The following is a 121,896-nucleotide window of genomic DNA, read 5'->3' on the forward strand; positions in this document are numbered from 1 at the left end:
GTGGAGATGCCAAATGAAGACAAATTGGCAGTAGTTTACAGGAGAAATATTCAGAATTTGAATATACTGCTGTTTATCATGGGAACACTGTCCAGTGCCAGTATGTGGGGAGTTAAAGGCTTTATTTAGAGAGTTATGAAACAAACAGTCAAGATTGTCCTGGTATCTGCCAACCCTGCACATACCTTGCTTTTTGTACTGTTATAACAGGTTTTTTGATGCTTTAAAAACTTTTTGGTAATAGTGTGGAAACAAGAAAACCAAAAATGAACAGGAAATGCGCAACAAGAGCAAAGATTTAAATGTTCTTGTTTTTTCCTGTTAAGCTTTTGTAGTTACGGCTGCTTGGCTCCTTTGGTTGAAAAGAAGAAAAACAATGGCGAACTGTCAGTTTCTGTTTAACAGCTGGATGCAAATTTATTTCCTAAAAGATATACACATTAGCCTTGATTCATCCTAGCAATGGGCAAAAAATCAAGGCTGCTCACTCACAGGAAGCTCCATCAACAGCAATGGAACATTGACAGATACCTTCAGAGTCTGATACAGATCTTACTTCAGTGATGAGCTGTAAGGATCCCTTAGTTATATTTCTAAGAGTAAGTCGAATAGTGACTTGGTAAACTAATGAACCATTGCTTTCTATGAGGACGTTAATTTCTATTTTTTATTACCATAAAAGTTTTATTACCAACTAAGAAAGAGTTTATGAAAGTTTGAAGTGCATGAATCACTGAAGGTTAGAGCTTTCTTAAAAGTTCTTATTTACTCCTCATCCACAGAAATAAAAATGTGACAAGTGATGGATTGGCAGTACCTGTATAATTTCAGGCTTGGAAAACATATGAGACTCCACATCAGAATAACTACCCTGCAACTCCTGAGCATTATTGCCATAGAAGATAGACCTCACTGCATATTCAGTCCTGTCTCCAGCAACATCTCCATGCAACAGTTGAACAGAGTAGCTGATGATGCATTGAATTTTATTCTATTTGCGGCCATTATGCTTTGACCTACAATAACTGTGCAGGTCAAATCATGCGGTGGAAGAGCCAGACTCAAGTTACTTCATGGAACAAACACATCTGATGGATGCAACTTCAAGATGGAAAGGCTGGGTACTCTTCATCTCTGAAGAGTTTGAAAGTGTGACTTGACAAGACCTGATCCATACTTTGAGTAAGAATTTGGACCATATGACATCCAGAGGTTCTCTCCAACCCAAATTTTTCAATGATTCTATGATTTTGTATATGTGTATTTGCTGAATTGTGTCAGTAACTTTCACATCTATTTCTGATTTTGGAATAAACTTTTATGGAAATAATTAAAGCTGTTAAATAAACTGTATTTAATGCAATTTAGTACAAATTCCATGAGTTAAAAAATATGTGGGCCATTTTTGTTGGTGTTGTTTTGTTTGATTTTTTGTTTTTAAAGAAAAGAAGCATCTGTTATAAAAAAAATGGAAAAAAGAAAAAAACTTTTGGTAGGTTGATTTAAAACTAAATGCATATTTTCATATTTACATTTGAAGTAAGATTAAATATTGCAAAATTTTCATTTCTTTTTAAAATTTATTCTCAATTAAAAATATTATTTGTTTTGTTGTTTGTTTGTTTTTGTTTTTGAGCATCAGTCTTGGAAAACATTGCCTGTAAAAGCCTCCCTAGTGGTAAGATTTCATAAAAATCAGAAACTTGATGTGGTCTCTGAATAAGGCAACTGATTGATTTCTCTTAATGGGTGTGACTCATCCCAACAACATTCTGAACCTCTCTGACAGAAAAAACAAACCAGTGTCTTTTCATGGGAAAAAAATCAGGGGAGTTCTATATGTAGTAATTAGTTGTGTGGTAAATTCTTTATTGGTTGCATCATTTCCCTAAAAATAGCAAGGACTCTCAAGATCTTTCCCCTGTTTACTGTAGGCACAATCCTAATGCAGTGTATTTTCACAGCAGCCATCAAAGCCTCCTTATTGCACTATACCTACAGTGACACAGGGCAATTTGGTAGATTTTATATGGACCTGTCCCAAGGAGCTGGACACTAGTGAGGTTCTGTCTGCTGTCATCATGGCCTCAAAACTTCATTCAGGTGGGAACTCTCAGTGTTTGAGAATCATAGAATTGTAGAATCATAGAATCACAGAATCATAGCTTGGTTTGGGTTTGAAGAAACCTTATAGAGAATCTATTTCCAACCCCCCTGCCATGGGCAGAAACACCTCCCACCAGACCAGGTTGTTCAAATCCCCATTCAGTCTGGCTTTGAACACCTCCAGGGGTGGGACATCCATAACTTCTCTGGACAACCTGATAAGAGAGGTTTATCACACGACCTGGCTGGTACCAAGTAAGGTTCACTATCTTCTGGCATGTCTTCTCTACTGATTTGGAGATGCTTACATCTATTTAACTTAGTTTGAACTAAGAGCATCCAATAACCGGTACATTCCTCCTGCAGTTCCATTTGCTGTTACAGTACATCCTTTTTGAAAAGTCAGACCTGAAGAATGATTCTTTTGATACTGTCTTTGTTACATGCTTCCCACCCACATTGTAGCTAGCAGTCATTAGAGATCTTTTTTTTTTTTTTTCCTGTGTGTAAAACCCATACTCTCTTAATGTCATCAGGAAAATTGCACCCATAAAACTCTTACATGTTCTTGTTCAAGCAGCTAGGAAAAGCCTAGAGTCAGCAATGTCTAGTATTATGGCCAGTGGCAGTACTGCTTCTCAATGCAGTCCTTGTGTGAAAGCAATGTCCATATTAGTTGTCCCACCCATGATGTTGAAGCAGTTTTGAGTCTTTCTTCGAGTCCTGATGTCTCCCAGATACCAGATTGGAAGGCCCTGTGACATTGTCAGTTCCAGAAACAACGACCTGTACTGGATCAAACTTTCTGACCATTTTTTCCCCACTGCACTGGAAGAAGTCCTGGCATCTTTGTAGATCAGGTTTGCTCTGAAGTTTGAGTATGAGCCAGGTTACAAAACATGTCTGAATATTACTGAAAGAGAGGAATGGAAACGGTTTATTTTTTTGTTGCTGTATTTCATTCAGTGCTGAAAGTTTTTGAGGGCTGTGCTGGTTTCCAGTTACTATGACAGAATCCTCCACGAGGTCTTTGCCCAGAATTTTCTCCATGTTCTCAGGATCTTAAGGGCCTGTCAATCACAACTTAATATACTCTTGCCTAGCAAATGGAAAATCACGGAGAAGATAACAAGTTCAGAGCATGCAATGAAATGATTTTCCATGAGTTGGCATCTCTCTTTACATTTCTAGGATTATTTTTCCTTCCATACCATGAAACAGAGACTGATGAGTTAGTTTTATATGTGGAAACATTAGATTCTTCTTCCTCTTCTTCTTCTTCTTCTTCTTCTTCTTCTTCTTCTTCTTCTTCTTCTTCTTCTTCTTCTTCTTCTTCTTCTTCTTCTTCCTCTTCCTCTTCCTCTTCCTCTTCCTCTTCCTCTTCCTCTTCCTCTTCTTCTAATTCTAATTCTAATTCTAATTCTAATTCTAATTCTAATTCTAATTCTAATTCTAATTCTAATTAATTCTAATTCTAATTCTAATTCTAATTCTTCTACTAATTCTCCTCCTCCTTCTAGAAATACCCATTACAAATGTTGGAAAGTGCAAAAATGTTGAATCGTGTCATGTGTCAATAGGGGTCAGCTGTTTTCAGGGTTAACATTTTTTATTACTTGTCACATACAGCATTTCTCATAGTTGAGTCACGAGTACAAAATTTTCATAAAGTATTTAAAACTGTCCTTAAATCAACAGAGGATGTAAGAGAGGCACTTCTTGTTAATAATCAGTGATATTACTGATCATCAAAAGTAGCTGCAGGAACTACACTGTTACCATAGAAATCAATTTCCAAAGAAACTACATATTTCAAGTTACAAGTTTCGTGTTGAGTAATTCATACATGATTGCATAAATCTGTCAACTTACTACCACAGCACAAGTAAAGCCACGTAACTCTTGTTGAGGCCCTGTTTGACTGTCCAGCACTAACTCTGACCTATATATGTGAATTAATAATCAAATATATAGGCTTATCACACTTGGTAGTATCAAGTGAAGTATCTGAGGTTCTCAGGTGTTCTCTCTCTTCATTTAGCAGTGCTTACATCAATTAAACTTAGTGTAAACTAAGAGCACCTAATAATTTGTACATTCCTCCTGCAGTTCTGTTCACTGTCACGTTATATCACAACCTACGTGCACAAACCTGAAGAAATCAACCCTAGTGCTTTTTGATAACCCATGACACAGACTTCCCTGCAGCTTTCTGCCACAGGAAGATACCTTGAACTGATTTGTTCTCAAAGGAGAGATGCAACATAATGAGGATCACATTACACTGTCTGTGTAACACCCTGAACAGTTTGTCAATAATTTTTTCCGTCCTCTATAAATAATACTGTCAGAACAAAACAATAAAAATGATAATTTGGAGAGGCTTGGGACAGTAATATCAGATACAGTGTTACTGCTTTGAAGCTCATCTAGATGAATTATGATCTAACCTAGATAAGTTTTATAGCAGAAAGGTGATTATCAACTTTATTATCTATAGCTTTTCCAGCTGCATGTACAAAGCTACATGAAAATACGTATAAAAGACTTTTGAAAGATGCTCATAATTTTCTCCTTGTTGATATAATTCTCCCAGCTTCTCATGGAGTGTGAGTCAATTTTTCTCTTTTGGAGCATACCACTACTGATGGGATACTGAGCTACCTCCTACTTCTAATTCAAATTGGAAACCACAGAATTTGTGTACAGAGCCTTAATAACTGGCTTCAGTTTCTTTTGGTATTTTAAGGCTTACCCCAGTCATATCTCCCTAAAGTACAAATTTTCCTGAAATGCTGCCACTTTTAACAACACTTTTAAGTCACCTGGACTGAATGGGTGATAGTGGAGTCCCAGATCAGACCTTCTTAGCTTCTTGATAAATGACTTTTTTTTTGAAAATCTGTCCACATCAGTAGCTCCCCTGCATTGCATGGTGATGATATTTCATCTTTCATGGTAGGCCAGAATTAAAGTTTTACCTTTCCTCATTCTCCACTTCCCATGTTCTTTGGTAATTTTCCACTCTTTTTTTTTGTTTGTTTGTTTGTTTGTTTGTTTGTTTTTGGCTCACTGTAATCTGCTCCCTTAGAGAAAAATGTTTACTGGTTTATGAGTGACCTTCACAGTGACTGAATGATAGCCTACCAAAATAGATTGTTGTCATTAGTAAATCCGGACAGTGGTTCAATGTCAGAAAAAAGGTTACAGATTTGGAAACTACCATCTGACCGAGGTACAGCTTAATCTGTTTTGAAGAGCTTCCCAAAAAGTCAGTCAAGACAGATACTGACCAGCATACTGTGGCTGAATGTAGCTCTATATTTTTCACTTCCTGCATTCTTTCAAAACTGTGACAAGCAAGTGTGAAATGCTACTAAAGAAGATGGTGTATTTCACTCATTTTTTGCTCATGCAGATGACTTCTTGAGGTGTACGGAGATGAGTTCCCATTCCTCCAAAACAAGGCTTTCACTTTTTGATGCTCTTATGCTCCTGAAGAAAGGCGTACTGATGGTCTGAGCAATGGAAATCTCCTTATTTACAGAATAGACTCAAGAAAAGCAACAGATTTGGGGCTCCTCCTCCCTATCCTGTCAACACTGCTCAGGGCTACCTGCAAAGGTGCTCAGTTGTTTTCTCAAGAACAGGGTTCTGAATTCTCTTTTCTTAAAATTACCTTTTAGCAATTGTATTAATAACTTTTTGAACCTGGCTGCAGAGAGTGATGATTTCTTTCGTGTGAACTATTGAACTCTTTATCTGCTAATAACTTCAGATGGCATCTGATTTCAAGCTGAGTCAGTAGCTGAGAACAAAATGTTCTGCTTCCCCTTTTCACCCTAGGACTCTTGCATTCCTCTCTCCTTTGGGTAATGTGAAGCTAAGCATAGGAGTAAATAGTTTTACAAATAATAATAATTGCACACCAAATGCCATTGAGAACAGACATATATATTCCTGCATATAGTTGGGTTTAAAGGGCAAATGACATCTATGTATTTCACAGTAACCTCAAGGCCACTGCATGTTAAGAATACAGATGCATGTGCTTAACATATGAAGCAAGTTTGGGAATATACAGTTTAAAATGTGTATGAATATTGTTTTAATACGAGAGCTAAAGGAAAAAAATAAATGGCTCCTTTCACAGGAGCTTCTCATACAGGGCTTTGTCTATCCAGAAAAGCTTATCTTCAGGGATTTACAGTACAAGTGACTATTAGAGAGATTTGTGAAGAAAAAAAATACAGTGGCCTCATTTGATATTAAAAATATACCTTCCTTTTTATGTTAGCATCAGGACAGGATCCAGTGGAAAATTAACCAGAGTTTTTGAGTCTACTACTCTGTACATATAGAGGAATGTGTTTTGGCCAGCTGAAAATGGAAATCTGCTACTAATCTGAAGTGTAGAATAAGACCTTTAGAATAGCAATGTGACTTTCTGGCCAAGAAGGCCAACAGTATCCTGGGGTGCAGTTGGAAGAGTGTTGCCAGCAGGTCCAGGGAGGTGATCCTCCTCCTCTACTCAGCCCTGATGAGGCCACACCTGGAGTATTGTGTCCAGTTCTGGGCTCCCCAGTACAAGAGGGACGGACATGGAACTACTGGAGCAAGTACAGAGGAGGGCTACTAAGATGATTAGAGGACTGGAGCACCTGTTGTATGAGGACAGGCTGAGAGAGATGGGCCTGTTTAGCCTGGAAAAGAGAAGACTGAAGGGAGACCTCATTAAGGTATATAAATATCTGAGGGGAGGGTGTCAAGAGGATGGAGCCAGTCTCTTTTCAGTTGTGCCCAATAAGAGGACAAGAGGCAACGGGCACAGATTGAAGCACAGGAAGTTCCAGCTGAATACGAGAGGGCACTTCTTTACTGTGAGGGTGACAGAGCACTGGAACAGGTAGCCCAGGGAGGCTGCGGAGTCTCCTTCTCTGGAGATATTCAAAACCTGCCTGGATGCCATCCTGTGCAATGTACTCTAGGTGATCCTGCATGGAAAGGGGGTTGGATTAGATGATCTTCAGAGATACCTTCCTACCTCGGCCATTATATGATTCTATGATATGCCTACAGGAAAAGATATATTTGTTCGTTTGTTTTTGAGCTAGACTGAAGTTCTCATTACTCGGTTAGCTAAGAGTAAGCTTGGAGTATTGATATGCTGTTACTTCAGTATCATTTACCAGAAGCCGTTTGCCCAAGAACCTGAGGACCATAAATCACACAGAAGCACACTGACAAATTAACAGGAAATGGAACTAAGTGCTAAATCACAGAATCACAGAATCACAGAATTTCTAGGTTGTAAGAGACCTCAAGATCATCAAGTCCAACCTCTGACCTAACGCTAACAGTCCCCACTAAACCATATCCCTAAGCTCTACATCTAAACGTCTTTTAAAGACTTCCAGGGATGGTGACTCCACCACTTCCCTGGGCAGCCTGTTCCAATGCCTAACAACCCTTTCGGTAAAGAAGTTCTTCCTAACATCTAACCTAAAACTCCCCTGGTGCAACTTAAGCCCATTCCCCCTTGTCCTGTCACCAGGGACGTGGGAGAACAGGCCAACCCCAACCTCACTACAGCCTCCTTTAAGGTATCTGTAGAGAGCAATAAGGTCGCCCCTGAGCCTCCTCTTCTCCAGGCTGAACAAGCCCAGCTCCTTCAGCCAAATACCACATGAGGATTAATTTGTGTGTCATTAATTCTTAACAGGACTCTTCAGAGTGACATAGGTCTCCATCTCTAGTTCTTCAGTGTTTCAGTCCATCACTTCTTATCAAGAGCAGCTGAGGCTTTTGTAGCACAGCAGTAAAACAGTTCCTTATGTAACCAAGCCATGAAGTGTCAGAGTATTAGTATTACTCCCTTACCCCCTACTCGTCATCCCCCACTGGCGATAAAATAAGACTTTCCCTAAAATTAAAACTTGTTTTATGAAACAAAAGCGTGTTGTGTGGTGGATGGCAGAAGCCTTTGGTGCTGCTCTGCCTTGTAAGTCAACTCTATCACAAAAATTATGTTATATATCTCCAGCTGAGGATGATTATTATTTTAAGGAAAAAATATGTGGAACATACTAAAAGCTCTTCCTATCAAAACTGCTTTTTGTTATTTTTTTGAAAATGAGAGTAGACTGGAGCTCGTGTTCAGCAGAGCTGCTGATGAAAAAAATGTAGTCACATTTTCTGCTACTTTGTCTACAGACACCATCAATTTCATACAGTAGTAGTAGTAGTAGTAGTAATACCCAGAGCTTATATAGTGCCTTTATCACTGTGTCTCAGGGAGTTTAAAAGTGAAGTGACTACAGCTATTGCAATTTTACAGCTGGAAGAACTGGAGCATGTAACAGGCATGTGAGTAATTGCATATAATCCTGGGTACTCGGAATTTAAATCAGCATGATGAATGGCAGAACTGGGCATTCACAGGTCTTTGATCTCTTCTTCTTTGCTTCTATCCGCTAACCCATCTCTTGTCTAGAGTACCATGCACTTGAAAGGAAAGCAAAGGAAGCTCAATCTATGGGAGAAACATGATTGTTCTCTCTCCTGGTGTGCTGTATCTCCTCTGTCTCTGAAGCGACTTTTAACTTGAGGAGAGATGCTGAGCAGCCACCTAAAATCATTTGCTTCTGCTGGATATTCAATATCTGGCAACTGTGATGGGTAGCTGGAAAGCTTTTTTAATATCTCTTCCACGTGTTTCCTGAGTATTTTTCCAAAGCAGCTTAGTTGTGTGCAATTAACTCTCATTTCCTAATGCCATTCACTGAAAGCGTATGCCAGGGGATCACTGTAAAGCCATGTTACTTTGTTTAGTCACATCATCCTGTAATTCCTTGAGACGGATTGATGCAAAACAATGAAACAGGAGCACTGCATTCTTCATAAGGTACGTCAAATAAAACTAAGTGTGAAGAGCAGGCTACCCTTCTCTTTAAAAAACTGCTAGTTCTTAGATCTTGAGTTTGTACAAGGCCACGGTTACACTAGGCATTTTTACAAAGCCAAGTAACAGTCCAGTTTTAACAAGGCTAGGTCAACCCCCTGTTATCATCAATTTAGCAGATGTGGGTAATATTAAAAATTCCTGGATGGATAAAGAGTGACTTGATCTCTTGGATCCCTGGTGCTTTGTGCAACTGACTGTATTTTAACAGCTACCGTTCCCTGTCAATGAGATATTAAAGCTGCAGAAGTATGTCTACTGGTACTCTTAATACAACTTCATTTGCTATGCTTGACTATGTTTCAGGCATTGAGACAGATCAGTGATCTGTCTTCTGGTTCTGCAAAGCACCTGTTTTGAGGAAGAGCTGTAACACCATAATTCTTGCCAGAATAGAGACACAAGCAGCAAAGTGATGTCTGTGCAGGCACTTTGGAGTGCGAAATGCAATTGCTTTAACCCTTTTAAAATGAAGACATCTTGTTTTCTGACTTCTCCTGAACTATCCATCTTTGCTCAAAACCTGTAAAAACAAAAGCTTAACAATACTCTGAACAGATCTTAAGGAGAGGAGAGAAGAAAACAATCAAACAAAAAAACAAACAACAAAGTTTGTTCTCAGAAGGATCTTGTGATAATGGTTCTGAAAAGGCTCCTCTTTGGACTGGCTATTTGTGAAGAACAACTAAAGTAGACAGGAGTCACTGTTGCACCTGGCCATTCTTTAGCTTATCTCTTGCACTTCCATGTGTCATATCTGTCTGTTTAGGATGTGGTGTTCATCCATCCTTGTGGAAAAGTAAGAGACAGGGCTGAAGAGGAATTTATCATCCTTTTTTAATACTCCATTTCCTGACAATGAAAGCAGAGGCAAACACCAAATACAACAAATGCATTTTCCCACAGGATTAACCAGTTGTGACATATTTCTTATACAAGCCTGAAATATGAATGTTAAAACTAGATTTAGTTGTAAGTCAAAAATTCATTAAATTTGAGGTAGAGCTTTGGCAAAGGAAATTGAAGAGTTGGTCAGGTATTCATGACTCATATGAGTAACTTCTGTTTTGTTCAAATAAATCAGTAACAAACACTGATAAGCTGGTAACTGACTTAATGATAATTTTACAAGACATACAATGTATCTTTTGTAATTATTATTTTTTTTTTTTTCAGTTCTACTTCATCCATCTTCCTTCCTTCCTTCCTTCCTTCCTTCCTTCCTTCCTTCCTTCCTTCCTTCCTTCCTTCCTTCCTTCCTTCCTTCCTTCCTTCCTTCCTTCCTTCCTTCCTTCCTTCCTTCCTTCCTTCCTTCCTTCCTTCCTTCCTTCCTTCCTTCCTTCCTTCCTTCCTTCCTTCCTTCCTTCCTTCCTTCCTTCCTTCCTTCCTTCCTTCCTTCCTTCCTTCCTTCCTTCCTTCCTTCCTTCCTTCCTTCCTTCCTTCCTTCCTTCCTTCCTTCCTTCCTTCCTTCCTTCCTTCCTTCCTTCCTTCCTTTCTTTTTGAAGTTGGACCTTGACAAATACTCACTTCTTCTCTGGGTGGATTTACAAACCCTGGACAGACTTCAGTGCTGAAATACCTGCTTTGTTGGTCACATTATCTGCACAAGCAAGGAGAAAACTTGGTCAAAAACATCTATAAGCTTAATACTGGACAAGAAATGGATTAACTTCTGAGCCTTGCTGAACCTGAAGTGCTACTTGTTTCTTTTCCTCTTCATTGTTTTCTATGAACTTCTGTTAGAAATTGTCCAACTTCAGAACTTTCAGTGCATAAGCAAAGGTTTTGTTCTGCTGCCTGTGAAATGACTTTGGGGCTATAAATGCTATTTTCCACCTCAGTTTCACAGTGTATGAACTTTAAAGGGATTTTTTAAGTTCTCTGCCTACATTAAAACACTTTGGACAGCCTTGACTAGTGTGGCTGTCCCTCTTAATACTCTCTCAGCCTCTGCACTGCAAACCTTGCTAGACTTGTTGACACCAATTCCAAATGACCATAGGTGGGACCTAGTGGAGCTGAGTTCTTTTTGCTACCACTGTTTATGCTAATTTAAATCAAACTCTGAAAGTGTACTTTTAAAAATTTCTTGTGGTTTCAAGACAGTCAAAAGACTTGAGTATTATGAGTGCAAATGACCTCTTTGGGGTGGTGAGTGACTTTGCAAGCAGGTGTTTGGAGATGCTAAGATGCAGGGAGAGGGCATCTTGCCCTTTAGATGGCCAAGAAGAGAAAGGAAGTCTTTTACCATCCTCTCATATTTTCTTTTGTAATCACGGTTGGATCAGCATATTGTAAACCTAAGGAACAGTGTATGTTGTAATCTGAACCAGTAAGTTAGAAACTCAGGCTGTTAGTGATGTTCTTGCTTTGGTAACAGTGGTAGGAAACTGGAAAGATTATGTCGGAGTGACAGCAGTTCTCTTGTTTAAGACAATACTACTTCCCATGTTCTCGGCAGAACTATATAGTCTGCTAAAGCAGTGAGGCAGTATTATACCAGACAAATGGAAAGAGGAGACTTCTTGTTTCAAAGAGGAAGTGATATAAAGAATGTTTTATATCTGCATATATGTATATAGACTAAAATAGCAAAATATGCAGTAACAAAAATAAATGGCAGGTTATAAAACAGAAAAAAAAATATCAGGGAAACACAGAACAAATACCTAGATCCAGGAAAAAGAAGGGTGAAAGGTACAAACATGTAAGCAATAAAGAAAATTTTGAAAATTAGGAAGTTTATAACTAGATGGAGATTTTGAAGAGAAAAAGTCATAAAATGTAACTTTCCATGTCTATAAAGAAGTAGGAGAATTCATGTGCACCCTATGGAGAATATTACAGTTCTTTACTAGCTGAGAAGGATAATGACAAAAGTCTAGGGCAAATCTTTCAAAACCAGTAGACTGGTTTAAAGTGAGTTTCATTGTGTGCTGGAATATGGAGGAGGAATGGAACGTTGTTGATGCTGTGACAGGATTCAAACAGGGAGAACAGGATCACCCAGGTACTTGCAGGCTGGTGGTCAGCCTCTGATCTATCCTAGTTGATGGTAAGGAAATGTGAAATAGGACTTGGCAGAATGAAGAGACAGAAATACAACTTATGCCAACTATACCTGATGGATGACTGTAGAGGTGTTTTTTTCAGTACTGCACGGCCCAATTTACAAGCTAGTACTATATTGTTTCAAGTAAAGCTGTGGGTTAAAACCAAGCTAAACAGGAAACCCTAAAAAGATTTGCAATAGAGGAACCCCTTCAGATTTTTATATATTTTTACATTTTTTATTTCTAAGTGAAAAAGTGTCAGGCCAGTCACTAGACTGAAACTAGTGCTCATATTTAGCAACGGTCCAAGTTTATTACTGAGAAAATGTGGAGATAATACAGTGATCAGCAGACTGGTAAATTGAGAGGATGAGGCAACTGATGATCACGACCATGTGATAAGCAAGGCCATTCAAATATGTTTTCAAGTGAAAGCCTATAATCTGGGAACAAAGAAAGCTGGGTACAGCTGCAGAACATGAGTTTTGGCTCTGGAGAGGTGCCTGAATAGACATTTCAGCAGCAACCCTCTGCAAAAAGCAGCAGCTAAGGTAGTTCTGGGTTATATAAAAGAGCAGGGCCAGGAAGACCTTTTCTCCCTTTGTGACGACATTGCTGGGCTATGGTATTCAACTGTAGAAACTGCTTTTCAAATAATGAGAAATTGGACACACAACAGAAGAGAAGCAGAAATAAGATTCGAAGGCTGAAGAATATTCCCTGCAGGTGAAAATAGAAGAGTGTTAAAAGAAGTTCTGGCAGATGATTTGATTACAGTGCACCTTCACAGGAAGCACATACTAACTATCAAAAAGGCACAGGAAAAGAAGGCAGTGTGGTGAAGGCTTAGCAGCTGATCCTGGACAAATCTGAAGAATGAGCAACCCTTTAATGAAGCAGATAAACCTTCACAACAAGCTAGGAAGTGATTTAGCTACTCTTTAAAGTCTTCAGATCAAAATCCAATGCCTTTCTTTTGGCAGGTTCATGATTTTAGAAGAGGAATAATTGGATAAAATATAACTGCATGTGATGTGCTAGGAGGAACATCAAAAAATGTATTGGCCTTAGACATTATGAAAAGAAATTGTGGATGGTTCTCTCTAGCTGGCACCAGTGGAAGACATAAGATCAAAAACGATCACCTATATGAAAATCCTAACTTATTATTTCATATCATCTGAGATCCTAATCTGGACAGTAACAGAAAGTGGGATTTTGGGAACCTGGGGTGTTTCTGGGTAAGAGTGTGATTCTGCACCAATATCTTATTTTACCCTGGTTATACTAATGGTCAGGTACAGCCAAGCCTTCCACCCTTGCCACATGGTTTTGAAAGGAGTTCAGTTTATGAGAACTTCTGAATTTTTAGAGAGTTCTTCATTTATTGTTTGTTTGTATTCATTAGATCATAAAATACTTTGCAAATAAGCAACTGATTAACACTGTATCTCATAATTTGGGGCCTTATGTAGGAAAGCAATTAGTAGGAAAATTTTAACACAGATTAGATCAACTCTGACAGAAAAAAATTATTAGAGATTGCTATTTGGCAAGTTACTTGATATGAATATAGTTAGAACTACAACGAGCACTGCAATAATTAGTGATAATTAATAATCTTAGTGACAATGTAAGAAGACTTGTAAGAGAGAAACTGATATATATATATATATATATATGTATGCTTCAGAAAGCCACAGCAATTGAAGGCTAAGGTCCATCTTCTGGAAAACTGCAGCTCTGGGACTGGACTCTGGCTGTTATACAGTGAATGTATCCTGCCGCATCATGATTTTTTGGGAAAATTCAACAAATGTTGCATGCTTTAGGACTGTTTCTTGGTGCATATGCTTATAAGGATAACTGAAGAAACAGATGAATGATCTTAAACAGGATCCTAATCCTGAAAATATCCTTATCTCCTTCAATTTAAGTGTCTTATCTTGTATAGAGGATTTGAGAGGGACTCCCACAAGCATAAAATGGATCCTGTGCAAGTCTTGCCTGAGTTATTTGTATACATTGCTGTATATACACAGCACATATAATTACATGCAAACAAATAATTACCTGCAAACATAATTATCCATGAGAAAAAAAGAGGATTATTCCAGCCAAAGAGGAAAATCTATTAAAAATAAATTACCTGTCAAATTGCATAAAATAAAATTCATTTTCAGTATGGCATTGGGTTTATGTAGGTCATTTCTTGTATGTGGAATTTACCTGCAGTGTTGTTGTGGGTGTACCTAAGACCTGTAGGCAGCAAGGTGTGGTTTCCCTGCATTGTTTGGGGGAGTGTTTGTTCGGACTGATATGAAATGGTAATCCGGAAGTTTGACAGTAGCTGCATGAAAACATGTTTTTCAAAAATGTTAGGTATGTTTCTTGGTCTACTGTTCTGGTACATTCCATGCTCCCAATTCAAAGAAATGCAAGCAAACAAGCACCCCCATCATGCAATTGCATACCTAGGCAAAGACAAATGATTTCTGAGTTACTTGTGTGCTAGCACAGTGGAAATTGTAAGAAGCTTTTTTGAAGATAAAAGTCAATACAATAAAATAAATGTCTGTACACATATTTGTTATATCTTGTTAGTTGTGTTTCTGTATACTGCAGCTGGGCATTTTTTCACACAGTATTCTGTACTACAAATGTCAGATTCCAATTTATCTTTATTGACTTTGGCAGATTTTGCAGAAAATCTGTCAGATAACGGCTTCTGTATCCAAAACTTGTGATGTACTTTTCTTATCATCCTGAAGGACTGACAAAAGTGCATGTGGAACTGAGCTCCAGCTTGATGAAGCCACAGATGTTTTGTATGTGTGTGAACTATGGCAAAGTTAGGGGCTTACATGAGGTAAGGGTGTGAGGTTTGTCTGCAAGCACTTCGTAGCAGTTCAGACATACTACAGGAAGCTTTAATCTTATGAATTTGGTTGTTAACACCATTATGACCATGCCGGCCATGTACTGCACATATCTGCTGCAAACTTTGTAGGGTCCAAAACCAGCTTTGCCATAATTGTGCCAGTGGTATCCATGCTTCTGATTTTAATGGCTTTTATAAGTGTCATTCTTTTTGCAGCAGTGTCAATTTGAGGCTGGAGAAGATTCACTGCCAAGACCTTCATAACTTTTTAGTGTCTTTTCAAGAAGAAAGAGAAAAACAAATCTGTATCTATGTTTGAGATGATTTATGACATAGCCCACTATGGTTCTCAGCATTGTGTAGGCGGAGTGCTGCTATCTCTAGACTACATACCCCTGAACTTATCAAACACGTAACAGACATTCTCTTCAGGTAACCTTAGACCTCTATAGGCATCTTTGGCATCTGTCAAATAATATTTAATTTTATTTTTAAAAATAATTAATTAATAATAATAATTTTAATTAATTAATTAATAATTAATTTTTAGGTTTTAATTTTAATATGAACTCTGGCACTAGCGAAGTTATGACATGATGTGGAGCCTGAAGTTGGATTCGGTGATCCTTGTGGGTCCATTCCAACTCAGGATATTGTATGAATCTGTGACATAATCACCCCATTATAATATATGGCATAACTGGTGGCCTCAGGAGAAATATAACTATTTAATTTGCTTGTTAAATTATTCTGATACAAAGATCTACAGGAGTGCTGTGAAGGAGGAGGCTACTATCGTCTATATTTAGTCTAACACAATATTTATTGTCTGTCTTTTATCATGTTTGGGACAAGATTGAAGTTATTGGCTTATCAATTAAATTTAATATAGTCAACTTAATTTACAGAAGTCAGTAGAACTACTCAAATGGTTACATTTAGGCATGTGTTTGTGTGCCTTTATTAATACCTCTAAAAAGAGATGTTGTATGAACATTGTCAATGGAATCATATGGGAAAGACAGGGAATTTAGTTCATAACACATTTGAGAACATATTTGTATATGCAGGTAGATGGGTATATGCACAAAATTGCTTAATTGCATTCTGTGTAGAAATAAAAAGTACTATTTTAACACATCAGGTTTTGTTATGAAGTATATTGATGTGTTAATATTTCTTAAAACAATATTTCTCATAGAAAAAGTATTTTAAATTATGCTTAAAGGTGCACTTAAAGGCAGAGTGCAAAGATGAAAAGCCATTATTTGTGAAGATACTCAGGCATTGGTCTCCTGGGTGTTGCAATGTCTAATTGACTAATTACTCTACTTCGTTTTAAAAATGACTTGAAAATCTAAGGCTGAGGCTTCAAAGGAATTGAGGTGTTTAAATCAGTGGGTGGTCTAATTCCTTTTTGTTTATCCAATAACTTTCTAATGGAAGATGCAAAAATTGTCATAGATGTAAGAACTGAAACATAAATATCCTTATTCCCAGATGACTCTGGAAGAATACCAATTCCAGCTTCTTCTTCTGCTGTATTTGCATCAATGAATCTTGATATTTTTGCCTTATTGTTGCAGAACTTCTATAGAGAGTTGGAAAGGATTTTGTCTTGGTGCCAAGAGATGTGGGTTTGCATTCTGTTAAGCACAAAAAAGAGCCAACATTTCAAAACTGAATCAAATAATGTAGGATTGAGCAGATTCAAGTCTCTAGAGACAACTCTAGATAGATAGAGATAGATAAGTATATCTCTAAAAGCTCCAGGCTTACTTGATTTGCCCTGCATAAATTTACTTGGTAAGTGGGTAAAATGATACCCGGTGGCACGCCAAAATTTTAAGTGAATGCTGTGAAAATAAGATCATCTTCTCTCAATTTAAGACAGGTTTTTAATGTGCTTGAGATCAATGAAGTATATTCATGGGCCCCAAAATTTTCACAGTTTCTAAAAGTTCTTTAGTATTTCAAATGTTAACTTAGAGCTTCCCTCTTTTTATATAATTTCTTAAGGTTTATTGAATAATGTTGCAAGCTGAAAGATCTGCATATGCATTTCTGAATATAAACTTTGTAGCACATAGAATTTAATGCAATTCCCCCGTCTCTTAAGATTAAATATTAAGATTTCTCTAATAGAGATAATTATTTAAGCCATATTTATGCTCACCCGAACAACTGTTGAGAAAACAGTGTGGACTTTGGGTGTTGTTTTTTGTTTGTTTGTTTGATTGATTGATTATGTGGCAGATTCATCTCTACTGCAAGAGCTTTTACATTTGAATAATTTCAGACAATATACTCCCAGAGTAATAAAACTCCTGAAGTTATAGACTATACTAATTCTGTGACAGAACTGAGAGAGTAACTGTAAGCTTACTAAGCCCTGGTTAAATCACCACTTATTGTATTTTCTTTTCTCAAATCAAAGCTTCTTCAAACATGTTTACTTCTTAATATTTTACAGGGGTACAGAGAATAAGCAGAGAAGTTTAGGACATATTTCAGCTGGCTAGGACCCATACATGATATATAGGCCAGATCTGGCTCCAAAGGACTTTCAGTGTTGATCAGTAAGACAGATGAAGGAGAAGAGGAAGAGAGAGGCAGTGTGACTTGCCCAAATATTAAGTCAAAAAGTCAGTGACAGAAAATGGAAAAATACTTTTATTTTCTTTGTTTTATATTTGTATTCTGATGAATATACTACAAAATCAAGCTGGATTGCTTTGTGATAAAGGAATAACCATCAGAGGTATGAGGTTAAGCATTGGACTTCATGTAACAGCTGCATTTCATCCCACTTTTAAAACAAAAATTAATGTCTCCAGCACAGCCTGAGGTGAATAACATTGTTACTGTGTACCAGGTGGTAAACCTGAAACAAAGTGAAGGTAAGAAAAAGAAAAATTGTCCATGTTTGCATAAAAACAGCTTTCCTGCCTCCTGTTTCACTTTTCTTGACAAGAGATCACACACCATTCATTGCCTGGCAATACACCATAAAAGAATTAAAAACAAACCAAACCACCACTGACAACAAAATCAAACTCTTTATAAATTTTTTTAGAAGATGAAACTATTAAGAAGAAGAGATAGGTCAGTTTCATAGCTGAAGACTGGACTGGATCAAATCACATAAAGCATTATTTTGTGTAGATTGTATACTGCTTAGCTGGTCATATCTTTCCTACCATTTAAGACATATGTATTTTGAAAGGGCTATTTTAGGCTCCAAAATCTATGCCTTGCCTTTACTCTGGCTTTTATATCCTGTGTGAGAGAGAGAAGAGAGAGAGATTAGTTTTTTAATTGTAAGGAAAACATCCTTTAGGGATTAGCCTAAACCATTTCTTTTCTCACAACCACTGAGAGAGGGCATTTCAGATGACATACAGTGACATTCCTAATACAGCTTTTGCTGGTCTAACATTTCATCTGTTCTGCTCCCAAGCAAGACTAATATTCTGACCAAAGTAGAACACACCTGAATCACAATGCAGATGATGGAATGAACTGAGAGTCTGGCTAAACACTGAAATAGTGTGGAATGGGGAAGGTTTTTGTATAAGCTCTAAGAGAAAAAGAACATCTTTTGCTGCTATGTATCATATTTTTGCTGATAGTTTACCATGGTTGTTTGTAGGCAAGGCCAGTAGCTTGGACTCTATACTCTTCTCTTGGCTAAAATGTATAGAGGGCAATTATGGCCACAAAGTGGTATCTCTACCTTGGCATAATGCTGCCTTCAGCTCAACAAAAGCTTCATCTCAAAAGGTTTTACTTGCTTGGGCACAAGATTGGCGTGATGTGTGGATACTGTTTCCAGTCTATGTGTCTGCTCTGTGTCTTTACAAGGTACTTCACTTTTCACTGCATGACATTAAGCTGTGGTAGTAACTCCTCTGGGCACATGCAATTGCTTGTCATGTCCATGTGACCCCCCTTTACACACATATCTGTTCTTCCCTGAGTTACCTCATTTCAAATATCAATGTTGCAGCAGCATAGTGGGTTCCCTGACTTGGAAAATGAAAATTTCAACCATTGAACAGCATGATTGGTCTTATTTTGCTTGAGCTGACTTGCCATTAAAAGTGTAATAGGGAGTACTTGGTTTCTCTGCAAAGGTTGACTTCTCTTCTATTTGTGGGTCAGAAAATTGATTATATATGAGTATAACAAAAATGCATTGTGGAAACTTGCACACTAGCCCTATACCTGCTGTTATTCTTTCATTCTTTGGTCATTCTTTGCTTTACTTAACACAGCATATTTTGGTTATCCTTTCCTACACATAAGGGCACAAAAGTACTGCACTGCGTGTGCTAGTTCCAGTTATAGATACAGTGGAATGACAGAGAGGAGGTGGAAAAGTAACTCTTACTTTAGTTACTTCTGTTCATATGGAGACCATGTGTGGATTAAGAGATTCTTTATATCAAAATCAATGTGTATGATAGGAGCAAAATTTAAAAAATGATGGGAAATTTGAAATCAAGGTAGAACTAGCCTGCTTATAGTCTTTGTTTCATGGAAAGTCAAGACTATCATGAAGCTGACTTCAATGCAGTAAACTTTTTACCCTTTGTATATGAGTTACAGTAAGCCCCACTGCCAAGATGTCTGCTCACCTTTAAGGACCTAAGTTGTCTGACTGACATGGAGTATTTGTGCAGCTGAAGCTGAATGTATTCTTAAGGCTTTGCTAAACCACAGCTGTACTAGGTGATCTGTTCACAGTGTAAGAATGTCGTTTTCTGGCTTAGGACTTAGGCACTCGCCCAGAAGTTGTCTGTCAGGATCCAAGTTCTGCTTAGTTTTATACATGATTGCATTGTGCTTACCTGGGTAGCTCCTGTCCTTTCCTTCTGTTCAATTAGGTGTTTGTTTTGTTTTGTTTTGTTTTGCTTTGCTTTGTTTTTCACAGTTCCATCACAGCTTGCTGCTCCCTTAGTTGGGCAACTACAACTGTTTATGAAACTGTGTGAGAAACCAGATCACTGAAATGACTCAGAAGAAAAGTAACACTCCAGAATAAGGGCTTCTTCATGTCTATGGCATTTTTCCCTGTGAAGCCCACAAAGCTCTTTAAAAGCCACTGATAAAATTACAAAAAATATTCAATTTTTTCTTTAAAAGCTGATTGCATATAGAACTGTTTCTAAGCCTTCATAGAGGACTACACCTACACTGGAGTAAGAAGTATTTGTAATCGTGCTCCAAAGATGACAGCTATCTTGAGGATGAATTTGACACATTCACTTTAAGAGAGAAAGTTTTTGTTCCGTTTCTTCTTATGCTTTAAGAACACCTCTGCAGGCAACCAAGAGAGATGGGCGGTATATTGAAGTTCCGTGGCTTTTCTGGCCTGCATTTCTTTCTTCCAACTATAGAAGGCACTCTTACACCGCTGTCTGAGGTTTGGTGGAGCTATTGTTAGAACTGAACTCCCGGACCAATAATTTTTGAACTGCTGGTTTTGACAGAATAAAACAGTAAATGGTCCTACCCCAGGATATAACACATATAAGAAAACACATTGATCTCTATTTCTGCAAAGATAAATGAAGTTATTTACATGCTGGGGAAAGAAAAAGTCTTTTGGGACATACCATGGTATGTTGTGAGTAGCTATAAACCATATAGTACGTCTTCAACAGATTGGTCTGATAATTTCAGTTTTATACAAGTGTTTCTCAAAGACAAATCCACCTTTCCAAAGCATAACTTGTAAGTATAGGTGTCTCGGAGTAGATTTTTTTATTGTATAATTTTGAGTTCAAATAGGTTCAAATAGGCTGGCTTTTGAACTGTACAAATTACTTACTTGTACTGCTTTGAGTTGTCTGAAAGCATCTGTTTTGATAAGCAAATAAAAAAGCAATGAATAATATATATGCATATGCATGTGTATATTTATGTATGTATATACTGAAATGTAACTTTTCCTTATCCACTGTTATGAAATCAGTAAGAGAAAATAAGTGGGTAGAAATAGTTTTGACTAGTGACACATCTTGTTTTGCTTCAGTGTTATGTGATTTGGAAAGGCAGGTGGAAGACACCTCATGCTCTGCTTCTTGCTCCCCTGGGACACACGCTGAATATCTCTCAAGGACAGGACAGATCCTTTAGCTAGATCACACCACTGGAAAGTGAACTTAGGGGCTGAGTAAAGATCTTTTCTTCTTAAAGCAGAAAGACCATCCATCCTTCCATCCATCCATCCCTTGACGTGAGGCTTTCCCATCACAGAAAACCACCCTCTAGCAGGGAATAGGGTCAAAATTAGTTCCCCAACTTGAGGGGGGAGGAACTGGGTGAAGGTAAGACCATATCTAGTATACCATCCATGTGAAAGAAAAAGCTGAACATCTGTGTGACTTGGCAGAGAGAACAGCTATGAACAGAAAAGCCCACTGGTGGGCTGTATCGTTGAACACCATCAAAAGCTGGCAGATAAGTAATGGAAAATGAATTAAATGTCATTCTGCCTTTCCATAGCTTGTCATTATGTTTTTTTCATCAGAGAGATTAGACAAGTTTAGCATGTTTTGGCACTACTCCACGATTGCTTGATAATTACAGGTACATGCTCAGGTATACTAGTCTTTTCTGGCTTAATTTCCTAATTCTTTAGGAAAATAAGAAGCTAATGTACAGACCTGAATTTTGGAACTTATCAAGTATACACACCCCTTTGGACCATCAAATCTTTTTATATGTATTGTGAGTCTTTGAAAAGAAAGTGACACATAAGGTAATTAACAGTTGAACAAAAGATATTCAAAGGGAAGCTGCTTGTGAAATGAATACAGATCTATCTAAATGAGGAGAGGAACAATATGAGAGAACAAAACAAATGCAATCTACCACAGAAAGCTAGTGTTGTTATTATGCCAATGAGAAACATCACAAAGGACTACTCGTGCGCTACTCTTCTGATAAGATACTGAACTAAATCTAAATGGACCTCATTCCTTCTGCGCTACTGCAGTAGAGAGGCAGTTTTATGGTATAGTGATTTATTTATTTATTTATTTTCACAGTGTTTTAAAGTGCAGAAACAATAAAAAGGGGTATAACCTCTTGTACTGTAACAAAGCTATTGAGTACAACATATAAAGCAAGAAACCCAAACATGTTTATAATTCTTCACCTGAATCCAAGGTCTGGAATTATCACAGAAAAGGCACAGCATCATGAGATTCATAACAGCATTTGCAAAGCTTGGTCACACCAGGTCATGTGAAGTTGTGATCTTGTCACATAGATCAGTGGCTGCTGAGGGCAGGGGAAGCTGCTGGTGTATCAGGATTATAAACTTTCTATTCTACTAAAAAGGTTTTTAAAAGCTTACAGTGAAATCTGAAGAAATATGATGATTGGATCACACGTTTTCCTAAGAATGTAAGAATTTCTGTTTTGTACTTAACTTCAACCTACATTCCAACAGTACTCTGATGATATACTCATTTTCCTCAATTGTTCATAATAAAAACTTTTAACTTGAGATGCTGATTTTTTCATGCATCATATTTTTAATGTTATTCGCAAGACCAGGAATTACATTTTTAAAGGGCACAAATTGTAGCCAAGGACCTCACTGTCAATGCAAAACATGTGAAAACTAAGTGTGTAAGTGCCATTTAGGTTTTTGGAAATATCTGTAGAGGTTGTAAACCATGCAATAATTTCTGGCAGACATCAGATCAGCCTCATTAATTTTTATTTTTATTTGTTACACCTCATCTCACAGTCTAAAGAGTAGGTTAAAAGCAGTGTATGTTCTTTGGATATCTTTATAAATAGGAAAACACGACAAGGCAGTGCAGGAACAGTTATGACTATTGCTGTTGGTATGTGTTGTAAAACTGACTGTGTGAGCTTATTAAAAGAGATATCAACATATGCCTGTTGAACATAAGTTGATGGATCCTGAATTATAGTGTAGTAATGCAGAGGAGGTTGTGGGCCATGGAGAGACACTAGAGTTTTTAAAAAACCTCTGTCCAAAAATATTCTAAGCTTAGTAATAATTTTCTGATATTATATGTTTGTAAGTGAAAAGTGTAATATCTACAAGTGCTACACTCCTATTGCTGTGGATTTCATGAAGCACAGAGCTTTACTGTTCATTAGAGGTCCTGGATTTATCCACCTTTACCTGAATGGGTTGGAGGGGAAAGAGATACTGCTGTGTGGACACAGGCAGGTTGCTTTACTGGTTCAGTATCAGCAACTTGCTCTATGCTCAAACAGCTGTTTTGCTTCTTCCTCCTGTATTGTACATTGTGCATGTTCACATCACATGATGTTGCTGGCCTGTTTTTCTTGCTGCATGATACTGAAGTAAATGCCTAAAAATTACTTCATTTATGGCCTGCACACTGTTAGATAGAGAAGATAAAAATCTTTACCCAGCCAAAAGGTACAAGAGAAGAAGGAAAAAGGAGATTTATAATTCCTTTCCAGTTCTGTCTGCATCCCCTTGCTCAGAAATAATCATGTGTGCCCAGTTTCTCATTTATACTAAGATCCCTTTGGTAGAATTTCCCTGGGGATCAGGCTTTCTTCAGCACCCCCTGTCCTGGTATTCACCCAAGGACATCACAGAAGAGCTAGGATGGAGTAAAAGTGGTCTGAATGCAGCTGGGAGTCCTTTGTACTGTTCCTTGGAAGCAAAAAGGAGGGAAGTCAAGCTCCCTCCCCTGAAGTGAGGCTTTCTTATCACAGAAAACAACCCTCTGGCAGGCAGTAAGGAACAAAATTTGTTCCCCCAACCCAAGAGGGGAAGGACTCAGTAAAGGACTAGGAGATGGTGATGCACTGCCCAAAGAAAGCAGTGAGTCCTGTTTGCCCTTGGCTGCTGCTGAGACAGTGCTGACCTGGCACCCTCAGGTTTTGTCCTCAGGTCTGGTAGCTTGGCAGGACACTGCCTGCATTAAGGTTTCACATGCTTTGGGCTGAAGGAGTAGGAGAAATATTTTGCTGTTCAGCTGTGTATCTGTTTATGTTCTCTGTGATGGGTCAAACAATGAATAGGACCCAGCTGTGTTTTCATGCAGAGGACAGCTGAAAAGGTTTGAGCCTCTGAGGGAGCACTAGCTGAGATTTGTTAGCATAATGCTGCCCACAGGGTGAGTATGGAAGGTAGGTGCTTGGCTCCAGACTGGCTGCACAGGTTCTTGTCACTAAAACATCCTGGAGTGTGACAGGAAGCTGTGCTGGGTAACGCTAAGGCAGTGGCAGTCATTGCTGACCTATAAACAGGATGAGGGAGCAGCAGCAGCAGAGTGGAGAGACAGTCTCTGGCGCTGTGCTGACAGGCAGACACATAAACAAAGACAGGGAGGAAGCTCTGCTTAAATCTGCTAAAGAAACTCCAAACTATAGGATGCAAATGATGGACGTACTTGGCTAAAAATAGCTACAAAAGCATAATGTGACTTAAAAGACATAACTGAGCTGTAAAGACTCCCTTTCTATACTTAGAAGGGGCCACATACACTTATTATTTTTTACTTAAGGGAGATGCTTGCTTTTCACGTTTAATACTACTTTTTATGCTTAAACTTTTTTTTTTTTTTTTTTTTTCAACAAGAAGAAAAAAACGTGTATAAATCAAATAATAACCTTCCTTCATTTTATAAAAGAAATAAAATACTAAGAGACTTCAGAGATCTGGGAGACTGTCAGGCACCTTTTCAGGCAATGATCTGAGAGTCTCAGTCACCATAGGTTGGTGTTTGGGTGTGAAATCATGTTTTATTAAGTTAATGATTTCTCAGATACACTTTGGAAGCCAAAAGCTAAGAAGATTATAAGCAATACTTTGTTGGGCTTCTAATTGTGCTCTTAGGGGCTAGGTGATCTTGATCAAGCATAAGTTAGAGTGCTGTTCCCCAGATTTTCCTCTGCTAGAGGAAACATGTATGAGAAACAATCTGTATGCAACCACTTGTAACTGCACTTAGTATCTTCTTCTACCTTTACATGTAAGTAGTAAGGGTCTTTTGTGTGCATTGCTTGCTAGACTACCAGATAGACATCAGTACATTTTTTTGATTCATATCAGTGGGTTTTGGTTCAGTTTTAGTAATTAATAAGAAGAACAGGTCAAGATAGTTTAGTTACAAATAGTTTCTATGCTAGACTGGAAGTGTTGACATAATACTAACAAGGTTCTTATATTTAAAGTATTTGTGGGGATTGTCATTTGTTTCTTAGTGGGATTATTTATGTGGTATAAAAGAGGATGAATTGTGTTTAAAAAATCACTAGGAATATGATGCCTGCTGGCACTTTTTTTTTTTTTTTTTTAATCAGGTAACAGTTTTGTGACCTTTGAGGAATGTTGTGTAGCACTCCTGCTATGGGTTGCTATGCTTGTACTTTTGATTTTTCCATTTTCATTTGTAACACTCAAACTATTTTCATAATGGCTTTTCTGTATTTTCTAAAAATAAAAATAAAAAAATAACAAGTGAATATTACTGTTTATATACACAACACAAAAAACCCTGTGCTTAGTACTTTCTGATATGGCCATTATTATTGCGTACAAGCAGGAGTGCTTGGTTTAAGGAATGAGTAAAATTAACAGCTGTTTTGTATTACAGTAACATGCTGTGTCAGATTTTGTCTTACAATGTCAAGGAAAGGTAAAGCTTTTCATGCCCTCAAGTCACCTGGCCTAATAGAAATTGCGTAACAACTTCAGTCTCATTTGGGGTGTCATTATAATTTTCAGCATGACTATCAGACTCATTTCTTTCACAGCAGGACATGCTGTGCTTTCTGCAGTGTGCAACTTCCACAGCTCGTTTTCTTTACTAAAGTTTAGAGAGGAAATGTCAGAACCTCTGAAGCAATGTTGTTCTCCAGCTTGCAAATGTCCTAACTCTGTCAAATCTTTCTTTCGTGGCTGCAGGAAGAGCCCAGGAAGAAGGAAGGCTTTCATTGTTAAATCTCTACAGAAGTTGTATAAACACACACAAAAAATAATTCTAAGTTAATGCACTTTCTTTACAACAACCATCTGTCTTCTAACTGGAGGGGAGAGTTCTACTCTGTCTTTGGCAGGGTCTTTGGAACGGGATCTGCCCAGAAGACAGGAACCCCCACAGCTTGGTCTTCAGGAAAAAGGCAAATGCTTTTTTTTTCCTTCTGTGAATGTAAAGGAAAAAATCAAACAATCATAGAGTAGTGTTGATGGAGGTAACACAGGGTTTCTCTTGTTTTGTCTGGGATAGTGGCACTAATATGATATATTAAAATATGGCCTACACCAATATACATATTCCTTGTAGCCACACTTTGATGGTAGTGGCCATTCCAGTTCTCATCTTTTAAGGAGTTTGATGTGGAAAGGTACTTTTTCTGCTCTGTTTTCAAACCATGGTTCCATAAATGAAAGCTCAACATATACAATACCAACTTCTACACCAGTGTCACAGAGACTTGTTTTAATTAAGTCCTCAGAATTGCCTGAGATCAAGAGGTTTAATCCAGTATTCTTGTAAAGCACAGAACACATAGAAACCATGGGGAAAGAGCATTTTCTCCAGGATGTGCACATCTTTGAGGCACTGTGCTTGTGACCAGTACTGCTGAGTATATGTTATACACACAGATGGGATGGTGAAGGAAAACTCTGATCAGAGCAGGTATTGAAACAAAAGGAAAGCTTACTCTGTCCAAGTGAGGTATTCCTGTTATCTGTCTATCCAGCAATCAGAGTGTTTGTTCATTGTTACTTCATTTTTGGAACTATTTGCCATTGATCCTGAAGCCACCTCAAATTTCATTGCTCCAGTCCCTTCTGTCCTTGAGACAGACTCATACAGTTGCTGAGGTGGGAAGGGACCTGCTGTTGTTAGCCAGTCCAACCCTCCTGCCCAAAGCTGTCACATACAAGCAGGTTGTCCAGAACCTAACAGGTTCTGAATATCTCCAAGAATGGAGACCCCACAACATTTCTGTGCAACTTGTTCCTGTGTTTTACCTCATGGTAAAGAAATGCTTTCTTGTGCTCAGATGGAACCTCCTGTGTTTCAGTTTATGCCCACTGCCTCTTCTGCCTGTCCAAGACTCAGAAGAGCCTGAGATATTTATATATATTGATAAGATTACCCCGATCCTTTTCTTCTCCAGATTGAAAAGTCACAGCTTTCTCAACATCTCATATGAAAAACGTTCCATTCCTTTAATCAGCCATTTGATCCTGTGCTGAACTTGCTCCAGTAAATTCATATCTTTATCATACTGGGGAGCCCATCACTGGATCCAGCCCATCACTGGAGCCCATTACTCTAGGTTTGTCTTCACCAGTGCCGAACAGAGGGGAACAATCACCTCCCTTGACCATCTGGTGATACTTCCTAAGGCAGCCCGGGATACCATTTGCCTTATTTGCCACAAGGGCACCTTGCTGGCTTATGTTCACCTTGGTGTCCACCAGGACTTTGAGGTCCTTCTCTGCAGAACTGCTTTCCATCTGCATGGACCCCAGCATGTACTGGTGCCCAGAATTATTCCTCACAGGTGCAGGACTTTGTACTTCTCTTTTTTTGAAATTCATAAGGTTTCTGTGGGCCTATTTCTCCAGACTGCTGATGTCACTCTGGATGACAGCATAACTGTCTGGTGTATCAATGACTCCTTCTGGTTTTATATCTGTGAGCTTGCTGATGGCGTACAGTGTCCCAGTATCCTGGTCACTAATGAAGATGTCAAAGCAGGATTGGCCCTGTATCCTCCACCTGGTCTTTGTGCTGCTGATCACAACCTTCAAGTCCAGACTGTTCATCCAGTTTCCAGTCCACCTCACTTTGCATTTATTTAACCCATACACCCATACTTTATCAACTAGACTGTGAGGATATTGTGGGAGACTGTGTCAAAAGGGTACTTCTCCCCAAATCTGCCTTGCTTTCTTCCCCACAGTAGTGCTAATATTTCTGTTTTGGTTTGCTTTATTTAAAACACAGTTTGTAACAACTGGCTTCAGTGTTTTTCTCTAATAGGGAGATTTCTGTTCTCTCTCTGTCTCTGTCTGTCTCTCTCTCTCTCTTTTTTTTTTTTTAATTTATTTTTTTTTGTGAGCAAAGTGTGATTTCATGTTTTAAAACTCACTGGTAGCTAAGTGTTCTGCCATGCAGTTACTGCTGTGTAAGCCCCTTGCCTTAGCTCAGATCAGTTTGTGCCTGAGTGCTGTTTTCCTTAAGACACTCAGTGGACCAGTGTTTACCCTGTTTAATGAAAGACCATGGACTGTCACATGCAGTGTCATTCCCCACCAACCAAATACATTTGGGAGAAATGCTTACATGACCTGTAAGTCTTACAACTGGAATTTTCAACTCTCAATCTCTCCAATGATTTCTACATTTTTCCCAGTATGTTAGTGATAATAGTGTTATTTGGACCAGTTCGTTATTAGCACCTGCTTGTCAGCTGAGGAACAAAGAGATTTTTTTAGGTAAGGATCTCTTACAGCATGAATTGCATATTCATGGGGGAAATGCGTTGCTCAAAGGTGTAGGGTCTGTTAACACACTCAACATGTGAAGAAATATTAATTAATTTGCTGTGGTCCACTACATTAAAAAGCATCAGCACTGGGATCAGAGTTCGTACATTCTTGCTCTCATTTCCATGTACCCTGTCCTCTGGGGCACTGTGTGCACTGCTCTTGTCCCTGTTATCTCCTCCTCTTTCCTACCACTCCTTAGCTCACAAATTAGTGTGAGAGACCCTGTTACTCTGTTTCTATTGTTTCTATTAGCTTTAGAACAGACTGGAACAGTTCACTTGATAGGGACCTTCAAAGGTCATCTAGTACAACTACCTGACCACTTCAAGGGTAAATGAAAGTTAAAGCATATTATGGAGGGCATTATTCCAAATACCTCTTGATCACTGATGGGCATGGGGCACCAGACACCTCCCTAGGAAGCCTATTCTTGTGTCTGACCACCCTTATGGTAAAGATTTTTTTCCTAATGTGCTGTCTGAACCTCTCTGGTGAAGCTTTGAGCTGTTCCCTTGCATTCACAAGAGGATTCCAGTCATAAGTAAAACTGGACAAGTTTTAACTTTTAAGTCTTCAAACAGTGGAAAATGTTTTCTCTTTCAGCCACTGGAACATTCACAGAACTAGAGAAAGAAAGGAAATGTGTGCTCAGACAGTGACCTGTGGTGCATTGCTAGCTGTGTGAAGTTAAAAGACAAATTAATGGATTATTCAGTTATTAAAGTTGGCCTCAGCCTTTCTATTCACATAGGGTTGTAGAGACCTAGGCATGTCATGGCAGATCAATGGAGAGTTTCTGCTAATAGAGTATAGCTGCAGTTAAAATAAATGGAGAACTTTTAGTTCTTATGATTATTTAGAAATAGGCTGATCAAGTAAGATCAAATAAAGAACTACCAAAGGAAAAAAAAAAAAAAAAAAAAAAAAAACAGCTATAACTTGATGCTCTGCAATGTTAGGTTCTGGTGCGAGGAGAGACTGTACATTGTCATGAGTGTTGCTGACTTTTACAAGTGACCTAGAGGGAATTTTATCAAAGAAAAAATTTGGAAGGTATCCCCCATCTATGAAGTGCTGGAACTTTTTGGGGTGGAGCATCATGTTCCTGCTTGTGCCTTTTGGGACTTCTTGGCCCAGCTCAGTATTAACCAAGTTCTTTTCTGAAGAGCTCATCTTCAGCTCTTCTATTGCAGATGCATGAGCACTAGGACACAGGACTGCTGAGTGCTGAGCATCTCTGAGCAGTTCTGCCATATTTCTGAATTGCCTGTTTGAACCAAGCCATGTTTAGTCTGCTAGACTGACTACTGACATTAAAATTCTTTATGTTGCTCTAATGTTAAAAAGGAACAATGTCTTTGCAACACTGATGTAAACTGTAGTATTTGTAGCATACTGTGCACTTTTGTTAATTCTCCATTTGTCATTGCATTTGATTTCATTGCCTTAAGCTGTCTTAGAATGATAAGAATATGAGTAATGAGAAGGCATGAAGAAAACGCTCTGAAAATATATTAAATTTTTCTCTTCCGTTTTTCTCAGAGGGAGGGTGAGTTTGGAGTTGGTTATTATGTACTCCTCTGCTCAGTGGATGTGTGCCTCACTACAGTAGGCTAAAGGAAATCAAGGGTGGTGCTGTTCACATTCCACCCTCAGCTCCCTATTCACCTCTCGTCATCCACCCCTGCATTTGAAGTCAATCATTTTACCCACCCATCTAGTTTCCATGTGAAATTGTGCTAATAGAGATCTGTCCCACAACATGCAGAGAGACTTGATTTTTTATTATTATTATTATTATTGTTGTTGTTTTTATTATTTCAAATGATGTTTTAGAATTTCAAGTGTTCCTGACTTTCTAAATCTCAGTTTGGGTCAACTTCTGGATTTGCTTCAAGTGTATATAATTCAAGGATCATCCCACATTGAAGTAGGAGGCTGAATAAGCATCAGATCTAAACTTCGTCATGCTTCAGGGACACTAGATACCAGGAATGTCATGTAATTCTGTGCCTACCAGGAAGGAAAAGGCTAGAAAGGGATCTGATATAGTTTGAATGGAGTAGGTCCTTGGCATTTGTGTTCTGCATGCCCTACAAGCTCTGCACACTCGTTGCGGCTGACAGTATGTTAGAGATATGCCTGGTGGCAGAGAGGTCAGTTCTTTCAGGACCTTTCGAAATTTTTATATCTGGTTGTCTTCTCCATGTGTCTTGATAGAACTAGAGTAATACATACTCTAGAGTATAAATGAGGCTTTGTATCCCTTATCTACTTTCCCCCCTTCCAAAGGTATTTCACTTATCCTTCATGATCCAAACTTCCTTTCTCTCTCTCTCTTTTTTTTTTTTTTTTTTTTTTTTTTTTTTTTTTTTTTTTTTCCCCCTCAGATTCCTTCATTTTCTTTTGTTTCTTTTCTCTATTGGAAATTCCCCTCCATGTCAAATGAGGCCAAAGCTGTAGAGTTGTACCAACAGGGTGTCTTTTAGGAAATAAGCACTGGATTGCACTGTAGGCTTTTACTGTACACACAGCATGGCTTGTGTTTACACTTAGACATCAGGACAAAGTGTTCAAAGGATGTGGTTGTCAACAGCTCAAGGCCTAACTGCCAGAAGAAATGCAGAGAGCTGAGCAGGCCAAGGCTTCCATGCAAGGAAAGGAAAATGTCCCAGCTCCTTACTGTAGTTTATTCTCTCTTTGTTTTTCATCCAATAAATATTTAATTGGTCTAAGCAAAATGGAATTACTTTATGAAGGGCTACCCTTTTAATGTCTGTTTAGAGAATCCAGTGGGGACATGCAATTTTATATATTTTCAGGCTGAGGAAAGACCCAAACCTAAATATCACACATCCAGAGTGGGGGATAAACTTGCAGCTCACCTGTACAGGGGTCCTCACATGCTGTCAGGGACTTCGTTCAGTGGGAGGTCCTCACAGGGTCACTTTGAAAATAGATACCTGCAGGGCTTCTGCCCTATTACTACAATTCAGGGAGTTGAAGGGTTCTTTAGATGTATGTAGGCAGTCTTGGGTTTACTTTGAAACACATTTTAACCCATCTGGAGAATTTAGTTGCTAGAAATGTAGGAAGCAGCTGGATGAAGCACTGGAGACTACAGATAACTCCAAATCTAGGGGATGGGACCTTAGGGAGACAAGACAACAAAGACAGGTCCCTTTGTAGATCTGAAACTTACTGAAAGAAAAGTCATGAATGTCATCCCTTCACAGTTAAATTAGGGGAGCAACCTGGTTAAGCTACACATCCTCTTAATAACTATTTTTGGGGCAAAGACAGAATATGACAGAACATAAACAATGGAAATTTCAACAGCTAAATAAATTGCATTCTGACATGATGCCCAGACCTCAGAAGTGTTTACACCCTGTTTAAACCCCTCAGCTTTCATCCTTATCCTCCCTCATTTGTCTACTTAGCAGAGCACCAAGTGTATGTGCTAAGATACAATAGCAACTTGCAGACATGTAATTACATCAAGTTCTATGTTTTTTCTGCAGAATTGCCACATTTAATTATCATAAAACTGTTAGCTACAAAAGCTTTAGTTTAAATGCAGTCCCTCAGACTGAAACTGAGACTTGGCCAGATGTTTAATGTCACAGCTATCTAAAAAAAAAACAACAAACAAACAAACAAACAACAAAAACAACAAAAAGACAAATAATAAAGAAAAATATCTGACATCTGACAACTGTTTTGTTTTTGGTAAACTTTATTCCAGTTATTGACAATACCATGGTTCAAAATTCTTTTGCCATTTCTTCCTACCAGACTGTGAAGTGTTCATGATTGAATAGGTTCATGCATCTTATAAACTTGGCAAGTCTCATTTTGTAAGAGCAAGCTTTCCTAGAAATCTCTTTTCCATTTCATGCCGTTAATACAGTATATCCAGTCTCTTTAGTAATAAGAGCCCTTTCTCATAAAGGGTAATGAACTAGTAGTGTGAAATAATAAATAGACAGTGTTTGATCCAAACATTTGAAGCTGAACTGAGGTGTTTATTACTATTGTTGTTTGTCTCATTTTGAGACAGACATCCCTGAATCATCAAATGCAAAAGGTCTCTTAAAGTCACTAGAAAGTGGCACTCTGCAGCTTCCATATCTTTTGAATTTGAGGATTTCCTGGGGTGACCAAAAGAGTAGGGAGACATTACTGACTCCAGCAAATTTAACTGACATAAATCACTTTATGCAAACTCAGTTACTTTATATGACTGTGCTAAAAATATTCCCAATTAATTGGACACATAATTCCCTCTTCTTTGGTCAGTAGTGACATGAATTATTTGTAAATATGGCATGTATACATGTATATTGCTATGTGGTGGCAGAAAATTGCATTCTGTCATTGTGATTATCTGTTTTTTGTTTGTTTGTTTTTTTCTCTCACCTGCAGTATTCCTCATCCTTAGTCCATTGCCTACTTTCAAAAGCCAAAGCCAAAACCACGATTGTATTAGACATGTCTTCAGTAAGGCTTAAGAAAACAATGATTAAACAGAATCGTGTTATGTGTCAGGTGAGATAAGCAAGCAGTCATGTTGTGTAAATATTGAAAAATTAACTAAATTTGCCAGCAGTCTTCATTAACACGTGGGCCACAAAGAAGAAAAAATATTTCTGGCTTGCTTACTTTCTCATTCATTCCCTCTTTGTCTCTTTCTCATTCTTTCTCTCTTTCTCTCATTCTCACTCTTTCCTTTTCTCTTTTGTTCCCTCTTTCTTTCTCTCTCTCTTTCTCTTTCTGTTTCTATTTCTATCATACTTTTTCTTTCTCTTTCTTTCTTTCTCTCTCCCTCCACCTCGCCTTTTGTAGATATTTAGGAGAAACTTCCTGAAAAGATTCCTGATCCTTCATTAAACAAATCACAGAGAGAATCCATTGGCCTTCTTTCTCCTGTTTCTTTGTGGCATATGATAGTTATCTTTTATCAGACTCTGCTGTACAGTCCCATGGAAGCCACAGTTAACTTTGGCAGGCATTGTATCAGTGACTCAGTCTGCCCTGGCAGAGTAGAGTAGAAACAAGAATGTCAGGCCCCTAAATTAGAAATGATAAAATGATGAAAATGGGGAAAGGAAAGGGGTTAAAAATATTTATTCTGGGTAGAAATCAGAGAAGCCTTTGACCTTGGCCTCTTTGCTTACTGGAGAGGACACTGTCCTCAACTTGATTATGAGATAGAGCTGAAATGCAGTGTAAAAGTGATTCCAAATATCTGTTGCCAGGAAGCAGATGACATACTAAATTGCTCTGTAGATTGAGTGCTTAATTCAGCGATTTCCTGCTGCAGGAGTTGCCAGTATACAGACATTTTGTCTTTTTTGGCAAAGTGGCTGCTTTTGGACGGCTGTCTCCAGTAGTCTTTCCTACGCTTCCTGTTGTAGGAAGGCCTGTTTCCTGTCGTGAGATTCCTGATTAGGCTCTGCACTATTTTAGTCTGTAGTACGCCTGTGTAGCAGGTTGCTTCTCTGCATTTGATACTTGTTTGTGGGAAGTGAAGCCAGATCACAGTCCGGCCACAATAGAGTATCTGAATCCTTTGAGAAATATAAAAGAAATGTCATAGCTCAACTGAAAAAAAAAAAAAAAACAAAAAACAAAAAACACAAAAGTTGCGTAGAGTAGTATTCAGAGGTACAATGGAATTATATATATATATATATGTATTTCATTTCACTTCACTTACTTAGTGATGTTTCACTCTGTTTCTTTTGGTTTTAGTAGCCAGGAGCTATCAGCTTACATTGCCTTTTTTTACATATCTCTGGAGGGTGTTTGTCCAACTTTAATGTTCACAGGATCTCCTTGTCCACATTCTTTTAGGCTGGGACCTTTGTACCTCTGTAGGTAGGAAGATGTTTTCCAACATCTACTCTATATTTTGTCTATGTAGATTTTTGACTCTGATGGTGGCGTATGGAGATGTGCTGACATGACTAGGAAGACTTCACAGCTATATGAATTCCTTCTTATGACATGGGACTCTGTGCTGTAATGGTTGGCACTAAAAAGGAGGCAAAGGAGGTCCTCTATAGCCCCAATAGTGCTTATTCTACCTCTGAGCAAACTATTAGATAGTATTGCTCAGGTGTCTGGATACTTTTACTGTGCAGTTACCAATGGAAAGAAATAACATAGTTTTGTCCATGCTGTTAGTAGCATGAACATGGAAGGGCACTAGTAATAAACAAATTCATTTACTTTGGAGGGCTTCTTTGTTCATATGTTTCATTCATATGCTCTGATTGCCCTGTGCTGGAAAGATTCCTCCATGCCTGGCGACAGATACCCTGTTGCAGCAGCTGACCATATTATAAGGGCACTTGAATTCTAAAAGGCTATGGCTGGAAGCAAGAAGGCAGTTCAACAGTTTATTTGTTTCTCTTGTGAGTTGCACTTCAGTCTACATCCTTCTGTAAAGCAGTTGTGCAAAATGCCTGTTCTTGCTCTTGATCTCAAGATTTTGTTGGGAGTGAGGAGATAGAAACTGACTTTTGCAACACTGGAGTTCATTTTCTCATGCCTTACCACAAAGGAAGCAAGGTGCTGTTCTCCCTGGCTTGGAGTACAGGGCATTCTTTAGTTCTCTTCCCCCTTCTGACTGTTTTTTTGTTTATTTGTTTTCTCATTATTTTTCTTCATCCTCCTTTTGACAATTCCAACTTCGTTTTCCTTTTTTTTTTTTTTTTTTTTTTTTTTACCATTCTTCATCTCACTTCATTTCCTAGCTCAAATAATGGAAAATATGAGTCTTTTCTGGATACAAATTTATATTAAAGATTCTTTAACTTCTTCAGGAAAAAAATAAATAAATTATGAGGAAGTTAACCTCAACAGCCCTTATATGATATTTTAATAAATGAGAGACTTTGGCAGAGGCCAGGAAATTTGAAGTTAATTTAACACTGATCCAGACTCCTGCATCTGTGGGAAAGTGATGCTGTTCTGTGGCCCTGGTATAGGCTTCTTTCACTTTAGCTTTTCTGAATTCTTTTCAGAATGTCTCCTGTAGCAATGCTACAAGTTGGACGGTTTTGTCATTGTTGTTTAAATACATATATCTTGCCTGTTTGCTATTCCAGCTTGCCTTTGACAGTAGAGAATTAGGTTATGTTTCACCAGGGTCCACTGCAGTCCAAATCTGCAAGTCACTGTGGTTGTATCAGGAGCACACACACATGCACACACCCAGTGAATGATTCGTGTTTAATGGGCAATCTGCAGCCCTGTGTTCTTCCCACTCCCTCCACAAATCCAAGCTTGTTTTTGCTGCTACATTTGCAGCCGTCTGTGGGCATCATGACCTGGACTTCCGATAGCAGATGCACTAAGCTTTTCTGTGTTTTTGTGTGGGTTTTGTCTGCTTGTTTGCTTGTTTGTTTGTTTGTTTGTTTTTGGTAAAAGCATTAACCTCATAACAAATGATATCTTCATACATTATACTATATTCTTCTAGGATGACATTCCATGCAGAAAAGGCTAAAAATGACATTCAATAAACTGATCCAGATAGTCACAAGATGAACAGCAACCTCCTCTGTCAGATGTTGTAGATATGAGTCCAATACAACATTCATGGAGAATATAGTAGGGTCTCTGTGTTCATTTTGATATTTGGAAAAACAGATCAAAAAGTGTTTTTAAGCTGTAAAATCTCAGGTCAGCTGCAGAAGCCAAGACATAAGGGACACAACAACTTCAGTAGAAGAGTTCCTGAAAAGAGATCAAATCTACTCTGCTGAGGTGGCGGCCAACCGATGGATACTCCCTGGAGGAACAACTGCTGCTGACATCTTTCACTAAGAAGACTGGGAAATTAGCCATAGTGAGACTCTCTCTGATTCTGTGTCCTCTTTCCAGAGTAGATAACCTATCTCTCAAGCTTGAGCTCAGCCACACTCCCAAACACAGCAGCCCAAGAGAAGTCTGCTAAACCATATCATTTATATTTTCTTTGCTCCAGAGAGAGTCCTCCATGCATCCTGTTATTACAACAATGTAGGATCTAGAGAAAGAGTGCCTGAGTATACAGACTTACAAGGAAATTGCCGTTTTTTACACAGGAAACCCACCAAATATTTGTACACCATGTGAAATCTACCTGTCCAAAGTTTTTCCTTGTTCACTCTAGAGGCACAAAGCTTCCATAAACTACAGGTCTCTGGAGAGTTTTGTAGACGCCAGGGCAGATTAATATAATACCCACTACTCCTTAGTTTTATCCAACTCACGCCTGTCTTATAATAGGTATAAATTAGAAAAGGTGTTCTGCTCTAATGTTCTGAAGTTTTATTCTAATGCAAACATTTTGGAGGCAAAAAAAGGCTGAGCATGAAGTATATTTTTTGATTAGTTGTTCATTTCTTCGATAGTCAATATTTGTCATCAACTCATCACTAGAGTCCCACTTGCTTTCTTCTTGTATCACTAGAACCCTAAATTCCATCCCCTTGCTAGTCATGCTTCAATCTGTGGTTGCATAGTCTATAAGGTTTTTGTCTCTTCTGCCTCACTGGCTCCAAAGGGACAGTGGGACATAGGCGTGGGAAATTTTATGTTGTGTGCTTACTTGAGTAATTTACCAGCCTGCTGTTACCACACCATACACCAGGGCATGTGTCTGTCACTGTAGTAGGAGCTTTGTGTTATAGTTTAGTTGATCTGTTTTATGCTTTGTCAGAAAGTCCTGGATGAGATTACTGATATTAACAGGGACATTTCTCTTTTAAATTGAACAAAAGTAAAGGAGTTCAGAGGAGATCAGCAAAATCATTGCCAGATAAGACCAAGAGTATGAAAGTGGGGGAAACTAATTGAACAAAAGACTGAAGGGACGTGACTATTTATCTGGCTTGGGAAAGGGGTATTATGAAGACAGTGATTATTCTGATTTGCCAGAGGGGAAACAGGCAACAGGACAAAATTGCTGAAATGACTTGGTGAAATTGTGAGAGGAAAAATACAGCCTCCTGAGTCAGCTGAGCACTCTCCTCTGAAAGTACAGTCCTATGCTAAGTGCCAATTGATATTTTCTGTTTGCTACCTATGTATGCCTGTCTAATCTGTGCCTGTATCTTAGGTTTGGCTTCCATCTCCTCTCCTATCCGTCTCTATTAACGTCACCACCATCCACCTGCAGCTAAGTAAACGTTAGCTCTAGCAACAGCCTGCTCTTTAGAAAAGACTACCTGGCTACAAAGCCAAGACTGGCTCTGCAGAAAACATTAATCAGAAATACTTTAGGAACCATGGAATTGATTCTCCTGTGCAGGAAAATGGATCAGTGGCTGCTCCTTAAATGACCCATGACAGGACAGTCTGACAGGACTTGTCTTTTCGTCAAACTTCTGACCTTTTGTCTGAGGACAGTGATATGGCTGAGTAACAGTGAGGTCAATGTGAACAATGACAGCTGCTCATGGCTTCTTTTTTTTTTTTTTATGTCAGGAGTCAAAGTTTCTGCCTTTTTTTCCCCATATCTCTCTGTACAACTAGCCTTGGAGTCTCCTGCATGGCTTGGCCTCCCTTGCATTGCCTGTCTTTTGCCACCTGCTTCCTACTGTCCTTTGCAGTGCCTGTCACCTCAGAGCTACTCTGTCCCTTTCATTTACTACTTCACCACAGTCCAGTTCCCTTGTAGAGCGAAATATACAGGCTGTGCTTTGCTTCTGATGTTGACTGGCTTCACAGCCAAAGTATGGGTATGAGTTAATAGCACTGTGGCTGCCTGGCACTAATTGCCCTGGTGGTAACACGTGCCACAAACACAAAATGGTTTATCCTAGTTTCATTTAGAGGACAGGGAGCTCAAAGCTGACATTGAGGAAAACTAGTGCACGGGTTGCTGTTTTGGAGTAGTGGACAGGAAATGAGCTGCAGTTTTTGATTTGTTTAGTCATACCTATGGTTTGGGATAACACATTTCTCTCTTTCAGGTAGGCATCTTGGTTTTAAACAGCAAAACCCTCTACAGAGTAAAGACAGAGTCAAATGTTTTGCTGGTTCTTCTAAGTAGTGATGACAACTGCATCTTCTCTGTTTCACGGAAAAGTAAGCTTGTTAAATCTGTGGCTCTCCAGAGAGGGCATTAGTATCTGAATTATTGCACTCTTACATTTGACATGCATTTCTGGGCTTGAATTTTATAACTTTGTTGTTGTTGTTGTTGGTACAAAGTAAAGTAAAAATTCCCAATATTTGTAAAAACATTTATAAAAGTAGCATTCCTTCCACCATAAAAAGCTTAACAGTGTAACAGTGGTTTAAAGAATATATGCAAAACCAGACAGAACTAAATTGACAAGTGCAGCCCGAATTATGTCAATCAGTACTTTCTACTTGCTGCCTTTTCAGACTTATCTGATACCTGCCAATATCTGAAGCTTTGCCTACATCCAACCTCTTATTCTTCCTTATTAACGTCACTAATCTCTACTTGAATTCCTTGCAAGCAGAAAGACAAAGTGCTAGTGTGCAGTAAGTGCAAAGAGTACTTGTCACCATGGCTGTTAACGTAAATCAGCAGGGTTAATATGTAAGCTTATCAGATGGCTTAAAATATGAGTGAAGTCATATCAGCTTTTTCCAATTCTTGCATGTTGCCAAAGCACAGAGGGTGCAAAAAGCTTCCCACTTGATGCTCTTTTTTTTTTTTTTCAATTTTTTATTTTTTTTTTGTCTTTTAGTGCAAGGTCAGGCACAACCCACAGTCATTTCTTTCTTCCCAGTCTGCAGAGGCTGATGAGCACTTAGAACTGGTAGTAAAAAAATATATTAAAAAAAATATAATGGACTCAGTGACAAAATGAAATGAATTTCTGAAAGTATTTAAGGCTGTTGTTGCATAGGAGAGACACTGGGACCACTGTCTCCACTGCAAACCAACACAGGATGTGGAAAAGATCCAGTGTGTTAGTCTCAAAAGTGGCCATGCTTTGTTGCATTAACATTTGTCCTTCTGTGCAACTGCTCTGGGACTTTGGTGTCTGAATCTTGAATGGAAGCACCCATTCTCTTTTGCAGTACTTCATAATAGCTCATGTTTAGAAGATAATTTAACTAGTTCTACCACTGCAATAAGTTATGTTCTCACACACATCAATAAGCCAATACTATCCAAAAAAAAAAAAAAAAAAAAAAAAAGAGAAATATTGAACTTTGAGATCAGAAAATGAAACCAGATCATTTAAATTTTTATAGTGGCGTGTCTTTTGTATTTTTCTTGTTGTGTCATGAATAATTGATTACCCTTAATGTGTGCATATTATAAGGCTGTAGGTATACTTAGGGCCTTAGAGAAAAATGCAAATCTTTCAGAGATCTCTTGGGAGCTCTCCCAAGCCAGGTAGAAGATTTTTTTTCCTATTCCTTTTAAACCTAGGGTGTAATCGGGTTCTCAGAACCAAAGATAAATCAAACATAAATTTTAAACTCTTTTTAAGGTAATTTATCCCTTTAGACAGTGGTACTGCAGAAGCAATGCTGGCACTACTGCCTCACAGCTGCTAAAGCAGTAGGGTCAGAGGCCTGCTGGGACAAAGTCTGGGCCATTCATGAAATGCAGACAAAACCAGTGCAGCATGGCTGTACTTCTTAGGGGAAGGAATTTCAGCAAACTCTGTTCAGGTGAACTTCTTAGGTCCAATACCTCTCTCTTCTCTGGGTTATGCCACCCAAGCTGGCAGTGAGTTCACATTGTTTTATTTCTCAGGTTACATCCAGGGGCACTAGATTTATTATTTATTTCAAAAGCCATAGATTTTATTTCATAATCATATGACATACTCTGTGTGCAAGTTTCAGAACTTGCTCTGCCTGTACCAGACCTTCTGCTACTTTGACCTGGACAAATTATGAGTTCATTGCCAAACTAAGAAAAATGATTTGTTGGGAGGAAATCCAGAAGGGCTCAGGAAGGAGACTTTGCCCATCACAGCAGCGGAGAACCCCTAAGGATCCAGTCAGCCCTACTGATACCTCAGAAGTCTTCCCCATTGCAATTTTATTGCCGTGGTTCCTGAAACACCATACTGAGGCATTTCTATGCTTTGGACAAGGAGACATTTCTGGGGAATACAGAAGCAATACACTAGGAAAGAGGCTGGTTTTGCTTTTCTTTCCGCCCATGTGAGTGCACCATTTCTAAAACCTTTTGGATATGAAGTATTGAAAAGAGACAAAAATGGACAGGTAAGTTAATTCTGGCGTTGTAGGAGTCAGATTTTCATACACATAATTAATTTTATACCAGGCTAATACACATATGTATATATTTATATTCAAGAAGATGTAACCAAACACAGCAAAACTTCATACTGCCTGGTGCCATAGGTGTAATGTAACTTTGTTATCTAACCAAAACCAAACAAAATGTTCTGTACCTTTGTTCATCTCCTGAAATCCTAAGAGAACATATTACTCTAATCAAGCCACTATTTTCATACTTTAAAAGCTGATTTATGATTATGATTATGACAATGAGGTCAAAGTTTTCTGACTGTTCCAACTGCTGCCTTATGTGAATGGATATCAGTATAACACAAATACAGAACTTGAATGGTTTTGGTGAATCAAGATGGAGTAGACCACTCTTATCATAGAGGTCAGTCTACATTGCTGTTGCTGTTTGTACCGTTCTTTTTGCTGTTTATACAGATACCAAAATTGAAAGATGAGTGGCAAGGTGTTAATTTCTTTCTGCACAGTTGGTCATAAAGTATAAACAGCAAAAGGATATTTCCCAAACACCCTACCAGATAATTGGCCACCCACAAATGTAGTCCTGTTTAAGGTCTTCCCTCCTACCTCGTTGCATCAAAGAAATGGGACAGCAGGATGCATAATTATAGTTGCACTAAACACAGCAGCATCTCTGCTGCCAGTGAGAGCCAGAAACACATGGGAAAGCAACTTCTTCTCAGGCAGCAAGCTCAGGCTGCAGTGCATTGTATAAGTTGAAGGAAACGTTTCATTTTAGGACACAGTGCTTCTCCAACCCTTCTCATGGTATCTGCTTTAGAACTTGATCTTCCTGTCTCATTGCACTCAACACATCATCATTAAAGAGGAGAAACAGACCTATTCATGCAGGTGGAAGAATGTGATTGAAAGCCCATCTGTATATTAATAGCTTACATTAAGTGGTTGACTGAATGACCTGTCTGTCTGAGAAAAGTGGAAATTTCTGTTTCTAGCTATTCCATATTGGCCATTCAAGAAAGTATGAGACACCTTTGTCACTTCATTTCTTACAGTTAATCACCATAGTTACCAATAATGTGCAGGCTAAATTCCGTGGAATTGGTTATACTTAAATGCATAGTATAGCAAAGAAAGGAATGCCTTGGATTCTGAAAGGTTTACAGTTTCTGTGTACACATGAAACAATTCATTAACATTGAAAACAGTAGTTAAAGCCTTCATTTTAATTTTGACCAAATCTGGAACATTCTATTCTATTCTGTTCTCTTCTGATCCATTCTGTTCCGTTTTGTTTTGTTCTACTGAGAGCCCAGCAGTCCTACTTGTGTCCAACAAACTATAACGGTAGGTGCAGTACCTTGTCACCTATTTCCAGCCTGGCACCAAAGTGCTGTGCTGCCTCATACACCAAATACAGACTGTGAACACACTGTAGTAAGGCAGGTGCCTTCACTTCCTATCTCCGGATATGTATCAGCTGCACATTGTATACTGATCAACCATCTTGCACACCTGGCAACATTAAAATGTGAGATTGATTTAACATTAAAATGACATCAAGCCTATTCATATGTGTATGTGTGTGTGTATATGCATCTGTGTGTCTGTATACCTATATGGATACATGATGCTGACTGTAACAATCCATTGCAAATTAAAATAGCTTTTTCAGATATTCTTTTCTTGGCAGTCATGAAACTCATTAGGCTCTTTTGACATAATTCCTTTATTTATAATCATTCCCAAGCTGTTTTTAAATACATCCTGTTGTCCATGTTTTATTATAACTCTTCTTGTTTTTTCCTGGAAGTTGCTAATCAACAACTACACTACTGAAAGAGCTGAAGGAATAGTGCTTCCCTAACATGGGATTTCATTCATTGGCTTTAAATGATCTTTTCATTGTAGACAGATTTACATGTTTGGATTAGCTTTGTCTGCTATGGTATTCAAAGAAGGAAAGAAAGAAGGAAAGAGAGAAAGGGAAAGGGAAAAGGAAAGGGAAAAGGAAAAGGAAAAGGAAAGGGAAAGAGAGCTTCTACAAACAACTGTTTTGTTGTAGAGTTCCCAGAACAGAACTTGGGGCACCTGATGTATACCTCAATGACAGATCTCAAAAAGCTTCATCTGCAGCCTTGCTGTGAAACAGAAGTTAGTGGAGAGCATGTTCCCTCAGAGCCAATGGAGCCCCTGAATTGTACTGTGTATGTCCTGCATACTGTGTTCAGACACAATTTCCTAGTTTCCATGAGCATTTCCAAATTCCTTGTTACTTGGTGAGCAGTCTGTGCTGACTCAGGTGAAACAGCACAGCCCTGTCTGATGAGCTGCTTAGTTAATCTACTCTCCTCACTGTCTGTATGACCTTTGGCAAGTTGTCAAGGTGAAAAGAAAAAAAAAAAAAAGAAGATGAAATGTAGTCAGAGATGTAGTTCTTCATAAGCAATGCGTCCTGGCATGAGATTGAATATTGTTAGAGGAACTGTGGTGTGTTTGATGGAGTACTGTAAATCAATGCTGCTGTTTGATAAGGCTGTGTGGGAAAGGGGAAATATTGGTCAGAAAAATCTCACCCAAGTAAAACAAAGTTAAAAATTTATCAGTAAACCTATTCAAAACAAAACCATGATATTTTATATCAAACTGAAATGAAAGTTTGCCACTTTGAACCAAATTGACATGGTTTTTCACTTTTGATTAATCTGCTCTCCCATTTCCTCAAGAATTATGACTAATAAATTTTATGTGGTTCAAAAAAGATTCTCTGTGTTAAAAGTTTTAGATAAAACCAGACTTACTGTTTTTTTTTTTTTCACTTCATTATTCCAGATCTAACTATTCCAAAATGTACAGCATTCCTATCTGTTATGTAAATGTTACTGTAACACATAATGTTATGCCAAACTGTAAATACTATCTAAAGACTGCAGGAGGAATTACTGCATGTTGTCATCCCACCTGTAATCTGTGAAACAGTTGCCGTATTTATGTCTGTGAATTCTCACCTCAAAGTATGTCCAGATGTTTGGAAATCAAGGAAAACTGGATAAAACAAAAACATAAAAATGAACAGGCAGAAAAAAGCAAACCCCACTGAGATTTTGTACAAGCCAACTCTCAGAGCAGGAAGAGGGGAAAAAAAAAATGTGTCCAGGAAAACCAAGAGTGATTGTGGGTCTGTAAACTGGTTTGTACTGAACAGAATGAGATTTCTCCTACTGCCATTTCATAGAACTCTGTTGTTAACCATTCTGAAAAGTAGTTTACATGCACTAGAACCAACTTTTTCTCAGTAATAATATTACTGATGCCTGTTTCTATTTTTCCCTTTACCTACAAGAAAAACTTAGTCCAAATTATTGGCTAGACAGTGTCTGTATTTCATTTAAAATGTGGAAGCCTAGTTTTGCTGTCATGGTGCTCCCTATGTCTTCCCTTCCCCAAATTTGACAAAATTACATGTATGCATAAAGGGCAAGAAGAAAGGCTATTTGTTATAGAAATAAAAGTGAGCTTTTTTTTTTTTTTCTACCAAAAAAAAAAAAAGACTAATAATCTATTTTTGTTTTTATTCTTCAGTCATAAAAAGAAGAAGAAGAAAAAAAAAAAAGCTAAGCTGATTTAAATTAAATTTTACAAAGCATATGCTCCTGGGCAGAAATCTTATAAATCCACTTTCAGCCCAAAGCACATTTTTATGGTTGAGCTATAATAAACCACTCAGAACAGAGATTCCACTGGAATTGCTTACAGAATATAGTAGCACGAAAGGTATTATTGCTATAAAGCTTCATAGTAATTTCTGAATTTAGTTGACAGAACCAGCAGGGTCATTTTTATTTAGTTTGACCTCTCATCACTAGAACCTACTAGAATCTCATGCTACAGAGAATAAAACACAGCCAAAAATTCAAAGCAGAATAATGATTAAAATAATAAAGCAGAGGCCAGGCTGTCCCAATGCTGTAATACATTTGATACATAAGTGCTGCTACACTGAATGTCTTGGCAGAGGGAAAAAAGAAAAAAAAAAAAACACAAAGCATTTGTAAAGTTCTCATTCTTCAACAGTGAAAAGCCAAGGTGATCTGCAGTGGATGTGGCTTTATTACAAATTTAATTTAGCAGACGCTTGTTAGCTTACAGTGATCAGTTTGCAAAATAGGGCAATCTGTCTGGAGGTTACACAACTTAAATGCTGAGTGGCAATTCAGAAATACACCAAGAGGATAATACATGACTAGGGGGGGTTAAAAACAAACAAATAAACAAAAACAAAAGCAGGAGAGAAGGCTGGGCATTTTCAGATGATTATATAAAGTGCATGTTAAAGGACTAATAAGAGCTGTTCACTACTAAAAAGAAATATTTACCTAAAAATTTCCCCGTACAGATGCCTCTGTGTTCTTTGGGTAGGTTGCCAGGTTGTTTAATGACCTAGTTACACTTGTATCAAATCCAAGGTATAGTCTCTATTTCATGTAAGAGAAATGTGCTGGCTATTAATACTAGAAGACCTTTTTCTTCCTTATCTAATGGAAGCATCGTATTCTGCCTCTGGGGAGGGGGCTAGGGTCATGTAGGAAAAGGTGTCAGAAGGAAAATGTAGACCATGTGGCTGCATTCAATAATCCTCTACGCTTGCTATTGCCCAAATCAGAAACAGCCCAACTGGTACAGCTCCAAGTATCAACAGAAGCAGTTTGAACATAAAAGGCCTGTTTTGTATTTGAAATATGGCACATCACTGCTTTGGTCTCAGCACACTGCTGTAGTCAAGGTTAGACGATGTGTACTTCTGTAATCTTTGCCATTTGTAAAAAGAAGCATTGAAGTTGGGTGAAATTCACCCTGAGCAATGTCTTTTCCATAACAAAGGATATAGATGTTATGACAGCAATTAGTTTCAGTTAAGGAGCTATGTTTGAGGTTGCTCACAAATATATTTTGAAATTAAAGAAGAGAGAAGGGGACATTAGAATATCTTCTAGAGAAAGCTGAGGTAGATAGAGAGGTGTGCTTTTAAGAGACCAATAGCAGCTTTTAGTAGAGACAGATTCTGACTCACTGGTAGGATACGAAATAGGAGAGAGGCAACTGCATTCACTGGAATCCTTGCCAGTTTGAAAAGGTTAAAACTCATATGATAACTTGATTGTGATGATGGGAAGAAACATTTTCCTAGCTTCATGTCTGAAGATTCTTTCCAATTGTTAAGAAAATGAAGATGGACAAGAGACTGGCAAATAATTCTCAGGAATGATGTACCAGTGCCGTGTCCTTAACCAAGACCCAGGAGGGATCATAGGATCATTGTGTTCTCAAGCAAAAGAGCATGAAGTGAGGCAGGAAGGGGTTGTCAATCATGCATGCATATGTGGCAGCCTCCTTGAACTTTCTTTTCTGTTATTTCAAAGTGCTCTGAAGTCTCCTGCAGCAGTAATGGTTAAACAACACAACGGTGATGCAGGAGAGCTGCTTGTCTATAGATCTTCCATAACTGCTGGTAAGGCAATGAATCTGTGAAATGAATGGGAGTGAAGGAAGAGGATGATCGGTGCCTGCAGGATGAAGTCCTAATCCTTCACTACCCAGTTCTGTTTTCCTGATCAGTGAGCCAGAGAAAACTGCCAGTCTGATGGGAACTTCAGACACACATGGACAGTAATTGAAAACCAGCCTAGTCAGTAAGATTTCTCATCAGCACCTATGGTTCTTTTGAGGGAATTTCTGGCAATACACGTAGTACTAATTCGTATGGAAAAATTTCAGGCTGTTACAGTCCTTACATTTAAATATCTCTGTTGCCTTACATATTATCCAGCACACAGAAAAAGGGGAGACACAGTACTTTTGTTTTGTTTTGTTTTGTTTTGTTTTAGTTTTCCCTGAAAGTATGTTTGACTACCTTGGAGGTATTGTTGGTTGCGTTGGGTAAAAGGGAAAATTCAGAGGTTGGCCTGAGTTAATAATACATGAAGCCAGAATGTGAAATCTAAACCACAAGTTATTCAAACTATTCAGACATCCTCAATGTGCAGACTTAACCTCAGAATCACCAACAGACTTTTTGCATAATTTCTGATACCCCTCATTCTATTTCAGAATTGCTATGAAAATGCAATGTAAGTAAAAAATTTCCTTTTGATATTGACAGGTGGAGATAGATTTTTCAAAAAGAGTTCTGGGCTCTCAATGTTTATTTTACATGTATTAAAATTTCTGTAAGGTGCTTTTCCTTTTACCTGCTTCAGTTAGGTACAAAATGAATCAACAAAACTTCTGGGGAAAACCACAATCCTAGGTATCACACACAGTTCTCCAACAAGCTTTCATGTTTTGCAATGAATACGGTGTCTGAGATTAAAGATGTGTACCAGAACAACCAGGTCCTGGTCACAGCCCATAGCTCCTGTTTCCGTATCCTTTCAAAGCTGCTTCCTTGCCATCCAAAGCACAGGATGTAGGCAGCACTACACATCAGGAGGATAAGTTTCTGAAGAGACATGAATGTAAGGGGGCAAGTAAAAAGCAATTAGCTGAAGAGGCCTGCCTGCTATTTTCTGGGGCTCTGCATGGTTGGAGCTGATTCAGAGCACACTGCAGGCTGGTAGCACTTACTGGGTAAACCCAGGGGACCTCTGCAAAACCCTAGGAGTGAGTTTCCCAGGTTCTCTGGCACAGCTGCTTTTTTATATGTGCTCTACAAGCCTAAAATGCAAAGCTGCAGGTCCTTTGGTCTTCTGCATGTTCCTAAGTTTCATCCTCTGACACTAAGGAAAAACTCTGTGATCAATCTGATTGTTTGTAAAGCTTTTTGACATACTTACGAGAAATACTGAGATCACCTGCTATGCTTAAAGGCAGAGATTCAGTGAATGTGTGTCTGAAAAACAAGCAAAGCATTTAAGAACCCTGAACTTCCACTGCAGATGTCTAAAGCATGTTTATAGATATTTTTCCTTGTTATATGAATATTTGAACATTTTGCAGAAGGATATTCTTGAGAACATGCTGTAGTCTGAGGGCATTTTAATGCAATGAAAACTTTTAAAGAATTTGTGTATTGCTCTGGAGGTTTCTTGAATAAAAGAAAAGAATTACAGTCCTGAGGAAAGAAGATATACCTGCTTGTTTGGTTGTTGTTATTATTTTGTTGTTTGTTTGTTTTTGTTTGGTTTGGTTTGTTTTTTATTTGTTTGTTTGTTTGTTTTTATTCACTATTCATTAAAAAGAGAGAAACTTTTGCTGTCTCTCCAGCTGGCTGGAATTTTTTTGACATGTCTTGCACTGTGACTTTTCTGAAAGAAAACATCACTTACATTTAGAAATAAGAATCGTTTGCATGCACCTAACTAAAGATGGGCTCCTCTCCTTGTCTCAGGGAAACAAGGAAAGCCTCTCCTTAACTGTTGTTTTATCCTGGCCCTCTTCCAACATCAAAGCACTCACAAAATCATGATACAGATTAACATCTGGGCTTTCTAATGCCATTAATATGTTTAAGTGGAATCATGGGGCAAAGAGAGTGTTTAACCTTATTCAGTGGTACAACAGAGAGAACCAAGATCAGCCAAAGATAGCATATGAGTTTAGCTTTTCAGCTTGAAATCTTGATGAATAATGTGCCTTTTCATGGCACTTGCAGGCTCAGTGTCCTCTGCAGCATGCAGTATCGTCTCTCTTCTGCCTGGCTGCAGCCTGATGAGAAACGGTAACAGCAATCTTTGAATCTTTTTATCTTTGTTATTTAGTAACTGGTTTCACATTGCAGGTTCCCATGTGTTCAAGAAACTCTTACGAGAGATGACCACAACCCCCTGAACTTGGAACCCCGTCTAGTGCCTGCAGGGTCCCACTGCTGGACATGGGACTACCAGCAGCACAAGGTGAGGCTGCACTTCTGCAAAATAAAAAGGACGTAGAAGGAGACAGAGAAACAAAGACATCTTACAAGTGTACTCTCACAAAAATGCTGTTTCCCTGTCTGTAAGAAATTATTGTGACATGAAACTGGTTTAGAGGGAGGGTCTGGAGGTTTATTTATTAGGCAGGTTTTGGCATAGAAGTCCTGGCCCAGGTACAAGAATTACCCACACCTGACTTGAAAGAAATGCCAGCCTTGGGCAGGCACTGTGTCCAATAACCACTGCTTGTCAGAGCTACTTCCTTAAGCCCCAGGCATATGTTCTCAAGTTGACTCCAGGGACAGGGCTTTTTTTTTTTTTTTTTTTTTTTTTTTTTGTCTTTGGCCCCACAAAAATGCAGATATATGAAGTCATCTTTCCTCTTGCCAAATGTCAAGTACAGGACAGGCTGGATAGGTCTCCTCATCAAACCTCAATTTGCAGCTGGAGCAAGGACATGACCCAAGGCTGCTTAAGTGTGGAGGACACCTGTCCCCTGGTTCCAGTAGTCCTCCTTGTAGTTGCTGGATGTATGCAGTACTTGAGCGCTGTTGTTCAAGGTAGTGTGTCTTCCTTTCAGTGATGGTATTGGAGATGAGGACATCAGCCCAAATCAGGCTTTCCTATGGATGAGACTAAGAGAAATTGCTTGACTTTCCTTTGAGTTTCCCAGCTGCAATCTAAAAATAATAATAATTAAAACAAGACAAAACAAAAACCAAACAACATTTTGGTAGCAAATTGCTCCAGGCTGGACTTGGTATGGGACAGTGGTAGCTGACAGGCTGCAAGCTTACTCTCCCATAGAGTGTGTCTTCCCAACACTGGTGTGCAATGAGCTTCAAGGCAATCTCTCTCTCTCTCTCTCTCTCTCTTTTTTTTTTTTTTTTTTTTTCCCTTCAAGGAACCAGAAGCCTGCTGGCTCCAAACATGTTTCTGAAATAAATTGCCTGGATTTTTTTCTTTTATGGAAAAAAACTCATCAGAATTTGCTTCTTGCATGAAATATTGTTATTTTCATTTTTCATTATAAGTTGAAGCACCTGAAAGGGAATATTGAAATTCCCTAGGAGGGAGAAATTTGAGTTTGGGCAACTTTGTTCACCTTTCATTCTCCAGTTTCTGCAGCAGATGACGCAGAAGAACTGCAGAGAATAACCTTTGTTGTTGCATATTTCATTCATACCAGAACATTCTCTGCAATAACTAAAGGTAAAGAGTAAGTGAGAAAGTAGATAATGACTTTATCATAAAGCATACGCAAAATAAATCTACATTAAACTGACAAGGTTCTTCTTAAATATGGTGGTCTTTTATCATTTTTGAGCACTGGTCTTTGCAATCTTAACCATTTTCAGGCTTGTATTGTGCTTTTGAAGCAGTGCTTTGAAAGTATAATACAGAAGGATTTAAAGTGTTCCATGAGGATGAGAAAATTAAAGCAAAAAGTAGGGATATAACAGAGGCACTCTAAATTAAGGTATGCATTTGTGGTAAGTATTACTCAAGGGTCTGTACCCAAAACTCATGATTGTGATTACAGGTGGAAAAGTGATTGGAAAAATCAGTGGTGCCTAATATAGCAGCACCTAAAATTCCAAAAGGAAAAAAATAAGTTCTTCTGTTATGAAGTTTCCAGATGGCAACATGATTGCTGGTGTTGGGACTAGAGGAGTGGTATAGTCTCCAGTACTTGAAGAGCTCAGCAAATTTTTTTTGCTGAGCTCAAATTCACTATACATGTACAGGGCAGGGAGGTTTTATTGACCAGTGCTGAAAAAGGGGCATTTTTATTCTTTTGAAAAGAGAACTGAATATATAATATTCTTTATAGTTCTTTATATCCAATATATCCTGATCTATCAAAAATGTTCTTTTAAGAGAGGGTGTGAGGCTTCTGAGATTATAATAGATAAATTGGTTTCAGTTGCCTGGTATGAGCTTACTGATGCTTTTGTGTTCATCTAAGCCTGGCTTTTGTGTTCAGTGGAAAAGGGGGTGTGTTAATTATTTACTCTACTATAAATCTTTAATTACTGTGATATGGTGTCTGTAGTCCCTTTATCATCCAGAACAGTGGAATGGCTCCTGCTACAATAGACACAAAACAGGATGGGACTGAAATGAATGCTCTCCATCACTGGCTTGTAGGGGAGGTAGTGGTATATCTCGGTTTAGCAGGCCTCTGATGTCTTCAGTGATATGCTCATCATTTTGTTAGCAAGCACTGTGTGTGGCCAAACTATTTTCAGTGCACTAAAATAATACAGCATGGATACAGATAGCACTGGGTATGATTTACTGTTTGTCCTCTGGTAACTGTGAAGACACATCTCATGTCCCATGAAGGCCCTAGCGCTAACATCATCATTCAAGCAGTGTCTCCAGCTTCCATGGGATGATTGGTGTGCTTAGAGTCAGGCCCATAAGTAACTGCCTTGTTGGTTCAGGGCTTGTCTTGCCTTTGTGTTGGGGGAATTTCAGCCTTATTTTGTATTGAATTCAGATATCACATTTATTACAATAAATGGAGAGTAAGATGGAAATAATAAATGACAAAAGATAGCAAGCTTTTTGTCATGGCTTTTATCTTTGCAGCTATAATTGTACAGCCTGGCTAGGGACCTACATAATTCATGTAGCCTATAACTAAAGATAATCAGGAAAGCAAATGGTAACAAGAAGGAACGTGATAAATTTCTACCCTCACTTATACAATATTTTTGCCCTTATTAGTGTGGAACTGGAAGTGTCACTTCCCAGGTGCTCCTCTCCAGTCCCGCATTCCTCTTTTTCTCATCACTTCACAATATTTCTTCCCTTGTGCTACCAGCATTTTGCTATTTATTAAAGATAACTATCCTTTCTGCAGAGGATGACCTCTGCTCAGAGCAATTTTATCTTCTTTTTCTGAACCAGAAGGCTGGGTAGAGACTCCTTGGGCATAAGCATTTCTCCCATTCAGAATCACATTAACACAGTCTTAGGTCCTGGATGCACTGATACGCTACTTTTACTGAGATCGTTTTTCTCTTCTCTGTGACAGACTGGTGATGGCCAGTGAGACAAGTTTTGCCTAGAAATGCTTCAGGATTCATTTCCCTTTCCTTTGGAAAGAATAGGTAATGTTTTTTAACTTAACCTGTAAAACTGTGACTGTGTTGGTGCAACTTATCCACAGACACTGAGAATATATGAAGCTTTGTGAAACTAGCAGCTGTTCTCTGTGGGGAGAAACACATCTTGCTTCAAAATGATGGCAAAATGCTGGAGCAGACTGGCCAGGGAACTGCTGGAAATGCCAGCAGGTCCCTGAAAGTCCCCTAGGCAAATGTTCTGGGGAAGGAACTATGTACTGGGGAAGTAGGAAGGGCTGGTAATGTTGTCAGCTTCCTTCCAATCTGTTTTTCCATGATTTGACTCCACATTTCTCCTATCTTTGCTCTAGGATCTGGAGTTCAGATGAATTCCCAGATTCCCATGGATGAGAAAGAGAAAGCTGTTGTTAATCAGTGGTTCAACTTGAAGTGGTATCTTACATATGCATTTTGTTGAATTTGAAGCATCCATCAGACTGAGTCCATCGCTCTCAGGTACATTATTTTGTGACACTGTTGGTTTGTCCTTGTTTTGGTATAAAATAGTGCACAAGCAAATTTTTAATGGTTTACAAGTGAAACCATTAACTGAGCTACCAGTGAGAGCTGGTGGACACTGACATCTAACTTTACCAAAGTGTGTGAACTTTGATGAACCTGAGATAAGTTTTTATTTAACCACTTAATTGCAAAATACTTATGATGTCGCTTAACACTGAAGTGTGTAAGCAGACCAGATTTTGAACAATAATGCTGCTCTTGGTTATATACATTTAGTATGGCTTTCTTCTAATTCAGCGTCTTTACTACTGTAACTCAGGGTGGTTAACTGAGAATTTTGTTTTAAAGTTTTGGTTTGCCTCAACATTTTAAACTAAAATAATTAAAAATAATTTAAAATTTTATTTGGTGTAAAAAAATACAGTCTCATAAATCAGCTCTATTTCACTATTGTTTTTGAATTAATATTCTACACCCTTTATTCTTAGAGATTACAGTTTGCTTCTTGATCATCCCTTAATTTTCCATGGGAGAGTAGATAAAATTTGAATTTAAATTTTGATTCAAGGTTTTTGACTGAAATAGAAATAGAAGATTCAAACAGACATCAAAGGGTGTATGGTCACCAATATTATAGCGCAAGATCCTGTTGCTTTTGCTGGGAGATTTAACAGAACATTTCCTGGCTGCTTTGGGACAAAGTGAGAGCAATCCTGGTCATACCTGTCCATCTGAATGAGTTCAGCTGAAAGCCAGATTTGTTGCATGCAGTATCTATATTTTTGTGCCCATTCAGGACACAGAAAGGACCCCTGTGTTAAGGGCCTTTTGTGTGTATGTTGAAAACACTTATTCCTTCAGTACCTAGTGAATATTATGAAATCCACATCAGCCTATGCAACGTGATGCAACATTGCATAAGGCTATTAGTTTTGCCCCTTGGCATGATGGAGAATAAAAACTGGATTTAAATTGCTCTCTTCATATTTGAAATATCCCAAAGCACTTTTTAAAGTAAAATTCTGAGTTATATGAAGGAAAACAAAGTATGTATTAGGTAACCAGCAATATCCTGAACATGGCAGCAGAGAGAAAGGTTTCTGCTTTCTTTGCAAAAGGAGAATTTGTAGGCCAAGACAGATGCACCATATTCAGAAGTTCCACATACAGCTGACAATAGGAATTTTTTGAAGTTCTTCATGCCATTTTACACTATTAAAATGGGAATGGGTATTCTGGTCAGATCTGAGTATTATTATACATACTGAAAACCCAGCAATTATCTGGAAGCTGCTGCAATATTAATACATTGTGTATGTACTACTTCCATAATTTAATATTATATTGGAGAGCTATGAGTCATTTATAGCTGGAGTTTATTTATAACATCTTAGTCATAGGCCATCGTGCAATTATGCCAAGGAAAATAGATCAATATGAAGGTTAAGAATTAACAAGATTGATAAAGTCAAATTGAAATTTCTGAAATACTGTTCCCTTCACCTCTGTCCCATGAAATATTTCAGTGTACAATTTCTACCGGAAGAAATGAGTTCCAGAATTTATCCAAAGTTTCTTCCTTTGGTTCTTCTTTATGGTTTCTCTGATGTCTGATGGATGAATGCTGACGTCTTTTCCTCTGCAATGTCAATAATTTGGATCTGTTTCTACTTTTTGTCACTAATTTTCAAAAATCTTCTATACTGTTACTTATTTTAGAAAGGTCTGCTCTGACAGCTCTGGCTGAAGCTGTCCAATGGTTTTGTGAGAACCTTGACAGCCAGTTAAGTGGAGTGGTGGCCTTTGTCCTGGTTCTTTGAAAATCCAGTCCTAAGAAGTTATAGCACAAAAATATTAAAGCAGTTACTAAGGGGGCTAAAGAAGAATTTTAGAAAATACTTGTTGCACCTCTTTGAATCTTTCTCATTATTAAAAAAAAACAGGGCACAGAGAGTGAGAGAAAGAGAGAAGTGATAAGTAACTTTGGCCTCATATGGACCTCAGCATGTGTTTCTCAGTGACAATGAGGATTGCACACATTTCTACAGGAAATCTCTAGGAGCAAACCAAATTATGTGTCTCAGTACCCATGTGCCTCCCTTTCAGACATTCCTATTTGTAAATGCAGCTGTAAATTTTTTCTGTAACATAGGAACAATTTAAAGCTCAACTTTTAAATAAATGAACCAATGAGTTTGTGAATGTCTTCCAGAGTCTCTGTGGTGTAGTAATATCTGTGATACAACACTGAAGATCTAATCAGCATTCACAATGGCAAAAATTAAAGCATTGTCCATGCTATCTGATCACAGCTAGGGGGAAAAAGCCTGATGCCCACCAAAAGCCAGCACACTGTTTTCTGAATGTATACAAATTCACAGTGGGAACAAGTTCTTACTTTAACTCATTGAATTAAATAATGCATATTTAATCAAGAGTAGCTTCCAGGTTTTGGCTTCAGTTTATCCCAAAGTACTACAACAAACAATTCAAAGCCTATACTCTTCCATAAATTGCATTTGTGGTGATTTGGTCAGGATCTAGCCTTGATTCTTCTTTTGCTGCTGGAAGCAAAAAGCTTTGTCTTGGAAGCTGACACACAGAGATTGACAGAAGTGCCCTAGTATTTACTGTAACACTAGCTAACACAAAGAGACACAATTCAGGTAGCTGAGTGTCCAGTTTTCTTCAATAAAAGTGATGTACTGATAAAAGTTATTTAACTTTTGCATACATCTATCCTAACTAATTTTGTGCCTATGATGAGTACAGTTTGATTTGCTGTCAGGTCTCCTGGATGAGCGTTATAAGCCTGGAGTCAAGGTTGTTTTAGTGCCATCTATTAGCACTATAGATATCACAGAGACACTATCTACCCTTTGGAGTTTATATTCAGATGAATCAGAAGCATAAATAGGAATGGAGGACTGGAAAAAACAGGGTAATGGTTATAATAAAAGCAATCTCATAGAGTTCTTTATTTCACGAGCATATATAATTCATACACCATTGTTCCTGGTCCTGCAATAATGGCTTTGGTGTTTCTTTTTTTTCTAATGAAACTCCACTTGTGAGACTAAGCAAAGGGTGTTTTAGGATGGACAAGAATGAGATGAGGGAAGTCCAGCATATTTGAGAATATTGAATCTTGGATTCAGACTATTCTAGAAACACAGAACACATTTTAAATGTTTCCTGTTTGTGAGGTGACTGATTCCTTTGTATGTAGAAGACATTTTAGTGAAAAATGTTGGATTGTTTTCCAGAGGGCTTGGCCACGTGCCCATGAAAAGGGGACAGAACAGGAAATATTTTAGTAAGCTTCTTTGCTCTGTCCAATTTGCAATTAAAACATTTCTGAGGAGAAAAGGGAGTGGAATAATTTTATATGAAGGAGGAGTTGGAGAGAGATGTCAGAACACTAATAAATAAAAGTCATTACAATTGACAGAAGAGGTCAGCTAAGAATTTTAGCGTGATCTTCTGGACTTCTGTGTCACAAAATGAGCAATTCTTTGCTGAAACAGTCAACAAGATTTATTCACTGGGTCTGGTTACTTGTGATGCTGATTTTTAGAGTGCTGCTGTGTGTCCATGACTCACTGTTTTGAAACGAAAGGCTCATTTCTTAAGAGGAGCCATAATGCAAATTGGTCTGACAGAAAGATAATGTGCAAAGTTTACATTTAATAGATCAGTGCAACAGCTAATGAATGGCAGGAGCTTATAGCTTGTATCACATGAAGTCCTGAACCACAAGAATAAAGAACTATACAAATGAGGCACGAAGAACAGACTGATGCAGTGATGAGCTACATAAGGCCTTCCAGTTCTTCCTACCTGAACTGATATTTCAAAGTGTAGGAGGGAAAAAGTCAGTGAATATTATTAAAATGTTTACACTTTCTTTACACAAGTGGGCTTCTAACCAGAGATGTACCAAGCATATTTGCAAATCTGGATACAAATTCCAAAGCAGATTGCTTTTATCAGTCACAATCTCAGTTCCCAACAAAGAAAATAAATAAGTTGGCAATTAAAAAAAAAAAAAAAAAAAAAAAAAGCTAGATGAATTCCACCCTCCCTTTTGGCCCTGGTACCAATATACAATATTATGCTTTATATTCAAATTGAGCTTGTGCAGATTGTATGTTAATGTCCCCCGTAGTATAAAGAAATTGATTAAACTACCACTCAATAGTTGGAAAATGCTTAGGAAGCCTGAAAAAGAAGGTAACTGCTTAAAGCCCTGCCTTAAGTTAACCTGGTAGGACATCATGAACTCTGTACCTCTTTCAGTATTTCTGGCAGCTTCATTAACAAACTCATTCTGATTAGACTCATAAAACAGGTTAAACTCTGCATGTGCTACATTATTGATATTGCACAACCTTTTGCAAGCTTCCCTGCTAAGCTTTAGGGGAAAGAAACCAGTTAATTAATATTGAACTGTCACAGATTCCTACAATTATGATCCATGTTATTGCAAAGGGATTTATAATGAGAAAGCATTCTCTTAATATGCTATTGGCTTAATCATATATTCCCAAGAAATACATTTTCCTGCATTGGTAGATTTGGGATTAATTTATACATTGAAAGCATATTCTTTCCCCTAAGTTAATTCTCATCATGTGGACAGCAGTCTTCTGATATGAGATACTGTCAAGAATATCAATGAGAAATGTATTTGATGTCTGGCTTTACCCACATCAAAAGAGCTGAAAAGCCTATGAAAAGAGCAGACTTAGAAAAAATAAAATGCATTTAGCAAAGCAGAGCATACTAGAAAACACAGAACACTAACTGCAGAGCATGAAAAACAGTGGTAGAGATAAACAAAGAGCTGCTTATGAGCTGTCATTATTGCTGTAGTGTGGGAGAGTGGTACAGTTAAATTCTACCTTCTATTGTACTCACTTTTTTTTAGTGACTTTGTATTTTGGTGAGCAATTCCCCAAACTATACTAATTATTCTGACCTGGCTTGGCTAAGGGGTGTATATAAAAAATGTCTGAGAAAATAAACTCCAACTTTCTCGTCCGCTGCTACTGTGTGGATACACATGGGTGCAGAGGCTGTCTTGCTACAATTCCTCTGATAGTATCAGATGGATGTGATACTCTTCAATTCTTCTTGTTTGCTATTGGGCACTCTTAATTAATCTCACCTGCAGCTATACTTCTGTCATGAAATGACCCATATATACTTACTAAGTACAGCACCTTACTGTCAGCAGCTTTTGATTAGATGACTGCTATATAACTACACGCAGTCAACAGCATTTTAGATCATATTTTCTGTGGGTTTGAATTATTTAGGTAAATGCTACTTGGGTAGATCCCAGTTGTGTTGAGGCCCCTTCATTTTCCCTACAGTCCTAGTAAGACACCTCTGGTAAAATGTAGTTGATTTAATTTCTTGACTAGGACTTCAAAAAACAAACCCACTGGCTAAATGGAGTTAAGGGAAGGGCAAACTGAGCTCTGTCTGCTGCTTTAATAAACTGCTATTGCTTTTTCAGCAGGAAGAAAGGAGCTTCTGACTTCACTGCACTCTGATATGGGCAGCAGCCTATGAGTCACTGCCTTGAAGAGATAGTGACTTATTTTAATTACCCTCAATGAACCCTGCATTTTCAGGAATGACTCATAGCTTAATGTAATTTCATAATAATTATATAAGAAATATTTTAAAGTGATGCCTTGTAGCTTTGCCTATTTTCTTCATTCTCCAGTGTGACTGGAGAACATGATTCATTTTAAATGAGCTAGTATATATTATTTACTAGTAATAATTACTTTGTTATTTATAGATAAAGTGTGCATGGCTCTGTACAGATCCCCAGTGCGATAAGGTTCCTGGGCCCAGGGGCATGCACCACATGGATGCAGACATCAGAGTGATTAAAAATATGGTGGGTGAGATTGGTGTTATGAAAAGCAGATAGAGCAGCTCTCTGATGAGTGTTTTGCTTACCTTTTAAGAAATAAATTGGGGTCAGGTCAAGTGCTCACAACCATGTATAGGGGCGCTCATGGCCATGGAACTGCAAGAAGCAGAAGGGCAAGCAGTGCAGTTTGAGTATGTGAAAACAGAGGGTAGAGATCTCAAACCTCTTTCTCTTCCCTTTCTTTTTCCAGCAACAAACACCATTTTGTCACAAAGGTACTGTTTTGTGGAGGCTTATCAGGTTAGGCAAAAAATATTTGCTGGAAAGATTTCCAAGAGTTTGCTCATCAGAAGGCGTGCATGTTTTCCGCTCACTACTGGTAAGGATATATTTTATTACGGAACTGATTAGACAGTACTCTGGTAACAACGTGGTGCTCTTAGAAGGCAATATAATGATGTATGAGGCATACATTTTACATGCTCACTAAGGATTTTTGCCTCTGTCTTTTGAAGAAAAGTAGGGGAACCACACAGTGCAGACTGTGATATGTGTTTGTATTTGAGCACTTAGTCCCTGTAAGGAAACCTGTTGCTAGGTAGAAAGGATTGGAAGGCTGGATTCATATATTTATTTTTATTTTTTCTTTTTGAACAGTGGTGAGCTAGTCGAGGCGTGTTTGGGTGCTGCTGGGGAGGAGTTCATTTATGAAGAAGGAATTTTCTTTGTTTTTTATCCAGCTGCCCATTGCCTTGGGCTACCTTCCTTGGGTGGTGTCTATCTATTTACCATAACAAGGCTTGGTCTCCTTGCTCATCTGGTGTTTGCTTGCCCAACACTCTTAGCATAGATACAGGTTTTAAAGAAAGTGTGGTTAAGAAGGCTGGTGTGGATGGATAATTACAATTTAGCACACTTTAGGGTAACCTAATTACTTATATGTGTAACTATAACTTGTGAATGTGCTTTCCACTGTCAAAATTAAGCAAAAGATGCATTGTCCCAGGGGAGGTTGGAAGCCCTGTTATCATAATGCTCTGTTGAGGGGAAGGAGAATTGAGACAAGAGGTGAGGTAAAAGATCACACAAACTTACAAGGAAATCATGTCTCAGCATAAAGAAGCGAATCCATATGTCTTGAGTCACAGGCAAAGCATCTTAACCACAAGACCATTCTCACTCCTGTAGAAACAAGCAACTTACTTTTGTTTCTTTCTTTTTGGTAGTTATAATAGACAGTTCATGCATGAATGTTAGTGGTGGAGGGTTTGCCTTAAAAAACATGTTTGGAAAAGGAACACAAAAGATGAATGAGTCAATAGGTTCATGGAAAATGAGCCTCACAAAGGGTAGCAGAGGGGCAGGTGCTGATCTCTTCTCCCTGTTGACAGCGATAGGACCTGAAGAAATGTTTTGAAGCTGTCCCCCTGAACAGGGACAGTTTAGGCTGGGTGTTAGCTCTTCACTGAGCAGTGGTCAGGCACTGGGACAGGCTCCCCAGGACAGTGGTCATGGCACTGAGCCTGCTGGAGTTCAAGAAGCATCATGACAGTGCTCTCATGGTCTGATTTTTTGGGTGTTCCTTTGGGGACCCAGGAGCTGGACTCGATGATCCTTGTGGGTGCATTCCAACTCTGGATTTTCTATGATTCTGTGAAAAGAAAAGATATTTCATTTCTACACAGCCTATTATTGCCTGATGTGTCAGTTTTCTTTCTGAAAGGATAAGCTGTAGCTGGGAGCTTTAAGCTGTGAATCAAAATGCATACAAGTATTGTAAGATACAGGAGCAAACAGACTACATTTTAAATCATTCTGCCCATCTGCCTATCATTAATATGAAGAATGCCATCGTTCTTGGATTTAATCAGCAATATATCAGAATCACTCATTACCATGACTGCAGTGCAATAGACATAGTAGCAGAAAGCACTGACAGGTCTCTGAAGTGGTTGATCCAACTGTCAGCAGTTACTGTTGGTTATGGCTCCATTTTTTTTTCTTTTTGCTCTGATTCGTTGAAGAATATGCTTCTGAACAGTAGCTTGTGCTATGCTAAGATCATTAAACACATTAATATTTGCCATATATTATCTCTGGTGGATGGAATTCTTTTTAGCATTTACTGCATGGGATGCAATGTCATAATATTCCCAAGAGACCTGACAGGAGATAAACAACCACTTGGAGAACAGAGCAAAAAATCATCCCAATTACTGTAAATTTAACTCATATCTGGCCTAATTTGGTCACAGATTACTTATCTGCAAATACTTTTTTCTCTCCTAGTAGGTGACTACCAAGGATATAGATTAGGGGCAGAGACCAGATTGCCAGTTAAGTGGCATAGACTGTATTTCTTGTAATCCCATGTAATATTCATAGAAGGTAAGTATTACAGCATGGTGCTTATTACTGAAGTATTTTTTTGGTACTTTACATGCTGACCCTGAAAATTATGGTTTCTGTCAGAGCAAGTGAGAGCTGCTTCCAGAGATGTTCGCTGTACCTCACTATGTCCTGGCTAAATGTGATGCATACTGGTTTTTGAGAGTTAACAGAAAATGTTGCAAGAATGCTTGCAGTAAAAATGTTTGGCACATCAAATTAAACTTCAGAGACCTAGCCCCTGGTGTTGAACTATTTGCTCCAGTAAGGGAGGCTATGGCCACTGGCGCCTATGGCCGGATGACAGCTCCTTACACAACAGCAAAACAAAGTTTACTCCTGAGGAGCCTGGTGCTTTGTTCTACAAAGGCTAGGGAGACAGAGGTGGCTGCTGCTTCCGTTGAATAGTCCCATTGTTAGATAAACAATGCTTGGACACAAAATGCACATACCTTTTGAAGCCTCAGTGTCCAGGAGTCTACTACTTTCACTGTAGGAAGCATGTGACATACTTGTAAAAGAGGCACACAAGGCAGAAGTTAACAAGGCAAAAAAATTGTTCTGATGTTTTTGACACTTTTCTTTTTTAGGCCTGTCTACCAGACCCTTGGTACAAAATCAGTACATGTGAGGGCAGCTAACCCAAGATGTTAAGACTAGGTGCATCTGTTTCTAAAAGAAGTTCCTTTTGTTTTTCTGCATTATATACCAGAAAGAAATCTGGAAAGGTGGAGATGAGCTAAAGGAGGTCATGAAAGGAAAAAATGCGGTCCCTTTCTCTGAGGATATTCCTGATTTATTCCTAATGCTGTGTTGCAGTGATCCAGAACTGCTGCACTTGCCATAAACAGTGGGTTTGAATGTTTTCAGAGTAGTCAAGTATGGTCAATTCCAAGTACAAATAAAGTGCTTGAAAACTGAAGCCTGAATATGTTTGTCCATTTCTTTGCCTTGGCTGAAGATGAAAGGTTGGCTGTAATACTTATGCATAAATTATGAATTGATAATTTTGTCAGCACATGTCATTTTGCCCATATCAAAACACTTTGCAAGGCAATATTGGCACTCACTAAGTTAGAGAGAAGAGAGAGTTTAAGAGATCTAGAATACATGTATAAGAAGGCAACTTTGCATCTCCTGATCTAAAGAGGCCCAAAAGGAAAGCTTTGCAGACCCAGGGTTTGTAACAAGATCACCCACATGTTTCAAATACCATACAAATTTTTTTTTGAAACAAATGCAATCTATGAAAGTGACTGAAGAAGATTGCTTTCCATCTATGGTTGTGCAGAACCTGAGGATTGGTCTGGGTTAATGCACTGTTTTGGTTGCATGGATATGTGAAGTGGACAAGCACTTTAAAAAGCTGATGTTTTGCTGTCTCTGAGAGCATCAGACATGGTGCAGATGTAGTCATAGCAAAAGACTATGGGAAGAAGCAGTGTCTTTGAGAAATACATCCTCTAGGGGGACTAACCCCCCTGGCTTCTCCTGCAGCCTTGGACTTCTCTGTCACAGCCCATGATAACACACCTGCCAGAGACCCAAACCAGGCAGTTCAGGCCCAGCTGCAGGAGAGAAAGTGGTGCTATGCAAAAAGTGCTGGGGATGCAGAGCTAGAATGTCAAGGCTGGGCATAAAAAAGAGGGTGTTCTTTCAGTCAATGAGATCTGACAGTCTGGACTCTAGGATTTCTTCTTTAACACTTAGTTTTAGACATCTTTGGAGTCTGCCTCACCTTTCTGTCCTGGGTGCAGTTTTTGTACTTGTGCCACTTTTTCCAGGTTAGTAGTGACACATCGTCCCTTGCTGTTTGTCCAGGTGGAACGTTTACATTGACCTCATGCAAGTTATAGAATGGCTGAAGCACTTTCAGTTTCCCTAATAAACTATTTCTGGCACAGAGGTTGTTCCTGAGGTTATTATAAACAGGGCTGGGCTGTACAAGTGCCTGGACAGTTACAGTATCATTTTATGAGAGCTCCGAGTACTTTAGACAAATTTGTTCCTTGTCTGATGCTTACACCAAAAGCACTCAGGTAGAAGGAAAAACAAAAGACATGACACTTCAAAACAAGAAAATTACATCACCGTGAGTATCTAGCATCCAAAGAGAACATAGCACTGTAATATCATGAATCATTCCAGTAAAATCAAACCTCTCCCTGAACCCATGGGGTCACTCCTTGACACAGCTTCCTATGTAAATAGGTGCAGGGGAGTTAAGCCTCCTGGGCATGTCTGTCAATCTAAAGACAGTTTCTTTGTTTGAAGACTGTGAATTAAATCTCTCTAGACATTTCAGCCGCTGACATTTTATAACTTACATATTCATTAAAAACAAACAAAAACAAACAAAAAAAAAAAAACAAAAAACAAACTTTTGAGTACTTTGTTTTGAGGATTTTAGATCTTTTTCTCTTTTTCCTCCTTTCTTTTGCTCCACTATCTCCTTCAACTTAGCTTAGGAGATGAACTGTGTGTTAGATGTTAGATTTGCATCATATCTGAGGCTGAGGACAATGAAACTTCTTGGGTGCAAAATCTGTTGAGGTGAGGATCAAGCTGCTCAGTTTCTTATATTTTACTGTGAAATGCCTAATTAGAAGTCTGTGAGCAGTTTCAGTCAAATTTATAGATTAATTACTTGGGTTAGTTACTGCCTGTTATTTTACAAAAATGATGCAGTCTATTGGCTTGGTCATGTTATGTTGGTTTGTTTGTTGTTTTTCTTTTTGTTCACTAATTTGGTACATAGAACATATATGCCCATAGAAAATCACTTAGGCCTTATGTCACTTCAGACAATACCCAGGATGTGAACACAAAGTTCTTGGAGGCAAAAGGAAAGCGCTTCATCCTGCCTCTTCAGCCAGCCCTCCATGAAATGACAGGAAACTGAAGTACACAGCACCCTCAGACAAAGGGACCTTTATGTTTGAAAGGGACAAAGAAATTTAAAAGGATATCCAAATCATATGCCTTTGCTGAAGAAAGTGCTAGATTTTCCATGTGGATGTTCAGTAAGGCCTGAAGATGCACTGCAAAAATCCCAGTTGATCCCCCCTACCCTAGCACTTTTCTAGTGATGCTTCCAACTTGAAAAAGGGATGCCTAGTTGTTCTGTGTTGCACAAAAACATGGGAAAGCATTGGCTGAGTTCAAGTCTTTCAGAAGTGGCCCCACAAGCAGTTAATTCTGAGAACTCTCACCCCTGACATTTCAAAACAGCTACAAAAATTGTACCTCAGATATCACTAATCCTAAAATCCATGGAATGATTGGAATACCCCATCACAGGAGTAAATCTTGGGGGATTATCTCCTTCATGTGAGAGGCAAGTTCTAACAGCTACACAATAAATCCCTCCTGTTCCTTGGGCTGCTTGTGTTAATTTGTGCGCCAATGGCAAGGGAAAAGACATACTGTATAGCTGTTGCAGGAAAATTTAGTATAGTAGTTGGAGAAACACTTTTCTGATGGTGTTTTCTCTGGGTAAACAGACTAGTCTGGTTGTAGCTACAATACCCCTGCTAGTAAACAGCCTGGAAAAGAAAGAGTAAGTTTTAATGTCAAAAGAGTAAGTTTTATTGTTAGTGTTATTCTTGCAGGATTTTAACTTCTCATTAAAAGTGCAAAATAAATGGCTTGTATGAAGGTCCTTGTTTTGCCATATCCCCTTAAATTGTGTGTACCTTTTTGCAGTTGCTTGTACAACTTGCCGCATGGTCTTACCAGACAGTACTCATGCTTGTTCTGGGGCATTATGTCTCTTTATATATCAACTGCAAAGAGCAGGTCTGAATCCCTGGCTCAAGAGTCAGGTTTGCAGTGCAGCATGAAGCATCAGCATTTTGTCTGTGTGGGATCTGAGAAAAATAATTACTGTATCCTATTATGCCTTTTCTTTGTCTTGGGTGCTCCTGTACCCTCACTGTTACTGGTCCTCCCTGCCCAAATTCACCACTTCCACTGTCAGTTTTCTCTGCAGCCCCTGCTGGGTCTTACCCCAGATGAGATCTTTGAACTTCTCTTTCACCTTGTTACCTTTCTGGATGGAAACTGAGAATAGTTTTATAACTACTAGTTTTATATGCAGGGCTCATTTAGAAGTGACTGGAACACATCCAACTTTTGTCTTACTGGATGTTCACCAGATAACACCCTCATTGTGACTGTGTCTGGACTATTTTTGTCTCAGAAGCCCAAAGATTAATGTCTTTGTATGTTATTATAGCTTTACTGGGCTGTTAAGCATCACTCCCGGTAAAAATATCAAAATCCTGCCTTGTAACCTTCATCCCATAATTATATTTGCATTTCATTTAGCCCAAAGAGAGTAGGGATAGCTTCTTGCACTGCTGTAGGATTCTTTTCTTGAGAAAACTTGAAGAAAACATCTCCCACATGCACATTGTCTACTCCATGGCTATATATATATATATTTTTTTTTTTTTTTTTACTTCCACCAGTGCTGAGACTAATTTAATTTTGTAAATATTCTCATGGTGTTATCAAATTAATGTTGCCTGTCAGCTGACAAATTGTACCTTTTATTGAACATACTGCTAATTAGTAAAAAGTAGTGCTTAAGCAGCTTTTCAAAGTAGGTATGACACTAGAGATCTGTGAACAAGTGTGGGGCTTTCTACATGCAAAATAGTTTACAAGAGGAGGGATATTACTTATATTTTTGTTAAGTCATTATCACAGGGACCTCTGAACTTGAAGACAGACATGACAGATTAAAAGTCATTTCTATGAGAAGAATTTGGATCAGATATACACTGCATCAAAACCCCTTGGTTAGTGCCAGCATGCTGCAATAAATCACATACAGACATGGAAAATATCTCTCTGCATTATAAAATCTGTCTCAGAGCAAGGACACTGTTTTGGTTTTGTGTAAGCAGCCTTTATCACTGGATTATTTCTTTACTTAATGAGTTCCAAATGGAAGCATGGGGCCTGGCTCCAGAGTCTTTGTCTGAGGAGCACTTGGTTACCTTAGAGGCTACTGAACTTCATTAATAGTAAATGATGTTTTTACAGATTGCCCCTAGGTATCCTGCTCACATTGCCAGCTGCCTGTTGAGGGGTGGCTGATTAGTGATGAAGGACAATTGTTTATTCCCTCGTCCCTCACACTGGGCCAGTATACTGAACTCTCCTCTTAATCAATCTGTTCTGACATTGCATGGAGATTACAGTGCAGCCTTTTCTAGAACAGTGTACAGTTTCAAAAAGAACACTTTAATAGCTTGATAGTTCTCCATGAATATGGATATATCTTAGTATTTGGTTGCTCTACTCACAAAATTGCATTCTAATGTTTCCTGTATGGAATCACTTGAAAAAAAATGTATATATTGGAAGGATAATTGGATTAACTGCAAGATGACAGCAGTTCCTAGCCTGGATTCTGGACCCTTGTTTTAACAACAACCTCCTGAATGACTCAAAGAAAATCTATAAAGGTGACGTATCTCCATACCCTAGGGAACCTAGGCTTTAGTTTCCCTGTGCTGCCTGTGAAGTAGGAAGCACAGGCATTCTTGAACCACACTTCAGAAAGGGTATCTGTAAGGAACTGTGTAAAAGGAGCTGTTTGGGCATTGAAGATACATAGGCATATCTGTAATCATTCCATCAATCCACAGGAAAAGTTAAGCTAAAATGTATCATTCAATGACAAGTCATGACTTTTATGTATCGTTTCACTTGATTTGGCAGAAGCAGGGAGGAGCAAAGGAGATTGAAATGGGAAAATTCCTGCTTAGGTTGAACAGAATAGTTTATTAAGAATGTCCTTGTAGGACTGGGGACAAGACTTGGTTATATAAGGGTGTAAGTAGGGGATCTCATTTTGCCTGCCTGCAATTTCTACCAATGCTGGTTCTAGAGCAGCGTCTGCCAGTGAGCATCTCTGTATCTCTAAAAGTCTTCACCCAGTGTCTATAGCTCTCTTTGTACTGACTTGTGAATACTAGCTACTTTGCAGGGAGCATTGATATGAAGCTGTCAAATGAATGGCCAAACATGCAAACTCCATGCAAATTCTGGGACAACTCAGTTCTATGTTTTCTGTTATGCAAGTTGTGTCTGTTAGGTGTCATCTGGTATGTTAAAAAAAAAGGCACCTGCTACCATTCATCAGGAACCTTTTGTCCTAAATCTTGCTGCTGCTTTCAGCAAGGTGGCTAGTCACAGCTAAAAAGTGATGAACAATTTGTTTATCTTCTTTCTGAGAAACCTTCAGGCTTAATTAATTTACTTTTGTGCTGCTCTGTGTCTGTACTATGTCAAGTGATCAGACAAGAAAAGGTTTATGTAAGGTTATATGGGTACTGGGTAACACTAAGATACAACTTCTCTTAGTAAGACCTAGAAAGGTCTTCAGAAGGAAAAAAAAAGAATCTACGTAATTGTATTTCAAATACATAAGACAATGAAAAGACTGAAGGAGAGCATGAAGAGAACTAATTATGAGAACCTAGCATTCGGTGTGTGAGATTGCCCTGGTCTGACAATGCTCTTCTAAAATGTTATCTGTGGTATTTATCAACCTGAGTAGCTGTTAGATGACATTATAAATGGATGTGATGGATTAAATGGATGACCACACAACTACCTAAACCTTATGCTGCTGCCTCAGTGTTCGCAATAATATATCATATGGTTGCATTGTTTTTTGTTTGTTTATTTGTTTTTATTATTATTTGTTTGATTTTTTTTTTTTTTTCCTGCAATTTGTCCAGAAAGAGCTGCCAGTCATGGTAGAGTTTTGTGGTTTAACATGTCCTGTGTAGGTAATTTTTAAAGAATCAACAGTAAATTAGCTTTATTTTCTAAATCAAAATCACTTTACCATACCCAAATAATTTACACTACATGAAAAAAAGCTCTTGTAAATTTGACCATTTCACCATTACAAACTCATATCAACTGATTTATGAGTTAACAGTGATAGCTGAGTGTTGTCTTCATTTCTAGTCTGGGATGTTATTCTTGGCAGACACCACTGTTCTGTTATGTTCAGCCAATGAATACTTACCAAACCAGTATAAAATAAAGTGGAGTAAGGAAATAATAGAACTGTCTGATGTACATGGGGAGGTGAAAAAATATTTGGTCAAACTACATGCTGTATCACAGACTGCTAGTTACCTCAGATTAATACAGTAGTACTTAATGATGAACACAAAGAGCAAATAACTTGCCTCAGTTCAACCACCCTGCTTGAATTTCTAAACATCTATGGCAATGACCACATACACACATGGGCTCCTGTAACAACAAGCATTGAGGTTTATTTAAAAAACAGGGATGGATTCCTCAGGCCTGCGCCAAACTTCCAGTAAGGACCATGAGAAAAGTTTCTAAGATACTTCATTCGGGTCTTCCAGTCATGAATTTCTAGGGAAACCTCTCTGTCTTGCTTTTTGTCATACTTCTGTTGACTTTCGCTTAACCTCAAAGCCTTGATTTTATCAAGGTATATTTGAATACCTGCTTCCATTGTTTTGTTATCCCTCGGGGATTACACATTGATGTCAAAAGAGGATTTGCAAGGTCAGACTTTTGGGAACTAAAATATGGGATCAACCAAGATATTTCAATGTACTGAACTCACTAGTTTGATATATCAAGTGTAATCATGAATGTGTGGGAACTGCAGGGCTTATATTACTAACGTGGAACACAGCCATTTGAACTTTGTGATCTCTTGGTTTTCACAAGCTAATTTTTTTGTTTGTCTGCTTAAAGGGAAGCATTACGTTTCAAGCTGGAATGTAAAACAGCAATTTCAATTCCTTGTTGACTTCTTTTGCAACTGTCGGTATCTTTTTGACACTCTTGGCCACAGTTTATTCACTTGTAAAATAAGACAAATGCAAACGAATGGAACAGGCACCTGATACCATAGCTTTTATAGTTACTGTTATGTTGGGTTGGTTATCTGTAAGGATGTCTGTGTACTGACAGGAATAATCATTAGCATGTAGCATCAAACTTAACACATTCCATAAGACTTTAAAGGTTCCAGATCCACAATTCCATTCATGACAATAGTAAAAACACAAAGAAAAATAAAATCAGATTAAATCAAAATCCAGTTGAGATAAGCTTTTCTGTTTGCCACTAGGGAAGAGCCCTGAAGAAATCTGCCTCTGCTTTTACAAAACACCTGAGAAAGAGACTGTATGTTTTGGTAATCTTATTTACAGCATTTTCTTTTCAATTACAATAGCTAAATATACATAAAATAAAGCTACATCTGCCAGTTCTTTTTTCTGAGTAAAATTTAGTACCAAGTATGCTAAATTCCAGCATACTCCCTAAGGTGATTCATGGGTGCTTGATACTAGTCACATCAAAACCAACAGAGCTACAATATAACACAAACCCAGTGAAAGCAGGACCAGAACAAAGCTTCTGGCTTCTTCTTTCCATGCTGAGGGTTATCACCTTGTCCTTCTTCCTTGTGTTACCTTTCTCACATGGTGCTATACAGAAGATTCCCAAGACAAAGCTTTCAGTAGTTACAGCCGTTGACTGAGTGCCTGTTATTTTCATACGGTTGTTGTAGTCTTAACAAAGCATGCTTAAAAATAGTAATAATAACAATAATATTTTGTGTATATGCCATAAACCCAAAGACATGAAAGCCCAGCACTTATTGTGCTGACTTAATGATTGTTATATAATGATTGGTATGAGAAAGAAACATCATAGTTCCTTTGATAATTCAGGGAACAAAGGCAAGCTTTTCATCCCTGAGTTTACTTCCAAGACTTAAGGATGAGACGGAGCAGTGCAAAGACTTGGCAGTGTCAGTCAGGAGCAGGGGGCAGGGAGGACCTATGCCTTTTATTTCCACAAATAAATTAGGCTTGTTTTTATTAATTCTTCTCTATGGATTGACCCACGTGCTGTAGCACTGTATTACTTCAGAGGATGTTGTTGCAACAGAAGAAGGTATTTTCCAACTCTTATCCACCCACAAAAGTATTACCAAGAAATGTCCTTGTAATACGCATGCCTCAGGAAATAAACATTTCTGATCTCTGCTGTTAGAAATGTGCCTGCTAGTACTGGCAAGTTCTGCTTTCCCCTTTCTTTAGTTGGGCATTTTCCATTTTTGTTCTTCTTACAGTTACTGCTGCATCCTTATACTAACACTGATCTGTTTTATCATGCCCCTTCAGCTGAACATGCAAGAGAGCTTCAAGTCTCAGCATGCTTCAGCCTTGGACTACACCAGCCTCCACTTGAATTTAGAGAGATTCACTAATGAAATAGGGCAGAGAGAATGTCACAAACTATAAAACTCCAAAAGATGTTAAAAGATGTGAGTTGAGGGGGAGGCCACAGGTCAGCTGCTGTAAAGAACATAGCCAGGCCGGCTGATCAGCTGGTTTCAAAACATTGGATTCCCCTTTCAGAGTTGGAAAATAATTAGACACAAAAATAATTTATATTTTCTAGCGATGGGAAGGAACTGGCATATCAGTAAGTTTAGCGTCATTATTAAAGCATTTTTTTTTACTTTGAGTGGAAGTTAACTACAATATCTGTGATTTTTTTTTGGTGGTATTTTGTTTTGTTTTGTTTTTCCAAAAGACTAAGAAAAAAAATATCATTTAATTATAACAGCTACTTTCATATTTTACTGCATTTCTTTTTTAATTGCCTCTAGGTTTTATTCTTTACTAGTAGTTGCAGGGGATGGATACTGGTAATTAGTCAAGTAGGTTACAGATATATCACTGATTAAACATCTCAGAAAAATATTATGGAGTGAAGATACAGCATATTTTTTAATTATACTGACATGGGATTGCTTCAATGAGTGACTAAATGAATATACTATTGAACTTTTAAGTCAAAGCTATATGGTCATTTTCAATAGCTCTACAACACTCTCACAAACAGATGTCCAAATTGTTTAAAGCTTACAGTCCATCTGTAACAGATTTGGATCACCTGAATATTTTGTTTACCCTCATTCAGCTGCTTATTTTAAGTCCACCCATATTTAGTCATGAGACATGAAGGCAGCACAACACATGTCCTGAACAAGTAAAAAGACCACATTTGTTTTTACATGTTAACTTCATAAACAAGAAGCACTAGCCATCTTCTGGTCATCAGCCAAGGTTAACCCAGTGGAACAGAGATATTTCACAGTGGGCTGCTAAGATGTCTATCCCTGCAAGCAGCAGTAAAAAGTACACCAGCATGTAGCTATGTTTGTTTGCAAATTTACTTCCAAATTAGCTCACATAACTTGCATACCAATTTTCCATTTGTTTGGGTTATGGCTTCCAAAAAGCCATCATGTAAATGCTATTTATCCCTAATGTTTGAATGGTGATTTTTAGCATAGAGTGATTAAGGTATGACCTGTGGTATTTATTGCCATTTATGGTTACTCTTAAAAGAGAATTATCTTTTGGACAGAAAACAACGTGAAAGAATGCTGTACCAAGATTTTTTTTTTCTGCTTTTCTATATTTCTAAAATTCCATTTGACCATTCACTATAAGAGTCTGAACATGTTCGTTACTGATTAAAATAATTAATATTTAATGCAAACATTTAAATTACATTCCATTTAATTTCCTGAAAAGAGGGGAGTGTAGGCTTGCAACAGACTGTTCTTTTATGTATTTATCTCTCTCTTCCATCTAGTGTTTGCTATCAAACATCTCAGAAGGAGAATGTAGAAAAAAAAAAGTGATGGGATAACCTGGCTGGAGACTACACTTCTTATTAATATTGCCTTAGAACATTTTGAAATGGAATATAATGTCATAGAGTACCAGAAAGTTTTCTGCTCTTTGAGAAGTGTAAATATCACTGCATATGTGAAATAGAAGCTGTGGTAAAAGATGCTGAAGAGATCTCCAGTGTCAGCAAGGCTGCAGATTGATTCATTGAGCTTCTTAGCCTGTATCCACCTGACCTCAAGTTCCCGGATAGCCCTTCATTTCCCTTCTGGATCTGTGAAATCATTTCTGCCTTCTTCTTCCCTTTCCCTGTATGCTTATTTGGGATAAGAAATAAATACTGCGTTGTTCCAGAGACAGTGATTCAAAAAAAAAAAAAAAAAGCCTTCCCAAATGAGATGACTGGAGACAATTTAACACTGCAGAGTGGCCTGACAGCATCAGAAGGTGTTATTACTAACTCTCTCTCTATTACTAATGATCTCCCTCGAAGACAGGCATTTCTATGATGACCAGTGAAGTGTATTATCAGGATGGAATCAGAAAAAGCCAGCCTGTGTCTTCCATGCAGAAACTGGGGACTCCTTCCCAATCCCCACCTTCCCCTCACATTTGTCATTCCTTCTGTGCAAAGATTGATCACAATGGTGTGGCGTGATACTAACAGGGAATAAAACAGAGTCTCTCCAAATGAAGGTTGGTGCCTTATTTTCACAGTGTGTCATTGAGAGCCCATTTCCTAAAAAAGAAGCCCACAGCAGTAATGTCAATCACCTTCTCAGTGATGAGTAAGAGTAGAAGAGAAAACACAAAGATAAAAATGATTTGTAAAATGTAAGAGCTATATAAAAAAATCCAAGCCTACAGACCTTACCAAGCCAAACTCACAGAGGGTAATAAAAGCCTTATAAAAGCCTTACGATTTTAACATTTGCAATGAATTATGAAAAAAATAATAATAAAATTGTATCCATCAAATGCTATTAACCATTTGCAAGTTCTGTGGGTCAGAGAGGTTTCTCTGATTGACATTTTGGGCTTTGCAGTTTGTGGGTTCACCTTGTGTCGACACTTGGAGCAACTAGCATCATCCGTCAGCGGGGTGGGGTGCCAGGTTCTAAAGGTGCTCTGAGAGCAGCCAGCATTCAAGCACGCTGCCCTCTCATGCTGCCAGCAACCGGAGGAGTGGATTGGAGCCATCCCACTGGGGAGGATTGGGGTCACTGGTTCTGGCTGTGCCTGGATGACCTCCCAAGCCTACAGTGGCCTGGGATTTGAAAGGCTAGGGGTTACTGCATGTCATGTTTGTAGTATCATGGTAACTTAGCCAAGATTTAGCCACTCAGGCAGCAATTGCGGCAGAAACACTCATAGGAGGTCATTACACTTGTAATTTGCGAGGCTTTCAGTTCAGCTTTTGTTGGGAAAAAAGAAAAAAGAAAAAAAAAAAAAAAGAAAAAACATCTGTTGCCTTGAATATTACTAAACAAGATAAAAAACAGTGGTTGGTTAAAGATCACCCACAAGAATGGTTTATAAGATGGTTAGCAACACTGTGATATAGTTTCCATTCTAAGCTGACATTTAGTCCTGCCTGACACTGAAACAGCAAACCCCAGGAGATGAGGGTGGTGTAGCCTGACACCTCTGCTTTCCTTGTGCAGTACTTTGCTTTACCTCTGCTCATTAGCACAACCCTGAACAGCTTCTATTCTGCTGTTTATTGATCTTGGAAGTGCTATCCTTATTGTTTTATGGCATGAAATATAAAAGTATTCTCTGTCCAATCTTTTTCCTCTTTTTTTTTTTTTTTTTTTTTTTTCTCCAGATGGAGTGGAGTGACCTGTTTACAGCCCCTCACTGCTCAGGATTAGTATTTCCAACTTATTTCATAAAAAATGACAGAACCTGCACCCACAGAAAAATGTTGACAAACTGAATGGTAGGTGCCAAGAGCCACAGCTCTGAGTGGCATCACCTGGATCTGCCCCTGTTTGTTTGCAGACACCTGGCAGATGAAATTTAAGAAAACCCTTAAACTTGGAGCACACCAGGAGGTCACTGGAATACCTCCAGCTCCATGAGACTCTGATAGAAATAAAGCCATGGGCCAGATCCTCTCCACCCTGCCAAGTAATGGAAGATATCTCTTTCATTAGGGTGCTCACCTGAGCAAACCTACCATGGTGACTCCTCCCCAAAAGCACCATCAGTGGAGGCCAGGAATGTAGGCCAGATCAGGACTCTACATCCCAGCGCGTCCTACACCCCTGCAGGACAGTGCAGGAGAAGTCTGCCCTATGCTTGGTCAGTCAGTCTGGTGAGTGGCTCCTAACATCATTCCTGATAATCCTCCCCTGTGGTCTTTCATTTTTCCAACGTTTTGCATGTTGCAATGCCATCCTCCAGTGGTAGTTTCAGTTTTATAATCTACTTCCCACCTTTCCCACTATTTGTTGGGCACTGTCATCCACAAAAATGCTGGAAAAAAAAAGGTCACAGTAGGCAGGGTGGAAGATTCCCCTGCTACTGGTAGCAGGAGGCATAGTAAGAATCTTGGCTATAACTTCTGCAGTACAGGACCTCAGCAGAGGAATATTCTGATATAGGACTGGTTTTAGTGGCCCAAGAATAGTTTGGCATGTGAGTTCATAAACTGCTTCCACACTTTTTGGTGTTGCTGAGAAGAAACTAGAGATGCACATACACGTTGTGTGACTTGGAGCAGACGGGGGGCACTGTGCAAGGAAGCAGCATTGGAGCTGGTGACTGCTGGAGCATGTTTGTTATGAGGCCAGAGTTGTTGTGTTGCTCTGCTTACAAGCTGCAAAAACAACCAACAGGCCTGTTATTACTGTTATTATTGGAGAGGTTCAAAATACGGGTCCATTTCAGAGCTTGAAAACATTAACAATCTCCATGATGTGCTTTGGTGTTCCTGCTGACCAAGAAAGACTGCTGAATCTCCATCCCTGGCAGCTCTGTGAACAGCTGGGACACCTCAGGAATGACATAAGTTGTTTTTTGGATAAGTGATTTGGGAGTCCTGTCACACTTTATATTCTGTGTTATTATAATAATTGTATTGCTTTTGAACGGCTGCTTGACCAGTAGATATGGACTGCTGAGATTTTTATTGTGGAGTCTGACTTTTTGGTCGTTAATATGAGCTTGTTTAAATTTGAATCTAAACTGCAATATTCTATTAATTTCTACCTGAAGTTGTGCATGTGTAGTGTTTTCTAAGGCCCTATTTGCATTCGCTATTTTTTCCAATCTTTTTTTTTTTTAATTGTAAAACATTTACATGCAGAAGCTTCATGAAAATGTAGAGTACTGGCTGTACCCTAGTAACAATATTATATAGAAATAAATCAGTGTAATCTATACTACTCTGTATCTAAGAATTTACAAAGAACACCTGGAACACAATAATATAATTTCAATTTTAATGAGGCTGTAACTCAAGGGACAGATAGTGAGAATAACTATAAACACAAGAGCAGAGCTTTAGTTTCCTGAATCTTAAAATAGATATATGTCTTTAATGGATGTTCTTCTGAATATATGTCAAATAAAAGGTGTGCTTGTTTTCATATTTCTTTCTCTGCCACATGCCTCATAGCATTTTCTCATCCTCATCTGTTCTCTGGCTTTTGCCCTCCTTTTATGAGCTCCTCTCAAGCTCCCATATACTGGTTCAGAAAAGTTCACTCATAAAAAATTCAGTATTTATTTACCTTGAACAACATTCTTATTATACCCTCTCTGACTGTACTGTACATTTCTGATTCCTGAGTAGTACATGATGTTCAGAACGCCTGCGTGACAAAGTGCATACATTTATCTGGGATTACACATAGACACTCACACACCCACAAAACAATTTATAGGATTCTTTGAACTTATTCTGACATACCAACTGCTGAAATATTTTACCTTTTTCTTATTTATCATAATTCTTTTAAACTAAATAAGTGTGATTGTGAATACCATGTTGCTTCTTATGTTCATTAGAATAATGTTTTGTAGTGAAATACTACCTTTCATTATTACATTTGCTCATTTAAGGAATTCAGTGAAGCTTCACTTGGTGATTCTCACCCTGATATTCAGCCCAGGGTATGTTACCTTGTTTTATTCACTTACAAGTATGCTTTTTGTTTCTTCCAATATATAAAAAAAAGGATACTTTTGTATGGTGTATGATCCTGTATGGTATATGTAGTCCTAAGTGCATTTTGGGTTTCATCAGGATGGTTGAAGAAGAAGCAAATATTGCACATATCTAATATATAAGGTGTTATATATCATAACATTTATCACAGTATTCTATGCTGTTATTAAATTAATATTCTTATAATATTATATTTATTTTATTTCATAAATGGGGACATAACAAAAAAAGTGAATAAATACATAAATAAATCCCTCATAAATTCAATGTAGTTGTGTGTCTGCAGAGTACTGGTGAGATCCTCAGTCCCTGTTGCTCTCTTCTGTTGCACCAGAGATATTTTTATTTCTTTTTTTGTTTGTTTTGTTGTAGGTCCAAACTTTCTTATTGTAGGTTAGAAAGAATTCTTTACTTTGTGGTAAATGGCAGCAAGTGAGTTGAGGGCTCCTCTAAATGTTTACTGCCTGAGCAGGACTTGGTGAGAACTGGGATTTGGCTGTATCATACAGATCTCTTCTAGTCCCATATCTGTCACTGGGTCACACATCTACTCCAGAGCACCATTCTCTCCAGTTCTTGATTCAAAGACATGCAAGAGATAGTTAAGCTACTGATAAAGTTCAACAACTTTACATTACACATTTTATAACTTTTACCTTTTGTTATTTCAGGGTGTTTGAACCCCAGGCCTGAGGTCTGGATTGAAACAGACATAAATAGACGATATTCCCTTTGATGTTAGATTCTTCTAGTTTTGTTCTTCATATGTTATTCTTTTGTGTGTGTGTGTGTATGTATTTTGTTAAATCTACTCTTTCTGTTCTCTTAAAATTCAAGTGTTTCTAAAAGGCATCTGATTCACTGTGGCATCACTTCAACATAATATCAGTGTCACTTGTACACTATAGTCAGTGTACATAGAATAGTCAGTTTTTGCAGGAAAAAAAGGAAGAAAAAAAAAAGGAGTAAAAGAGCCAGGAGAAAAATGAACTATCACCTCTGTCAGACTACCTGCCTGAGATGGAGAAGGTAGAAAAGGAATTCCAGGAGTTTTTTAAACCTAGCACAGCGGATACATCCCGATGAAAACACTTCATAATTCATTATGAAGGTCAGACCAGTTTGTCGTCTTAGGTCATAAATATGATGCCACTTAAAAAATCCACCTGCCAGCAACAATGAGTAATTAAATTCCTTTCCCTAGCTTCCTTGTGTGGCCTCCCGGTCATGCACCGAGGTCTGTCCATTCTCCCCTTCCATTTGCAAGGCAGTGAGTGCTTCCCCAGAGCCTGAGGCCACAAGAGCAGGCAGCAGCAGGTGGCTTGTGGTCAGAGACCAAAGGCCTGCACACTTCAGGGCATGGCAGAGGGGACCCAAATGACACAGTGGGATGCAGAAGCTGAGTCCCCTGACAGCTCCCCTCATCCATGTGCATCAGCCCTGGCAACGTGACAGCCAGTTATTTTGCAGCTAATTCGGTTAGCTCACTGCTGGCCTCCTGAACCTTGTCTCTTCCATATATCTTGGCTAACTGATGGGGATTTAAACAATATTTGACTTGGAGGTGCTACAAGGCAAATACACAAGCCATCAAAGACAAGTTTTATAATCATGGGTTAACATGAGTCTTTTGGCATTTGACTGAAAGAAAAAAATAATTATAAAAGCCTTATGATTTTAAGTATGCAGAATGTCCTGGCCTTCTATCACTGTGAATCTGTTTTCCCATGTCAAAGGGGGAAAGTTTACCAGGGAGTAAAAAGCAGGTCCCGTGGGACTGCAATGTGCTACTGCAGTCATGCACAAAGCGAGTCGGCCAGGAAAGGGATGTCAGCCAGGAGCCTGAGTTCCACACTTCAAAGGACTCCTCATGGGCAACAAGTTTATTTTCTTTTTAAGAAAGCAATCTGACAAACAATTTTCTGCATTGCTAATGGTGCTGCCTTGAAAGACTGTCCTATACAAGAGATGACATGTATCTCTTGTACACATGCTGAGGTGTCCCAAAAAAGGAGGTTACATCACATAACAAATTTAAAATGACCATATGCTCTACCTCATTACCAGGCCTAATAGGCAACAAATGAGAATCAAGTTAGTGGGACACTGTCTCCTGAGGAGAGGTCATCGCTTATCTGCATCTCATCTCTTTGAGCTATTTATAGGTATGTAATCACTCAAGCACTTAGGGCAAAGCCTTCTTGGAGAAATCTATTTTGGAGTGGGTTACCTCCACATGAGGTAGGTCTTATTTAACTTGGCAAACCTCAGTAACAGCTCTGGAGATTACCTGTGGATGGGAAGAATGCCTACAGGGATGACATGACAAACATACCCTGCCAACCCCAATGCCTCCCCCAAACCAGGGTCACAGAGCTTACAGCGAACTTTTTGAGCTGTTTCAGAGTGCTGTATCTGCTTGGATAACTGCTCTGAATTGCAGCTCTGCCTCATGATCATTTTGCTAATCCCGATCCCAAAATCACATGTGAAAGAGTATTTTCACAGTGCATGGGCGGCAGGATGCAAGCAAGTCTGAGACTGAGTGACACAGTCTGCCCTCCTTATACAATTCTCAAACTGAGGTGAATGCACTGACTTTGGGAGGTAGAATAGAGTTTAGTGCCTAATGCAAAGCCAACACTTCCTGATACAAAGCAAGCAGTGCAATCCCACCACAGTGGTCAGGGCTGCTGATATAGAAAGTGTAAGCCTCACAATAGAAGCTGTAATTAGCACCAGTTGAGCTGTGTCACCTCACAGCTAATCTTGGAATCTGATGTGGGTATGGGCATAAAAAACATGGATCTGAGGGCATATGTGCTCGTGTGATCTTTATCACACTTATGTAGGACTTAGCTATACCTATAACCACATTTCCTTCTTAGTCTTTTTCCTGCTGTTTGACAGGTGTAACCCACTGGCCAAGAAATCGGACTCTTTGTCCTATCTATTGCTTTTTACCTTGCCCCATCACTATAAAACTCTATTTAAATTGTCATTGCCCACACTTTTTCACCAGAGACCCTGTGACATGGCATTCAGTGTTCTAAGCCATTGTCTTACTTGGAAACCAGACTCTGTTGTTTTCAATAAAAACAATTCACATGGGAGAATTAATTAATGTGAATTAATTAAATGATTAAATATGATTAAATGATTAAATATTTAAAAATTGATGGGCTTGAGAAAGCAAATCCCTTCACTGAGTAAAGCTCCAACTTTTTTTTCTGTTGTTGGGTTTTAAAGCTTGGAGAATCAATAAGTCCAACGTTTGAACACATTCAGCTGCTGCTTTCATGACAATACCATGACCTGGTGACAGTTCTCCTTTGCAGTCTGAAGTGGAGAAGCCAGTGTGGGACAAACAGGTGATACATTCATTATGGTCTTGGAGCCAGGGAAAGCAGGGAAATGGGGATTTTGCAATCCAAAGGTTACTGCATGACAATTCAAGAAAGCACACATAAGGCAATTGTGGGGTTGCCTAAAAAAACATTGCTTAAATTATTGGCAAAAGCCAATACCTTTTCATTAGAATTTGCTTGTTTCTTTACATTCTATGCTAAGCAACAACTGCCCTCTGCTACACTCCCAAAGTAGCAGGTTATCTGTCTCACAGGATGGGCTTCTAAGCTAAAACACATGCACTTACTTCCTAGCCCATGCAAACTCAACTCACTTTCATCAGCTGAGTGCCAGCTAACACTCAGGCCTCGTTATATCTTCATACCAGAAAGGTTACCACCTCAACAGCTGGTCTTGGATAGTACAATGTATTGCTTTGTGGTCGAAAACAGGTACTACAAAGGCCATTTTTCCTATTGATGGTTGATCTTACTCTACCCAGAACCTTGGTTCAGCTGTTAACATTGTTTCCATAGTCTGACAAATGAAAATGAGTAGGCAGTAAAACACTGATATCTTCCAGTTTGGTAAACTCAATTGTTACTAAATATTTATCTTGTGTTATACAATACCCATCGGATATTATTTTTTATTTATTTCATTTCAGAAAAGTCTTAGACTATTAGTCTCATGTATTTAGGAAAGGGACATTTTATTTTCTCATCAGAGTACATTAGCAGAGATACCTGGAGAAGACAGCAGACGTATATTTCTAAGAGTATTTAAACTCTTATTTGTCTCAGTAATCCATTGCAGGTCCTCTTAACTGTTAAAACACAATAGATGGCTGCTGGCAGCAGGATGTTGCTCTTTAAAAGTCCCACATACCCTGCAATGGTAGTGATTCCCAAACTTAGCATAACTATTATCAATGCTTTCTGCAATGTGTGGAGCTAAGAGAACCTCCTCAAAATAGGGGTTAGGGATGGGATGAGATATGCCTGGTAGGGAAATCTCCCAACTCCTCCTTCTCCAGTAGCAGAGCATGCCCAACTTGAAGCATAACTGCAGCCTTGCCTTAGCAATGTGTCAGGTTAGGTGGTCCTTAGGCTGTGTGGGTAGCTCATCTCCAGCACACAGCAGCTGTGGGCTTGAGTCCCAAGTGAGAATCCCTGCAGAGACAGACTGCGCAATGCATGGAAGGAAACTTAACTGATTTATAGTGCATTATTTCCTGAAGAAGGAGTCTAGGGAACTTTCCCAGAGGGAAAAATATGAAGAGACCTCATCAAAGGCTCAGTTTTAACATTTTCATAGCTGAGCATGATTCACCATGTTTATGTCTCCACTTGGATGGGTGTGGGGTAAATGCTTACTAACCAGACAGAGGAAGCATTCAGCACACTATCTAGCTTTCCATCTTTCGTTATCAGTAGACAGTTCATGTTAAAACAAAAATTTAACTTTCTTCCCTTAAAAAAAGGGGGGGAGGGGGGAGGAGAGTGATGCCACAGTGTTTGTTTTAAGCTGCAATCACATGTTTTGCTAGTGTTTCCAGGTGACCAGAAATGAATACAAGCCTAGTTAAGTCTGAATGCCACAGCCTGAGCAGCAGCTTCCCTGAATGACCCTGTGATATAATCTATTTGACTTGGGCAGCTTACGTAAAATCATCAAGTATGTTATATTTATAGCTTGATTAGTAGTAAATGCAGAACTGAGCATTATTCAGGCCAGTTATATTGTGAACTTCACTGTTATTATACTGTAAGTTTACAAGGTGAGTTTTCTAGAGCAGTTCTCCCTTCTCTTATTGAGAGTGCTCAAGAGGGTGGAAGATGAATTATAATTTTTGTCTTGATGTAGAGCACAAAATAAGTAGTATCTTATTCCTCTGCTTTGTGGTAAATAATGCTTCTCTTTGCACTGAAGATGTTGTTCCTGAAGATAAGATTGCTTTATAGAGAAAGCACTGCTGCAGTACGTGCTTTAGAACAACTTGGTTTCCAGAGTTATCACTGGGGCAGAGGGAGCAGCATGCTATAATAAGAAGTATGATCCCCTAACTAAAGCAGAGAACTAGAATTACAAGTTAAGAGTGACATTCTTGCCTGTGCTGTAGCACCATATGAAGAAGGTTAAGTGAGATCCTTCTGTCCTTGTTTTGCATTTACAAAATCAAGTTTATAATCTTTCTTAACTTCACAATAATAAACTAGTGATGGCAACATATTTGGATAGCTAAAAGTGAGGCAATTGCTTCTGAAGGGGAAATCAGTGTTACTCAGTTTCACTGATATGCAGCATAACTGCTGGTGATGGAACCCCTTAGCCCCTTGCATGGATGAGAATGTCTTAAAGGGGATCTTGGCCCATTCTGCTCTGTATCATGACAGCAATTCCTATCTATTGGTAAAGCATTGGAACATTTATTGTGACTTTGTTGTTGTTGTTGGGTTTTGTTTATTTGTTTGTTTTTGTCAATTAAGGGCTCCAAGTGAGAACTGGAGGTGATTTGTAGACTTCTCTGAGTGTGCTGGTAATGACAAATTCAAAGGGAGAAGTTGAAAGATATTTCTTTTGCAGAGAGAGGAGGGGCTGTTTTTCCAGACAGCAGAAACACCACTGACCTGGTGAAGGACACTCTGAAGATCCCATACAGGCTTCTTGACCTTACCATAAACTGAAATGCTTCCTCTGAGGAGAAACACATCAGTAGGATTCTGCTTTTCAAGTCTTTTATTTCTTTTCATTTCTTCTCAGATGCTCAAATCACAGGGTTTTACATCAGCATTGCTTTGTGCAAGAATGGCCTCTTAGTTCCACTTGCCAAATTTTGTATTCTTTGGCATTCTCTTCTATGTTGGTCATCAAGTTGAAGCAAACCAGGATTCACTTCCTATCTGTATTTCTTTTTGTTAGAAATATACCAGGTATCTGTGGCTAAAGGGCTACTGAAATGTGAATGAGGACACATTCTAAACTTCTCTGTGAGAAAGGAGACATACAAAAGGAAACCAGATATATTCAGAATACATCACCTTTATTCCCAAAAGAAAGTTGGAATGAATGTCCCTAGATGTACCAGGTTGACATTCCTCTGCAGACAATTTAGAGTAATGCCATCTTTAAAGGGTCATTTGGGGGTTATTTATCAAGAGTAGAATACGAGAACTTACGACCTCATCTCTACTAGTCACCTCGAAATAGTGCCTTACTGGGCCAATCATCCAGAATTGCTCAGAATTTCTTCAAACATTAAGTCACACTCAGCCCATCCTGGTAGATATCTGTCAAATAGAGAAAGTGAACAGGTTTTCTTTTGAGAAGTCAGTGGCCTGTGTAAGTGGGTATTTCAGCAAGAAATTTCATGGAGAATGGTCTGGGGTTTTACAAACCTAGTTGAAGAAGACCAACAAAGAGCGTGAGCTGACCTGTTTGTTATTCTGGAGATAGGTGCTCCCTCGTGACTTCCTGGAGGGCATTATTAATGTTGCATGACTTGAGCACTTTGATCCAGCAGAAGAAGGCCTCGGAACTGACAACAGATGCCTCTAATCTTCCGTCAGGGCTTCTCCAGGCTTTGGCTGTGGAGAAAGGAAAATGAAGTCAATGAGGGTGGGGAAGCAGCTAATTTACACTGGTCTCCAAAACGTTGCTAAGCACTGATGTTTTAACACCTGGGATACCTGGCTGGGAACACATGCATGCTGACGCCTCACCTGTCCTTTTTGCTTAGCCTTGTGTCAGTGAGAAAGTGTGCTCTGCTTCCTGAGAAAAGGCTGGCTGTTCCTGGCGCAGGGACAAGTGACTCAGACATGACTCACCTGTGCGGGAGGGCCTGCCAGCAGCGCTGGCACTGTCCTTGGTGGGGGTAGAAGCTCTCCCTGCAGCTTGGGCATGGGGAACCACAGCCAGCTTTGCTCAAGTGCTGCAGTGTGGTTCTCCAACAACATGAACCTTCTAGAGCAAAGGAAGCCTAAAGGCTATGGGGGATGGCAACAAGACAAGAGCTAAGCAGACAAGATGCCTTGTCCTGGTTTTCCTTCGGCTCAGCAGGGCCGCCACTTCTGCAGGCTGGCTGGTTTTATCCTTAGGATAGTTTTTCTTGCTCTGCTTTGTTTGCCACGGCAGACAGTGCCATGGCCCTCGCATCCATCATGACCAGAGGGAGACAGCTCCAGCCCATCTTCCCTGTGCAGCCCAGGGTGGGGCTGAGGAGATGAAAAATGATGTTCCCCACAGCAGCAGTCACAGCAGCTTCATCAGCATTCATCACCATTGCCTTCCCTGCAAAAGACACCCAGCACAGGCCTTTCATGAAGCAGATCAAATGATCCAGGGCTGTTCTCCTAGGACCAAGCTAAATACGTTTACATGGGCTGGCATTTAATTCATTGAGTAGTCCCTGTAGCTACTATGAACTGTTCAAAGAATAAACCATTACTCTTTGTAAGAGTTTCAGGCCTTGGCTGTTCCTGGAACAGGCTGTTGTGGTAGGTCCTTTTTCTCTGAGGTTAAAGGATTGTTTTTCCTCTCTTCATGGATTTGCTGATTTTCTGATCTCTACTTGTCTGTCTTCATGGAGAATGTAAAATATCTAGAGACAACAATTAGATTAGAAACTGCCAATCATCTGAGGAGTGCAGATGTAAGTAAATCCTACACACTGATGTGAGATCAAGAATTACTAATATTCTTGCTTCAGATGGGATAACTGACAACTAGAGAGATGAACCGATTTTCCTGATGTCACATGAGGAATCCTTGCCACTACTGGGAAAACAAGAATTTAGCTAAGTGAAAGCTGTAGACGTGCTTTCCTGCTTGGGATGCTGAGGGCCATGCTCACATGGTTAATATATGATCCCAGAGGAGGAAAGATTAAAGATAGCCTCTCTGTTGACCAAAGATGTCATCAGCTGATCTAAGGCTACAGTAGGTCATGTGAGGCAGTAGCACTGCGTGCTGCTCTGCATGTTATCTTTGTGATACCAGCACATCCCCCTGCATGCTGCAAGTTGTCCCTTTGGTGTGTCACTTGTCCCTGGGCTAAAGTGGCTGCCTGCTCCCCAGAACTGGTGTGATACGTGGTTCACTCCATGGTGCTGCCCGGAGCTGGTAAGGAGACTAATATATGGTAGAGTGACTCTTCAGAGAAGCATCTTTCTTTTGCCTCTTTTTATTGTTCTCAACTTTCTGTGAATGTTGTATGTTGTCTTGTGCTAAGTCAAATTTTAATTTCAGGTGTAAAAAAGAAAAATCTTGTGCCAAATTCCTCTTGTAGGGATGTTGCTAGCCTCAGTGGTATTTCACAAGAGTAGAGTTTGGCTCCTGATCTTAGAGATCAAGGGGTCTAGATCTTGGATTTGAGTCTCTGCCAGACCAGCTTGACAGTTTGTTTCAGTGAAAGATGTGGAGGATATGGGAAAGGAAGCATACGCTCTTTATCTGTATTTGAGAGATCCTATGGTTACAGAAGCACATTGGTAGCTTAAAGAGACACTGGAGGAGCATTATTTGTCAAACAAGATAAAAAAGATGAATGATAAACTAGATGATGTGTGTGATACAGCATGCAGTTAGCAGTGGTGTTATATGAGAACAGGACTTGCAACAAGCAAGGCTCTCCTGAGATGAATATGCACTATCATGAAGAAGATTATTCTGCCTAGTTATTAGCAAGTTGTGATAGCAGCGTCATTCAGCCATGGCTCAATGTGAAGCTGCTACAAGACACATCAAGTGCAGAGGCATACAAAAAGAGTAAAGAGCTTTACTCAAAAGAGTAAAGAGCTTTAAAGGAAGAAAAACATATATGAAATTATGTATTTAGGTAAAAAGTGTAAAAGAAAAATAAATACTCCACAACAGTCTTTCTTCTACTTTTGGTACAGCTCTGATGGTGGTCTATGAAAGGCTTCAAGTCACAGCTGCAAGAAGACTCAGATCCCTGACTGGTACTGTTGGCCATTAAATCTAAAATTACATCCTCAAAACATGTTGCTGTTCTTAGCCTTGTAAAGAGGAAGTCCTTTGGCCCTTACGCTTCCATCTGTAACACCACTTGGCTGTCCAAGCTTACTGTATGTGCAATGCAGTCATAGGTAAAAGATCTCCAGCCTGGCTTCAGATGATTGACACACACACATACCACATCATGGTGCTGTGCAGAACTACCAGCCCAGATCCTAGAAGCTGCAAAGGGCTTGCTGACATGATATTGCAGGCAGACAAAATTGCCAGGGCATGCTGCTGCACCATCAAGGTTAGTAACCTGCAGATGGTCCAGAAAATTGTGCCAGATAGTTTAAACATATGCAACCTATGTGTCTGCTGTGGGCGCTGAGCAGAGCTTACAAGAGCCTTTGCAGTTCTGTGCAGCTGGGTGCCCATCTCAACCCCATGAAGAAGGGCTTTCACAAGCAAAATGAATCTTTCTTGCCTTTGCTTGTCCATGAGATCTTAACTAGTAAAAATTTCCTGAAAATTATTACCAGATTAGGCTGCAGGCAAAACAAGGAAGACAGTGACTATTTCCACCTGTTGAGAAATTCCTTAATGCTGAAAGCCTCCACTCATTAGAATGAGCAATCTTCAAGTCTTGTCTTGGTGGAAAGGATCCTGGACTTTATCCAGCCTCCAGACAATTGCCTCAAGTACAAAGTGGCAATGTGTTCTGGGGCAGGGCTCCCCAGCTCCCCTGTGAAAAGCTGTGCAGCTTCTCAGGTGTAATTAAACATGCATCTATCCAGGGAGAGAATGAAAATGTACATGCTTGGAGCTGAAAATGCATCTCAAAATGTTTTGGATTTAATCTCTGTGCCAGAAACTCTTTCTAAGTCTTGATAGTGGATGTGCCACTAAAGACTATTTGGTTTAATGTTTAAGATTCCTCCTGGTATATACAGAAAGCACAGAAAAGCTCCTTTATCAGACTTCCGTTCCCATGTAATTTTGAATACCTTGGATTGGGAGATGGTATAAAGGGTACTTTCAAATCCATAATTATGGATTTGCCTAACTTAATTATATGAGAAATTCTCAAATGAAGGAAAGGAAAACTGATCTTGTGACTGAAACACAGGGCTGGAATTCATGAGGTTGGTTCTCTATTCAGCTGTTCCCTGGACTTCCTGCCTGACCCTGGGCAAATCACAATCTCTCCATGCCAAAGTTTCCTTCTCTGTAATGTGCAGATAAGGGTACCTACTTCACAGGATTTTTGTGAAGATAAATCCATTATAATATTCTCAAGTTTTCAGGATTCTTTTTTTTTTTTTCCTCTGAGTTTTGCATTCCTATTGGAAACACCAAGAATTATTTTAATTATTATTGCTAACAGTAATGATGAATGATTCAGTTTGGAATGTACTTGCTCTCACATGTTTGGTTATAACTCTGGAGTATAATAAATAATTCTGTAGATGCAATCTCTTCATCTTTTCCCTAGCCCTCTGTTCACCCTACATGAACCTGCAGTAACACTGGCAGTCCCAGACCAGAGCTTCAGGGTTAGCTTGGCCTGCCACATTCCCTCATGCTGTTTGTTATCAGTAGGATCATCTCTAAGCCTAGCCTCCCTCAGCACAGTACTACCGTGCTGTGCTTCCCAGGCAGCAGTGTTTGAGAGGAAAGACAGGAACATGTCTCTTCAGCAGGTCAGCGGTGGCCTACACAGCTCCATAAGGAACCCTTTTGCTCCAAGTCTTACAGTGATCCTACATCAATGATGGTGGCTTTGTCATTTCATGTTTCTGCAAGTGTGAAAAGTATTGCTCTCAGCATCCTTCTGTGGTCATGTGTCCTGATGGTCCCTCCCTTTCCTATTATATCACTCATAATTTTATGTTTTCTCCTTCTGTTTTCTCCTGTCACTCTCCCCTGTGATGTCCCAAATTACGTGGTTCATTGCTTAATTTTTCCCTTACTCTGGTGTATCATCCATCTTTTCTCCCTTCAATTTAGTGACACAGGCAGATTTTAACTCAGAAACCTGAGATTATAAAATTTTGGACTCAGAAACCTGAGATTATAAGGAATCTAAACATACTTCAAAATGTGCACCTATCTTGGGTGTCTATCACCACATAAAATTAACATTTTTTAATTATTATATCATCTTTTCACTGGTCTCACAGTCTGCCACTTGATTAGTTTTGCTACCTGTTATTAATTGCTCTCATTTAAAACCCTATTTAAAACCAGGGCCCTGTTTTGTAAAAAAGTATACAACTATCACAGTGTTTACAGCCATCCATAGTCTAGTGAATCCACCAGGTATGACTGCATCACTGCAAACACAAGCTCTGGTCCTCATTGTGTCCCTGCCTTGAAAGATCCCGGGGAAATGTGTCATGACAGTAAGTTGAGAAAGACAAGCTGCCAATTTTCCCTTTAAAAGCTCTTGCAAACTATGATGGGGACAATCCAGCTGCAAGTTGGTTCTTTTTGAAAGAGGTGCACATGAACACATGTTCGCTCTGCTCTAATATGGCATGAAGGTGCACCTAGTGGGTATCATGTGGCATTGGGTGGGCATGTCACAAGATATGAGGGACACCAGGGTCCACAGACACTGACGTGTCCCACTAGCACAGAAGTGTGTAGAGGAACATGGGAGTCATATTTCCTATGCCACTCACTTTGACTACTACATAAGAGAACTCACTGTCAAATAATTTTATTCCTCTTGGTACTTGATAAGGTTTTTCTTGTAGAGCTTTCTTAGGATGCCTGCAAGAAGAGGTGAATTATGAAGGCTGTAGCCCTCTGAAGCAGAGACAACATGAGCTAGTGAGAGTTAGCCTTCTCATTTTCCCTCATTAACATGGTGCCTGGAGAAAAAGAGAAATCTCTACAAAGTATGTGTGCCATGCTTTGTTATTCTTTTTTTTTTTTTTTTTTTTTTTTTTTTTTTTGTAATATATATAACATTTTCTACAATTTTTTCAGTGCTGAACAAGACACCATGGGGATTGGTGTTTATGGTTGGTTGGTTGGTTGGATGTGTTTTTTGTTTTTGTTTGTTTGTTTGTTTGTTTTTTTGTTTGTTTCTTGAGGAAACTAGGTTTCCCAGCCTTCTATTTGAGCTGTTTAGTTATACCCATCACTATATTTTCACCCAAATCCTTCAGTTGTTCATTTTTGTTTTTCTGCTACTGTGTCAGCTGCTTTTAATTTCACCTCCCAACTAAAATAATAACCTGTCCTTGAAGACCAAATCTTGGTAAATAGTTGTGAATATTTTTGTTGTCTCAATCTGTCCTACAGCAAGTCTAGGCTTCATCTTGACATGTCTACTTGGAAAATCCTAGAGTTGAGCAGTTATTTTGTGGCCCTTTTTAAACAGCAATGTCAGCCACATTTGTTTGTTCTCTCAGTTAGCATGACTTTGTGAATCTGACAATACTTACAAGCTAAGCAGAGACCATAGGGCAGAGAGTGTCTTCATGTTACCCCAGTATATATGCTCCAAAAAAGATTTGCATGTTCTGGCCAGCTCAACATCTTGGCTCCCCTTTCAAGATGCATCATAGATGGATTAAGCTTTCGCCCTCTTTTATGTAGCGGTAAGGGAGCAAAGACATTTTTCAGAGCTTGTTTCAGAAGATCTCTCCTTCATTAAAGGAGCTATCTTCCTTGAACTAGCTTGATCCAGATCAATGATTTTAGGTAACTAAGTGTCCTGAAGGAGCTGCACCATATATTTTCTCTCCCTTAGTTCCATACGTATATAAATACGAAGGTTTTTCTTTTCTTTTTTTTTTTTTTTTTAATAGCTAGTCAAATAATCAAAGCTTCATTTACTTAAGATTAATAAATTTCCTAAGTGCAGCTTAGTTATTAAGTAGAAAATTTTGCTTAGACCTTAAATGTATAAAAATGTTTGAATACTTTTATACTGAATCAAGGCAAATATATGCACTAGTAGAGTGCATATACAGTGCAAGATACCAGCATATCTTTGAAAACAGGAAAATTTAAGTGTTAACAGTGGCAAGCATTAATATTGTACATTTATAACTGTAAAAGAAAAATATAGCCATAGTATTCATAATCGGCATGAAAGTAAGCACCCAATACTATAACATGGAGAAGAAACATATTTTTAGAAAAATGTTTGGAAAGTATAGTTAGCACAACTCAGTCTTAAGGTCTGATAGTAGAACTGGTATAATTCCAAACTTTCTAGTAGGTACCATGTACCTAGTTTACTTGTAAAGTACAATATTTTATCATTATAGGTAAAACAGCTTTTCCTTTATAGCCGGAAGCAAAACTAAACATTGTATACACAAATACAATATTTATTAGACACTTTATGTACTAAAATAACCTTTATAATGCCTACATAACACAAGTTTTTCTTTGTAACTTTTCTAACCAGGATCAGATCTGGATATTCTGATCTTAATTTCTGTTCTGATCTTTATGTACTTCATCTGCAATACTGAAGACTTGAAACACGCTTCCCACACTTTTCTCCACAACGTGTTTTATTTTTGGTTGTTTGTTTGTTTATTTTTATTTATTTATTTATTTATTTTTTCATATCAGGCATTCGGATGTCATTCCCTGAAGAAAAATCCCTCAAAACAGCAAGTCATCTAATCTGGGATTCACATCATAACTGCTGCTACTGTGTAAATGACTGTTTTGAAACATCTTGGCAGCATGTGACACTGTCATCAAAACCCAGCAAGCCTCAGCCACACAATTAGTGCCATTTCAGCATCTTAGTCTATAATAATTTGTCATGCCCTTCAGAAAGACAGAAGTTGTATTTTGAGAGTTTACACCCTATTCACAGAGGCGGTGAGTTTGTATCTCTTTCTCCTTAAGAGTACAGTATAAACACTGTATAAGAAGACTTTGAGAAAGTTCTATACAGTTTAAGCAGCAAGGAATTCAGGCAACAAACAGCAAGGTCCTGAGTTCAGCAGTAGTAACAATGATAATAACAAAATATATTTGTTTTCACATAATTTAATTTTATAGTTTAATTCTGCAGTTATGCCTGTCAATTTGTGGTAGGTCCAACAGCACAAAACAAACTTAGTTTAATTAAGGCATATTAACACAGCAAGATCCCACTGTATAATTACACTAAGGCCTTGATAAGTAGCCAAATGAACCTGTTGCCCTTTCCCACGTCCTCCTTTGGTGACCATCATTTGTTGTGCAATTGCAGTTTTGCAAGGTGAGTGCCGTAGGCATACCCTCAGTGTTGTTCCTCAGGTGTACAGCTGACTGATAGGTGACAGAAGAATACTTTGATGGTTGATGCAAAGGGCAATTTATTGTATTTATTTCAGGACAGTGACTACTTTTTTTGTTGTTTGTTTGTTAAATGCCTACATAAGGCAACTGAACCAAACAGTCCAAATAGAGGTTCTCATCATTTTCCTTCATTCACCGAGTAGATTTTACGGCAGAGCATTGAATACAATTATCTGGAGTATGCATCACCCTAGCTGTTAATTTCACTTAAAATATTTTTGGATACTAAAAATGCTGTTATTGTTACAGTTCTCTTATTGTTGTTTTCTTTTTTTTTTTGGAGCAAGTAAATCTGAGGAAAGTTTTAAAAATATTGAAGTAAGGAATGAATTCTTTCACAGCCACTGTTTGAAAAGCTAAATTCAAGATTTAGATACAAAAGGCACAAACTCCTAACTGTTTGTAACGCAAGCTGTCAGAGCCGTAACTTCAAGGGGACAGTTATTTGCTCCTAGATTTCACATGGTGGGCTCAGCAAATTATAATTTGATCCACACAAATAGACGCAAAGCTGTAAGGTACTGAATTAAATAGTGACTTTTGCTGTGATCTCCTAATGCTGAGGAACACTAATAAAGAAAAGGTTAGTTTTCTTTCTTTAGTTTCTCACGTTAACTACTTTTTTGAACGGTGTCTAAATCTTCATGATACTGTGCTGAAGACTATTACAACATCTATTTTTGGCTGATCTTCACAGTCTTTTAGCCCTAGGTGACATGAAGATCCTGTCTTGCATAACCACTTTTTCTGAAGAGTTCAAGGATAGGTTTTTGGGATCTTACCAATCCCAGTCCTGAAGCCAGACTTTCCAGGTGCCAAAATGAAGGTCAGCAGTTAAAAGCCTACTCAAGCAAATAATAAAACCATCCTGAACTTGAATAAATCTAAGATTTTTCATCTTTTTTTTTTTTCCTCAGTTCAGATGTAAGCTTCCTCCCACAGACAGCTACATCTAGATTTTCCAGTTAACTTAGCTCCTACTGTGGGTTAAAAACTTCTGAAATTATTTTCCACAGTTCCTTTGTAATGAAGGCATAGTCACAAGTTTGCCATTTCCCTTGTTGATACATGCCCTAGTGCTTTTTGCAGTTTGACAAGAATATTACCTTTTGCTATCTGGCAACTTCAGTTTTTATAATTTAACATTATACTGCATTGCAATTCATTTTTAAATATCATTTTAGTACAAAAGAATTAAAGGTATAAATGTCTGAAAGGTATAAATGTCTGAAACTTTAGAGAAAGCCAAAATACTTGTTCCATTCTTAAAAGGAAATTATAATCTGAAATAAAGAACAGTGGGTATTCCACGAATCATTTTACAAATCTACATTCCCATCAATATCAAGTGTGCTGCTTCTTGATTTTAACCAGTTTACCTCATGATGATGTAAAGGGGATTATAAAAGACTGCATTCTCTGAACATGACTGATAAGGCAGAAAACTTTTTGAATTATTTGACAGAACATGTCTAAACATTTAGAGATTTAGCCCTATATCCTCATAGTCTCTTTTTTTTAGAGAGTATTACAATTCCCAAGCTAAATGTAATTTTGTGGCAGAGCTTTCTCAATCTCTTCTGTCAAAACTGCCCTGTTTTGTATCCTGCACATCAGTGCTCTTTGGAACCATTTTGAGGACAAGGGGACTCTCCAGAGTATGTTGGTTTTTGGCTGGTTTGCTGGTTTTTGGTTTTTGGATCAGACCACATCTGAACTTACTGACCCGTCTGCAGCCAGGAGGTCCGCTGCCAGGCTATTCAGTCAAGGACATTATGAAAGTTTTGGACATGGTGCAAACTTTCTTCAACTTCCTATGCTAGAAGAATTTTTGATATAATTAACAAGGTGGGATTTTTGCTTTGCCTTCAGTGGTAAGGTGCTGGAGGGACAAGCAACCAGAATGGTGTTTGTTGTACCATGTAATCAGACTGGTGGTGGGGTCTGATCCACCTGAAGCATTATTTTTTTTCCTTCACTGTGCCTGTGAACACTCACATTGATATTTCATGGCATCTTCCATGTAATGTGTAAAGGATCTAAAACAGAGTATAATGTTTGCCCTAAGCACTGGAAAAACAAGGCCTAAGCTCTGCAAGAACTGTATTGCCAAGAGACAGTTTCCTCTGCTTTGGTGATAGAATGTCTATGCTCATGTAAGATTTAAGGTGGCACTTCAGTGTGGTGGCTGTTGATTTTAAAAATATATAAAGCTCAAGAGGGTTGTAAGCTCACGGTAAGCAGAAACTCATTGACCAAGTCTTCAAAGGACACGCTTACAGTCTTCCTCTTTTTTTAGTAGCAGTCACCTGTGGCAGTCAAGTTCAGAGCTATGACCTCTTTCCATAATTTGGAATCCATGATACATATATGCTGAGCTGCATTGGCAGATGCAGTACTTTCTAGCTGGTAGCTGTCCTAACAGAAACATTTGTAGTAGAACTCTGTGTTTACATGTTGATACGTTCATGTAGGTTTTTTAATACAACAAAGTTTTGAGAGAATAATATTGTCTGAAACAACAGTATAGACTATGAACCATGAACATAATACTAACAAGACAGATTATTTACTTGTTGTATGTTATAAAAAGCTAGAATGGCCACTGCAATTTAAAGGATGATATAACTTTCTCTTATGTATTCTTCTTCATACTTCTTCATAGTTCTTCGTACCCAGCCTGAGCAAAATCTCTGGAAGAGTTCTGTGCAGATACATGAAAGCTCTGAAACTATATTAGTACTAATTAAAACTATCTATGAAAATCTGTTGAACTTTGCAATAGGTAGTTACATGTTGTAACAAGTCTGTATGAAGTTTGTTGCCTCATTTCACCTATGCATATCACTATTAATGTAGAAAGATGACAAGTTTTAGCAATGCTCATGAAATTCATTTGGGGATGTACTACAGTATCCCCAGGTAAAATTAACACCTGTCTTGACACCTGTCAACAACTGGAAAGCCACACAGCTATTACTGTTGTATATGAACTGACTGGAGAGGATGCTTAGTAGGTTGCTGAAGAATACACTCAGTAAGGTTGGCACTGATTTTGAGCTTGCTCTAGGTATGTTCAGGAATCTGTTTGTCTGTTGTGGCTCAATCCCTTTTTGCTGAGTAGAAAAGGTAGTTTCTCCACATCAGCTAATGTGGACCTGTGATAAAATATTGACCCAATTTTCTACAAGTGCTTGTAGTTTATGCGGCTTGGGCAATTGACTGTACATTGACAATGTGAGCTTGACCCTGAGGGTCCTGAAAGCAAATTTTCAACCAGTGTTGATGTTGTTGTGTTATTTCAGTAACAGAGCTCATTGCAGCTTTATGTTTAGCTGTAGGATAATGGGAGAAAGGTCTACACTCAGAACATTTCCTCATCCTGTTCTGCAGAGACTGGGAATGAATTACAAGAGACTTGAACTCACAGTATTGTGTTTGTGTGTAGTCTTCTACATTGGTATGCCTCTATTGTCTAATTAGGCTGTGAGCTCTTTCAAGTAGAAGGTGCTTTTTGCTCAGTGTTTGGATAGTACATTAGGGTCCCAGACCTGACTGATGCCTCTGGATGCTTTTAAAATCCCAGTGAATAGATTCATTGATATCTTTTGCATGTTAACTGTGTTCCTTGGACTTGCTTGCCTAGGTAAGGCACATGGTTCTTTTACTGCTCCCTAACTGGATAAATATACTTATTTGGCCAGAGCAAATTAATTTCAGATGCAAGAAATATTCAAGGGTCTCTGCTGACCTGTTGGATTTTTTTGTTTTGCTCAGCAACGTGCTGTTCAATAGCCAATTTGTTTAAATAGACATAATGCAGAAAGAAGGGAGAAAAGGTGTAATTAGGCTGGTAAAACAGGCTTTTCTCTAAAAAGTAAGCTCTTTTTATCTAGCAAGAAGGTTTGAAAAGCTTGATTCTCTGATATCTTGTATCTTGTGATACTGCTAACACTAAAGTAAATGGTGGAGTCCCATGGGAGGCGGTTCTGAAGGGCAGAGGGGTTCAGGAAGGCTGGGTGCTATTCAAGAGGCAAATCCTAATGGCACAGGAGCGGTCTATCCCCATGTGCCCAAAGATGAGCCACCGGGGAAGACGACCAGCCTGGCTCAACAGAGAATTGTGGCTTGAGCTTAGGAGGAAAAAGAGGGTTTATAATCTTTGGAAAATTGGGCAGGCCACTAGGGAGGACTATAAGGATGTAGCGAGGCTGTGCAGGGACAAAATTAGGAAGGCCAAAGCTCATCTGGAGCTCAAGCTGGCTACTGCCGTTAAAGATAACAAAAAACGCTTTTATAAATACATCAACACAAAAAGGAGGACTAAGGAGAATCTCCATCCTTTACTGGATGCGGGGGGAAACTTAGTTACAAGAGATGAGGAAAAGGCGGAGGTGCTCAATGCCTTCTTTGCCTCAGTCTTTAGTGGTAAAACCGGTTGCTCTCTGGATACCCAGTACCCAGAACTGGTGGAAGGGGACGGGGAGCAGGATGTGGCCCTCACCATCCACGAAGAACTGGTTGGTGACCTGCTACGGCACTTGGATGTGCACAAGTCGATGGGGCCGGATGGGATCCATCCAAGAGTACTGAGAGAACTGGCAGAGGAGCTGGCCAAGCCCCTATCCATCATTTATCAGCAGTCCTGGCTATCGGGGGAGGTCCCAGCTGACTGGCGGCTAGCAAATGTGACGCCCATCTACAAGAAGGGCCGGAGGGCAGACCCGGGGAACTACAGGCCGGTCAGTTTGACCTCAGTACCAGGGAAGCTCATGGAGCAGATCCTCTTGGGAGTCATCATGCGGCACTTGAAGGGCAAGCAGGCGATCAGGCCCAGTCAGCATGGGTTTATGGAAGGCAGATCCTGCTTGACGAACCTGATCTCCTTCTACGACAAAGTGACGCGCTGGGTGGACGAGGGAAAGGCTGTGGATGTGGTCTACCTTGACTTCAGCAAGGCTTTTGACACCGTTTCCCACAGCATTCTCCTCAAGAAACTGGCTGCTCTTGGCTTGGACTGGCGCACGCTTCGTTGGGTTAGAAACTGGCTGGATAGCCGGGCCCAAAGAGTTGTGGTAAATGGAGCCAAGTCCAGTTGGAGGCCAGTCACTAGTGGCGTCCCCCAGGGCTCGGTGCTGGGGCCGGTCCTCTTTAACATCTTCATCAATGATCTGGATGAGGGCATTGAGTGCACCCTCAGTAAGTTTGCAGATGACACCAAGCTAGGTGCGTGTGTCGATCTGCTTGAGGGTAGGAAGGCTCTGCAGGAGGATCTGGATAGGCTGCACCGATGGGCTGAGGTCAACTGTATGAAGTTTAACAAGGCCAAGTGCCGGGTCCTGCACCTGGGGCGCAATAACCCCAAGAAGAGCTACAGGCTGGGAGAGGAATGGCTGGAGAGCTGCCAGGCAGAGAAGGACCTGGGAGTGATGGTGGACAGTCGGCTGAATATGAGCCAGCAGTGTGCTCAGGTGGCCAAGAAGGCCAACGGCATCCTGGCTTGTATCAGAAACACTGTGACCAGCAGGGCTAGGGAGGTGATCGTCCCCCTGTACTCGGCTCTGGTGAGGCCGCACCTCGAGTACTGTGTTCAGTTCTGGGCCCCTCGCTACAAGAAGGACATCGAGGTGCTTGAGCGGGTCCAGAGAAGGGCGACGAAGCTGGTGAGGGGCCTGGAGAGCAAGTCCTATGAGGAGCGGCTGAAGGAGCTGGGCTTGTTCAGCCTAGAGAAAAGGAGGCTCAGGGGTGACCTTATCACTCTGTATAAGTATATTAAAGGAGGCTCTAGCGAGATGGGGGTTGGCCTGTTCTCCCATGTGCCTGGTGACAGGACGAGGGGGAATGGGCTAAAGTTGCGCCAGGGGAGTTTTAGGTTAGATGTTAGGAAGAATTTCTTTACTGAAAGGGTTGTTAGACATTGGAACAGGCTGCCCAGGGAGGTGGTTGAGTCACCATCCCTGGAAGTCTTCAAAAGACGTTTAGATGTAGAACTTAGGGATATGGTTTAGTGGGGACTGTTAGTGTTAGGTCAGAGGTTGGACTCGATGATCTTGAGGTCTCTTCCAACCTAGAGAGATTCTGTGATCTTTTTTCTAAGTTGGTAATTTTTTCCATCCGCTTTGCATTTAGGAAAACACTGATTCAAGGAGCCAAGAAAAAGTCATCCTAAAAGAGCATTCATAAGAGAAAATAATATGACTGAAAAGGTAGGATAAAGGGACAAAATGTACTCACTCACATAATTAATTCCACTCACAGCTGAAAGATTGTGTTTCATAATCATGTTATTTAGTGACCCCAGTCAATGTACAGTATTTATAAACCATGGCTAGGTAAATGTCACTGCTCTCCACACATCTTTTAACTCATGATGTAAGAATATTGCATAAAATGGGCACTGTGTGTAGGGCAAGCATACTCTTCCATTAAAATTATGCCACCAGAAGTGCATCTGTAGAAATTTATTTTGCCGATAACTAATCCATTTACTTAAACTTCTTAAAGCCTATGAACAGACATTTTCAAAAAGTCAGAAAATTAGGGAGAGTTCTGGCAAGAAAACAGCCAACATTTCCATAGTTAATCTTGTTTTTCTTTTCAGGCAATGAAGAGGGCTTGGGAAAACTCTCCTGCTTTGAAATTACAGCTGTGTCACAGAAATGATGAGCACAGGAAATAGTTGCCTTATAACTGTTTGCTGGGGTCCCAGTTTACTTCAGTGACGTTTGCTGCAGCTTAAGTATGTGCATCAGGAACAGCAGAGGAATGTTCTGAAAAACAGTGCTCTTTAGGCCAGCAATGAGTTTTCTGTGCCTGATTCTGGCTTTCTATGAAGAGTCTGTTTGGAGAAATAATTAATTTTAGAGGAGCTCCTTTACCACTGTCTTACTCTTGCCAAAGAAAAATATCTAAAATGAGGGACACTTTCTATTGTCTTTGTCAAAGAGGAATATGAAATACTTATATCCCTTTCCAGTTAATTAGGTAATTATATTGTTTCTTGTCAAAAGAACTTCAAGTGATTAAACTGTTGAAAGTGGTAACATCAATTATAGGAAGCCTTCAGAGACCACATTATAGCCACAATACTAATAAATAACAATTATTATCATTGTACTAGATAACACAGAGGCATGTTATTTCTGAGTTGTCCTAATGACTGCATAACTTGATAAGAAGAATACCATTGTTGGCAGATAAAAAACACTTGATATTTTACTAGGTCAAATTTAAATTATTCTTTTTGAAAAGGTTTTGTAGACAAAGCAATCCAGTTTACAGGTATGACAATTTTGAATGCTTCTCACTAGGAAAATGAATGTTCTGTGAATCAAGATGTGAGAATCACACAGGCTAAAGGAGTAACGACATTTCAATAAAAAATTACAAGTGATTCATGTACCATTAGCTCCTGTCAGAACTGACAGGAGCAAACAAAGTGGTGATGTGCACAGTTTTCATTATAACTTCATAGTTCATTGTTAAGTCTACAATGAAAGTAAGCTCATATAAAACAGAGGAATAAAATAGACAGATATCTGTAAAGATCAGAGTATATGTATGTGCATATCTTTATTTTTCTACTTTGTTACTCTTTAAGATTTAAGATGTTAAGAAGTTAGGTCATTATTATCAATTCAAACATTGCAATCTCTTTTTTACTGTTACTCCTTTTATTTTTGTATTTTGCTAACACTATAGTTAAATCCAAATCCCATTTTAAACATTCCACAAATAGACGGAATAAAATTATCACTTCTGAGGAATCTTAATGGACAGCTTGTGAAGCATATTGGGCAAATATAAACCAAATATCAGTAGTATCTATCTTGCAAATTGTTTTAATGCAAGTATCATTTTCTTAAGAATGCTGTAAGTACCAAGCTAGCTATTGATATTTACGTGTGATAGTCCTTTCATTTCTAAATTTTGTAGGTGTTTTTTTTTTTTTTTTGTTTGTTTGTTTTTTGTTGTTTTTTTTTTTTTTTTTTTTTTTCCGATTGATTTTTTTGTTGGTTGATTGCTTTTTGTTTGGTTGGTTTTGTTTGTGTTTGTTTGTTTGTTTGTTTGTTTTCCCAACTGCTCCAGTCTCTTTATTTGGTAGTATGAATTCATCCTCCTGGCAACATGCTTTAGAGATGGGGGACCTGAATGAGTAGCAAAGAGAACCTGCAGGACTCCTCTGTCACTCTGAAGTTCAGTGTTTCTCTGTGATAATGATGTAAAGGAATTTTAATTGACAGTTGTGTAACAGTTTGCCAGCAAAAGAGAAAATCACTTGAAAGCTTTCTCATCACTCTGAACTCAGTTTCATGTCAATACTTTTTATTTCAAAGTATCCCAACCTTCCAGATGAGAAAGTTGTCACAGAACAAAAATGGTGTCTTGTCTTTGAGGGTACTTTCACAAACAGTTTCATCTTGGATTTTTTTTATTATTGTTATTTTATTTTTTATTTTACCTTAACAAAGCTAGTTGCATGCCAGAAGGGGTGAAATTAATGGTTTGTGGGTGGAAATGAAAATGTAAGTGATATAGTGGGAAATAGAGAAAATGGTAGGTCCTTACTTCTTCAAACATGCACACAGAAATGCTGCACTTCGCAAACACTCCATAATTATGGAGAGATTTTGTAACACAGAAATAAACCCTTTAATTATATGTAGTGCTGGCTGCAGATAATGATGGGGATTTAGCTGGGAATGGATTAAAGAGATGTGAACATATTTTTCATTCTGGCACTGGTTATTTCTCCCTGCCAAACCATTAGGATGAAGTAGGAGGGACACATGGAAAAAGAACCCTCTCAGCATCCATCTTCAGAGTTGGGCAGAGACCAGCTCTGTATCAGTCCTCTTCCCTCCCCTCTAAATGTCTTTCTCACATGACTTCTGCAGGGTGCATGTGCAGCTTGGTTTTTAGCTTTTTGATGTAAGCCTTATCTTAACTTGCTCAGAGCAGGACTACACTATGAACAGGATCAAATGTTGGTTGTCACTTAATCCCTGCTACCAGAGTGGTGCTTCCATTGCAAGTGGAAGACCTGATGAGGAATAATAATAATAATAATAACAACAACAATAATAATATGTCTGTACTGGCAAGAATAAATGCAATGAATAATTGGTTCTGCTGAGCTTGCAGAATAATTCATGGATCAGAGAAGTCCATAAATACATTTTCCAGGATCCAGTGCAAGCTGGAACTGCTCTTCTCCCCTTTCTATTTTTATTTCTGGATGACATAGCTGATTTCAGTGTTAAAGCATGAGCTTAACTCTCAGTTTAGTAACCAAGCTCATTCAGATATCCCCTTCAGCTGGAGATGTGTTTGAAACCGCTGAAAGCAGAGAGAACTATAACAACCTTCCTCAATGTCTTTGAAACCACAGGTGGATTAAACACAGGAAAGCGTAACTCACATCATCCCCTGAACTGCTGTGAGTTAGGCTAAGGCCAGATCCACGGCTGACACACAGAAGCTTATAAAATAATAAACCCGAAGAAACCCCCTGATGCCCACTCCCACTGCACATCAAGCATGCTTATGCTCTTTTGTGCTCCACATAGGTCAGGGTGGGAAGGATGAGATCTTCACTTTATGTTAGACTCTTTATCAAGTACCAACCTCCTCCCATACCTTTCTAAGACTCATTTCACACACTTTACTGCTGTTGCTGTGTGCCATGGTGCTTGCCTTGCTGGCCACCTTCCACCAAAGCTGTTCCTCAGCAAGTGACCTCAGCCCTGCTGCCCTTCTCAACACAGGAGACATGAAAAGTGAGGTTGAGGGTGTGCACTGAGGGAAAGCAAGAGCAGAAGGGCCAGGGCCTCCTGACAGAGCAGCCACCACCACTTCCCATCCCAGGCACCAGCACTGGTGGCAGAAGGTCTCTCCCCACAGCTCTCTGCTGCAGTGCTGCTTCTGCCACCTCTTGTCTCCTTCCATTTCTCTGGCAGAAGCCACACAGTCTGTGCCTCATCTCTGTCCTTGAGGTGCCACCTTTGTGCTCCTGACATGAAAATCCCTGGATCGGGCATTGCCTGGTGCCACTGCCCTCTCCCGACCCAGATCATGTCAGTGTTGAGCCAGCCTTCAAGGAGCCCCACAAGTTTTGTGTAGTGCTCCATGAGCCTTGTGGAGGCCTGTTTTGACAAGGCTGTGATGATGTTAATAAAGGCTGGTCAGCCTTTTTAGTCTACAGTGTAATTAGAATCACTATAATTGTGTCATTAACCTTGACTTATTTTGTCAAAGAGTGAATCTACAGTTGACCCACAGTCACCAGAGGGAGAGGGCAGTCAGCAGAAATGTTCAGTTTGGACTGTTTTAACAAACAAGGTTACCCCTGCTTGGTTGCTGATTGAACTGTCTGTCCAGACACATTTCATACCTCCTATCTTCAGTGAAGGTGAGGCAGCAATTTCTACCTATGTAAGCTGATAATTCACAAAAATCTAATTGCCACTTGGTGTACTTAAAATTATACAGTACCTTGTGCACTGGTACAGGTTAGAAGCATAACATAACATTATTGTATTTTGGCTAATTCCATATGGAAACTGAAAGGGATGCTGGTTAGCCACGAACATGGTCATATTTATACTCTTGTACAGTGGTCTCTACCTGGATGTTTTTACTGCCACAGTTATTCCAATTAAAAATAAATCTCATCTCTAATCAAAAGAGTTGGACCAGTAAAGTGTTTGAAGTACAGAGCAGGCCTCAGTGGGTGTGCCTGTCCCTGAAGCCAATGCCAGTAAAATAGGAATGGTAAAGGCTATTTTAAATACAGCTATTAGCTACTTTTCCTTCAACACCCCTGCTTATACATCTAGCCTGATATGCACATAGCTCCAGAAGTGTTAGGTGGGAAACTGTCAGATTTTGTATGTGTTTGAACTTTCATAACCCCCTCATCTGATGTGCTGCAATCTCTGTGCAACTACAAAGGACTTCTCTCTCTCCACACACTGAAGAAATGGGTTTTCTTTGCTTTTTCTAGAGCTATGGATGAGAAAATGGTTTTCACTATTACTTGTCACTTTTTCTAACTGACTTTTGTGGACACCTTTAATTCATTGGACTGATTTTATTCCTTCTTTGATTCTGGCTTATTACTTTTCTTATCTCTCTCACACTGTCATGGGGTCCCTATATTCACTCTGCTCTGTTCTGCTAATTCCTCCCCATTTCAGCACTTGTTCTTGTTTCGTACCTTCCTTTGGTTTTAGAATTTTTTTCAGACCCGTCCATTCCTGCAGACCAGGTTGGAGATTTTTTCTTTTGATTCCCACCTCATGCAATTTTGAATGCTCTCATGCTGAAGCATTACTTGAAGTCTCTTTTCTTTCCCCAGGAACAACTATTCCTTTCTTTGCAGTTTTGGTTAAGCAGTTCTGGAGCACATTGCTGCTGATGGAGGGAAAGCCAAGCTGGCGCTTAGTCTCTTGACAGCCCTCTGGGACACCAGGTTTTTGACTTAGATACCAACTGACTTCAGCACACATTTCTCAACAACAACGATAAACTGTCAGTTATCTGCTTCACCCAAGTATCTTCACGTGCTGCCCATGAAGCATCAAAACACTTCTCTGGGCTGAGTAGGTGCATAGGAAATGCCCGAGATGATGCACTGAATGAAGAAAACATGAAGAATTTATGTCACTGAACAGGCATTTTTCTTCTTTCTGGTTCTTTCCTGTGTGACCATGAACAAATTACAAATTTTCTGTGACTGAGTTTACACATCTTTAGCAATGAAGTAACAATACCTAATTTCACGGAATACAGTGAGAGTAATTCTTCAGTCATTGTGCGGTGCTTTGAGATCATCACCCAGTAAGGTCACAGTCAACATCGAACTGTCCCCTTCTGTTTCAGTACTCAGCAAGATGAACCTCACGTAGAAGTCCACTGGCCTGGGCTCTGGTGATATACTTGTACTGCCCATGTCTCAGTGAAGAAGGCAGAAAAAATAGTTTTCTGTATGAGTGTCTACACAAAACTTCTGTATTATAGTGTCTTCCATAGGCAATGTATGTTGTGCAGTTACTAAAAGAAAAAAACCTGCAGGAACACAAAAGAGGAATTTAAGAAGTGGCTACCTGACAGCAAAATTGGAAGTCCTCTGTCTGCATTTGCACAGAGGATCAAGTGGTCTGCTATACAGAAATGCTGAGCAATTACCAGCTCCAAGCTACATGTATGGTAGGATGGAGTTGCAGTTTCAAATTTTATGTGAATGAGGTTTCATTTGTGATCTATATATCCAAATTCAGAGGAATCACTATTATGCCTTGTCCTGGGGTGGCTAATGAACCTGTTCTCCACTGATGGGTGTGTGTAGATATTGTCAGCAAGAACTGTGGTAGTATTTCGGTACCAACAGGGAAATCACACATGGTGCTTTACAGTGCTTCTGAAGTGAAGCGGAAAAGAGAAAGGCTGTCTATTTTATTTCTCATCTCCTTTGGGGAGGGAACTCACAGCAGCTCACTGAGGCTTAGTCAGTAAATCCCCAGCTGGGATTTGAAACTCATGACATCAGAGAACAAAGCATCTTTGCTGTGCTAATGTAGGCAGCAATGATGTGTCATTGGCTACCACGCACATGTTAGTGTATCATGAGGGTTCAGTGCTGTTTTGGTGACAAGGAGCAACCTTATACTTTGGTACTACGTAAACACTAAGTCTATTCACAGTCTCTCTCCTTCTGCAATAGTTCCCACATACAAAGTAGCAACATGCCAAAATCATTCTGCAGATGAATGAATCACTTTGATGAGTGCATTTTGTTAGTGTTCTTTATTTAAGTAGTGATAAACAAAACTTATTTTGTATCAAAGGTAGTCACAGGCCAAGAAAGAAAAAACTCAATGTGCATAAACTGTTCAAAGGAACTCACCCATGCTCTGGGGTTCCTAGAAGGTAGGGGGTAGGAAGTGGCACCCAGAATATTCCTTTATGTTATAAGTATTTTTGAATGTCAAGACAAATAGAGAAGGAACACAGAACCTGCTGCACAAGCTCATGACAGCAGTAAGCCTAGTTCTCACTTAAATGGTACCCAGCTACTGCAAGCTTAAAAATAATGGCCTTTAGGTAACAGCAACAAGAACCCCAGTCACTGTTCAGTACCTCCACATGCTAAATGCTAAAATGCATATAAAGTTCTTATACTCAATTACCTTTTATATGCAGGGGCCAGCTGCTCTGCAGCAACTGTGTGTTTGCACAGAGCTACATTTGCAGCTCCATGTCACAAAAGCTGATTCCAGTTGCAGTGGGGAGAACTGGGCCACACCTCCTGTGTGCTGGCAAATGTTGCATGAGAACACCCTGCCCACCGCAGAGCATCGGCTCAATAGAATCACAGAATGGTTTGGGTTGGAAGGGACCTTAAAGCTGGTCTACTTCCACTGCCCCTGCCACAGGCAGGGACACCTCTCATCAGACCAGGTTGCTCAAAGCTCCCTCCAGCCTGGTCTTGAACACCTCCAGGGATGGGGCATCCACAGCTTCTCTGGGCAGCCTGTGCCAGGGCCTCACCACCCTCAGAGTAAAGAATTTCTTCCTTATAGCACAGGCATGGAAAAACACTGTGGTACGGGAAACCTGCCTGGAAGTCCCCCTGCTGATTTGCTGGTACAGCCACCTCCATCACCTGTGAACTGTTTCCACCAGTGTTGTGTGGGCAACACCCTGCCTTGGCTTAGCCATGAGCCACATGCTCTAGGTCCCAGGTGGCCATTCATTGCTTATGGTTATTTCTGCTCTCCATAGAGATGTGTTTACAAGTTTTTTTTGAAGGCAAATATGTTGGTGTATTTTGATAGTTTAACTTGCATATGTTTTGTATTTCCTGTGTTATTGCTTCACGTGAGTTATCTCATTTCTCCGCCCCCCTTCTCCTCCTCCCTGTTGCCTTTGATAATTCAAAACAGACTGTATCTAAAGACTGATTTATACTCTTCTAAAAATCTTCTTACATTTTTATGATAACTCTTAAGTATTCTTGTCATTACCCCAACTCTCCAGGAATATAATTAACTACTTAAGGGATTTTTAAATGTCATACTATATTCAATGTTCCAAGGGGCTTCACCTCCACAGCAGCAATTTTAGGGGTAAACATGATCTAAGTAACAGGCAAAATTTTAATAAACTAAGTATTGAATCCTAGCAGGAAGGAATCATCTTCAAAGATACAAATGAGATGTAGGAAGAGAAGACAAACACAATAAGTGGTTAGAATATAGCTATTAACCCATCTGGGAAATATCTTACAGTGAAGGTGACGAAGTCAATCTAAGATAAAAGCCATCTTTTTCAGAAACAGTATTATAGCATATAATAATGTATGAGGGAAAACTTCATATTTAAGGAAAATAAACCCCCAAGTTAATCTTCTACTTCACCTCATATTATTGCCATTTCATCCTCTTTCCTTGGGTACTTTATATATGTTTCAGTGAACAGCACAAATCTCCTGCATGATCATAAAGTTTTGGGGCTGCAGTATTATATATTATTAGCTATATTATTAGCTTGAAATGCCACATTTTCCTGGAACAAATGAACTTACAGAAATAATATTAAAAGAAACTATTTTTAAAACCTTCTCAGTAAAGGATAGAGGTGATATTGACTCTGTTTCTTAGGAATTAATTTACAGCTGTCCTAAGGTTGTTCTGCTCTAATTGCTTTGGTCTGTTTTGGTTTTAAACAATAAATATCATAACATTTTCTGCCATGGAGAAGAAAGGGAGGGAGGGACAGAGGGATGAAAAGGACATTTAGAGAGGTGCAGCTCAGTCTGCAGGGCAGTGCTGAGTGGTATAGCAAAGTGTCTGGGTTAAAAACCTAATTAGAATAGGACTGCACAAATTAGGAGTAGCATTTTCATTTTATTCTTAAAATTTTACTCATTTGTAAAAGAGAACAAATAAGTTACAGTAGCAATTCTTATAGTATTGCTAATTTTCTAGTTTTTTTGTTTGTTTGTTTTTTAATCCTTTTGCACTGAAGTGTTTAAGTATGTACATTCACTTTTTTTTTTTTTTTTTTTTTTTCCCTGCCTCCTCATTAAGAATTAATGTCAAAGTAGTGCTGTGATATTGTTATTTGAAAGCTAGGACTGCATTATTAAGAACTATTATGCTCTGTGCCATTACTACAGGGGCTGTAGAGAAAACTGTATTAAACCTTATTGTGGGCAACCAAGAACTTAACAGTTTCTGGAAAACAGTAACAAGTAAACTATACCCATGCAGATATTCTGTGGTCACATAAAAGAATACCACATTTCGAAGAAAATGTGTGGATATCTTGCTGTGGCAGTAAATATTAGACATGAAAAATCATCCTTGAAAAGGAAAAGGTTTCTGTAGTTAAAGTTTTAGGATAAATCTGAAAAAGGGACTTTAATTAAATGCTCTGTGTAGTAGAAATAGATGCCAATATAGCAACATAATGATACAATCCCATTGGCACTTCACATAATGCTGTAGCAACAGCCACCGGGAAAAGAGTAAAAGAAAAGTGTACAAATGCCATATGTAAAAGCCTTTTGTGCTTAAGTTTCTACCCGTCACTTGGAATCTCTGCTAACATGACAAATCATGGGTTTATAATCAAAACAACATATATATTTTTAAAAACTTATAAAAATCTATTCACAGAGGCTACAAAACATAATTTACTTTATGTCTTATATATAGTACACTGGTTTCACGTTAAGCAGTTACTCACACAGGATTTTCAAATGACACAGTCATCTGAGAGGGTTTTTGTGGTATCTTGCCTAATGGTAGAATGACAATCTACTCAGTAGCTAGAAATAGCCCCAAAGTAACTATCACAGAGGAATAATGTACTGGAAAAGAAAGAATCAGAGCCCATAGAACTTTGAAGAAACCTTCACATGTAAGTGGTTTAATAGAGATTATTCCCAACAGAACTGTGGATCTTGTTTGGTCATACGTTTTTCAGGAGGATTCTGAGAGGCACAGATATTCATGAATTTGGCTGGCAGCTGAGCAGCAGATTTCTGTGCCCCTGGGAACTTAAGAAGCAAATGCTACCCAAAAATCACCAAGAGAGAAATTAAGATTCAAATAGTCTGCATACCCAGGCAAGTGCCCCCCTGCCTTCACACCCCCCCCACCCCCCAGTCCCAAAGCTGAAAACAGAGGAGGGCACTGCTTGGCTAAACCTTGCTTGCTTCAGAATCACAACTGTTTCATTAACAGTAAGTGACACCAGAGATAAAGTTGTGAGACCACAGTCACCAGTGAATTGAGAGGCCACCATCATGTGCTGGAATCCTGATGTTGGTATGTTACTATAGTGCTCCCATCTTCCATTCCTGAACACCATGATAGTGGATAAGCTCTTCCTGAAATCCACATTCTTTTTTTCCAGTTCCACTCAGTAAACCACATCATCCCAGAAAGATTCACATGAAATTCATCGAAGCTGCTGAAAACTACAGTCTGGGCTATAGGTGGCATCAAACCTACAAAGCATTAAACCTCCTTGCCTAAATGATGTCAGCTGCAATAGAAAAAAGCTGTTTTGTTTTGTTTTATAATTTATTTAGTGTTGCCCATGATCAGGTCTAGCCCCATAAAAGGGATTTTGAAGAATTTAGGAAAAACAGAGAAGATGCCCAGAATGAATATTTACCCATTTAGGATATCCGAATTGCGAAGATTCAGGAATTTTGCTCAGCAGGTCTCAAAATAAACCAATGCAATGATGGCTTAAAAATTTTTTTAAAACAAAATACTTCTTTACATAGCCTTTCCATTAGATAGCTGTAAAAGAGTAAAGTTTGTGTGTCAGTAAATAAATATTTCATAAAGGAACAATATCTAGGAACTGACGTGGCCTTGTTTCTCACTGTCTCAGAGGGCAATGACATGTGAATTCCTAGAAAAGCAAGTAGGAAAAAAATATGTCATATTTGTATTTGGCTTTCATCCTCCACATAACACAGTGCAGATCAGTATTAGGCTTAAAAGCCTTAAGAAAATGTGAAGATAAGATGCACATCAAGCACAGGCACTGATGATGTGGAGAGAAGGAAAAGCCCTGAAAAGCCAAGTTAGCCAAGTTCAGGTCATTGCCTAGTGCTGAACACTTCCACAACCACGAGAGGCAGGCGTGAGTTTTCCAAGGTTAAAAAAAAAAAAAAAAAAAAAAAAAAAAGCATTATATACATAAAAGAGCACAGGAATTTTCCATGGGGGTGGGGAACAACAATAGAAAAGTGATGACCTTGGGATGGCGCCTAGAGACTGAACAGCTTGGCTATTGTATGGAAACAGCTGACTTCTGCACAGGAAGCAATCACTACTGATTAGGGACTTCAAACCCCTGCCTCTATTTTTTTCTGTCCTTTTTTTGTACAAAAAGCAAAGCTCCCGAGGCTTCTTTGGACTCTATCAACTTCACCCCTTTGCCTGCTGCTGCCGGCTGTGTGCGTCACAGGAGCGAGCAGGCAGGGACCCAGAGGGGCCATTCTGTTCCTGCGCTGCAGCTCCCAAGGGACACAGGACTCAAGGCCACAGGGCCAGCCCAGAAGGCACTTTTGGGGTGAGGTTCACTGCTAAACAGCTTCGGAGCACCCAGAGTCTGACTTTTTATTTCTCGTTGATTCTGTGGGCTTATTCCCAGGTATCCCAGTTTAACATAGAGTTTTTATTCTAGGTGCTTTTAATGTTGATTTTCCTTCCAGCCTTTTGTTGTAGCAGTCAGGTCTTATTGATGAGTTAGATGCTAAATTAATGTTAGATGGAACATGCTGTCAATCTGAGGATGAGCTCCTTAACAAAAGCATACTGTGATGAAAAGCTTCTGCCTTTACTGACTCAGGGGTAGGTATGCAGGGAACATAATGAAGCATAAAAACAGCCTCATGGAGTGTAACAGAAATTGTAGGCTTAGTTGCACACCATCAATTTTGTTAAACCAATATATTCAGAATGCACGGAGATAAAAAGACAAACGCAAACACAACAGCCCAGTGGGAAGTGTCTGTAAATCTTGTTGAATCAGACAGGAAAACTGTCCCTTTCCAAAGATATGTGGGAGCACAGAGCAGAGGTAAAAGGGGAAGGACAGAAAGGGAGAGGACACTGAAATGTTGGTTGAAGTTTCCTCCACTACTTTCTTCCAGTGTGGCAACCGGGGGGGACAGCAAAGCTGCACAGTCAAGTTACCTGTTTGGAAATGCTGCAGAGGAGAGTGAGACTAGCTGTGTGGTGTCTGCCTCCTCCTGGGAGCTCAGCTGTGTGCTGCTGTGCTCAGCCACACCGCCCAGCAGTTTTGGCTCGTGCCCCAACGAGGAATGATCATGCCAAATTTGGGCACCTCCAGTCTTAAACAACAGCAAAGCTAATGTTTTTCAGATTTTAATATTGGATTTGCATGCCTGTGGAGGCAGCTAGGGACTTGATCTGTTTTAAATGTATAATATTTAATCTACAATTGTGCTGACACACTTCATCTAGTGCCACCCCCATTTGGTATTATACTGTTTCCACACTGCCTGCCCAGCCCAGGGTGAGTGAGAGATGCTGTGACCCTGCTGCCCCACCACAGTGCTTTACAGACCTTCTGCTACCTGATGGTCTCTGATGCTGTCACCAGTTTCTAAAGATACCACAGTGTGGCAAGCGGTTGAGATACATATCGATGAAATGTGGTCCTTAATCACTGAATTTTACATGAAGTGACTCAGACTGATATCAGCTAAAGGAAAAGAGAGACCACGGGATAATAGTGCCTGGCTGATGAGACTTTTCTCAACATACTGTCTGACTAAAGCTGTAGGCAGTTCTCTGTGGAAAAAGAGAAAGAATACAAATAGTACCAGAAGTCATGATATCACGTTTATTCTTTTGCTACTGTATTTGTCAGTTTAGGCTTTTGGTTAGTAAGCAGCTCTCATTTGTGATGGTTGCTTGATTTAATTTCCACCGTACTTTAAAGTATCATGTTAAGTGAAAGCAAGTAGAAACAGCTGTTGAGTCCCAGCAAGCTTGTGGGAGGGTGGCTAAAGCTGGAACTGCATAAATAAATATGACAACTGACATAAGAGATTATGCACCTCCATGTTCTCCCTTTAAATCATTCCCAGGACATCTCCCCTTACTCTGCTGACTCTCCCTCTGTTTCAGGTACACTCTTAAGTGCTAGTGTAAATCTGTCAATCACTCACTTCCAGAGGAATGGAATTTGAATTTAAGCAAATGTCTCTTCAGAGATGCATTGAAAGTAATGAAAAGTCCCTGTATAGAGTCAGGAATCAAAGTATTATTAAATTAAATATCTCTGAGTTCTTCATCTTTGTAATACAAAGAGCTTTCTTTCAACACAGAGAATCTGAGAAACAGAAAAAAAAAAATTAGATATCTCTGGAAGTGACAAGACTGCTTTCTAACTAGTACTTAAGTTAAAGAGATGTACTACTTTGAAAAGATAGTCATACTAACATACTCTTTACTGTGCACTTTTTTTCTGATTATCTCCCTTGATTTCTCTAGTGTGGGAGCAGTACATTTCAGCAGCATATAACTTGCAAAGGGACGTCTTAATCTAAAAAGTTTATCAAGATAAAGGTTTGTTTTCTCTTATATTCAATTCATCACAACTGTAATGTCATTTCCAATTTGACTGTTGTTCAGGTGAAAGACACTAGGGCTAGAATTTATTTCACCTAGCTTTAATTAACTGAAGTTAGGTGAATGGCTTCAGCCTCAGCCAGGATCCCTCTTCAGTCAACACAGATCAAGAGGCAAATTCACCCTGTCCATTTTCAGGTCCATCAGTTCATTCTGAAACTCGCTGTGTGAGTCATTGCTCTTCAATGTACCCAAGTGTCAGACAAGGAAAATGTGTTGAATAGATGTCACAGTAAAGGTGACACCATATGTAAGTCTACCTAGTAGTGGCTATCATGTTTAGTTGTTCAACAAACGGTTGTTTGAGATGACTGTTATGCTGAAGCTTTAAAGGTGCTCTATGGTAGATTTCTCTACAGCCTATATTCTTGAACAGGCACTATGTACTTGTACAACATTAAACACAGCATAGGCCTAACTTGACTGAAGTCTTTAGGCACCACTGTAATCCTCAGCATTATTACCAATGTTCTCACAGGCCATATTTTTTCCTAGCATTTTATCAAAGATTTCATGGTCATGGGGATGAGTTGCTACAGTAAATTAATGTTGAAATAAATTGTCATTTTTCTCATTGCTCTAGTGCATATCCTGCTGCCTTTTGTTTAGCTCACCTGAACTGTTTCAGTAAGGACAACAACAACAAAAATATGGATCATTATAAAAAATAATTTCCACCCTTTTTCAATAGTTTTGCATGTTATATTCTTCAAAGTGATTTCTCTTTCAGTCTGCCTTTGCCTGAACTTCTGATTCCAGTGGTTCTTCAATATTATCATGGGGCAGGCAGTCTGCCCTCTTGCATGCCTGCTTTGCCTGCCCTGTCTGCCATGTCCCCCTCCCCAGCTCAGCCTCATGATGTTTCAGTCTGGACAGAGAAGCAATCAAGAGGAAAAAAAAAAAAAAAGCATTCTTCTTTCTTTCAGACTGGATGGCACTTACTCATTAGAGGCAGATGGGAGTAAGGATCTTTTTTTAGAGTGTTTTTAAAGGTGGTGCACAGGGGATCCAGTGGTAATACTTGTAGATATGAAAATTTAAAGATAGGTTTTGTTTCCAAAGTGGACTTTGAGGTGATGATGTTATTTTTTGTAATAATTTCCTCCTCCCATGCAACACATCACCCATCCCCACATAAACACAATGAATTTTTGGTCTGGCATTTTTCTTCCCCCTATAAGCCTCTCAGGGAGATTAAGTAGTGTACCAAAACATGCTTGTGATCTATGAGCTGGGATCAGGCCTAATGCTCAGTAATTAGTTTGTGAAAGACTGGTTATTTCCAGTTTCTTCCTACCAATCTCATCTCATTTGAGCCTTCCTGAAATATTTCTGGTATGGAGATGCCAAATAAGTAAACCACATGTCTATCTCTTTCCAAAGTACCTTATAGCAAAAAAGTTAAGTTATTCTATGGGATTGGTGAGAACATTTACTCTTCAGAAAAGGCTACATTTCATCCGCATAATACCATGCTTAATTTTCTCCTTGCCAACACGGCAGTCTCATATGATACTTGTACTTGCAACCAGCCTTGGCCTACATCTCTGCTGAAGAGCTTCTCTTCAGGTTAATTGCAAGACTTTTCAAACCACAAAGAGTCCTGCAAAAAGACATCCTGAAGTAGAAGTCCAATTCATAGCCATATGACACTGTTGGGCTCTGTGGCTTGCTTTCACAGCATCGTAGTGCATGGCTGAAGTGACAATCTCTTAGTGACAATGTCTTCAACTCTATTTCTTGTTTAACCCAATCTCCAACAAATATGGTGAAGCATTGGTGTGTAACAATTCCCATTTACTATACAGCTTTCCAGAGTTTAAACTCTAGCGTTTTAAGTATACATTGCCTTTCCTCATTGAGAGAAACTCTGACAAACAAAGCGCATACCGTGTTCACTGTTAGATGTGAAATGCTTTTAAACCCTTCTATAACAAGCACACTATTCATGTGGAGAGGGAAGGAGAAGGAGGAGGTACCTCCAAATGTCATCCACTTATCAGAGGCTCCTGAGGATACTGCTGTTGCTCAGGACTACTGATTTCCGATGTCCAGAATAATGCCCACCAGTTAGTACAATGTGTGTCTGCTTCAAGGTGCTGCCATCCATCCCTCTGGAACAAACAGAGGAAATGCATCAGGAGACCTCAGCCGCAGATGGAAAGCACATCACCATGCAGCGCTTACGCCGCGAAAGCCCCCAGATGAAAGCCAATTTCAATGAGTATTGTGTTTCAAGGCCCACTTCCTCCTGGCTCTGGAAAGCTTAAGAAGGAACATCCCACTTGTGTCTGCCGACACAAAGGGCCGCTGTGGCTCGGGAGATGTTATCAACCTTCCTGTGCCACAGCAGCCGCGTTCCAGTGGCGTCTCCCAAGAATTGCTCATTGTTCCAAGGGAGGCTGGACTCCTTTGGGTGGGATCTCGTGGCATCCAGCTCAGATGGAAGTAGGTGGTGCTGGGAGGCCAGCCAGGCTCATGACAAAGATTTCTGGTCACAGGGGAGCTACACTGGGAGACCCAGCTAACAAAGTCCTTGGTAATTACAGATGTGGAGACTGATTCACAAAATGCAGCCATTTTTTGTTGGTTGTAGTTAATAAGTACTGTTTGGAGCAATCAAGTCACTTAATCACGTGGGACTCAGCTCCTAGCTTTGGTGGAAAGAAAAACAGAGATACTCTTGTCCTTCTTTTCTGTTCATATTCACAGGCTTTCCTAATTTGTAAAAACTTCCCCATAACTGGCAATTTCGACCCTGATTCTGTCACAGCCACTTTAAATGGGGGAAATCAGGAATGACTGATATTTATAAAGCCCTTCATTTGAAATCCAGACCTTCAGTGAGACAAACACGACCCTTGAAATGCTCCAGTCAAGTTCAGTTTATAGAAACCTCTTGTAAGGTGGATGCATGTTCACATTATCTAAACCTCTTGTCTCTAAAATTAGAGCAGAGGTATAAAAAGCAGCTTCCCTGGGAGACTTCCTAGAACTGGTCCTTCCGGTGCCAACTGAAGATACTGGGAACAGCCATCTTTCTCACAATGGGTTGGCACCACGGCTCCCAGATGGAACCTTGAAGCACAAAAAAGGAAAAGGAAAAATGATCTGAACATTTCCGGATTTCAGTAATGCCTTGATTTTCACTCTGGCAGGCTCACATTTGAACTGAGGTATTTATTTCTTCTTTATTTTTTTTTTTCCCTCTCTTTCTCTTCCGTTATACCAGTAAATCCATGCCTGGCTTCTCTTCTTTTCTCTCTCTCTCTGTTTCTCTCTCTCTCTCTTTTTTTTTTTTTTTTTCCTTCAGGAGGTCAGTAGGAGATAAACTGCAAAGAAAAAAATGTCTGCCAGCAGTGATTTCTTACATATAAATGAAAAAGATTGAAAACATATGTTTTGAAGGGGTACAAGAGAAAGGCAGCAGTGAGAGAAACAGATAGAGGCTTTCAAAAAAAGCAAGCATTTGGACTGTCTTCCAAGCAATGGAAATTCCAATTTTAGAAATTGTGCTACAGGCTAATACTGTACAACATTGTTGGCTATGGCACATGGAAAAAAAAAAAAAAAAAGAGAGAGAGAGAGAGAGAGAGAAAAAAAAAAAAAAAGCTTTTGTAATTCTGTCCCCCTTGCCAGAGGAATGACGTGAAGTCAGTCAAGCACATCAGAGGGAAATGCTTATTTTCCACAAATATAGCCTAAGAGCATTCAGCTAATATCTGTCATACGTAACTATGTCCTGTGCCAGTGCTGTAGAGGTGTATCATATCATTTAGTAAAACATAAAATTGCAACTTTTCCATCAATGGCAACCCTGCAAGCTCCAGTCGGCATCCTGGCAATCAGTATGTAGGGAACCTGGTGGACTAAGGACAGAAGTTCATCACATAGTTCTCCTAAAATAACATTGTTATTTTGTGTAGCATATGCCATAACTCTATGGCAACTCAGCCAGGGAAGATGATGAGTGGATGGTGACAATGATGCTGAGTTATCTCCTGATAACCTCATTCACCCTGTTTCTGGACAAAGTGTCTTGCTAGTCAGCTGCTGATGGCATGTTTCCACCAGCCTCCACCAGTCAGAGGGAGAGAGAGTTTTTGAAAGACCTGGTGACAAATAAGGCCAAATCTATGCCTAGACTAAGTCACTAATTTAGTGGCTACCTCAAGAACACATTTGGCCCATGGCTATGATTAACCCACTTTCACAAGGATGTTGTGCTGTTTCTTTGGAGGCAGGGGAGATGATAGCTTGTGACACATGGGCACAGTAATCAGTGCAGATATATCGTCTGTGGCTCCTGGAGTATGCCATATGGTCATGCAGAAAGAATGATATACTATTAACAGCTGACATGAAGGAAATGGGATATCCTCAAAAAATGCATGGCACAGAGAAACTCTAGGTATCCGTAAATGAAATCCTCAGTTCACTTATAGGTCTGATCTATAAATGTTTGCACAGTTTAACAAGAGAGAAAAGAATAAATCCATAACTGTGTTCCCTTGTTACAATCCAATTTGTGATGGGTACTTCTTAACTTATGTCAGAGCAGCCTGAAGAGCGCCAATGATTATCATTTCATTGGCTATGATGGGTCAGTTTAATAGTTAGGGATTTGACAAACAACCTTGGATGTACCCACTAGTTCTTGGGTACACCTTGAGATAACTATAATACTGTAACAACATACAACAGTGAAAAATTCTGTGGCTGGAAGAGCTGTCCTTTTTCAGAGTAGTTAGGACAGCCCATGACTACAATTTGCACATATTGTTGCATAAAATTCATATTTTATCCTATAATCCATTACAAAACTGTAGTTGGAATTGGTTTTTGAGCTTTTAAGCAAGTACAAATGAAAAAGAAATCTCTCACTTGCTAGTGGGACAAGATTTTTAGTTGCATTTAGGTGTCTTTGGAAGCACAGAAATAATAGCGTGGATAGAAAAAAATGGCAATGCACAAAAACCATGAAAAGCTTAAGATGTGTGGCCAGACCCAGTACAAGATGTCACCATAATTAGTATGATGGCTACTTATTTATAGTGGTCTGGTCATGCTACATCCCTGAACTGAGCTGTGTGAAGGCCAAGGGAAGGGTACCAGCGAGAAAAAATGTCTTCGTTCTGTCAGCTGTGTCACAAGGGAGCTGCTTCTGATCCTCTCTCTGATAGCCTGGGGAAATCTGCTGCTCACTCCTAGAGGTGGTAGCAGGCTGGAGCTTTTGAGACTTATGGGATTGTATTTAAGAACACCAAAATAGGGGTTAAGAAGAAGTTAAATATCTAAACTTTGCACCCCTAGCAGTGCTTTACTCCCACTGATTTGTGAGCTGCACCATGATGTGCTTTGATGACTCCCCCATCCGTGTCTGTCTACATTCACAGTTAGGTATCAGACTACATTGACCTATGTAGCTGACAGTGGTCTGTTTTAGCCCTGGTGCCAAAGGTGATACTAAAGGCAAAAAGAAGCTAAATAATTAAAATATTAGTAATAATAATAATAATAAACAACTTGGAAGCAACTCCAGGAAAGGAATTCTTTGGCTAACTACAGTAGCAAGACCTTCTCCTAATTCTGGAAAAAGGCATTAATGTAGGCCTCCTGGAACCACCGTCAGGTGACATTAGCTGCTCACTTTGGATAATGAAGGAATGACAGCTGTGTTGCAAAAAAAAACACAAACAAAAACACAGACAAAAACACAAAGAGCTCCTTTGGGAGCAGTACAACTCTTCAGTCAGATGGTGATAAATATGGGTAGCTTCATACCAGGCTGCCAGGGAAAGTGACTTGCTGAGAAAATTTATGTACTTTTGTTGCTGTTCCTAGCCTGCAAGTTGAAAGTAACTTCAAGGTAATTTCAGTCTAAGAAGATTCACAGAGCTGATGATAGGAGAAGATGGAAATGATAGAAATCCTTAGTTAAAATAGGAAAGAGAAAAAAAGAAAAAAGAAAAAAAAAAAGGCTGAAAATCACTGACCAAATGACCTTGATAGCTACCAATTTCTTGGCTGTGTATTCCCTTTCTTCCCCACCCAATGGCATTCTGATGACATCAATATTTCTTGTAGCTTCCTTATTCAGCATTTCTGTTGATAAACTGCAAAAAAGTTCTTTTGTCTGAATTATTGCCTCTTTTCTGTCTCTTCCATTTGCTTCTAAGATGCACATTCTGGACACACAGCAGCTGTGATGTTGCATGGATTGTCCTTCCCTAGTTGCCATTTGGGAACATGGTCAATTGGCAGCCACTGCTAAGGTTATTTATACTGCTCGGGCATTAAAAACATTTGAAATCTTAAAGAGATGACTATGTTCCAGGGAATAAACTAAGGTGTTGTTTCCTCACAGTAAATGCTATCCATTCCTGCCTTCAAGGCACTTCACTTTGTTTCTGGACAGTTTGTGTTGTCAAGGAAAAACATGGAAGAACTGTATGTTATTGATGTTCACTTAGGACAAATACAGATTTAGCAGTGCAGGAGTCCAGCTTTTCTGTTCTGGTAGAAATCTATTTGGCACAACAAAGGGGAACTGTTGTCTATATTTGGCACTGATGCCTCTCAGTTTGCTCTGACCCATGACACAGGGCAACAACTCTCTTGACCACACACAGTGGAGATGTCAGTATCTGTCTGTAGAGATGTGCAGGATGTCTGGCACATTTTCATTCATCTCATCTGATCAATAAATCTCCCACAAGCTCTATTTGCTCAGCTTTTTTCCCAGTTGACTCGCTGCAATCATGACACCATAAGTTACCTGGAAGTAAACTCCACACCTTGTTCCAAGAGTTTCTGAGAGATTGCTGCTTTCCACGTGGACAGTCAAGGCTTTCCATGATATTTTTAGAATATCACAGTATTATAAAGTCCAGTAGTCCTAACCACTGCAAGCAAACTAAGATTAACAAGTACAAAACAAAAAAAAGGCCAACCAACCGACCAACCAACCAAACAAAACCCACAAACTTTAATTTCAGATTTTACAACAAAATACTGTATATAGTTTTGCAGGAGATAAGGCTAATTCAGCCTCATACTTGAAGGCATAAAGTTGTCAGCAGTGAGAGCTGGAAAAAAAATGCTTCACTCCATGTGTAGCAATGCCTAATTGGGTAAGGACAGCACGTTTTGTCTGTAATTCCATTTGATCACCACGTGCTACTTGTTACTACCCAGGCTGAATACCAGACAGGATTGACTAATAGCTTCACCCAGCAGGCCAAATCTATGTTCTGAAATGATGGTTATTTTTAGGAATACAAATCAGTACAGAGACCTACTGAATCAAATTCAGGCTTCTTGTCTTTACCTCAGGAAACCTTCTCAACTTTTTTATTTCTGTGATGAAATTAACTTAAAGCTCCTACCTTCTTTGTCTCATCACCGTCAACACTTTGACCTTTGACTTCACCACCTTCTATTTACATTGCACAAATCTGTTATTTCTTGCACAGTCTAACACATGAACTCCCTCTTTAAGCAGGTCTCTCTCTTCCCTGTAAATTCCCTTCCTGAAGTCCATATCTACTGTCAGTGTCTTAGGCAACATAAACAGAACAACTTAGCTAAGCATTAAATCCAGAAGTTCTGTTCTTGATTCTGAGCAAGTCCATCACCCATTTTCTATCTAATTTCTTTCATTTGTGATACTGGCCCTTCTTGTCAACAGTTTTCAAATTTAGTAATGATCAGAGCACAATGAGAACTGCATACTACAGTGTGATGTCAAGACTGGGGTCTATTTGTCTACCACTCTATTGCAGACTAAAAGAAGTGGTTCTTAACCAAAAATACAAAAGCTGGCAGAATGTCCTTCATCCATGCAGTCCTGTTCTAGTGCTTCTAGAGCATGCTGGCTACATTCATACTTTGTAGCTGTTGTCCCTGGGTCTCTCTGGGTCCCATGGGGATCTCTTAGCCTTTATGATATAATGATTATCCTGTCTGTGTTGTTGTTTGTTTGCTTATTTTTAATTTTAAAATTATTGAAATAATGACAGGATTGCTTTACAGCCCACCTAGCTGGTCTTCTTGTGTCCTCAAACTGAGGATGTACATTGCATGCTGTGTTTTGAGGCTAGAGGTCATGTGGAGTCATAGAAAGGGACGGAAGCATATTAGAGGACTATGTAATGCAGAGGGACCCAACTCTAGAGAATCCATAGAGGATCCATAAAAGCTTTGAGAGTGGTCCGTTGAGTGATCTGTCACTCAAACTGTGCTAGGAAATTATCTTCAGGAAGGCCAGTTGCAGTGATCCAAACCACAGTAACACTTAAGCAATGTAGACACTTGATTGTGTGGCTTACAATTACAAGGTTTACAATTGCAGCAAACAGGCAGAGAGAAAGCTCTGTAATATCTGCTCCCCTTTGAGGTATACCTTTGTGTCTGGTGGGTCACATACTAGCCAGTCCCAATCTGCTCCTACAACAGAACAGCATCCAAAAATTTACTTAAGAGTAGTGTTTACTAATTCTGCAGTTACCTTCCCTTTCTGCCTCCTTATCCAGCCTTTGCCTCAGCCTCTTTCAACACCAGCAGGGAGAGTATCACCTCTGAAGCTCATGTGGGTAGCTGTACATAGAAGCATGCAGCCTGACTATAAAGCATTTATCGTAGCTAATGCAGAGCTGAAGAAAGATGTGCTGTTCTCTCCTTAGTGTTTTCTGTTAGTTATGCCAAGAGTTGTTCATACTAGTCTGGGGACCAGACGTGTAATAGTTAGGAGCAGAGTGTTGCACACTAAAGTTCCTTCGTCCTTGATCCTGCCTCAGAGATCCAAGAGCCATACATTCTTTCTGATTTACGAGTATATCAACAGCAAGTATTCACACTGCCCCCTTGGACCTCCCCCACTTCCCTAGCCATCTCAACAGAGATGCTGGAAGTATTAATTCCAGCTGGGCGCATGAGTTCAGAGAGCCCTTCTGAAAGAGAAGTAGTGAAACAAAAGGAAGAGATATGCTCTCTTTTGGCGCTGCTTTGTTGTGCTGCAGGAAGTGAAGAGACAGCAGTCCAGACACCAGAGATGACAGGTCGTGAAGAGGGCACTTCCTATGAGACAGGAAGCCATACCGACCTTTATATGGAGCCCCATCTGGCTGCAGGCCTCCGTTCCCTGCTTTGTGCTTGGGTTGCCATCCTCTGTGCATGGCTGTGCCAGGGGCTGCTGCAACTGACAAGGCAACATGTTGTGGAAGAGGCTGGTCAAGTGGCTGGACACTTATTGTTGGGTGCTGCCACCAGGCAGAGAAATCCCTGGCTAGATTATGAAGAGGCTGATGATGCCAGCTGGAGGACTGAGGTATAAGGCATGCAGTTATAGGATGCCAGAGACACATGGCTAAATCAGTGTGAATGATGGTCCTGCAGAAACTTTTCAAGGAAAAAAAATAGCTGTCAATCAGCCAAACTACCTAAAATATCTCTTCATGTTTCCTGTTTCATTCCATATCTTAAAGGTTTAGTAAGGATTATAAATGTGATTTGTTAAGGGGTATTAGAAGAGAGTGCAGCTCTTTCTTTTCTTTTTTTTATTTGAATGAAACCAATTGTAAAAGTATTTACAACTTCACTTCCCAGAATTAGTTTGTAGGATATAGACTATATTTATTACTCTTATCATAGTTGCTGTTTCTATTTCACAAATGTGTGAAAGCTCCAGGCATGATCTGTAACAGTAGGCCATGTCCAACTTAAGGCTCCTCCAAGTATTAATGAATTATGGTCTAAAGACTGTGTGAGTGAGAACACATTAATAGATTGGAGAGGAAATCCTGGGCTCCTGGCGGGAAATGTTCACAAACACAAACTTATACCCATATGCTTTTAGGTATATATTCAGTTTGTACTGGTTGAATTGAAGGGGAAGCACAAGAGGGCCAGTTGTGACTCTGAATTAGTGTGCTTTTTTATCCTCATGAAAATGCAAGATAGTAATTTGGCTTCATATAACACAACTCATTATAATTCAAGTGATGATATCAACTGCACTATCATGATTAATGCTGTCAATACACAGACATTAATACCATTAATATTTTGAAATCTGGAGTTAATATTATGTACCAGTAATATTAGGCTGTCTTGAGGTCAGGAACCAGATCTGGCACAGTTCTTCCAAGTTTAGGTTTTTAAATGATCTTTCCAAGACAAAATAAGCTAAAATTTTGAATAATGAAAAGTGTGAAGATAAAACATGCAAGATGATATAGGAACCCAGAGACCAAACTATGGAAGGACCATGACATCTTTTATCTTTCTGAAAAAGCTGAGTGGAATATGAAAAACAGGAGAGGCCAGTGAAGATCTGAAGGCCTCTACATTTTCAAACTGTTCTGAAAGTTAAGTTGTGGTAGTGAAGATAGAAGTCTGCTTTGCATTTGTGGTTTGTGCTGGAAAGTGTATGACTGTCAGGAAGAGGAAATGTGACTTAGTGAAGTGCTGAGTTACTTATACACCATTAGGAACCAGCTACCAAATGGGACAGACACTGTTTTCAAGACTATGGGAAGGAGGTGAAAACAGCATAAAGACTTATATATGGAAAATACTGGAAATTGGTTAACTCCAGGAGCTGTGGAAGGTTATTTTATACGAGGATGCATGTATTCATTTATTTACTGAACTGTGCACTTCCAAATGAATGAATTTATTTTTAAAAATCTCATATTTATTTCATTTAAGCTGAGAGTACTGTAACAGCTTTTCTCATATTATGTTTCATGTAAGTTCATCCAGTTCTGGATAAGCCCAAGTGGTACTAGATTACACAGCAAAAGTACATAAAGGCATAAAGGTTATTCAGAATGTTGTTTAAATCTGTCTAAGCTTGTTTCAAGATTGAATTGTTTCACTAAAATAAAATAAAATAAAATATAAAATAAAATAAAATAAAATAAAATAAAATAAAATAAAATAAAATAAAATAAAATAAAATAAAATAAAACTCTCAGTAATGTTTTAGGAATTGTTTAGAAAAAGTTCTTTCTAAAAAGGTTTCACTTTATAAGTTGCTAAAAAGATTTCAAATAATAAAGGATTCTTGTAATTTTTGAATTATCAGAATTTTTCAAGATCTTTGCTACTTTATTAAAAACAGGAAAAAAAAAATAGAGCAAAAAGAACAACATTAACTTCTTGTATTTGGAAAAGGCTGTAGAAGTGCACCACTCTTATTTCATTTTGAACACAAGCTCTCTGGTTCCATATCAGCTTTGCCTTTTGTAGTGTAGCAAAGTATCTAGGGAATTCCAAGTGAAATATTTTACCTTCTCCAGAACAGGAAACATTGAAAAAATTCCTGTGACAAATGCAAGCTGCTGTTCACTGCCCAGTCCCTCCTCTTACTGCTTCACAGAGCAAGGGGTCACCTATGGGAAAATAAAGCTTAAAAAGTAACAACCCTACATAAAAATGATAATGCTAGGTAGATCATGCTACTCTGCCGAGTCACTTTTGTAACCATGAGCCAAGAACTTTTAAAGTTGTCTCCTAAGTTCATAACTGCTTTGGGTTGCCAGACTGTCACAGAGCACTAGGAGTAGACGGATTAATTTGATTCCAGTCAGTTGGATTCAAAGGAAAGCTGGACAGAGTCCATCCACATGATGCTTGAATTTTAAGTGGGGTATCTGCTTCAATAAGCAATGTGCTGTGTTTGCTGAATAGGTTGAATTTCAGCTCAGGTGTCCCGGCTGAAGTGTGTTCTGAATTCAGCCCCAGTTTGAGGGAAAGGGCTGTAGTTGAACAGACAGTTTCTGCAAGAGATGAGACCTCTGCATTTCATCACAACAGTGATGGATCTGGTCCAAAGGTCAGTGAGGTGGATGGAAAGGCTCCAGCTGAATTCAATAGTTTTGGAGCAGGCTAATGAGTGCAATTTTTACTTCTCTGCTCCTGCCTCGCCTTTTATTTTCTCAATAACATTAGATATCCATTTTTCTGTATATAGCCACACCTTTCCTATTTCTTATTTTTTTTTTTGTTTGAATTTAATAAATATTTTAGAGTCCTTCACAGACTGGGCAAGAGTCAGACAGAGAGGAAGAGACCAAAGTTGTTAGTCAG

At 39.1% G+C, this 121,896-nt stretch overlaps 2 long non-coding RNA genes across 2 annotated transcripts; one reads left to right on the forward strand and one right to left on the reverse strand.

Moving 5' to 3' along the window:
- The first annotated feature begins 46,820 nt into the window (after positions 1-46,820).
- LOC106015286 (uncharacterized) lies at positions 46,821-101,463 on the forward strand. The gene is made up of 7 exons (XR_005265053.2): positions 46,821-46,909; positions 48,559-48,673; positions 51,738-51,813; positions 52,140-52,284; positions 73,133-73,624; positions 96,242-96,318; positions 96,714-101,463. It is a non-coding gene; the product is annotated as an uncharacterized lncRNA (long non-coding RNA).
- LOC140002193 (uncharacterized) lies at positions 81,856-117,841 on the reverse strand. The gene is made up of 3 exons (XR_011808366.1): positions 108,340-117,841; positions 82,264-82,416; positions 81,856-82,119 (listed from the first exon to the last, which is right to left on the reverse strand). It is a non-coding gene; the product is annotated as an uncharacterized lncRNA (long non-coding RNA).
- Positions 117,842-121,896: the final 4,055 nt, after the last annotated feature.

Source organism: Anas platyrhynchos, chromosome 3, assembly GCF_047663525.1.
Source record: "Anas platyrhynchos isolate ZD024472 breed Pekin duck chromosome 3, IASCAAS_PekinDuck_T2T, whole genome shotgun sequence".
Taxonomy (NCBI): Eukaryota; Metazoa; Chordata; class Aves; order Anseriformes; family Anatidae; genus Anas; species Anas platyrhynchos.